This window comes from Anas platyrhynchos, chromosome 1 (genome assembly GCF_047663525.1).
Source record: "Anas platyrhynchos isolate ZD024472 breed Pekin duck chromosome 1, IASCAAS_PekinDuck_T2T, whole genome shotgun sequence".
Taxonomy (NCBI): Eukaryota; Metazoa; Chordata; class Aves; order Anseriformes; family Anatidae; genus Anas; species Anas platyrhynchos.
Genome location: NC_092587.1, coordinates 147243651 through 147387829, shown reverse-complemented (window position 1 = coordinate 147387829; position 144179 = coordinate 147243651). Strand labels below are relative to the sequence as shown.

The 144179-nt window shown below is 42.0% G+C and overlaps 1 protein-coding gene and 2 long non-coding RNA genes across 6 annotated transcripts; 1 reads left to right on the top strand and 2 right to left on the bottom strand.

The window, feature by feature from the left end:
* Positions 1-47695: 47695 nt before the first annotated feature.
* LOC140000955 (uncharacterized) lies at positions 47696-130173 on the bottom strand. Its single transcript, XR_011806147.1, has 2 exons — positions 129952-130173; positions 47696-48317 (listed from the first exon to the last, which is right to left on the bottom strand). It is a non-coding gene; the product is annotated as an uncharacterized lncRNA (long non-coding RNA).
* On the bottom strand, positions 64187-66939 carry SOX1 (SRY-box transcription factor 1). Its single transcript, XM_038166385.2, has one exon. It carries the CDS (start codon positions 66424-66426, stop codon positions 65302-65304), a length of 1125 nt encoding a protein of 374 aa, XP_038022313.1. The 5' UTR covers positions 66427-66939; the 3' UTR covers positions 64187-65301.
* LOC113839828 (uncharacterized) lies at positions 72859-86509 on the top strand. Of its 4 annotated transcripts, none has more exons than XR_011806139.1 (4): positions 72859-73851; positions 78184-78708; positions 78813-79046; positions 83014-86509. It is a non-coding gene; the product is annotated as an uncharacterized lncRNA (long non-coding RNA). The 4 variants fall into 4 exon arrangements; XR_011806142.1 differs by having other exon boundaries at positions 72871-73851; positions 78537-78708; XR_011806136.1 differs by lacking the exon at positions 72859-73851 and having other exon boundaries at positions 75760-78323; positions 78537-78708.
* Positions 130174-144179: the final 14006 nt, after the last annotated feature.

Sequence of the window (144179 nt, the reverse complement as noted above, 5' to 3'; positions counted from 1 at the left end):
GTGGGTTTCCCACTAGCTATTTTCTGTCTTCTTAGCTCTCTTCTCCATCCCCCTGCCCCCTCCCCAAATTTCTGTGCTTTCTGTGGGGCAGAATCTTGAGTGCTTTTTGTTAGATACCCTTCTGAAACAGTTTTGCAGCAAATAAAGCCATGGGTGTTGAACACAAACAGTTAAATTCTATTGTCTACCTGCAACAGGAGAGCTAAAGCAGAATTAGAAATCTGAATTAAAAACGGATCTGTCAAGCAGTGAATGGGATACTGTCTGGAGTAATGTGAAAATTACTGCCAGCTTATTGTGTACTCAGGGGCTTTTTTTTTTTTTTTTTTTTTTTTTTTAATGATGCTAAAGAACTATTATTTACAGGACCTCTGAGCAATTGTTTCCACAATGGACTAAAGCAAGCGAACAGTTGCTGGCACTACCAATAATATATGTCTACCTACTAGCAGCAGGGTGAAAAGCTCAAATATCTTCAATGTAAGGGATGGGTTCCAGAAAGAACCCATCTTGTCACAAAATTTCTGTGGGTGGGACATATGGGACACACATATTTTTGAGAGCATGCAACTACATAATAGCACTTGCTGCCTGTAAATGAAATGCTAAAACAGCAAAGATGTGTCATTGTCCCCATAATCCCATCCTGAATTCAGATTTTATGTAATCTAGCAAGTGGTTTCAGAAGGTGCCTCATTACCCACAGCAGAATTAAGCAAATTGCTAAGTTCATAAGGCAGATTTGAAAACTTAGAATAGAAAAATATCTGCCTTCTGAATTTACAGCACTCTGTCTCCTTTACTTGTCCTACTTTTAGACTCCAAGTGACTAACTGAGGTGCCTGATACAGGCTTTCTGACTACTGTAGTGTCCAAAATCTTCAGTGATTCAGACTGCTACTGACAAACCCTGGTCATCTGTAGTCACTGGAGAGAAGCAGTCTCCATGCCCAAGCGGACAGACAAGGACCCATCATTGCATTTTCTGATGTTTTTTTTGGTTGTTTGTCATTTCTTGTTTGTTTGTTTTTGCTTTTGTTGTTGTTGTTGTTGTTGTTGTTGTTCTCCACAAGCAAAAAGAATGAATAATTCTGAAACACTTAGAAAAAAACTTTCTACCACCCTGTGTCTCAACTCCCATGGTTTCCCTGGGAAGAATATAAGAAGGGAATCATAAATGTATTTATTTATTTACTATGGGATTTGTTTGTTTCAAAGATTAGACTGAGTTTGCTTTTTCTTTCTTGTCAGTGTTGAGGGCTCGGAGAACATAAGTATCTCTTCTCTCTAGCCTATTTCTAAAAACATGTTATGCGCAGGAGCATTGCTGAAGTATTTGTTCACCGCCATCTTTGCGAGTCTATAGAAATGAAAAATGAGTTCTAAAAGAGTGCACAACACTGGTTGTAAAAAGGGACCTAGGATGAAAATATTTTTAAACTGCTTATTTAAGAGAGGCAGTATTCTTACCCAACTTGGTGACCAATTTCTCTCTGTTGACCTTGTCTCAGATTAGGCATCCAGGCACTTTGTCTTAGTGTGGTTTTGAAAAAATCACTTGATAAGAATTTGAAATGTTCAGAGCAAAATATGTTCAGAAGCCACAGGTGATTCTGCTGTGGGAGGCAGGTTCCCTGCTAGAGGCAACAGCTCCAAGTGGTGGAGCAGGAAAAGTCTTGAAAACTATGGACAATGTTTGTATGAGTTACACATCTGAAAAAGAACAGCAAAGAAACTTAAAAGAACAGCAAAAAGAAGTGAGAAAAGCAATCACTTTTGCCACAGTAATATTTAATGTCACTGTTATTAAGCATAAATTTGAAGGTACATTCTGAGTTTGTTTGTTTGTGTGTTGCTTTTTTTTTTTTTTCCTAATGATAACTGGAAAGTATCTTGAAAACATTAAGGGAAGGAAATAGCATGAATGGAAGGTGATACTCCACTTGGTATTCCATACATCAGTTGGTCTGTCTAAAGTCAAATCAGACACATACACACAAAAAAAATAGTAGAGGACTCAGAGAAATCAAAACATAAGATAAACAAAAATTATATACTAGCAGATTATTCTAATGAGAAAGAAACTGTTACTGTACCAAGAAATCAGAGGCTATTTCATAACATTTATGTTCTGACACAGCACCTGAGATCTGTGATATATGTTATGCACCTTATGAGAATGATCCCTTGAGATTCTGTGTCCTGTTTTATGATATTAAGCAAAAAGAAGGCTATGAAAGGGGAATGAGATGTCAGCATAGCAATATGAACAGAAGCTCTATTTTCAGCATATTATGGGAGAAGACACTGCACCTGAGGCTGAAAATGCCATAGAGAGATGGTGCAAATTAGTTTTGAAACAAGTATCACGAATAAAATACTTGTTAGACTCTCTGAGCCCTGGAAAGTGAATCGATTAATGCTTGTGTTGACACAATGAGGTTATTTTACCCAGTTGATAGACTGTAATGAGTATCAAATGTGTTGAAGGAAATGGAATCCTGTATTCAAGACAATGATTAAGGCTAAGTCAACTTTAATCCCATACAGAACCTGATTAGCTTTTAGAACTCAAGCTTGATTACCTTGACTTGATTAAGTTAAAAGAAAAAAAAAAAAAAAACAACAGCAAAAAACAGAACTAACACACACTTTGATTTGTCAAATGATTTTTTTTTTCCTGTTGGCTTCAGTTAGAAAGAATTTCACAGAAGAAAGCAATGCAAGAGTGGCATAAAAAATGATCTTGCTCCATGACATTTGCACAGGACTTGGCCATCTTTTACCTGTTGCCAGACAAAAAATAATTGCCAGATTCGCTCTTTTGTTGAGCTTCTATCTATAACAATGTGTGGAATACAAGATAGATACAGATGTCCTTTTAGATAAGGAGATACTCAAAATTATTCATAGATAAGTATATTATTGGAAAGCTGTTTTGGCATGATCCTTCTCTAGGTGACCCTGCTAGACCTGATCGGGTGGTTCGACCAGATGACCTTCAGGGGTCCCTTCCAGCCTCAGCCATTCTGGTGGATGATATGCCAGACAGATGCACATTACAGAAATCCTCTGATTGAGGCCTGCGTGTGGAACTGGAATTGAATCCAATCATGTACAGTATCTTAAGCGTACTGCATCAGCCAAACACTTTTGCCCATGGTGATTTTCTCTGTACTTTTGCATATGATATTTCAACTGTTGGCTATCAGGGCTCAAAAGAGAAAACAGAGTTCAAACAATGAGCATTTAAATGTATCTAGACTCCAACTTTTTAAAAGTTACATTTCATTGAGGTTTCATATAGGAACCTCATGTATTTTTTCATAGAATCATGAAAAGTCATATGTTTCTGTGATTCTATGGTTTCACATTTCAAAGAAAAAATGGTCAAAAATTTCACAACCAGTTCTGTAAATCATTATTCCAATTTTTCTGTGACCTATCATGCCAGAAAAAAATGGTTAAGTTTGTAATTTTCACTGGGAAAAAGCAGAAATATTTTTTAAAGAGTTCTATTTACCCCTACTCCTATTTTTATGGAACAAATTAACATAAATATAGCTGGGTGTTTGAAAGTGAAAGTATTTAGATCTGTGAATGTTGGTGCTACACTTAGCAATCATTGGCTAATTCTAGAGAAATTCTTCTTAAGGTCACTTATCACTCTGGGACATGGGACTTCAACAAAATACATTAAGTGATGCAGTTAGAGGTTCAGCATGGTGTATGTTCTTGGACTTTCTAACTTAATGATGAAATGGAGAAGAAATTTTTCTTCTTCCTCAGTAACCACAATCTCCATACCTTTGAAACCTGATACCTCAGAAATACATGAAAGTCTGCACAGTATTGGTTGCTTTTGAGTGTTTCTACTGTGTTTAAACACAGTATTGTTGATGTCTTGTCCACTTCTATAAGGAAGAAGAGTTTAGTGTCAGCATGGCCCTAGGAAACTATTGCTTCCAGGGAATGGTACTGCTAATCCCTGCTGCAAAGAATGCAAGAAGACACACCAATGAAAGGTTTTACCACTAACAGTAAATGCTTTTTATTTATATTTCTGACACCTAGCTTGCATACTACTTTATGTAGTGGTTCTAATACATATTCTAGCTCCCAGTTGAGGATAGCAACTCCCTGTACGATTGCACAGAACAGTGAGCAGCCTACACTTACAAAAATGCCAGATTAATTAATTTATTTTTTTTCCCTGCAGGCTCCTCTTAGTAGGCATGAGGAGATGTGGTATAGATTTGTTACTGGTGTTCTGAGGACACTTCTGTATCCTTATGGCTAGCAAGGCAATATCCAGACTGATTTCTTGTCTTACCTGTAGTTTTGCCATATTTCTCTGACTGGTGGGCAAGGACAGGCTTTTTACACGCTCTGAGGGCATCATTTAAAGTAATTTCTAAGTAACTGGCAATCAGTTTCCGGAGCTGGAGATGGCCTGAACTGAGCTCCAGAGCGGCCATTAACTTCTTCTCTTTCAAGTAGAGCCAGTGGTTATTTTTCCCTCTGGGTGCACACTTGCATATCTTTACAAACAGGGCACTGTTAGATTCTACCCTGCCATAAACTCTGACTGCAAAACCTCATCCACTACTGACCTGAAGTGAACTCCAAGGAGAGGGAACAGTAATAAAGCAAAACCGAGCAAACAGTGTGAAGCTTTTGTAAGATCTTATATAACTGAATTGGCTATATTGGGAACTTGCCTTTGGTTTTAATTATAGATTTAAGGGTGCACTTATCAGGCTCTGTGCCTTCTCTTTGCTCCATCCCTTCACTCTTGATTTGCTTTATATAATAAGCAGCCACTACAAAAAGGATGTTTTTCCCCCTTTCTTTTGGGAAGAGGAGAGGCCGACAAAAGTTCACTGGGGGATGAGAACATCTAAGGTGTTAATTGACTTGTGGTCTTGGGCTTTAGCCTGGTCCCTCCAGAAGGTTTCAAAGACCATCTGTGAGAGCTCTGTGGAAGCACGTGTAATCTTGAAGCTTCCCTGTTTCTTCTCATAATCTGGGGTTGGGTGACAAGTACCTCTTTGAACTTCTGGGAAAGTGTCAAGAGTATGGCAAACCTGAAGTGCCAAACCTCTCTCTTACTCACATGTGCTTCTCAGAATACACAAAAATAGCTTACACAGAAGCAAAGACGGGGAGGATGCAAAGCAACAAAATCTTCTGAGGGCCTCATGAAGCATTAATGAAAACTGAGTAGAGACATGAGGAAATGGGACTGGCATGCAAGAAAATTTAAAATACAATTAAATTGGTTTATGCTGCTTGAACATTGTTTCTCAGCTTAATCTTTAACTTTATTTGTATTCATCTTCCTGGTGACATCTACCTCTCAGAGCATCTGGCGTATCAATTGTTAAATGTGCATAGGGAGAGAGGTTTGTAAAGCTATAGGGGATCTGCCCCACAGAATTATCCTGGTAGTGCTTTAAAAGGTAGACACCTGCTGTGTCCTTTTAAGGGTTCTAAGCTCAGAAATAAGATTTCAAAATCTGTTGCTCCTTTCCTACACTGAAAGGCTAACTGAAGCTAGCTGCCTTGCCGCATCTAAGAGGGCAGTGATACAGGTCATGGCTATCCCCCTGCTCTAGTGTACATGTTTCCAGCCTTTTTTTTTCTTCCCTTCTCATGAATGGCCTGTAATTATTAAAATCAGAAAAAGGTGTGAGCTGAATTCCTTGAAGTCACTAAACCAAACATTCTCAATCTCCACTACCCACAGTAAGTAGAGGAGGGCTGGGGTATTGTGACAATAAAGGTACTGGGGAGTACAGCAGGACACCTGAGCAGCTCAGCTCAAAGGCAGCCCAGGTCCAGTAGGGGTGAATCTCAGTCTAGAGCTAAAAAAACTCTGTTTGTTTTCCTGCTGCTCTAAAACCTGGTAAAATGTATCAGGAGAATTAATCACTGTATTCATAGCATTTTGGGTCCTAAAAGGTCCACGACTCTTCTCAGTCTCTCTCTTATATTACAAATGCAATAACATCTTTTATGTTTATCCTTACACTGAGAAGAAATTAGAAATATTACTAAAAAGGATAGAAAAACTTTGGAAGCATGGTGAACCTGATTATCCCTTCTAATAGACCACTTCTTATCAGCTTTGTGACCAGGTTTCTCCAATGAAGAATTTGTCATCCGGATTTCTAAGCCAGGTATAAAATTTCGCCTTCCTAAAATGTTTTCCAGAGAACTTCTACATGGTGCTGAAGTGATATGAAATTACAAAAGGACTGCTTCTAACAACACTGCTGCTGAACAGGCAGGAAGGTTCAATGATAAGGCCTTACAGAAGCTACTGTAAAACATGGTCAGGACTCCTTGCTTTACACAGGTGTGCATTCTCTGTAGCAGGGCAGGTACGTTGCTCATCGTTGCTCCCAACTCTCAGCTGATATCACTGCACCCAGTTTTGCTTTCTTTTTTTTTTTTTAATGCTCTTCCCTAGGATGTGACTCAGTGCTTTTCAGAAAGCAGAGCCTTTGTCTGCATCATTCTCCCTGCCAATCCCTTACATCACCTGCTTGAGCCAGAGTTGGGAGTGACTCATTTTTCTCCTCCAAACACATGTGCACACAATGAGCTGTCTCCCGTCTAATGGCCCTTCACAGATACTTATATGTAGGGTCATGACTGTGTTTTGTTGCAGATGCCCAGTGCACATCTGTAGAGGACAGTCTCTGTCTGTCTCAGGATTTATATTGTTCTGAATGCTTTTAAAGCTTTGGAAGTGAAAGCAAATGATCTATTTTATTTATTATTTTTTTTTCCTCCCTCACTAGCTAATTTTGTATCTATTATATACTGTGGGAAAGCTATGCCAAACAAGCAATCTATGCATTTTATTCTAAGATTAATTTTCATCCTAGCCTGTTATAGAAGTGAGCTTGAACCTATGTCTGTGAAAATTTGCACACCTCTCACTTTACCATTGCTGTTTGCCCAGTTTATAAAGATGTATTTTAAATGGGTATTCTTAACTGTATGGTGAAACTTTTGGTGGGATAGAGCGACTGAAATTTAGATGTGAAAGACCGAAAATAAGATATCTACAGTGCAGAACTAGTCCACTTCTTTTGTTTTTTCATAATCAATGCAAAAATGTAAGTACTTCCTGGCAGTAATTTGGCCCATTCTGAATTAGATAACTACCACAAGGCACATGACATGTGGTTAAGAAAAGCCAAAGACAACTGGCTTTGAGGTTAGTCTCTACTTTTTGTAGATGTGTAACATTACGATGCTTTACATAAATTAAAGGTAGTCAACTAACTGGTGAATAGAGCAGTGGTGCAGCAAACCAGGAATCCACAAATTACCAAATAGACAGATTACAACACTGTCACAAAATAGTAGCATTTTAATTTTATATTTTAACACCTCTGCTCATTCAACCTTAGCCTTAGATATATCTATCTGTCTCTATATATATATCTTCTCTATATCTACCCAGACAGTTACACAGCCAAGTGTGAAGTTGCTTAACGTTGTTTCACAGATTCCTCCAACAGCTTTCTCAGATCTGCTGTTAGGATCAGGAAAGAGGCAGATATCTCAATTTACCAGTAGCACATGGCTGCACTAGGAGAACTGCATTAGTAAGACCTGTTGATCAGAGAGGTCTCCTACCTGACTTCCAGGTGTCTACAGGTGGCTGAATTGTCTCCAGGACCTATTCTGATATCCTAGAAGTGAGATAGCAATGGAAGAGTGGGACAAAATGAGAGCAAAATCTTTAAACCCAGGCTCACTGGGATATTGGATCTGCTAGTGGGATGGTTGTGACCTTTCCCATCAGGAAACATGATGGAAAACATGTTTTTGTCCATAGGGGTATGTTCCAGGAAAAGTACCCATATTGTCCTGTCTCACAAGTCTTCTCTGATGATCCTTTGCAAAAGTGTGCACTGGTTGTAATGTCTGTGGGACTGTATTGTGCTCAAGCCCAGCAGACAGGACCCAGTTTCTGGGCCCAAAAGTGTTGGCAGTAAAAATAGGAGGGTCTAAGGTCTTCAGGACCCCAGAGAAACTAACAGAAGAAGGCAAGTATTAATGAAAATATCTAAGTGGCACCTCAGAGAGCTGAGGATATCAGCTTCCCTCTTCTGGCTCTCAACAACCTGAGGACAATGGAACAAGAGACTGTAGAAAAGACACATTGATGGTTTATCACATTTAGGTTGAATTCTGGTGATGTGCTGAACAACACTGAGCCAAACTTCTCACTGCTCGTTGTGTAGAAGAACCTACTTTGCTTTCCTTTGTGCCCTAGGGATCTTGGAAATAGACAGCACCGGAGAATCCTATTTCTCAGGAAAAGCAAAAAATTCTGATGCCTTGTGGGACTCCCCTTGTGCGAGCCATTGGCAGCGTGCTTTGGTGCTGTCCTCGGAACAGGCCAGGAAGCAGATGGCATGTCAGACCGTGACAGTCCTGCTGCTTTATTCCAGAAGCAGCACATCCTGTGCTGGCCCAGTGACAACGGGTCCTCCTGGTGACCCACTGGAGTGCAGAAGCTGGGCAGAGTCTCCACTTGGAGGACAGTCCTTACAGGCAGGCTGTGCTACAACAGCTCCCTCTCCCCATCTGAGGACAACAAGTGCAGCAGAGGTAGATGGCACCTTTCACTTCCCTACCACCCCTTCTGTAAGGCAGAGCACAAGCTGCTGCTTGTGTTGCTTTACATTTAAATATCTCCAGGCTGTAATTTTTTTCTCTTGCTTAGAAGACGGTCTTTAATCCATTTATTCCTGATCTGCCTTTCCGCTAGTTCTCATATTCCCCAAACACTGCAACAAATCTGCTCTTATTTATTGAGAAAGCGATGGCATTTTTTCACAAGACAGACCAAAAATGGATGACACCAATTTGACCAGCTCTTTTTTTTATTTTTTTTTTTCCAGGAAGTAAAAGAGATTTCAGCAATTCTTGTATCTGATGAAGAGTAAATTTAAAGGCAGTGCATAAGAGATGCTTACCTTTTAACTCTTCCAGTAAAAGCTTGTTTTCATGGTGATAACAAGAAAGAGGTACCAGGACTCCCTCAGCAGAATCTTTCAGAGGAATGAAGGTAGATATCATTGAAATGAGTGAACATAACATGTTCTTTGTTCATTTAATGTCACATTTTTCTGCTTCAGGTTTTATCCCTTTTTTAATATGAAAAAAAAAAATGTTACTTTTCTCTTGAGTTTTGATTGTATCTCGATTCCATGCAGATATTTTAAATTATAAAATAGTATAACACAAACCCCCATGAATAAATCTAGTGAGTATTAATATAAGATTGTTTTTCCTTACCTTTCTCAAGCAGTAATCTGAAATTCTATGAGGAGGGAAGATAACAAGAGAGAGACATGAAATACTGAAATAAGAGATTAATTTTATGAGTCTTTGTTCTATTTCAACAAATCTTTTAGGTTTCCAATGCAACACATTGGTATTGAATTCCCAGGGATATTAAGGAATAGGAAACTATTTATCTAACAGGCCCTGGCACTGCAGAGCTCAACAGGAAATATTGCTTCAGTTTCTGTGGCCCTTTTTGGAATTTGCTTCTTGCTAGTAACTTGTTTAGTACCATGTTGTGCCAGACCTTTCAGCAACATTTCCCCAGACTCTTGAGAAACCTGAACACTGCTGAATGGGACTATGCCATTACTGCTGGACACTAATTTTAACAAGTTATCTTTGCAGTTCAGGGCAAGAGAGATAAATACCTTGGCTCTCCGCCTACTTCACTGTTAATTTAGTGAGTCTCACATTTTACAGCCATATGCAACATACATGATTCTGTTCTGAGAAGATGGCAATGCCTGAACTCACTGGATGGTTTGCAAAATAATGAATTAAGACCACAAATGGCCATAATACTGAATGCTCACTTCTACTCTCTGTGAATTTACTACCAGGGAAAGTTTACCAATTAACTACAAGTTGTATGAGTCTGCTTTTATAAAGTTGCAAAGAAAGAGAGGGGTAAGAGAGGACAACTTCTTCAAAGACCCTTCCAGCGTACTTGGCCCCAGCGAACCCACTCTGTGGGTGTTCATTCCTGGGACATGCCCATTGGGTCTGCTGACTGCAGCATTGCCACCTGTGGTAGCGTGTGGGTGAGGACATCTGTCCTTCAGAAATGGAGTGGGACCACCAACTGTTCCCACAGGTCAGCGAACACAAACCTCAGGATAGCTATAGGTATTCCTCTCCACTGACCTGCATGATTTGGTCTGGTGACCTATTGCTTTTGTTTATTTTTTTTAGGTTATAAAATATGCTTATCCAGCCTGTGTAAGCAAGTGTGTAAATCTGAGTGTTGCAGTTCAAGAAATCCACTCTGTAATGCCAATTAAAGGACTAACCAAACCTCTCTCGCATTTAAGTACCTGAACCCTTCCAAACATACTTAGGGGTGCAGGATTGCACATCCTATTAGGAACCTGCTAAGCTAGCCTGACATCCTAGCTGGATTTTTAAGGTACTCTATGAAGATTATAATCCTCTTCTTTCTGGGAGCAACTTTATTACCCCAGGGAAGCAGCTGAGTTAAGATTGTGCCAATATTTCCATCACAGTGTTAGCTCTCTTTTTTTTTAAGTCTTCATGAAAAAGAAGTCATTTTGTCCCATAATTAAGAGCCAAATAACTTCTCATGGCAGCAGATTTTGTTTATGATTTTCACACAAATATTTTTGACAGCGTTGACATTTTTACAAGCATGACTAACTACACATTTACCCAGTTTCTTTTTTATATATTTGTTGGCACTTAAATGTGCTAAAGATATTGTAAGCTAAAAATTCCCAAGTTTGGCAAGTGGTTTACTACATGCCAGGAACTGTTTTCATTTATATTTTAAAATAAAATAGGTGGCCAACATATTGAGTATGAAGTGGCACCTGCTGAGCTTGCACTGTGATAACTGTGGTGAAGGATACTTTTGCAGTAGAGGACTGTTTCTCAGCTGCTAGCTTCACTCAAAACTTTGCACCGTTCTTACTTTGTGGTGTTGGGTATGGCAGCAGTTACGTCTTTGGTTTCTTTCTTTGTGAAATGAAGTTCATTACCTACTTCACAGGAGTAGCTGCAGCCAAAATCATTGGTCCTCATACGGTGCTGATTTTATCACCTGGAAAGGACAGGATGGTCCTCTGCAAAGCAAGCACATGTACAGTACTCACAAGCCTGCATGCACATGGCTTGTCGCAGCAGCCAGATAAGGACACGGTTATCTTCACTCACCTGGAAATGTAACCATGCACCACCTGTACTTCCCTGCAGCATCAGTCCTGCTCCTTGCAAATGTGATCACTTCTCAGGAAGCCATCTCAGACACTTGAGGAAATACCCTGTGCTATATAAATCACCCAGCAGCACCTTGATTATAGAAGCTGTTTCTCAAAGCTTTTCTGTCCGTGCTGAATGTGTTTCTCTGGCAGCAGTACCGTACTTGCAATGTGTGTGTTTCAAAGGCAATACCTGCCAGCATTTCCCGTAGAGCAGAGGCAAATATATTTGCTTATTGTTTGTTTTAGGTACTGAGAAGATGAATGGTGTCTTGGAAACTGTTGTGTGCAAACTGTAGACAAATGGTGGTATTTATGAAGGCATTGTCTGACGGGTCTAATGAATTTGATTGCTGTGTGCTACTGACCCCACAAACCCTCTGTCGTTACACCCCTGTGCCACCTTTAGCTCTCTCTGCCCCCTCCAAAACCTTCTGCTTTTTAGTATGCCAGTACTACACTCCTGCCGAGCAGCTGCCTGTTTGGCATGACTCATGCCAGACATTTGGCTATTTTGGACAAATGGGGATATGCTATTTATCCCAAATAGCTGCCTGCCTTGGATAGCACATTGTCCTGAATAATGAAAGTACTATCAGCCTAAAAATCCTTTAGAATTCTTCTGCCTGCACCCACATATCTCAGTAAAGAAACCAGGAAATAACATGCAAATAGCTATTAATACAGCAGACGATGAGAGACACACTTTGGAAATCGTAACTTGTTTGGACTTGATCTCATTCACACTGAAGCCAATCGGAAGACTCATGTTATCTTCAGCAAGTCCAAGTCTGGCTGACCACAGCGTGCCTCACTCTGGCCTTCGGGGATCTGTAACCCAAACCATGAGGAGCACTCAGGAAAGGTGCAGATGCCACAGTGTCTTCCACAGAACCGCCACTGTTCCGTGGGTCAGCACTTGTGGGCTTGCAATGGAAACATTTCTGAATGTTGTTTTTTTTTTTAACACTCTTGATTTACAGATCAGGCAAAGCAACGTGGATTTGAAAACCTGCAGGAGATGTTCTGCTAAGGGAAACAAACAAACAAAACACACACACAGAAAAACAACAACAACAAACACACACACACACACAAAACAAAACAAAACAAAACAAAACAAAACAAAAAGATAGTTCAGGTGGAAACTAAGACTTCCTTTTGCTTTGCTTATCTTCAGATGTCATGTGCAGGACATGAAACCTAGAGGGTGTCCTGGGAGTTTATAAAGTCTCACACACAGCTCGAAAGGACCTGAAAGACCTTTCTGTCTTGATGTAGACCCTCCTGGGAGATTTTTTTTTTTCTTTTGTTGGGTTTCATGATCTTTTAATGGATCCATTGTAATTTATAGTAGGTCATTGCCTAATGATGAATGATAGTTTGATGTAGTTTGCTAATGACGGATTTGGTTACACTACGTGTGTTGTATAGATTATTTTATCTCGTACTGATGGATGACTCAGGTTACCAAGATGTCTTTACAGCTTTTTATCAATTTACCAGTAGAGCTACCAGTTTAAAACATGGGATTTTTCTACTGTCTCTTCTAAATCTTTTTGATTTTTAACCTGATTATATCAGAACATTGCTACTACTGTCCTATCAGTCTATTTGTCATTATTTGCATCAGTCGAATTTCCATTGGCTTCAGTTTGTATGAAGGATATGAAAAGAATGTGGGGTCAGGCCAACAGATATAGATACATAGATGGACCCACAACAGCGCTGGTGCCCTTGTGAACATAAGGGTGAGCTGGTGATAGCTAGTGGTAGTAGCTAGCAAAGGGAATTGGTAATGAATTGAAGCCTCTCACATGGATTAACCTGCCAGGCTTGTTTTTGGAATCTGTTCTACATTCATTTCAATGACTCATGTGTTTCCCTCCTCCTCCCCCCCCCCCTCCCCCCCCCCCCCCCCCCCATCTTGCTTGAACAAATTTCATTTATTTTGCTCGTGTTGGGAAAAATATATTTTACATTATTTACCATTCTTTATCATTTCCTGAGATTTAGCATGTTATTTTACCTGTTAACCAGGAGGGTGATTTTTGTTGTTGTTGTTGTTGTATTTGTAATCTAATTGGGAACTCTGCCAATTTCCTACCAAATTAGATCAATATAGTTTGGATACACATATATGTAGCTAGTTTGCTAGTGTTTACTAGTGTTATTCTGCCCACCATTTTCTTCTTTTGTAAACACTTTGTTTTTAAAAGGTAATTATAATGTTATATGTTAACTTTTTTTTTCTTGTAGTGATGGAAAAAATACTTTGCTTTCAAAATCTTTTAAACATATAGCCTTAAAATATGAAATTGGAAAATGCAAATGTGGCATTCAAATACATTTGTTCTGCAAAGGTGTGTGAGATCTGCCACAATCATGTGTTTGCCTGTGACAATAATCGAAACACTTCTGCATCTCTCATCACTACCTTTTTCTGCACAAAGGTTACCAGTGTGCTATACTCAATATAGAATTTTCAAATTTTGAAACATTTTATTATTCTAGTAATGGCTATTGCTGTTCCTAACATGCACCCTGTCAGAAGGTTTAAAAAATGTATGCCTCAGTTCATGAAAAAAAAAAAAAAAGGAGGGGGGAGAAAAAAAAAAAAAAACAAAGGTCAAAACTTTTAAAATGTCACTTCTTCTACAGTTTTGCATAGAAAATACATTGAATCAGTGGGAGGGCTCCTTGCCCATAGAAACAGGCTGTAAGAAAAGAATGTTATCCTGCTGCTGTAGTTTCCACTTTCACTGGCAGCTGCGGGCTGAGCAGAAAAGCACTGTGGGAGCCTATTGTTACCCCAGCTGGGTAATAGTTTTCTTATTTTACAGTCAGCAACCGAGGGGGGTTGGGGTGTCTCAGCAAAGTGCCTGAAAATGTAACTCCTGCAAACAGATCACTTTCTCCTTCAGTATGAGAAACGGGGATCCATAAATCTTTTATTTCATTTGGTTCCTCTATCAAGGTAATTAACTACTTCAAACAAAAAGATGGGCTTATTTTCCAAACAAATTTACACTGCGTGGAAATGTAGTTCTGCAGGCTGTAAAATCCCTGATCCCTAACGGAACGCCAAATAATATTCATCTCTCTTTCTTTCTATGAGGTTTGATTGCTGAAGAACATATTTTGCAAGAGTAAACCTTATGGATGACAATCCAAATTCTTACCAGAACAAAGTTTTTATAGAAAAAGGTGGGAGTGAGGAGTAAACTTGGTAAAGCCTTTCATTTCCTGGTGGAAAAAGTATGAATATCCCCACAAAAGTGGTATAAGTGATTTTATGTTGCATGTTTGTAACTCATAAGTGTAACTCTTACGAGACTGGTCTTATGCAGAGCCGATTTAGCCAAACAAGGGCAACTATTTCAGTCACCGTAGCAACCTAAGTTTAAAAAGGGGAGGGCCAGTGACAAAACTGTTTAGCTCACCAGACTTTTCTGAGGTCTTTCATTTCCTAGCAGCTAGAATTTGTAGTACCAGCCACAGAAGGAGAGGAATCTTGTCTATGGTAGGAAAACTGGCTAGCTACATGATTTATTGGCTCAATGTTTTGGTAGCCTGAAGCCATCTGAAGCCATGCAGAGCACTCCAATGGCTATGCGGAGAGACCAAACACCACATGGTCAGCTGGATACGAGCAAAGATGCAGGGCCCAGCTTGTCTGCAGGTATCAGCTGATCTGAGGGATGTTTTGGTCCGAGGACTTACACTGTTCACTGGGGCCTTTTTCTTTTGCAAGGCTGTTGCAGCCCCTTGGATAGATAGCAGAACTTGCTTCAGAATGGGGTGGGATTTGCTGTAGTGATGCTCACTAGCTAGGAGCACTGCGTCACGCCTGGGATAAATCTCTCTCTAAGAGTATCATGGACGGTAGGCAAGAGCAGTATTAGCCTAGCACCATCACTGGCTCTGCAAAGGGCTCTTTCTGCATGTGGGATTCATGCCAGAGGAATGACTGGACTGTGCCAGTCTTTCTCACATTGAGGCACTTTGCTTTAATCTTGCTAGCTCAGTTTGTGGTAGTGGTGAAGACACAACATCACTGTGCTCATGTTGCTGAGCCTTTGCTGCCATGTATAGCTGGATTAAAACTTGCAAGGTGATGTTTTCCCACCCCTTCAGACTTCAGGGCAGACAGAGCTACTGTTTCTCTCCCTTACATCCCTCATACTCTCTCTCCTCCACCTATGGTGCTTAGGTAGTCCAATGCTTGCCTCACTAACCTAGTTGCCTGGGTTCCTAGGATTCAATGCAGAGATGTGTGATATAGAAAGTCAGGTCTGATGCTCTGCTGATTCTTGTTTGTTTTTTTCTTTGCCTATACTGAAGGTGTGCCCAGCACGTATTCCTGGCTCCCACAGCTGAGTTATAGATGTAGCTTGTCATTCCTGGTGGGAGAAGGAGAAGGATGAGACTTTGAAGAGAAGAGAATCCAGACTCCACACTTTTTCCAGATTCTCCTGCACAAATGCAACAAGGATGGATATTGCAAGAAACGGTTCTTCACTTTCAGTACTTCCTCCACTGACATTTTCAAGGGAAAGAACAAGCAAGCTTAAAATTTGGCATTTAGACAGATGACTAAAATTAATAGCACACATTTGTTACTTCTGTCAGCATGGAGTCTTAGATCAAGCTGTGGCTTGTGCTTATTTTTACAGGTCCTGAGCTCAAACCCAGTTATTAAACAAACACTTTTTTTTGGGGAAGGATTAATAGTCATAATAGAGCGACTGGGTACTGAACAGCTCTTGTTGCAGACCCAAGGGATGGATGTTCAAACTCCTATTCCATCTTTCAAGCTGAAGAGATTCTTGACCTTTTCTCAACAAACTCCTGGTTCCATTCTAAGACAGTCATACCAAAACCAACCTTGTGTCATACCATATACAAGAGGAACCCATTCTGACTTTTATAGCATATGCCATAACTGTGTGAACCCCCTGAAGCAAGAGCCTGAGGCAGGTCAGCAAGGAGACCAATAACCTTTTCTCACTTGAGAGTGTTAGAAACCAAACCTGCTATCCAACATAAAAACTCTCCTCATGTACGAAACAGAAACTCATTGCTGGGAGCTCACTCCTGCAGGCATCTGTTTGGTGGCACTGGTGGATGGATCATACCCAGCTGGAAAATGCTGCAGAGCATGTACCCCACAGCAATTTTTAGAGATCTGTTTTTTTAGCAGCTTCTCTAGTGTGATGTTCAAGGTCAAGTTTATGTAATGCTTGCGAATCCTCCCCAGCAGTGTTCATTTGACCCTCTTCTGAATGTCTGAAATTTTGTTGGTAGACTGCAAGCCTAGAGCATGGTGTGTGGGTAACATGTCAGATGAGGCTCTTCAGCACAAATACGTGCAGTCATTTTTTGTTGTAAAATGGTTTGCTGCTCTGTTATGGTTAGTGGATTTTATGTTAAGCTGATTCCTTATTTCTAAGAACATTTCCAGCTAGCTGAATAAATAGCTGAGAAGCACACGATTCCGGTGTGTTAAGTATCCATTTGCAGATTCCAGTGTTTCTGTGACTTTCTCATCCTGAATAGTAAATAAGTGAACTCACTAATTTCAAAAGCAAAATGTGTCTTGACTAAACTAAAATTTCCAAATGAAAGCAGGTGGGAAGGAAAGAGAGGAACAAGAAAGTTTCCTGTTTCATCACTTAAAGAAACAGGGTTAAGCATGTTGTGTAAATACACACAGATACATACACAGATAGATGCAAGCACAATTTTCCATTTATATTAGTAATTTAAATTTGATCACTATAGTTAATTAAAACCAGCTTCTCCTCTTTATAGGAAGTGAAGGATTAGTCAGAAATGCCATCATCCTAACTAAACATCTGCTCTTACCCCATGGGTGCATTAATCAGTGCTATTAATCTGTAGGGCAGTTTACAGGTCTCTTTGTGCTGCACAGAAGAAAAGACATGAGACTCCTGTGATAAGGTGCTTACAGTCTATGAATAAGCCTACCTGGACTTGTGCTTGGCTGATGACATGAGCTGAGCAGATATGATATCACTACAGTCAACAAAGCAGGAAGATGGAGCTGAAGAGCCTTTCTGAGGCACTGGGTGTGTTAGCTCAGGCTTGGCACCGCACCACCTTGGTAATGCCATTTTGGGTTGGGGTGTGGAGACAGCTTGCTTGCATCTGGCTGCAAAATGCCCTGTAGCCATTCCCTGCACAGACAAAAACGGGGTGAAGAAACAGATGGTAGAGCGGTTTGCCCAAGGCCACACAGGAGGTCAGCAGCAGAAGTAGGAGTGGAGCAGACATCCCTGTGTCCCGCTTCAATGACTTGTTCCCTGAGCCCACTGCCTGGTAGGGCTTTACAAGGGATAAGCACATTTAAATTCTAGGCAAAACTCCATCTGTTACCTTCACTGTCTCCCCTCCATGAGCAGAGTCATTGGGTATTTGTATATGGAAGAGCATGGGAAAGTTGTGTAGAGTTTTCATGGATACCTTAAAGTTCGTAAGAAACTATCAAATACTTAAAAAAAAAAAAATAGTATCATTCACAGAAGGAGTAACTTCCACTGAAGGTTTTTTAAATTATTCTCTACTCGTATTATCCTAGTAGCAAATGGTACCCTTCTGGGAAGTAGGCTTCCTTTTATCTCTTAAACCCCTTAGCTGATGGTTTCAGAAATCTAGATGGTCAGTGAAAGCCAAATTTCTATGCCCCACCACAGTTAATGGAGAAACAGGGCCATCTGTTTTAGGCAACTATCTGAGGATAGGAGGAATTGCCCTCCAAAGTCTATTGGATATAGAAAGAAATTAACCGATTTAGAATGGATGGCCAACTTCCAGACAGCTTAAATTTGATCTGAGAACTTGTGCAATGGAAATTATGCTACAACTTCTCTGAAGCCTGATTTCACACCTTGCTTTTACCTGTTTACATGACATCCTGATTTCCACATGCAAATACTGCACAAACAGATGAAGATTTGACTTGAAACTCAAAGAACTTGCATAGAAATCTTGATCTTTTTCATAGCCCAGAAATTTAATTTACCATCAGTCCCACTCATAAAAAAATAATTTATATTTTGATTATCTGTTAGGTTATTTATCCTCTAAAGTTTTGTTTTATCAGTGGGAATGATTTCATTAAATTTAGTTAAAACTTCCTTTAGCACATTTTTGATCTCAAGGTAAACTGCAATATAGCTGTGCAGGTAAAGCACTAGTATCCTTTTTAAATACTTAAGAAATATTTTCATCACACAGAAGGACTTTGCAATTTGGTGATGTTCTATGCATGCATCAGAATCAGAAGTATTGTGCCCAAGTTGTACGCTTTCTACTGCAGTATATTTTTATTTTGAAGCACTTTAAAACCACTGAAGATTTTGTACTGATTTCACATTAGGCATTATACTGTATCTACTTCATGCACTAGAAAATCACCCCTTCTTCTGAAGCACTTTTTAATATAGTTTTCAGGTACCATTAACTGCTATTTTTTAACCTTTAGCTATAAGCTATTTCCCTTAAATTACAGGGAACTTTGTTCAAGATGTTGGCCTTTAATCCAAAGACGGCTCAGAGCTATAATGTAGTAATCTTTAGACCAGAATCTTATATTTGACCTGGGCAACCTGCTCTATGTGTCCCAGCTTGAGCAGGGGGATTGGACTAGATGACCTCCAGAGGTCCCTTCCAATATCATCCATTCTGTGATTCTGTGATTTTATGCCTTTGGAAGAGCTGGATGGACCCCATGGTTTCCCAGAAGGGCACTAGCTCTTCAAAGTACATCTTTAAAATACATATCTAAAATGATTCAGAGAAATTGCTACCTAAATGTGTATATGCTTCTCCACTGTCTACAAAAGGAGCCTTGGGTGAAGAGTTGCAGATATTCAGGTTGAATCAGATGAATACAGGCCACACACACTAGATAAGATACTCCCACGAATCTTCCAAAAACTCAGAAAGAGGTTAGCCACTTCAGAACAAGTTGGATATAATTTTTCTCTACCATACTGCTACATCACAGTGTGACTGTTGAAAAACATGCTTTGGTAACTGTTTTTTTGTTTTGTTTTGTTTGTTTGTTTGTTTTTCTCCTCAGTCTGATATTTCACCTCATTAATAATTCCTACTCCCAAAAGCAGAAAACATGGAAAATATCTGTTTTTCTCTTAAATTTCAACATATTTCATTTGATATTAGAACTGATTTTAAATTTCACATTGCTCTCTTTTTCCTTCTCATATACTGACGGACTCCATACACATTTCCACTCCCTGATGACCTTACAAAAACTTGTCGATTTTTTATTTTTAATTTTTGTGGAAGGATCTACAACAATATTACTGATGAAGAAGAAACAATAACCATTTTATCTTCTCAAATGGAAATTGATGAAAATAATAGGAAAAAATAAGGTGTTCATATATTAAAAAAAAAAAAAAAGACTTTGGAATCAAAGCCAATAAAAGCCGAGGTATAGGATTCTACTGCCCAAATGGAACTGTTTAGAGCTACTTTAGTTATGTAGGGTACCTTTTTATCTGGCATCTAAAATGGCTGACCAATGATTAGGAGAAGTACCTTGAAGCATCAGTGCATAATGTTTATCTGTATGTTTACAAACTAAATCTTGCCATTTCTTTCTTTCTTTCTTTCTTTCTTTCTTTCTTTCTTTCTTTCTTTCTTTCTTTCTTTCTTTCTTTCTTTCTTTCTTTCTTTCTTTCTTTCTTTCTTTCTTTCTTTCTTTCTTTTTTTTTTTTTCTGTGAAAACCCACTTTGAATATATATACAATATTGATTTATTGATTTATTTTAAATATTTGTCATTAGAGCTTGCACAGAAACTGACAGAAAATTTAATGTATATTATTCACTTCACTGTTGCTGCCCATCTGTCTGAAGGATGCCAGTTTGTGGACCAGCAATTAAAGAACTGGTAGGACAGATATCTGAGTCTAAAGACCTTCAAGCTGAGGAAGACACATAACACAGACACTCAGTGTCTTGGGGTAAGATCCTGCCCACAAGGAATGATGTAGAAAGGTCACCACCACATCTTCTCTAATGGCAATGTTTGGAGTAAAAGTAGCTTTAATACTTTTAGAAGAAACACACCTCACAGTCAGAGGTCTCTGGAGACAACAGGCCACCTTCACTGCAAACCCCAGTAAGATCCTTAAGTTTTGCCAAGGACTGAGCCCCAAGACGCATTCCACATTTTAGTGTTTCTAGGGCTACCTATTGTCAATGCCCTGCCTAGCAGGCTGTCTGTGCTCAATGTTGTTTGCATTGATTCTTCCCTCTTCTGTGTAAGGACCTGGTGACACCCTAGATTCCACTTGAGTGCTCATATGCCCAAAATCATTACACCATCTAACTTTTAGACACTTCTTTCTTTTCATTACTCCATTGTAAAGGACCAATATACCATGAACAGACTGAAATCACCACGTTATTTTTATACAGAAAAATAACAACTACCTTACACACTAATGATGAGCACACACGGCAGATTTTACAGACCAAATATTCCTTTGATTACTACTAACCTAGGCTAGTAAAGCAGTTGCAGTTTTCATCAAAGATCAGATCTGGGATTTTACAAACTAAAGGTGATGAAAGTGTTGTTTGAGATTTCTCTTTATAAATAAATAAATAAATAAAATAAATAAAATATTTCATTCGAGCCATTTCCTGGCAATATCTCTGTGAATGGCAGTGAGAATTTTGTGTTAGCAAGAATTGCCTTAAGATAGCAAGTTTAGATCTACATTCTGGGCATTTCTACTGTGCTATTGTAAGAAGCAGCAGTAGGATGGATCACACCCTTTATTCATAACCACAGTAAATCTAGGCTCTTTCTAGCCTTGGTTTATATTAAATATTTCTGCTTTGGCCTCTTTTTTGCATTGGAATATGAAGACTGAAAGGGAGGGTTTGGCCCTTCGTAAAATGGATGGAGTGTTCTGCTGAGACAGTTCAACTTATTTGCAGAGGGCCTTGGCTTCGCAACAGTAAAGGTCTGATACACCCATGGATACTATCTGCCTCTTGTCCAAGCCCTTCTTGATGGCACAGTTTTCTGATGGTGCAGACCTTCTAGGAGCAGCTCTGCTAAGACTTCTTGTGAGCCACATACTCTTACACCTCCCTCAGTCTCCCCAGCTTTGAGCTGACTCAGCGCAGAAGGTATTTCTGCTGGTTATGCTTTGTTCTGAGGAAGGATGAAGCCAGAGAGCATAGCTCAGACAAGCTTCAAGCCTCCTCCCAAAGCAGACTCTGGAGTTTTCTGGGGAGGGCAGAAGTGGCAGCACAGCTGCTGACTGCACTCTGTGCATGACACATCTACAGAGGAAAATGTCCTCTTGGTGGCTTCCCTGCTGTAGCTGGGGCTGATGCAAATAATCTCCCATGCTAGAAAGAGCTGCAAACCCTTCCTTTCATGGAGATGGGGTCTGTAAGTGTTGCATGAGCTTTACAATTCTGCATGAAATACTACGAGTTGATAAGAGTCACATTTTGAGTCAATGTGTTTTTCCATACATTGAAATCTACATTCAACCTTTGCAAAAAGTTACCTTAAAATAGAACATAAGATACACCCCACTTTTCCTGTGGCTTCATTTTTTGCTTTTGTGGAAGTAAGAAACCAGAAGAATGCGTCCTTGAGCAGAAGCTTAGAAAAGATTTTGTGTGTTACTAAGGGCAAAGAAGTAGTAAAACAGGACATGAGAGGAGGGAACAACAAGTAAAACTGTCTAAGGAACTCTTTCTCCTTTGCGATGTTAACAATGACTGAATAGTAAATTGCTTTTTAATAAGTTTTGTATTCTCCTGGGATATGGTTAAAGGGTTAATTTAACGCTTGACCCATTAAAACCGTTGAGTGCAGTGAGAACCTTGTAAGGCTGATCAGATGATTATTTCTGGAAGATAAGTGGTTGAAAACCGAGCCTCACTAGTTCAGGTAATCAAGGGAAATCGGCATAAAAGAGAAGATGCGGCTGAGTAAAGACAGAACAGCTACCTGAGATTCTATTACTTGTCGTCTTTCAAGCATAATGATGAGATTATAGTAACCCTAAACTGGCTGAAAACAGAAATCTGGCTGTCTGTCAAGTTCATTGTGTTGAGTTTTACAACACTCCAGATCTGGTTCCTCTGAACCTACAATAATTATACCAGGAAGACAGGCTCAAAGAAACCCTTTTCAATCTTGGATCATTGTCAAATTTGGGCTTATGACTAGAATACCATTGTTTGTGTCATGGGAAAACAACAACAACAACAACATTGTTAATGTTCATTATTATTTTTTCATCATGCAATTCTTAATAAAAATAATCGCCACAAGTCTTTCCTTGCTCCAGCTGTCACACTGCCTTGTGATTTCCTGAATGAACTTGTTATCGAACCATGAGCCTCTTCGTTTCTCTGCGGTTATTCTACTCAGAGCTTTTTGCTGTAATCAGTTTTCACACCTTTAATTGTCATGTGCCCTCATATCACGCACATGTGATACATTAATGACAAGTGTATATTTGTTTCCAGCCTGGAGTAGTCTCAAATTCAGGCTGTCTTGGTGTGGAGAGAATTGTCTAAAATCACAGAATCACAGAATTTCTAGGTTGGAAGAGACCTCAAGATCGTCAAGTCCAACCTCTGGCCTAACACTAACAGTCCCCACTAAACCATATCCCTAAGCTCTACATCTAAACGTCTTTTAAAGACTTCCAGGGATGGTGACTCCACCACTTCCCTGGGCAGCCTGTTCCAATGTCTAACAACCCTTTCGGTAAAGAAGTTCTTCCTAAAAAAATACTGCCTGTGAGACCCTATTTTGAAACTGCTTTGAGATAGCAGCTGAAAGATTGCAGTTTGGAAAGAGTTTTAGGCATGTTTGAAGCCCAGCTGGCTCCAGCTCTGTTGGGTGCATCATTCCTCCTTCTCAGTGGGAAGCCATAGCTGTCCTTCCTTCTCCCATGATTCATGCTTGTAGAAATGCTTTTTGAGATTGACGTAGGCTTGGGCTACTCCTATGAAGAGCTGTTTGCACCCACACTTCACTTCAGACTGTGAAGAAAGCAATCGGGTTAAAAGTCTATGTATGTACTGCAAAGAGCTGTGTGAGATGAGGGTGTCCCCAGCCTGTTACTGGAGGTTGCTGTTGTCACTGTTCTGTGGACAAAGCTGCCTGGGTTCGCCTGGACAAGCCTGGCAGCTGGCATTAACCTGGCTGCTTTCTGCCAAAGTGTTCTACAGCCAGAGCTACTGAAGCAGTAACCTCCCATGGTAGCCAGGCATCAGCATCTCGACCTAGTACTGCTTTCACTTTGTACAGCTGGAAGAGTGAGCGTCTTCCCAGCAGCTCCAGACTTCCTTGCAATAGATGCCAATCTGGCGCTTGATGCTGGCAGATGAGCTCTTTTGCCTCTATGCATATTGTGGTCTTGTGAGCTGATTTAATTCAGCCTTCAAAGAAACCTTCCCCTTGGTCTGAACTGTGTCTCCCAGAAAGAGGCTGAGTGTAGGAATGTCAGTCTGCAATTCCAGGAAGTCCTTGAGACACAGATCAGGCCTCAAATACGAGTATAATATATATAGGAATTTGACTAACTGATTTGTTGAACAGCAACCTGTGTTTGTAGCAAGTATACTTCAAGCAGGCACACAGGCATTCAATATTCATTAAAGGCTGCACCTTCAGCAGGCTTTCTCACACCTACGGGATTGTGACATTGTTCATAAGCTGCCTTTATTCTCATTTTCAACTACTTAATATCCATGTAGGAAAAAAAAAATATCATATATCAGTCACCCTGAAAGCTCAAATTAGAATATATCTATATTTTGAGCTTCCTTCAAAATGTGTTTTAGTTGCTATAATCTAGAGTCATAATCAGCAACACTATCATAGGAAAATTCTCCAACACACATCACCAGTGCTAGAACTCTCTTGACATATCACATGTTACTGATTATGGAATAGGGATAATAACTCACTCAGCTGCTATCCTTGGTTGACAATGAAGTAACTACTTTGGATGCCTAAATGTGTTTGAGTCCTTAGAAGTGGAGAGAAGCCTAATTTTAGATGCACCTATTTTTTTAAATATGAGTTCTGTATCTCAATGCAGAGATGTGGCCCTTCCAGGGCCACATCCTATGGGCCTTTCTCATGTCAACAACACAGAATAGTTCTACAGCCTTAGCCTTAAAATTGAATGGATTTGCCCTCACCAGGGTTTTTGATGAAGCACACAGCAGATGTATTTATTGCAGATATATCTTTCCTGTTCATTCTAAAAATCTGATTCTGTTCCTCATGACTAATAGCCAAGGACCATACAACTACCCAAGTATTTGTCAAAGCAGAGCTAAATTATTAACAGCCTTTGCAGTTTCAGGCAGGACCTGGTTCTCATAACTCAAAGTCTATTCAGTGATGTCTCTGTAGTTCATAAATCACTGCCTGTGAAAAATGGAAATTCACAGTACTATGGTATTTGTAATTAATACAGACTTTGCAGTGCCAAACCTTCATAGCCCTCCAAAATAGCATTTTGGGTTGCTTCTTAATATAGTTCAATGCAGAACAAGTCCAGGAAAAAAATGAAATACTGAAGTTACACAGATTGGGGGATTTGGCAGCAAAACAGATTTTTCACTACAAAATGATGGCTCATCAAAACAGAACCATTTCACAGAAGTGTATGTTTTAGCAAAGCTGCCCTGGGAAAGTTTAACCAACCTAAGAGGGGAATGCTGTTCATTGTGTAGAGAGAAAACAGCTTGAGCCAAGCTGAAATGTTCTGAGATGAATGCCTGCAAACTGAGCCACTATCACAGGCTTTTTATCTTACTGCACATTTTTATTCAAAAAAAAAGAAAAAAAAATCTTGGGTATGAAATCCTAATACTTCCTTCCTTCCTAGATTGCACAGAGAAAGCTCACAGCACCACCTGAGCTGCCCAGAGGGCGTGCAGGATTTGGACAGAAGGGATTCCAAATGTTCCCATGCACAGTACTCTTCTCTTTCCTCCCTGACCACATCTCTGACCCTGTATCTACTCTCATGAACTCAAGAGTAGCTCACAGAGCCTACACATCTGTAATTTTCATCAAATATTTCTGGCTATATAAAATATACTAATTTCCATCTGTTTGTGGAATAGCAGTCTCCACTAACGTAATGCTGAGAAACTCAGTCTTATTTCTTATTTCCAATAAATATACAAGTGAAACAGTTTGGATATCATTTTTCCTTAACATGGATTTAGGATCTCGTCTTTAAATATCCCCCCAAAAATAAAAATATAAATAAAAATAAATCCTTATTTGTGTGAATAAGTGAAACAGAAATATGAAAAGAAACAGGAATATTCAAACAGCAGCCTGAGTCCTGAAAGTGAGGAGTTAAGGATACTTCACTTCAATTACCTTGGTATTAACAACTATAAAAAAAAAAAAAAAAAAAAAAAAAAAGTTTGCAATAGTTAATGAATCTCTACAGGGTTGTTATGGACAAATGTTATGAAGGAGTTACAAAGAAAGTGCAGAATTAATGGAACTGATTCGAAGCAAGGGTTTTTAAAAGTGACTTAATCTGAGGTTTGAAAACTGAAAGAATTTTTATCCTTGTTGAAAAACTGCTGGCTCCCTTCACCCAAACATATTTATATACATATTTAACTGATTTCACTAGTGAACAAGCTAATGTATTCTAGAACAATTTATTTTAAAATGTGAACTGTAAAATTATGCTACAAAGTTTATTAAACTTTCAGGTGTTACATTTTGACATACTCAGATCTTTCCTTTAACAATGACAGAATGCTACACAAAAATACTGCATTTCATCTGGTGTAGGTCTTTATCTTATCTTGACAGATTATTGCTGGTTAAATTGTAGAGCTGACTTAAAGGCAGGACTCTTCAAGGGAGTGAGAAATTAAGGCTTCACCAAATGGTAATAAAGCTATTAAAAATGCAAACAGCAAACAGCTACACTGTACAGGTTAGACAGCTAATCCAAACTAGCAGTTTAAAAAAGCAGAGCAATTACACTTTTATTTAAATGCAAGGAATATGAGCAAGAATAGAATGAGGTGCCTTGTTTAAATGCATTCTTTTGAATATTTATTAGAAATAATACATGTAGTTAAGCCACTTATCTGATTTCAGTGAATAAGTAAAATGCAAAAGATCAATTTTCATAATTATACCAAAGAAGTCTGTCTTTCATAAAAATCTCATTAATAACACCATTATTACTGAAAAAAATATCTCAGTATTATTATTGTTATTCTAATTATCAGCAAAATGCTACTGATAATGTTGTCATAAAATTCCTTTTTAGTATCCTATTAAGGGAGATAGACTAAGTAGTGGTTTAAGTTAAATCTGGATCCTAAGTGGCATTTAAAAAAATCTTCTTTGTGTATTTAGATAAAATACATTATGTGTATAATTACATAAATTACTTCAGGTTTAGCAAACAAGAGATATATAGGTAATGCCCACATGAATATATATCACTGTATCTATAGAACTATACAGCTAACAGTAGGAGGCACGCCAAGACGTAAGCACAGTAAGAAAATGTAGCCCAAGGACAAAAATAATTTTTGAGCAAAATTTCAATTAAATACCATTTTCACTTATGTATTATTATCAGAGGCCCCATCAATACTCACTATAATTTTTTGTACCCTACATTTATTAAATTGCTAAAGAGTTTTTGTGTCCTGGATTTATTAAATTGCTAAAGAGTTTGGGAACTTCAGAAATTAATATTAGGAAGGGCACATTGTCTTGCACATGAAGGAAATTTTAGCTGCTCCCATCCATTATTCAGTATGCTTCAAAACTAGGCCAACATGGGTTGCAAGACAGAGGGGAGAGCAAGAAGAACATTTGGAACATGAACCTGACAGTTCATCTTTACAGCAGACAAGAACATACCAGCATGGATGGAGAAAATAATTTGTTCCTGCCATGTTGTTCATCACACATATTCATAGCATATCATCATGATGTTCAGGATCCCATGTGAGTACCAGAACCATGTGAGTTCCTAGGCAAACAGAACAAGTGGTTCCCCACCTAAAACAAACAAATAAACAAACAAAAACAATTCATAAAATATAGTTTAAGTAAGCAAGCCAAAAACAAGGACTCAGGCTTCTTTGGCAGGTCTGAAGCTGAGAATAACTTTCTGAAGCACGAGACACCTGGAAGATGATGAGACAGCTGGGAAAGTGCAAAAGTGTTCATGGGAAGGCAGTCTGCCACTCTGCTGCCCTCTCCGAGGCATCACATGAGAAGAAACATGCCATTGGAAGCACAAAAATCTTACCTTGTCTCTGTCAACATAATGTTGTGAGATGTTTAGGTTTATTGAGCAATCAGATTTTCATTTATTTAAAAGGTTCTGGCAGCTTCTGGTTCTATCTTTATGGCCATAGTGGCTTAGATAGTCATGGAGATAAAAACATTTGGTGGTGTAAGGAAAGTCCAGCATCTGGGAGGCAATAAACAGAGTAGGCTGAAGGACATTTTTCTGCCCAGACCTTAATTATTAATATATATGTCATTACATGCACAAAAATACCTGAGGGGAGTAATGGGGAGTGGGTATTTACCCAAACACTGATTATACAATGTTTACAGGATCAATCAAGAAGTAACTAAGCAAGAATCCAAGGTTCTTCCTAAACAGTGTCAGAACATGCCTGTGCAGTTAGCAGACTGATTTTCTGTTAAAGCATGTGTTATTTTTTGTTAATTTTTATATTTTTCTGAAAAACAACCTCCTGGCAAGCGAAATGTATTTGTATCTATAGCTTGACGGTCTTCTCCTGTCTTAAAACACTTGAACAAAAGTAACTTATCCAAGCAGAGAGAGTCAGGTAAGTTTCAGAAGCAACTTTCAGTGTATTGCAATCACTGGATGCAATAGAGATAGTTATACTTATCCCAATGTGTCACAGGTGGCATTTACCACTATGCATGAGTGTTAAAGCAAACAGAAACAGCTTTTATCACAGCAGAATGTCATGATCTGCACTTAGGGTTCAATCTTTCCATCGAGTATGTGGGCACAAATTGACATGCCTCAGAGAGTAGGATTGAATTCTCCACTTATTTTAGAAAGCGTTCTAAAAATACAATCAATATAGGGGGATGTAAAAATAACTTCTTTTTTCTTTTTTTACTTGCTAGGAAGAACTGTGCATAAATTATGGATTTATTTTCTTCTACTTGGGAATTATATAAGTTGTACAAAAAGCTCAAAATAATTTAATACAACTATTGTGCATTTGCATCTGCATGTCTATAGTGATTTATCTTTTCCCCCTTTTTCCTTTTTCCTCATTCTCTTGTTCTCTCTCTTCCTCCCTCCATCTCAGTCTCTCTCTGTGACTCACATGCACACACATACATGCACTTTCCAGTAGCAAGGGCATCTGCAGCAGGCAAACCCCCAGTTTTCCCACTTGAAAATGTTCATGTTGCTTCCAGTATGATTTTTCTCTGCTTATATGTATAGCCACCAACCTCTATAAGGCACTGTAAGATTTCTGTTGATCTCTTGGGTGCATGCTTAGGGCAGGTTTCACTTACTCAGTCCCTGTCTCCACCCTACTGTTTGGAAGTATTGTGGATACTCTATAAGTAGCGACTGATGTTAAGGAGGAAGAATACAAATAAAATAATAATAAGACTGCATACTCTTCAGGACAAGAATTGTCTCATTTTGTCTAGCGCTATTTCTACTATTGTAACAAAGTGTATCATAATTAAGCAGAGACACAAAGATTACTCACATTTGGACTTAATCCTGCAATTTTCCTGTCCAAAAGCCCTCATTGGATTTTCTTTGCCAAACAGTTAAAAGTTATATAATAGCAAAGCTTCCCATATATATAGCTAGGAACACGGGGTTCCTAGGTCTGTGTGTATAGTTACCTGTACATTCACAAAAGGAGTGACAAAACTCGTTATAATCTGGAGGTGCTTGCACCGTCACAGTCTTTAATTATGTGATCTTAAAGCACCCCTCCAAAAAAAATCATACAGATTTAAAAAGTTAGGCATGCATGGCATTTTACAATACTCTTTAACAGAACTGCACTGATTTACACGTCAGAGTCTCTGTCACTCTAATCTCTCTTCTCCCTAACACATTAACAAATTTATCAGCCTTGATGTGCTGTGTACTAACTAAAAAGAAAATCTTGTTTTCATTTGGAGACAGTACATTAGAAGCAAAAGTGCTCACAAATGTCATTTAAGAAGTTAAGTGTCTTGTTTTTACTATACCTTCTACATAAAGACATACCTGTTTTGTGTTTTTCCTATGACCAGTTCTTAAGCTGTTTCAAAACTGGTATTCATTCCTCTGTTAAATCTCTTTTTCTTCTTTTTCTTGTCCTTCTCATTTTCCTCCTCTTCTCTTCACCTCTCCTTTCCTCCTTTCTTTCTCTTTCCCTTTTTTATTTTCCTTTTTCATTGGAATTTGAAGCTTTGTTGCTGATTTGTAAGTCAACATCATCTCCATAAGTCAGTAAAAATAATCTAAAAAAAAATTTTCTCAGAATAGATACTTAAAATATATGTATGTATTCAAATGTTAACCTTTCATATTTTAATGAGCACAAACACGGAAATAATATTTACAGTGGATATGCATTCTGTGGTGAGCTCCTGAAGCATCATCTTTTGCACAAAAGGACCACTGCCTCTTAAGACTACTTATATGCATGAAAAATCAAATTTGGACACTTAGACACTTTTGAAGACTTGAAACAAAACATTAGTGAAATAATTGCTGAATCCAGGAAATTACAGTGAAATGATATGTGACACATAATGTCTGTCAGTGTTTCTGTGTGTGAATATACTTGAATATACTTCAGGCCAGAACTTGGCCAGCCACTGAGCACTGCCAGGGAGGCTTCAGCAGCCAGATAGTATTTTTCTCAACTAAAACAATCTTTTCTGCACAATGCTGTGGATGTGGCCGCTGTTCCCAGGATGGGACAGGAAAATGGATCAGGGAAAATTAGATTTTATGGTTACTCTTTGGGGTAATCACTGGATGTTAGTCCCCATCCAGAATGGTTTCTCCTGACAGTGCAAACCAGGGCATACCCATCACTATTCTTGCTTTGCTCCAGGGAGCAAAACCAGCCATTTTTCCCACTTGGAAAGCAGTGGGGAGGTCTGTGCCTGCGCTCTGCTCTTCCATGCTGACTCTCTGAAAGGACAACTGCTACATCACATTGAGGAACCGAGTTTTGCCATCCTTACAACAGCAAAAAGTGTTGCTAGTCACTGCTCCCGTGGATCAAAGATGATGGGGAAAATGTGTGTTTGGTGAAAAATAGGACTGTGATTACAGCAGGAAATGTTCTGCAGTGTATGTGGTAGCTGCTCTGGAAATGTTCAACACACATTCCTGGTATGTACAATGGGTTTATGCCCTGTCTTTTCCCCCAGATCAACTCCCTCTCTTCCTCCTTCTTCCTCCCCTACTTCAGCACATGGTGCCCACTGTTGCCTCACGGGAGCACCCAGAGCCCTGAAGACTGCTACATGTTGCAACTGACCCACTTGTATGCCCACAGAAAAACCTGATGCCCCACTGGAAGTGCCAGGTGCAAGCAGCCTGACACTGGCAAGCCGAGGAGCATGCTACCTTCTGAACCTCGACTGTGGCTCCTCGGGAATATGACCAGAGCACCATGGATGTGCACAAAGAAGATCTCACCTCAAAAACATGTCAGGAAGTATGTGGCAAATCACCCATTGAAAGTTAGAGGGAAACAATATTCTGTAAAGCTCACCAGGCAGTCCTTAGATGCACCTATAATCCTTTCTCCACCTGTATTATCATGAACCGCAGCACTTGTTTTCTTCAATTTCTAAGTGTGGTGTGTCCTTTTAACTCCAAATCTCTTATTTTCTCCGTTATATATTTCAGGTTCTCTACAACAGTTCCTGTAAATGTCAGCATGGCTCCATATGTAATTTCTCTTCACTCATAGCTGTTGTTAGCAGAACATTACACAGAAAAACATATACCCCATCTCTCCAGGCCCTCCACCCCAATCTCTCTCCTGATATTGGAGGTGTATTATGACTTTTATTTCTATTTGGCACTTTAGGAGAAGGTTATGTTTATAATTTTGACAATGCATGTGTTTATGTTTAAAGTGTATTTTCTGTCTCAAAGTAGGAAGGCAAATAACCATTATCAGTCACCATTTATTAAATAAAATTGTAGCTAGTAAACAGCTAACTTTAGCCATTTTTAAGTCCAGCCATTCAGTTAGTATGGCATTCCCATTTAGAATATATTTACCTTTAAGAAAAAATACAAAAATAAAAGATATATGGGAAACGGAGAGGAGGACTGAATGATTCATAGGAAGAGTCATGGCTCCTGTGGAGCTATTCTTTGTTTCGCAACACAATCTGATCTGTAATCCTGTCTGCTCAAAAAAACAGTGTAAAATGTTATTTCACCCCTTGTTTACATGGTAAGAATGTGTTGTGATCCCTAAATGCAGAAGAAAGAAATACAGTAGTGCATGCCTCTGATTGCACCTCTTTCTTTATGAAAAATCACATTACTGCAAATAATAACTCTAATAGGCCTCAAAACCACTGTTCTTTATCATTGTTGTGACAAACATCAACCTGTCTTGGCTGTGACTTGCCCTCACTTGATGGTCCACAGCTCTCTTAAAGTTGTCTTTTGCCAAGCCAGTGCAGCCTGGCTGACCCAAGGTGTACATAATTGTGTCACACAGATGTATTTGTGCCGTGGTGTCTTCACAGGCTTGAGGCTCCTTTGAACTTCAGGACTCCTGGGGGAATGTAGCTCTTTTTGCTGCATACATTTCACAGAATCACAGAATGGTTCAGGCAGGAAGCCGCTGGAGGTCATCTTCTCCAAGCCCCCTACTCAAGCACAGAAACCCAGAGCAGGTAGCCCAGGCCCATCTCCAGGCAGCTTTGGAAGGCCTCCAATGAGGAGACCCCACAGCCTCTCTAGTCAGCCTGTGCCAGGGCTCCTCACCCGCACAGCACCTCTGACAAGAGCCTGGCTTTGAATTCTTTTCACCCACCCTCCATATTATAATGCATATCAAAAAGATCCCCCAAGCCTTCTCTTTTCTAACCTAAATAGTTCCACTTCTCTTAGCAGTTGCTCTATGTGAGATGCTCCAGTCCCTTAACCATCTTCGTAGCCCTTTGCTGAACTCTCCAGTAGTTCTCTCTCCTGCACTGGGAAGATCTGAATCTCACACAGTACTCCACCTGTGGCCTAATCAGTGTTAAGCAGAGGGAAAAGAACCCCACCCTTGACCTGTTGACAACACTCCTCTTAATGCAGCCCAGGATACCATCAGCCTTCTTTGATGTGAGAACGCATAGCTGGTTCATGCTCAGCTTGGTATCTACTGGGATTCCCAGGTCCTTTCCTATGAAGCTGCTTTTCTTCTGGGCACATCCTGGTGCCAAAGTTTGTTCATCCCCAGGTTTAGGACTCTGCACTTCTCCTAGTTGAACTTCATGAGATTCTTGTCAGCCCATTTCTCCAGCTTGTTGATGTCTCTCTGTATGGCTGCGTGGCCCTCTGGCCTACCAGCCACTGCCTCCAGCTTTGTGCCATTTGCAAAAAAATTAGTTTCCAGGATTAGCTATTCTGTCACCTTCCCAAAGATTGAGGTGAATGGCCTGTAGTTCCCTAGGTCCACTTTCTTGAAGATGAGTAACATCTATTTTCCTCCAGTCTTTGGGCAATTCTAACCATCATGATTGATCAACGATTATCAGGTGGCCTCTCAATTATCATGAAGTGATGGAAGTCCACCAGTACGCCTTGGCATCCTTTCTAATTGCTGAACAGGCTAATCATCAGCTGAAGGGAAAGTGACTGCTAGTGTTTTTACACAAACGCTGAGGCAGGATTGCCAGCCTGGATTGAAAACACCATCAGACTCAGGTTAGAGTTTGTTGGGATAGATGGGAGGGATGTTAATACTATTAGAGCAGGTTTAACCCTGCAACAAAGGCTGCGTCCACTAATTTAACTTTACATGTACACCCTGCCATCTTACACAGAACTTCACACCTAATTCCCTTCTCCAGTAAATCACTTCTTTTCCTGCAGAGGGAAGTCTAAGTGCAGTTGGTGGGGTAGTTTACTGAAATAACCCCCACAAAAGCCACCCAACCAGCCAACCAACCAACCAACCAAACACTAAGCTGTGGACTGCACCAACCATAGCTCATTCTGCCATGAGTCATCCTGTAAAACTCTCCCAGAGAGTTGCATGAGCTGTCATTCACATGTTATCACGCCCCTTCCCGTGTCACACAGCACATGCCATCAGCATCACATGAGAAAATTCCTCTTCTAAAGGTTCTGACCCAGCACCTCATCATATTAGACACTTTGCACTGATAGCCCACAAAAATCTGTAAAGAGTGATGTCTCACACCCACAGGAGTCCCGTGGGGGCCTGGAATAGGTTGTTGCAGGTAGTGTTATGCCAAGGCAGGGGGAACAACAGCCAACCACACATCATGCAAGGGCCCTGAGGCCCCTCCCCAGTGCACTGCCTGGAAGGTCTGGATATAGAATAAAACATAGTCTATTGTATCTCTCTATTTTTAATGTTATTTTTTTCTAGCTGAAAACAAATAAAACTATGAAATATAACAACAAAAATATTGCTGAAGAAGACGAGTCACACACCCTTCCATGGGTACACAAGGGGCAAGTTCCTACTGTGTTGCACTGCAATTGCAGGCACCCAGCATTGAAAAATAAAAATAAAAATAATAATAATAAAAAGATGCAAACCCTGCTGAACAGCTGTGTGAGATCCCTGTGAATTCAGTGGAGGGAATAGCTTTGATCTCCAAAGACTGGATGCTGCAAAGGAAGCTGCCCAGAGCTGCAGTAGAAACAGAGCTGAGCTCCTTTGTATTTCTGCAGACAGAAGGGCCCAGCTTTGCACTACACATTTGCCATCCCAGTCTGCTCAGTTCAACAGTGTCAGTTGATTTTGGATGAGTGATATCCAAGAGACAATGAGAAGGTCTCCTTTGGCTCACCACAGCAAAGGAAAAAACAGGAAGCAACAAGCTTTCAGACAACATGCAATCTGAAGCACAGTTGAAAGTGCTCTCTCTCTTGCTTCTTGCAGAGTTCACAACACCTCCACAGCAATCAGGATACCCTGACAGAGTTTGAGCCTGTAGCACCCACATCTCAAGGTACACCCCTAATATCAGGTCCTTGGGTCACCTTGGTGAGCATATTCTTCATTCGCCTACCTGATGATAGAACATGGGCACAACAAGAGGGCAAAGAACTTCAATCATTAGGCTCTTACTGAGTAGACAGTTCTTGGAAAAAAAAAAAAAAAAAAAGTAAAAAGTAAAAAGTTTTTGTTTTTGTTTTTGTTTTTGTTTTTTTTTTTTTTAATTATCTTTCAGGATATACGTGATATTTAGGTCTCTTTGAACACATTTAGATCATAAAGTAGCTCAGGCAAGCAGTTAGTCAACAAAATTCCATACTGGGGTTTTCTGAAGGTGTTTGAAAGCTAACTGAGCACCTGAAAAACCCAGGCTGAACACTGAAGCAACCTGTGTAGAGAAAAAAAAGAATCTTGGACACCTCAGGATTTTGTCCCAACCTTTAGGTGACAGACAGTAGAGATCATTGTTGTGATCAGTTATTTAAACTCTGGTGGTCTTTCAGTATGAAACAGAGTTATGCCTTGCCATTTCTTAGTGGCATCAAGAACTTCAATAGTTATTGCATTTACACCAATATTTGTGCTATATTCACTCACTATTTATAATGCTATTACAAATCAATTGTCATTGTAATATATATTCTGAAAAGTGGCAAGGTACCTTGGGTGAGTAAGGAAACACTGGCTATATCCAAATGAGGTAGCAGCTACTTATCTTAATATATGTCTGATATCAAGTGCTTTTGACTTCTGCCCACCAAATATATTAGACAGGTTTACTTTTATTTTTTCACTGAAAAAATCTTGACGTGGGATTTTATGATACCATTTTTATTAGTATTATACTGTACATATTCCTATTTTCATTACTGTATCAAGAGAGAGATTTCCTATGTATGAATCCTGAACTAAAAAAGATGCATCGCAGCTTTTTTTCTGTTCCAGATAAGGTGTTGACAAGTTTATACAAATACAGAAGGGAAGATAAACATGCTCTGTATCAAGGTCAGAGTAAGTGGTATCATCATTTCAAAAGCACTGACAATTTTAAAAGTGTTTTATAATGGTACTAAGAGGTTTTCCTAAATATGTAACTTCTACTAATATAGTGCTATGATACTCATATACAATAATGTTGAAGACCCTATAACGACCTAGAAAGAATATAAAACTTTCTTAAATAACCATGAGTCAAATTTTCCACCTATGTAGAGCTTTGAATGTTAATGGAGTTTTACAAGCTGCAGTATAGATGATTAGACCCAGTCACATTTAGAAGAGGGCATATCATAAAAAATACAAACTGTAACCAACATGAGGCTGCTGGATGATACATTTCCTTGAAAGTTTAAAGTTATACCACTCTGAAAATTAGGCTGCTGAACAGAAATTGAAAGCACAATGGTAAGACTTGAGGAGCAACAACTGAGGAAATTAGAAACTGAATTTTTATTTAAACTCACATTAAAAATATTTAATTTTACATTTAAGATCTCCTCTTCTACTGATTTCTGACAAATATCCAGGCAAGAAAAGGCACTCTTTATTTTTTCCTGTATATAATTCTGTCCAGGCTTATGGATGTAGTATATGTCAGATGGCAAGACTGTTTATCTTCCCATTTTTTCCAGAAGCAGTTTCATAAGCCCTAGTCTGCTGTGCCAGAGAAGTACCTTGTTCATCCTTAAACCACTTAAACCCCATGAATAACACCACTTTTTCTTTTATTGTATCATATGTTATTTAAAGCCCTCTCTAAAATCATGAATAAACACTGAACATGTGAAATGAAGCCACATTTCAACCTCTTGCTGGATGTTCACCAGCTTGTGAGTGAATGCAACTTTTTGATACCAGGTGCAGCCTCTGAAGAAGACAGTCCCAGACTGCTAGGCTTAGGTTGGACCCAACAGTCTCAGCTGGAACCATGACATGCTTGGTATTGCAGGGACCTAGCAGCATCCTCTTGAGCCCAGAAAATGTATAGTAATTCACATTGGGTCACAAATGTTTGTGCCAATGTCAACAGTACAGCCAGAATCAGTCTCATGACAGTACAAGGCATAGACCCTTCCAAAATAAGGTGACTTTTGCTGTGGTCACGTCAATAACAGCTCCTTCCTTCTCTGGCCTGGAATTCCAAGCAGTTGTCCTAGCTGCCTGTCTATAAAAGGAGACTGGATGCATTGTAATACAATTTATTAATATATCAACATACGGTTTATTTTGGGAGGGAGTGTGGTGAGGAACAGCACCATGGAGCAAAAATCTTACCGAGGACCAGACAAAGCCTTGGGAGCTCTGCACTTACGCAAAACTGACAAAACTGTGTGGACATCATTTTTCATAACCAAGAACTCTCCCAGAACCCCTCCCAAGAGGCCAGAGGAACAAACAAAGAACTGACCACACCATTCAGAAGGACTTAGATACGTGTGTCATGGGAAATTACTTGCATCAGTAGATGCCACGGTCCTATGTTTATATTGTTATATTTTATACTTTATACTATAAAATTTATAACACTTATTAACATTTTCAGAAGTCAAAAGTTTAAAAGACATGCCAGAAAATGTCCAAAGAAGTCACAATATTCTCCTTTCCGAGAATAGCAAAAAATCTTAATTTAATGGGAAACAGCCAAGGCGGTGAGAAATCAAAACAGACAGGAAAAATTGTAGGGTTGGAAAAGGAGCTTTGGAACCATGGACCTAGTAAGAAAGTCATGTGAGTCCTGTCAATGAGACATTGACTGCTTTCTCAGTCATATCTCCTTACTTGCTTCTCTTAAAATGGAGGAAAATTGAGGGCAGGGGTGCAACCAGAATGAAGTACATCTGTGAAGTACATACTGCAGGTATGAAGGCTGGTCGAGGAGACTGAGCATAGATGCTTATTGAGACAGAAGATAACATGGATGCTGGAACTGATGTCTGCTGGGGAGCAGAGAAGGAAGAACACAAGAACACAATGGGCACAATGGGTGGAAGTAGACATGGCCACTGGCAATAGTTTTATATCCTAACAGTTTGCAAGGTTATAATATTCAGTTTTGTTCTTGCTAGCCATAACTCGGCCATCTTCACAAAACAGAATGTATTTTGATATTTTTTGAAGGTTAAAAAAAAAAAAAAAACAACTTTCATGACAATCATTCTAACCAGTGTTAGCAGAAACATTAGCAGGAGATGAGCAATGACATTCATTGAAGGCATGGGAACAAGCACTGACTTCATAGGTGGCAGAAACACCATGGGGTAGATGTGGATTGAAGAATGGGTCAGATGGGTGAAGCTACAGTGAAACAAAAACAAAACAAAACAAAACAAAACAAAAAAGAAAAGAAAAAAAAAAAAAAAAAACAAACCACAATAACAGACATGTAATAAATGAAAAGAAAACAACATAGTATGGAGTAGTCACCTTGTTGGAAAGGACTGTTTTAATCACAGAAATCATAGACAAGTGGGGCTATAAGAAACACTGCAGTGTGCTAAAATTCTGAACTGTTAAAATATGAATAAGGTGGAGAGACTGAGCCATAGTTATAGAAAGCTCCATCACATGGCAGACACACAGAGATGGTTGTTGAGCCCAGTAAGACTAACTGATGGGATGTAATAGACTCCATTTTATTTGTTGGCTTTTCATTTAAAGAGAAAATGGTGTCAGCAGTCTGAAATGTGGTAGATATCAGGAGAACTGAAGTTGGTCAGCAGAAAATACATTTCAAGGTAACAGACAAAACAATGATTATGTGTGTATGTATTCTCTAAAGAATAGAGATAGTAGAAAGTAATTAACTTTTAGATATTTTCCTACCTGAGAACAGAGCAAAGAAACATTTGAGAACAAGATTTCTTGCAAAACTGAAAAATGAGAATTAATTTTAAATTTGTTCTAAGCTTGTGACTTCGTACCATAAAGTTACAGGAGCAGTTTATCAGAAGAAAAAAATCTGAAATTTTCACTATAAATGCTGACTCTATTTTATTTATTTATTTATTTATTTATTCCTGAGGGAATTGAGAAACAGGAATCTTGAACTTCCAATATGATATATTAAGCTTAAGTTGAGTAGCTTGTGCAAGCTTTGTGCTTGCATAATCAAGGCAAAGAAAAAGGGTTTTGATTTCCCAGTGAGAAATCAGAAATTAATTAAATAAATAAATTCCAACCTCCTATTGATTAGTTCCACTCACCCAGCAATGGACAAGAAAAAAAAAACATGTGACTAGGGGGACTAGTTTCTCTGAGAAAATGGCAAGCAATGAATAGCAAAGGCAAAGATCCAATGTGCAATAGACTGAAATTGGATGAAACATGTTCCTATCATGGATTTCTTGAACACTTGTAAATAACAGCAAAATAAAATAAAATAAAATAAAATAAAATAAAATAAAATAAAATAAAATAAAATAAAATAAAATAAAATAAAATAAAATAAAATAAAATAATATTCCAATGGGTTAATAAAATAATAATAGCCCATCATTTGGAGAACACACTGTTTGCCATCAACTGCTTGTCTGTCTCTGCTGATGATGGGAGAGAAATGAGTGGACAGATGTTTCTTTCTGCTAACTTTGACAACACTTGGGTCCACAGTCCTTGACCAGAGGAACTAATTAAGTAATAAAATCAGCTCTTTGTGAGACAGGAAGAAAGAAGGGGCGAAACCACTGAAGAACTTGAAGCACTGATTAACTCACAAGTGTTTCCTGTATAATGCAAATCGTTAATGCTTAATGCTTTCTAAGAGCAATAAACCAGAATTGTAAGTATAACCACAATATCACAAACCATATATTTTGCCTACAGGATTCTAGGATATCCTTCTCTTCATGAATTGCTCAATCTGTAAGAAGAATTGTTTTAACTTCTTATTTTAAAACCTTTATATTTTGATTCTGTAGATTGCAACTGAACTTAGCTGGTAGGTTCTTTGTATCACAGGGAATGAAGAAATAAAAATAATAAAAAAAATACATCTCAATTAACTAATCAAATTAACTGTGGAAAACTTGCCATAATTAACACAAATGCAGGTTATGATCAATCTAATATTAAATGAACATTCAGTGCATCTTTCCTCTGCTTGTTAAACTACTAATTGACATGATATTGGTGAATAAAAGAGCTGGTATTTCAGCCATGAGCTCACTTCACCACTGCAGTTTACTGAGAGCCCCAAGCTGCCGAGCTCATTACAGATCCCTTCGCTGAACTGGCTTTACAGGCAATTTTGTGAAGGGGCAGCATCAGAGCTAGCCCACTGATTGGGACTCCATTGGCTCAGCAGGGCTCCAAGAGTTCAGGGGAGAGAGCACAGCATTGAGCTAAAAATACGTCTTTGCCTCCGTAGTGCCAGGAAGATTGCCTGGCTGTGCTAATTGGGAGGGACCTAGAGATCTGGGTGGTATTTTAGGCTAATCTCGAGGTGGGACCTCTGCAGTGTGTATGTGGCTCTGAATATAATCTCCTTCTGCACTGTCATTTATACCATTGCAGGCATTTACAATCAGAACCATCCTTGATTGACTCGTGGCTGTTGCTGCACCCTAGACTCGTCTTACAGGAGCGAGGGGGGGATGAAAAAGGTGAAATGGCTGTGCACTGAACTGACTTATGAAACCATGTAACAGTTTTAGCATGGCATTGAAGTTGCAAAATGGGAAAAATTAGTCTAACAGGACCAGGTCTTAGGGGGATAGCACAGGTATATGGTCTTCCCTCAGAAATTGACATTAAAGTCACATAAAAGAGATGGTTTTCTTAAACCCCCTCCTGTCAGGATTTGTTTTTCAGCCCTGCTTTCTTTGTCCCTCTAGTCTTATTTTTAATTATCTGAAGCAGTTCCCTAGCTTACCTGTATTTACATCACAAAACCCACATGTTCAAAAACCAAGGTGGTCTGAGGAATCTGCAATTGTACTCATCCCACATAGACTTGGCTAGGCAGAAGGAAAATAGAGGAGAAAGAAAAACAGGAGGAGTGCAAGAAACAGTGACAGAATGAAGGCATAAACAAAACCAACAGCAGAAGCAAAAAGCCTGACAGAAAAGGCTAGAAGACAAATAAGTTATTCATGGGAAAACAACATTTTTTCTTTAAATAACAAATTGAGCTATGCCTTATGTTTTTGTTGGTTTTTTTTTGTTTGTTTGTTTTGTTTTGTTTTGTTATTGTTCCCTTTTTTTCTTTTTTCTTTTTTTTTTTGCAACAGATATATAGATCTTTTATATATATATTGTAATTTTTGCTCTATTGGTAGGACATATTTCATTAAAGCAGGGAAAATTAGAATATTTCACTCCTCCAAACTTAACATGATCTATTTTTGTTAAAGTAACTTTGTAAAATACCAATGTGACTTCATGAAAAATGCCAAGTGCTCATTGCATGAAATATCGGTGTTATGGATCAATCTATCGACCACCAATTGCTAGTTGACATAGCTACAATAATTTTTATAGGCTTCTTCATGTGACATAGTAACATTTTCATGAAGCAGTTGTACTAGAGGTCTTTTATCAACTATGAATTATAACAAAATAATTATTCAAAGAAAATGCAATTATGATAATAATAATTTTGTCCCCAAAGCAAATGCTTTATAAACTTCACTGTGACTGTTGTTTTCCACATCATCAGTCCAAAGATGTTTCAACAGTGACCTTAACTTTGGACTCAAACATTAGGCAGCCTTCCAACAGCAAAATGAAGATTGGTGTCCTCACTCAAAGCAAAATGGAAAAGCTTAGGATGTGAAAACTACATTTACAAACAAATAAAAGGAGGAGTTCTCTAGATCATCTGAAATAGTGCCTCATGCCAGGCTCCTAGATGTATATTTAGACTATCAGATTAAGAGGTCAATAAGTGCTGAGGGTATAAATAGCTTTTATTTTCATGTTAACTCTCTGTCCCTAAAGCTCTAAACTTGAAGCACCAACCGATATGTCTTTTTTTTTTTTTTTACAGCTCTTGCTATGTATTTCTAATACCTTTATGAATAATATAATTCCAATAAGAACTTAACACAAGCTGCTACTCAAGGTTTAAAATAGTCTTAATGTTGCTTAGATGCTTGAGAATACCTTGTTATAAACCTACATGATCCTGGAAAGACTTCAGAGCGGTACGGTTACAGGACTGGGAAGCATAATTGAAAATGTATATCAAAGAAAGAGAAGGTACTGTGTCAGTCATATTAAGGCCTAAGTTAAAGGATGACTTGATCATACAGGTTTGTGTATGGGGGCAGAAGGATGGCTGCAGGCAACTCTCCACTCTAGCAGACCAAGGAGTATGTCACACTATGCCTGAAAGTTCAACTAGACAAATTCTGACTAAAGAAAAGGCCTAAATGATTAATGATGGCAACTGCCCACTGGAATCATCTGCCTAAGACTACGGTGGATTTTTCATCCTTACAAAGGTCTCCAAATAAAACATCTTTCTATAGTATACTCCAATTTAGCCACAGCTTTTTTATTTGAAAGAGGAAATAGTGCAGGGAAAATTAAAGGCATTCATAGACCTAACATCTATAATACTTATTACATCACTGAAATGTAATACCTAACATAACAGTGGGCAAGTCATTTCCTTTTGCTGCTCAGCTAATTCTGTCCTGAGAGACACTGGCAATATATTCTTCAAGGTTTTGCACAAAACTATCACTGATGCAGAAGAACAAAAGAGAATAGAAGGAACATCCTGATTGCAGATCTATGTTAGTCGATAGAAAAGAGTTGGCTTCAGTGACATTTGGTTCATGGTCTTATTTAGAATTTGAGAAGAAAAAAAAAAAAACTATTATGTTTTCTGGCCATATGTGTAAGTGGGCAAAGACTTAGTGAATTTTCTGATTTGGAGGAAAAAATATGACCTTCTAGTGAGGAAAGAAAGAATGTTTCTAATTACCACAGTTTTTATTGTGTCACACGGGTAAGTTTTCTGTCATTTGCCTGGTACAAGTCTGTTGATAAACTCAACTGATTTCTGCAGGAGAGCTTCAGCCCTATCATCAAAGCAAAAAGTTATTTCATTTCTAGAAAACTCTTTCTGGAATAAGTGTGCAAATTGAGTCCTACAAATTATTTTAAAATGTTGAAAATAATGCTGCATATGGAAACCTTGTTATCATTCTTTACCTAATCAAGTAAAGAAAGTGGAAACATTTCTGCTTCCTTGGTCACATAGGGTGATCCACCACTCCTAAATTTTGAATCTTTCATGGTTTTGATTGAATTTGGTTCTGAACTCCAGATTATTAATAGTAATTATAAACTTGAGTTTCTGGACTCTGTAAAAGCATATAATCAATTGCAAAATTAAGGAAAATAAAAAAAAAAAATACACATTTAAAAGCATGATCTTGTTAGTTCTTTGATTCCATTGAAACTATAAACTCCACTTTTACTGGCTTAAACTCTGAATTTTTAGATTTCACGGTGTCAACTTTTTCTAGCACGGGGAGACAAGCTGCATTCATACAGTGAATGACCTGATAAATTCTCTTTAAACTTAAAGTCATGCTAAAGTGAGATCTGGACAATAAATTTGAAAGATGCCTAGTATATAGTAGTAGAAAATAGCATCTTGAATGTATTAGCACGTACAAAGATTGCTTTTTAAAACCAGCTCATTGTCTGGTTATGGGCTCCTGGAGGAATCTCGATGCAAGTGGCATCTTTTTTTAATATTCCCTGGAACAATAGGAAACATAAAGCCTGGTATCTGTTTCACTATGAGGTCCTGCATTCACCCACCTGAAACTTCCACCACATACAGAATGCCCAAGAAACATGGGAAGGAACCATAACCATTAAGTGATGGTATAATGGTGAGCATGCTGCAGTTCATCCACACTGGTGCAGGAAAGACCTGCACATTAAGTTCCCACTCCTGTGAGTTATGGGTCATTTGCTCATTAGTGAAGTGACTAATCCAGTAGTGAAGAGGATGTCTAGTGAAAATAAATTTCATTATATTACTGACTGCTATGACGGATTCTTTATATGCTCTTTGTGTTATCGTTCAGAGGACCCCTTTTACCCAACCCTTGGTGTTTCAGCCATGTTATAAGGAATTTTATCAGAGTGAACAGGAGTCTTCATAAGGAAAGAAACAATAGAACAAGCAGGAAATAAATAATAAATAGATAACCAGAAAACAGCACTAACACAATGGATGTTCAGTCATTAGTTTAAGCTGTCACATTTGTCCTGAAATGATCAGAACAACCACTGTGAAGCAGCAACAACGAAGTTTACAATAAATCCATGCTTATGGATTTTGAAGGCCACTTGAGGAGAGTTAGAGAAAAACAGAAGCTAAACTTGATGATTAAAGTAGGTGAGCTGGAAACATTTTCAATCATTTAAATTCCTTAAAATTTCTAAAGCACTTACCACTTAAAAGAAAAATTGCTTCGCTTACCCATTTATTATGACCTAACAATAATAGGATAATCTAGATGGGTCATTTAATTATGATTGGCTTCTTTCCACATGTATCATCTTCTTGGATGTGGTTTGATGAGGGGAGTCTGTTCTGCCTTTTCAATTCACGTAAATGGTACAAGATAGTCGCCACGCATGGAAATAAGATTCTGCTTATGTCAATCACCGCTAAAATGTTACTGATTATAGATTATTTAACCAGATTACATCGATTATGAATATTGGACTGAACAATATTTATGGGGACACTGTAATCTGTGAAAACGAAGGCCATTTACATCATGATTTTATATGATTCAACCTGTGCAGCACATAGAGTATGAAGCAAAGAAATGGGCAGGTTCAAGTTGGCTTTGTTACCTATTAATGCTTACCAACACATAAGGATTTTGCTTTATACTTACAGCATTCAAACTGTTGATTTCTCTTCTATACCTCTTTTATTGGAGATGCTTAAAAGCAATTCTACCACTTCGTGAATAACATAACCTCTAACAGTCTGCAGCAAAGTTCTGCTTGTTTTGCTTTATAGCTCTTAAAGTTAAAGCTAAGTTTAATTGGAGCTGATCTGAGTAATCTAAAAAAAAAAAAAAAAAAAAAACTTTTTTTCCAATACACATTGCCATACAAAGCAGAGAGAGATTTGAGGTTTTAATTGTGGTTGTTTATGACCCTCTTCGGTAAGACTTGCTGAATTTCTAATTATGTGCTTAACAACTGGAACAGTCTCCATATATTACTGCATAAAAAGTCTCCCTTGATCGCTTTCTTACAAGTTACGCGGCAGCCTCGATCAGCAAAGGTGTGGGATTGCTTTTCTGACATTTATTGAATAACCATTATTTAAATTATTTTCCTTGTTTCAATGAATTTGTCATACATTGTATTTTACAATAGATTCCCTTTTCGCTTGTTATTTACATAAAAATTGCAATGCTCTGTTGCCAGAATAAGGCAATGAACACATACATGTAAAGGTAAAATGCAATTCACCCCAAAATCAAAAATGAATGGAAATAAACTGGAAAGTGCAAGTTTTTATTTTGCTATCAAACTGTATTTGTAAGAAATATTTCAAATATGAAGTATAGCCATAAAATTTAATGCCGAGCATCTCTGTTCAAGCATTTCCAATTCATTCCAAATTAATCTGATTTCACAGGAGAAGAAAGACATAGCAAAAATAGCTTTTCTCATCCTAGCGGCAGTGGTGTAAAAGGCCTTGATCCAAAGCACACTTGAAGTCATTACAGTGACATCACTTAGCCTTGGATCAGGGCTACAGCAAAGGATAGATTGAATTTTAAGCAGATGTGACACCAGAATCTAGTTCAATATACAGACACTGTAATAATCGCACTGATATCTCTTTCAGCAGGCTCACATAAGAATTTTGCAATTGTACATGTGCATCTTTTAAACAGCAATTTGGTTTTTCCCCCAAAAAATCTGACTAGCTGACAGTTTTGTCCAAAGACGTATTTTCTTTCACATTTTAGTCAAAGCTATCTTTCAATTTAGGAGAAGAAAAAAAAAAAAAAGAAAAAAAAAAAGTATCCCAAACAGTTTTTTCTTAGTACTATTTGTCACAATTTAGCGATGGCATAAAATTCTACACTGGAAAATGAAACATCAACATCAACAACAAAAAAGTGTGTTTTTCCATGGTGTAGACATTATACTATAAACAACAGCAACTCAAATTTCATCATTATCTTGCATTTCTAGGAGTTCTTCAAAAGTTTACTTGATATTTAAGATCACTGAGTTAGATCACAGTACAGTAATTAGATGAAATTAAAGTAAAAATTGCAAGAAAATGAATCAAGCACCTGGAGCAGTATTTTTTTCCACAGGCAACTCAACTTAATAATAATAATAATCTTACAGTGCATGTATTATTGTGCAATAAAAATGCTTTGACTATACAACTCTGTTACAAAACTGCCTTTGAAACAAGGTGGCAATGCTTTCACAGAAAGTACTGCATGTATTTTTGTATCTACTATGTAGATGTATTTTTACATCTATTTTCATGGTAGCAGTGAGAATAGCAAAGGTCTCAAGGGCTGTGGCGTGGCTTACAGTGTTCTAGTGCTTCAAAGTAGTATGGTTTGTTACGTATCACTTGCCTAGAATAAATGCCTTGTGGTTAAAATAACAACTTGAAAGACAAGAACAAATCTTGGGCAAAAAGAGTTAACACAAACATTTGAAAGTAATTCTCTTCCTTATCTGAACACAAGGTGAAATGAAACACAGGAGGAGGAAAAGATGAAATGGTATTTCAGCAGAAGGGGTGTTCTTGTCTTTTCTTGGCGTCACCACTCTCGTGTAATTTTTAATTTCGTAACTGGGATTTCTGATCATTTTTCATGAGGGTGAATTGCTCAGCTATCCCTTCTGCATAATTTTAAACTGAAACTGGAAGAATAAGAAAAACAAGACAGAACAAAACCTAAACCCTGTATGCTCCATTTGCTGAATATATGGTTTTCTTCCCCCCGTGTGTGCATGTGCCAGATGGCACTATGCTGTGTCGGATGATAATAAACATGAAAAATACAGTCAGTGCACGAGCAGAGATAACTGTGGCTGAATATACCAGGGCTGGGGCTGGTAGGGGGAAGGGGCAGAAGTTCCAGCTGTGAGAGAAAAGAGAAGTTCAGCTCCTCGCAGGAGGAGCTGCTGTTGTTTCCAATTATCTCATGCTGGCAGGGAGACCTGGGGACGCAGGGAAGGAAGGTGAGGGGCTGGGTTGGACCACCCTGGCTGTGGGGCCCAGGCTGCTACCTTACATTCCTCCTTGAGGATTTGGGGCCTTTTGCCTTCCAGCAGAGCCCTGCACAGTCAGCCTGTGGCAATGGGTCCATGGAGGGACGGCAGGCCTGAGCATGGGGTGTCCTCTGGGCTCCCCATCACTAGGGCACAAGGCCAGCAGCTGGTCAGAAGTGGTGAGCTCCAGCTGGCAACACGGGCCTGAGGGTCATCATCCATCCCACCACTGAACTGGAGCTGTGAAGTCCACAGAGGAGACCCCTGCCTCCACGTAGTCCCACGGCAGCACCTTCATAGGTGTGTGGAGGAACAGCTGTTCCCCATTGAAAGCTGCTGCACCCTCTTCCTCCTCACCTTCTGTCTGGTAGTGCATTGGTGGGGATCCAGAGGGAGATGCACCCACTTTCCGCAACAGGGTGCTTGGTCCCTGGCCACGTGCATTGCTCTTGTGCCCTGTGTAGGCCTTGGCTGCACACCACTGCTTTTCCTCAAGGTTTCTGCACTCAGGGACTCAAATGGGGCATGCTCAGGACCTCTTGGGAGATATAATTTTATGGATCCATTTATGTTGTAGATAAAATTTTAACAGGTAGGGGAAAGAGTCTTGTGGACTTCTATCAACAAATCCCTGGAGGGGAAGGGTGCTTACAGTGCATATCATCTCTATTGAAATATTTGCATGAAGTGGGGACACTTTGAGTTCCTGCTGTTACTCATTTGATGAAGAGGCCAATGCAGTAGGAAATTGTTTTTCTTTTAAGCTAGAACTTGTCCTTGGAAGATGTCTCTCAGGTGCTGTCTTTGGGAAGGGGAAAGAAACTTCCAGACAGAAGATCAAATGCCACCTATGCAGTAATTTATTTACCTCATTCAGTTCAATCCCTCTGTGCTTTTGCTAGTCACCCTGACCTTTTTCTTGTTCTAGACACACTGCTTTTCAAAAGTGGAAAACTTAGAATTAGAAAGCTAATCAAATTGTAGTGGACAACTTAGTTTTAAAAAATCCCATCATTTTTTCCTTTGCAATTTATGTGACTTTATTACAGAATGCATTACCCTGTCAAAAGTGAGAGAGCTTGTTTAAGGAACTGGAAAGAAACACTGAGTTTTTCTTGGTCCTGCAAGGAATACAATTAAGAGTTTCTTAGCTTAGATGTCCAAAGCCGATGAACCTTTCTTCTCTGTTCTTGAGTGAACACAGTGCAACCACTCAAATCCATGCCATCTAGAAGCATCCAAGACTGGCTGGGCACTATCCACCTCTGTAGGCTCTCTGTTGGAGAAGCAGCCTTTGATTCCCAAATTCCTGCTAGATAAGAGATGGCAAAGAGGGAAAGGTAATCCCCAGCGTTTTGAGATCCCTCTCGCACAGACCTTTGCTCTCTGAGCGCAGGCTGCTGGCATGAGGGTGGAAGCCAGGGGAGTTTCCTCTGCTCGCCACACGGTGATCACAAATGTCACCTGCAGACAAAAGGAAATGAAAAGAAACGAGAAGTAAGACACGGGCAGAGATTCAGCCGCTTGAAAAACGCACATTAATCATTCGGCAGAGCTCGGCTTTGCCGTGGCGAAAGTTAATTCCTCCCGCCGGGTCCAACTTCGGGGCCGGTGCTGGGAGGGATGCTGGGGAGCGGCAACTGCAGGAGGTGCTCCCAAACCGGGGGTATTCAGGAAAGTCCTAACGGAGCCGGCTTAGCTGCGTGTTAATCACTCGCAAAGGCACTGCCTGACTCCCCTAAAAGCCCGTGTATCTGAAGTTTTGGGAGTAATTGTGAATAAATGCTTCACTGCTCGCTCACAGCGATGTTTCCTCGGAGTTAGCTCATTAGCTTGCCTGAAAGAGACCCGACATAAAATAAGTTAAACGCAACTTAAATAAATCACCATCCGATTCGGCTCTAAAAACCACCAAGAAAGGCGATGCAACCAGAAGGTAGCAAAAGGCATTTTGCGTCGGCTCTACCACAGTAAGTAGGAGCCCAGGAAAAGGTGATCAGGGATCTTATGGGACAATGTGGCTCGAGTCCCTGTCCCCAGTTGTCGCGTGTTTTTTTTCCCCTTTTTATTTTTTTATGTATTTTTTTATTATTTTTATATTTGGGTGACTCTGAAGGATGTCACGGAAAAGTGAAATCTTCGCGGAGGGCTGCTCATGCATTCAGACTGTATAGTTTTCAAAATGTGATGTTTTGCAATGATGACATTAGAGTAGCAACCAAGGGTCCGAGACAGCAACGCCTGCTGCAGCTGGGCTTCGCTTTGAAATTCCCAAGACAATGGGGGCCACTGTTCTCCATCGCTTCGCCTTTCCATTCCATTTGCATAGTCTGTTCTGCCTGATTGACCAGCTTGGGCTGTCCAAGGGACCAGCATTGTTCACAGATCACTTCAAGATGGCACAGATGACAAGATTCAGGTGAGAGATGAAGTGGGATGATTCTCAAATGCCATAAGAAAAAGCTACCCTGGGAACTTTCAGCGCAAGTGAAAGAGCCCGAGAACTGAAGCAGTTTTAGGATTTTACTTTTTTTTTTTTTTTTTTTTAAGACACTGATCGTATTTGGAAATACTCTGCCTTGACACACAAACTAGTTACAGGAGGCAGTGTGCCTCGATGAGATATTTTACTTGGTTTGTGCTTGGGTGTGTTGACTTTTTTTTTTTTTCTCATCCCAGACCTTACCTTCCCCACGGCTAAGAGGTGATCTGTGCCATCCTTTGCAAATCAAAGTTTGCTTATTAAAATCACGAGACGACAGCAAATAAAACACATCTCAGCGGCGAGTTTGGAAATCCCGTGGTGCCCGCTCTGCAACCAAGTGCCAGGATTTTTTAGTGAGTGTTCATAACGCGCTTTGAACGTGGCAGAGCCTCCTATAAATGCAAAGCGCGAAGCCAGTGATTAGCAAGCACCGCACAGCACAGGCGGGACTGCGGTATTTCCAGCCCGGCTGCCGGGCTGGGAGCGGCAGGGAGCGAGGGGAGGCTGCAGCACGCCTCCTTTTCCCCGGAGGAGTCGCAAACTCTCTGCTGTCCTAAATTCCCCACCGAAATGCTACGATTTGGGCTTTTTTTTTTTTTTTCCCCTCCCAGGTACTCGAGTAAACACACACACGGCAGCGCCCCTAAAATGAATTTCATTTGACACCGCTGTTTTGACTTCATCTCAAAAAGACAAAATCTTTCTCATACAAGTATGTTTTCCCTGGAGGGGTTTCCAGCACAATTTGCTATAATTTCTTTACACCTAACGGAACTGATGGGATCTGAGCAGTAAAGCGTATTCCCACAGTAGTTCCGCTCTCTCGCACTCTGTTACCCTCCTGGGGTTCGGATCACTCTCTAGTATAAATATTGCCAATAATTGTGCTAATACGGGGAGTCTCAGAAGGAAGCAGAACTCTCTCCTGCTCGGCTGGCAGACCTAAAGCCATGCAACTTCTGCCTAATCTCCCCGTGTATTCTCTCCTAGCTGCTCGACTTTGCCCTGCAGCGACTAATACACTTAATTACATGATTTACAAGAATTGCCAACAAGGTCTCGGGGGCTGCTAAAGACCGACCCCTGCACAGCGAGCGGGTCGCAAGGTGTGCGCCGAAGGAGGGACGAGCTCAACGGTGCTGGGCTCCTCGAAAATACCTAAAAGTTCAGGCCCTTCTCCTCTGTTTCACCCCCCTTTTGCATCCCCTCCGCTTTGGTCCCGTTTGGGGAGGTTGGATGGGGGGGTGGGGAGAGCGTTTTTTTGTTTTGTTTTGTTCCGTTTCTTATTTTTTTCCCCCCCAGAGAAGGGGTTTAAAAGCTGCAGAGGAAACTTAAGTGGCTCTGGAGTTTGTTTAATTTCCCTCCAGTGTTTACTGATAATTCGAGAGACGCTTATCTCGGGGAATATAACGATTAATACAACCGCAGGTTTCCAGATAAGTGATTGTGATGGAGATTGTTGGCGAGAAAATAGACAATTATCCGCTGTTAGCTTTACATAAAGATCGCATTAACTTGAATTAGTTATCAGACAAAAGAACATCAGAAAGCCGCACCTTTCTGCCAAGGCAACCGCTCGCAGGCGGTGCGCCCCGCGCAAGCGAGCGCATCTCGCAGCCGTGGGAGCGGGGGGCGCGGGGCTTTGCGGGGCTCTGCGGGGCTCTGCGGGGCTGCCACGCTCCTGCGGGGCCGCAGCGGCCGGGGGATCGCTTTAATATCAGCTGCCCGGCCGGGCCGCTTTCATTTCCATAGGGCGAAATTAACATGGACGTGGGGCGGCCGCCGGGGCCGGGGGGGCGAAGCGCGCCCGAAGGAAGAAGCGGCGTGGCTGATCGCCAAGGAAACCTCGCTGAAAGGGAAGGGGAGAGCATGTGGCTGTTAAAACCCCAACACAATAATAACATTAAAAAAAAAAAAAAAGGCGCTATAAAACCATAATGATAACTTGGAGGCAGCTCGCCATTTGCATATGAAACCGGCGGCCAGAAGCACGGCAGCCCCCTCGTCGCATTATGTGCTCCGCGGTCCGAGGTTCCCCCCAGATTGAAAGCCTTTTGATTATTTCTCCTCTCCGTAGGAAAGGCTGATTCCTCGGTAATTGATAGCGGGGAAGGGCCGTAATTAATTTCGCAGCGAAGTGCGGCTTCTTCTCCCCGCTGGAGGGGAAGGGCCAAGGGAGAGGAAAGGGGGCGAGGGAGCGGAGGCGAGGGGACGCCCCCCCCCTCCCCCGAGAACCCCGAATTGGTGGAAATCACGCTGTGGAGAGCCGAGACTCCCCTCTGCTCCTCGCCACCCCCTCTCTCCCTGGGGAGCAGGAAGGGCAGGGCCCGTGGGCTGTTTTTGGGAGGTCGGCAGCAGCCACCAGGCGCTTGCATGGCAGCGGGATGCTGCGGGGAAAGGGCGTTTGGTGTAACTTGGGGGGGCCGGGGAGGCGGGGGCGCTGTCTGCTGGTGTCTCTTTGGAAGTAAAGGCGGTCTGCAGCACAGGGTGTTTGTCGGGGAACTTCACCCGCGAGGTGCGCTGCCATTTAGGAGCTGCGCGTTTTCTGCACCAGCTTTCCAACCGGCTCCTTACGCACGGGGTTTATCGGGGAGGGGAAGAGGGGAGCGCAGGGGGACAAAGGGAGTGCGGTGGGGGGGGGGAGAGGGACCGTCCCTGCACGCTGGGAGCGAGCTGCTGGGGTACATCCAGCACAGGGGGTACCACGACGGGTGCGCTCAGGATGCGGCGGGGGGTGTTGGTGAGGGACTGTGGGGAACTGGTGAGGAGAGGGGGTCAGGTGCAGCCGGGCCGCCCCCTGCCGGGCCGGGGAGCCCCGGGAGCCGCCCCCGGCCCTGGGACGTGCCGCTGCGGCCGCTGGGTCCCCGCTGAATGGAGCGGATAATGATCCCCGGTTCCCAAGGCAGGCTCGCTGCTGCCTGGTGAGCCTTGGATTTGTGTGGTCCGAGCCTTTCCCAGCTTGTCCCATTCTGTCACCGGGATAAGGGGCTCCCTCGGCTCGTTTGCACCTGCGTCGCTTTTGGCTCCTTCAGGAATGCGCTGAAGCTTGTAATCAGCTTTGTGAAGCCATTGAGTGCACGGCTGAGTGAAACTTCCAAAGCTCGCGGAAAACTGGCCCGCTGAATAGGAGTCAGCATGGGGCTTCTCTCCAAGCCCCTGGCCTGCCAAATTCCAGCAGAGCCCCTCACAATCAGTCCACACAAGCTTTACTGCTCTCCCCACACTAAGAGAAGGGAGAAAAGAAAAGCTAAAATACCAGTCACCGAGGTTAGCAGTTTGTTCCCAGATTAATGGCAAACGCCTCTCCCTGATGCAACTACCCAATTCACTCGGGAGATGTGTGTGTACATATATGTGGTTATATATACATGCATCTGAACACATATGTATGCCTGTGTTATAACAAGGGAAGGAAGAAAGAAATAAGGGAAGGTTATAAATTTTCACTTTATGTGACAGCTGGCGTTAAAGGCTCTTTTGGCAGCGAACAGGTAGCGGGGCTGTCTTACTGTCCCGCAGGGTCATGCTTATCATGTCAGCATCATCTGCAGCAGCGCAGCTTAAGGCTCTGAACGAAGGTGACCCTCAACCGCAGCCTGCATTGGGGTTTATTTTGTTTTGTTTGCTTTTTTTTTATTTATTTATTTTTTTTCCGTTAGGGAGGTGGTTGCGTTTCAAACTGCTGCAAAACTCCGTGGGAGAGAAAGTTAAAATGGCCAACACCACGGCGAACCTGGGCAACGGACAAGTTAAAAAGTAAAAATACAAAGCCAACAAGAGCCCCACCAGCACCAGGTTCCCCCAGTGAACCTTTATCTTTACGCCGAGCCGGAGGCCCCGGGGCGCAGCGCTTCGGGGAATGGGGGGGGGGGTCCCGCGGCGGGGAATCCCCGGGCTCCGAGCACCCTCTGGGCGCTTACGACATTTGCTGCTTCGCTGCTGCCTGCAACTCTTTCGGCATCTGATTGCACAGGCAACCGTGACGCTGAGCAGCGTGGCACGACTTTTTTTTTTTTTTTTTTTTTTTTTTTTTTTTTTGAAAAAAATCTGTCATCCGGGTTCTGAGAGTCTGTACGTGGTGGGGGACTCACATTTATTAGGGGAAGCAATTACTCGAGTTATATAAATGCCCTGCTTTCTGAAGCAGCCCTTTCACAGTAACGAATGCTGAAAAAAAAAAAAAATCCTTACATCTGCTAAAATTGTAAAGACGAGAGCACTGTGGCATACAACATATGTTATGGGTGTAGATCCACTGAGCAAGGATCAGATCTTGGGACCTTTCATTCTTTCGATGTTCTTCTTCTAAATGTGTCTAAAACAATGAAGAGAACATTACCACAAAATGAATATTTTCTCAAGTCCTTATCCTGGGCTACTATAAGGGGAAAAAATGGAGACTTCCATCTTTCCAGAGATGATCTCTTTTGAAGGATTTTGCTATGCCTCTTAATTATGTCATGCAAATCATGTTTTCTTGACATCCACATCGAAATAACCATGGCAGAATGGACAACGCTAACTCCATGGAGTCAGTAGCTATTTCTTGTATGTTCAGCGGGATTTTGTTTCATCTCTGCTGTCGTGCTTTTGGCGTGTTTTCAACTGCAGCATTTTCAGGAATGTCCAAGAAATCAACAGCAAGAGGAGGCCTTTTGGCCTCTGAGGTCTGATGAGTTTGCAAGGGCTTAGCAGCACTAGTTGGGCGCACAGGGGACGATCATGTAAAACAGTTCAGCAGCATTTGTGCGTTATATTCTGATCCCCAAGTCACTACAAAGGATAACGTACTGTAACACCAAACCAAAGAGTCGAGAAGGAGAAGTGTGGACGAACACTACTCATGTTGAAGTCTTGACGCTTACAACCATGGAGGCCCACAACCTCCTGAACATGCCCACAAATGGTTTAAAGTCATGTCTGCTTCTGCCTTCAAAGTTTCCTTTCTGTTTGTAAGTTTGATGTGCTATTTTCGACCGTGTTGCTTCTTCCAACCATTCTCAGTGACAAGTCATGAGGATATGCAGTAATTCAGAAATTAGTGAAATTTTATTCTTGGTGGGGGCATTGGATTAAGAGGCTGGGAGAGTGTGAAACAAGTCAACGTGTAATTGTATGATAAGGCTCTCACGAGGAATTTATTGGCCAAGTTGCTATTTCTATTCCTTCCTAATCTCGTTTAGCACATTCATTCTCTGCAATCTGTCTCCATAATCTTCTGTGACAGAATGGCAGCCAATAGAAGCATGCATGTTTGGAGAGAAGAGAAAATATGCAGAGGCGTGATAAACTGATGCTAATTATCCATATTTAGGACACCGAGTGCAGAAGATCAAGGTTTACAAATAACAAACCAGAGCCAATGATGATGGCTTCCTAGTGTGGAATATATTGGAGGGGACAAGATAAGGGTTTCACATGCAGAAGAGATTTATTGGTCAAAGGGTTCACCTTCCACTTTTCCACTTTTATATAGCAGTAAATTATTTAGGCTAAATTCACCAGAACATTACTCTTTTATTTGGCAATGTGCCATGACTTGCTCTTTCTTTGTGTCCTTTCAATGCAAATCCTTGTAGTGTAACATCAGTTGATAAGAAACAAATAATTGAAGTAATAGGTAATTCCCTTTAAATTGTGCATATAGGACAGTAAGGTAATCATCTAGTGTAGAATGAGACCGGAGTATAGAGCAGATAGCTGAAAGTGAAACAATATCAATCTCAGCTATTAAATTACATTTGTACTAGAGAAAAATAACCTGCAGAAGACATGTAGGTTGAATGAGAGACAACACTAATCTGGTCAGCTTTAGACCATTTCCCTATAAACTTCTCAAATTTCTTTCTGTTTTAAAGACAGATTTCTTTTTTTTTCTTTTCTCGCTTTCACTTTTTTTTTTTTTCCCTAACTACCATTTAAATTAGGGATGAGGCATTCTCTTTTTAACAAACGTTGGCTCTGAGAAATAATAAGGGATTTTGGTTTGGCAATATCTGTGTAGTATGACTGAGGGTCAGTGGTAGTGATCTTGGTAGTCTGCAGTAATTGTATTGTAAAGTTTCCAAAATGAGAACAGTATTTGTTGGGTTTATGCTTATTTAGAAGTCCAGAACGTATTTCTTATGGTGGTAAAATTCTTACTGTTATTTTCCATTAGCATCTTCCTGTCAGTTGGAGATAACCTGTTCTTTGAGAAATACTTTAACTACTAAATTTTATGTCAACATCACTTCTTGATTCTCTAGCTTCATTTTTCTGCTGTTGGTAATATGATGGCACTCAGCAAAACGCAGAACCCCGCTGCTGAAACGTAAAATGCATGTCTTAGAAGTGCTCCATTTAGGAAAACTCTTCAAAGTATCTTTCACTTGATATAAGGGAAGAGATTTCTTTAGTGGCTACTCATCTAACGGGGAAAAAATGCTCTTTTGTTTTTCTGCAGAATTACGCTGTATTTGTGTCTCTCTGCGATATTCCTTTACACTGGTTCACATTTTGTGTCTTGTGAGTGGGCACAAGCATCGCGGTGCGGAGGTGAGCCTGTACACAGGTTTTCTAGGAAGGTTTCTAAAAACGCTCACATGATTTGGCTCGCAATGACCCCAAAAAATACACCGCCAGAAAAACGAAGGTGGGCGAGCAGGCAGGCTGACACTCAGGCCATGGATGATGCCATTTTGTCACCGGTGAACAGAAGCAAAGGTGCAGCCGGGTGCCTTCTGCAAAAGGCACGACGGGACGGGCACGGGGCGGGGATCCCGAACCAAAGACTATTTATTAAAATAAAGAGAATTAAACGGAGTTTGACAACAGTAGGTGTTACAGACAGAGCCAGGGTAAGATTTCACCCTGCTCGTGGGAAAAGACAGTCTTCCTCCACAGAAAACTCCAGGAGGTTGTATTTTATTATTTATTTTTTTTAAGTACCATTTCACAGCTTCGTTTGCCATCCCCGGAGATACCAGAAATCCCTCTAATCCGGGTTTTGTTTCCGAGTCGTGCACACCGACTGCGGATACGCTAAGTTCTGCCTTCAAATGTTTGGCGGCTGAGCTTCGTGTCCGATGTCCGATGAGGCAAAGGGCTCCAGTCTAGATGTTGTCCAGCTGTTTCATTGACTAGGGACAGAACTCCCGCGATGCTCTTTCTGCCTTTTCTTAAAATGTTCCTTACACGTGTCTTCCCGCGTTTTTACACCTCCATCATTCCATCCATCATTCATATTCCAGGTCCGAAGAGAGGCCCCTACATGTTAGACAGCGGGTGTGTGGTATTAAAACGGCTGTATCTAAGCTTTTGCTTCGCCATATCCAAATCTGTTGCACTTATATACATCTTATATTTACGAAGCAGCTACTTTCCACAAGCTGGCAGACTTTTATTAAAGACGAATAGCATTGTTTAATGTGTACCAGACTCAGCTCCTTGAAGGAGGCCAGCAAAAAAAGTCCTGAGGGTCAGGGTCCTCGCTTTGAACAAGAAACATGAAGTTTGGCCATTTTCATGAAAATAAATTTACCTTCCAACTGTAGTGTCTTCTTCTGTTTATGCAGCATCTAAGGCTACTCTCAGGTAAATGACAAAAATAGCCATCTAAACAGGAACCCATCATAACTGAGAATGCCTGAACACATGATTCAGGTATTATGAAACACTAAAAGCACGTCTGGAAAGCATAAACACATTTATTTAGCTGACCTACCTCCAACTAACCACTGCAAGATGCAACCAAATGTGAAGATGCTACCAGTTGTTCCGAATAGCTCATTTGGATGTCATTTGCAATGAAGACATCTCATTGCTTTCCTTATCTGAAGCATCTGGATCTGTGGCATGTTTATCACGATGAGATCGTCTCACTCCTCTAGTGAGATTTGCTATGCGACTCCTTGAACTGGGAGAATGTTATTATATTCGGGAAAATCAGGCATGGCTTTTCCCTGCAGCTGCCTATTCAAAGCAAAACAATTAGGAGACTAATTCCCCTGGTCTCCTAGGGGAGGCTATTCCCATTCTCCTAGTCCAGCCCAAGAGCTGGTCTGCTAAACGGACTTTTTGGGTGGAGGGTTAACAAAAACTTTCTCAACCTTGCTGTTAAGTTAGAAACTGAGAATTTGTAACGGATGGAGTGCTTTTTTTTTTTTTTGAAGGGGGGGGGGTGGTTAGTGGAGAAGGGATCTGCTCTCGTCTTTTCATTCTTCTGGCTATTCTGCAGGACACTCAAGTCATGATGGGACATCAGGGTATGGAAAAACAAGTCCCCTTTTTGAAGATGAACTGATGTCCATGTGCCTTCCTCTTCACCCTAGAGCAGTTTGAGATACATCGCTGAAAAGTTTGTCCTTTATTTGCCTGTTTATTTCTTTGGGGAATATTTAATCTTCCTGAGCATTTTTCTGGAATGTGAGGTTCACGTTTTTCCTCCAGGCCTCCCTGCCATGAAACATGCAGGGTTTACCCTTGCTACAGCTGTGTACTTTAAATGGAGTTTCCCACCTAGTTTTCTTTTTCTCTTGTTCTCTGCCCTTTCCAGGTAGAAAGCACAAGTGTTCAACGTGACTCCACCGTATAAGCATCTCGTTTTCATACATTTTCCTATACTCTACCACTCGGGGGGGAGGAGGAGTAATTTAGAGGAAGGTAAGACGAGAAAGAAAAAGGTGAAAGACCTAAAACAAAGCAAAACCCCTCTCTGTCTTTTGCTGTGTACAGGCAAAACGAAGTGTGTAATTGCGGAAACCTAATCGGATCTCTTGATCGAGTTATCTCTCAAGATTTACCGAAAGGTAAAGGTATTGCCATGCGTGTCAGGCAGGTGGAGAAGGACCACGGCTGGGGTGTCCGCAGCCCCGAGGCACGGCAGATCACTTCCAGCCCGCACCTTTTCACACTTCGGTCTGATCTCCTGTGCCTGGAAGTTTCCTGGAGACCTGGAGGTCTCTCCTCCTGCGCTGGGATGCTTGTGTTAAAACAGTTCAGCTCGACGCCTGAAGAGCCCTCTGCCAATCCGAGTACTGAATAACTTTTTTTTTTTCCCCTTTTCTTTCCAACAGTTTTAGCAAAACAATCTTTCTATGCACTTTTTCTGCTTTTAAGTAGGAAAAAAAAAAAAAAAGCTGAATTCAGTACTTCTGAAATTTGTGCGAGACAATTTTGAGTAGGAAATAAACGCCTCCCTGCTTCACCCCCCCTCCCTCCCCGCCTCTCCCCCTCTCCGGTGGATAAATTATACTGCCCAAAATGTATGGTGTCTTTGTTCACCGCTAGTCCCTAGTTGCTATGGAGAGTTTTACGCCTTAGTAAACTATATTTCACCTCCTCCCGGTGAAAGCTATTCTGCTCCCAGATGCACACGTTGCAGCCCACGGTCCTTGCAGCCTCTCTCCCCCCCCCCCTCGCCCCCCCGTTGTTGGCTGCGCTCCCCCAGCCCGGCGCGGCCGTCCCCGGGCTGCAGCCGTGTCCCCACGCTGCTCGGGGCTCTCCGGCGGCCCTGCAGCACTCGCCCAATTGTCTGCCGACCGCCAGATGCTCTCCTGCTTCTCCCCGTTCCCATTGTCCCTTTCTGAAGGATAGCCCCGTCCGGCCGAGGGCCGCAGCTAACCGTGGCACACGTCTCCTCCCGCTCAATGAGAGGTGCCCGGAGCGAAGGCGTGAACAATGGGATTTTGCCGCGCGTGAAGCGCATTGCCCCCAAACCCGGCGTGACAGGCCGTGCTAAAGCGCTTCAATGACTTTCTTCAAACGAGACTTAGCCCAAAGCTCCTCCCTTCAGCGTATTACACCGTCCCGAAAGGAGAGGCGCCCCAAGGCTTTGCAAATAGGAGGCGAGGGATTTGTCCCGCACCGGACCCTACAGCTCCCATCCCCTGCTCCCTGCGCCCAGGGCGGTGCAAAGGACGGGGTTTGCTTTCGCCCTTTTGCTCGCCTATCTCCGGACTTTGTGGCGGCACAAACGAAAGTGATGCTCAGTTCAGCCAGACCCTATTGACTCCTGGTATCCTACCCAGGCATCACCAGAGTTGCTCCGATTTTAGGCGTGAGGGCTAGGAAGGCTTCCAGGTCTTCTGCTAGCACCTCGCACCACCTCGGGTCCCCTTGCACAACCCGCCCCGACCCTACAGGAGAGCTCCTGGCTAGTCTCCAGCCCATCTTCACTTCAGCGGCGTTTCCTCCAGAAGCGGCCCGGCTTTCCTTTCCATCCCTTTCCTCTTTCGACTTCTGATGCCGGCCCCCGACTCGGCCATACTGCACACCCAGGGCCAGGCCAGACGGCACGGGGATGGGCGCAGAGCCGCCCTCCCCGTCGGGGCTGTGCATGTGTCACGGCTCCTCCAGCATTTCGCAGGCTCCCTGCCGCCTTCCAAGCCCTCATCCCCCTCTAGAAGCAGCATCCCGACGCCCCCACCTTGGGGGTCCTCAGCACGGTCCAGGCCCATCTGCTTCACCTCCCCTCTTCTAGCTCCCACCCCAGGGTGTGTGCACAGGCGCAGGGTGTTGCTCGTGGGGTACCGCCGAGCCACGGGGCATCCCGTTTTTTGGGGGGCTGCGCTTTGTAGAAGAGGACGGACCAAAATGCTTGCTTGGGACTGCTTGGCACCCTCCACCCCCCCCCAAAAAAAAAAAAAAAGTTTGTTGCCCACATCCCCATCGGTGTGCATGGTGCGTGGGCCATGAGCATGGCACGACGAAGCAGGACCGAGGCGCCCACCCGCTGGGGCCAACCCAGCACGTCGGGGGGCGCTTCCCCGCCCCCCCCCCTCGGTTCCCCCCTGTCGGCCGTGCAGCAGATGGCCTCCGGTCCGGGGGGGCGGCTGCTCGCATGACTGGAGCCGGGCCCTGGTGTCGCTGGGAGCCCCACGAAGGAGGGTCCCGTGTGGAGTTCAAGCGCGACAGCAACACGCTTGTTTTTCTCTCCCCCCCCTCCCGCCCCGTATACCCTTATTGCCCCCCCCCCCCCTCGCCCCCATAGCTCCCCCCTTCTCCATTGCTTTGTGCCGCCGCTGAGGGACCAAGACGGCCGTGCCCTGCTCCCCATCTCCCGCAGCTGAGCCCCCTCCCCACCGCGACCTGCTGCAGCCCCCGGCCCCCCGCCGGGACCTCCCCCCGTCCTCCCCCTGCCTCCCCCCGCGCCGTGGCGTCTCCCTTCTCCCCCTCCCCAGCCTCCCGCCCCGCGGGGGGCTCCGGGCTCGCTGGCTGCCCGGCCGGCCGCGGGCTTGCAGCGGGAGCCGTCGGTGTTCCGCTGGGTGATTGTAAATGGGTTTGACTGGCCGTTGATCTCGGGGTCAGGACTCTCCTCGCTAATCCCTCACTCTCCAAACACCGGCCCTCTTACTCCCCCCCCCCCCTCCCTCCCGCTCCCTCTCTCTCCTTTGGCTCCCGTCTCCCCCTTGCATCATTCATCTGCAGCCCCTCCGACGACACCCAAAGGGGGTCCCGCTCCCCTCTTTAGCCAGCCTGGGGGACCGCACTTCGAGGGGATGCAGAGACACACGGACATCCCCAAAGAGCAGCCCCCCTACACACACACACACAAACAGACGCTGTCCGCCCCCACGGGGCCGCCCCTCCCCGGAGCTCCTCCACGTGTTGCTGAGCGAGGGAGGGGAAGGGACAGAAAGGGGCCGGGGGAGTCTCTGTGAAAGATGGGGGATCCCAGGAACCAGGAGAGGTTCTGGGTCCTGTCCAGAGCGCGTCCCCCGCATTTTTAATGGGGGCCGGGGGTCAAACGCAGAGGCCGCTGCCAGCTCGGGCGCTTTAGCTGCGTTTTGTTGCACAGCGCTGCTCAGATTAGCCGTTTGGTTCGGGTTTTGGTGATGTGGGGTGGTTGTTTTTATTTCTTTTTTTTTTTTTTTTTTCCCTTCTTTGACAGCTTACTGGTGATGCTAAAATGCTCTAACCGCGCCGAGCGCCCCGGTGCCTCCGGCATCTGGCGCAGCTGGGAGGGAGGAGGAGCCGTGCTACGGGGCAGCTCGGCGGGCTCCGAGAGCCTGGGGGCTCCCCCCAGGCGGACCCCTGGGCAAGGTGCTGGAGCCGTCCCGCTTTTAAAATTCACGGGTAATTTCATGCTCCCCCCGCTGCTCCTCTGAGGCCCGGAGCCGCCCCATCGGTGCCCCCCGGGCGCGCTGCGGTGGGGCTCCGGCTGAGGGCGCGGGGGAGCGGAGCTAGAGGGAAGGGGCTTCTGCCCCGGGCCCAAAGAGCCCTCCACGGAAAAAGGAGGGAGATGGAGAAAGGGAAAAAAAAAAGTGGGAAATGGGGAAAAAAAAAATAATAAAAAAAAAATAAAAGAGAGAGAAGCGTTGGGAAGGGAGCTGTGGAGTTCAGGCCAAGTTTGCGTTTTGGCTCGAAGTTTGGAGCGGATCAGACCTGTTATCACTCCGTGCCGCCTGGCCTCCTGGCTCCTCCGCCTCCCCCTCCCAGGGGAGAGGCAAAGCCGGGCCCGGGGGCGGAGCGCGGCCCGGCCGCGGGGGGCCCTGACCCCAAGCCCCCCACGCTTCAGGCAGCCTGACTCGGCCGAGAGGACACCTCCGCCCTCGGCCCTCCGCCTCAGTCCCTGGATTCCCCTTCATTTTACCGAAAACGAGATTTAATTATTATTTTTTTTCTTCTTTCGCATAGGTGATTTTAATAGCTCTGTCAATCACGTTATAGGGGGAACATTTCATACAATTTTAGACCTAAAGTACTTAAATCATAAATTGTTCAAACCTATTCTTAGTTTCGCATATTCAATTATTCTCTTATATATAACCCGCACAACAAAAAGCCCCGAGACTGAGTTATTTTACCGTACCGAAAGCCAATTCCTCTGCCTCGCAAAGTAGCTCTAACTTTGTTTGTACACCCAGTTCTGGAGTTTAACTCGAACTGAACTACAACGCCAAGCCAATAAACCACGAACAGAAATAAATTGGATAGGGATTTTTTTTTTTAACATTCGCAAAGGGAATTGCATTTCTTTGAAAGGCAGGCTGAGAATATTCCAAGTTTACTTGAATACAGCCGAGGCTGGGGCTGTTTAATCCCCTTGTGTTGAAAGTGCAGGTATTCCTATTATCCAGGCACAACGCCATCGAGCCGCTAAACTGTGGGAAGAGGGAGGAAGGCTCGTTAAAGGAGCTCATTTAGAGACCAGTACTATGTCTCTTCTAAGAGATTTCTGTAGTATTCCTGCTTGGACTGTACAAAGGCTGATTTCCTTTTCTCCCTTGACCGCCCCACTACTCTTACTACTCCAGTAGCGTTCAGCCATCCAGCATCAGCTCGCTGTGGGTTTTCCCTTCCGCTTTGTCAGTAAATGCGAATTTCAAAAGCTGTGACCCTTAAAGAAAAGGCACGTAACAGGGTTGCATCAGATGTATGTGCGTCTGCATGTGCACGGGCACACACACACACTCACACACACTCACTTCGGCCGTGATGCTATCGCTAGTGCGTTCAGCTGTGTACGAGGACGTACACACAGGGCAGATAGCGCGTTACAACCAACAGTTCAACAGGTACCCAGCTTGTTCTGCGCGGTGTAAGGTACGCCTGTTAATATTTTAAATGACACATAGGCGCACGCTTGGCTGTAGGAAACCAGCACCACAGAGGCTTTCTCACAGGGTCCTGCTTTGTGTGCGCGCTATTTGACACCGAGTGCTTCCAAAGTGTCTGGACCTGCACACACCTCGCTATAAGAAAGCCTCAGATAGTTATAGGGGAAAAATAAAAGGGGGGAGGAGGGAGAGGGGGTATTACCTAGTTAGAAATCAGTGGACATCTAAGAAATTTTTGCATTCACTTTAGCGAATGAGTGGCTTAAACAAAATTATCCAAATGACTCCGAAGAGTTACACATGTTAGTCGTCTTGTCAGCATTATAGTTAAAGTGCAATCTTTGATATGGACCGAAACAACTCCTTCTCACCCAACTAACATTTCCCCGCTCCCGGATGAACGAAGTTCTCTTGGCCGTCACGAAAAGACGGCTCGAACAGCCCGAGAGGCTGGCGCGACCGAGGTTTCCACCCTGGATGATACAAGTCTATATATATTTTTTTCCTTTTGGTTAAGCACATTATGACCAATTTCGAAAATTTATTTGCTACAGAGCGATTTTGAAACGCAACGCGTAGTGCCGTTAGCGCTGTTAGACGAAGTTTACAGCAAACTTTCAATGCCAGAACACCGAAAGGTACCGATAAACGACCTGAAGGAGGGTGTGTGTGTGAAAAATAATAAAATCAATCCAAACCCCAAATTAAACAGAGTTCAAAGCGCCGAGCAACATTTGGCGACCACAAGCGCGCATCCCTGAGCCCTCCGGCACCCGGCTGCCAGCCCCCGGGGCCGTGCGCGGAGCTCGGCGCTGCCTCTGCGCGGCTGCGGAGGGTCGGCGGAGCTCGTCCCCTTCCTGGCCTGGGGCTGGCCCTTTTTGCTCCGTGCTGGCCCGGGCTGGACACCGGGACTACCGCAGGGGAGCGGCCGCGGGAGCCCCAGCACCCCGCGGGCCCCCCGGTGCGGGGCGCAGCGGAGCGGGGCGGCGGGAGAGCCCCGTTCCCCCCGGCCGGGGAGCCCGGTGCGGTACACAAAAGGAGCTCGGAGATGCAATTTGGCCTGCCTCAGAGCCGGCGCTCAAACAGCCCCGGACATCCCCGATCAGCCCTCCTGGTTTGTACCGAGCGTCAGCCACCGCCGGTCGCCGAGGGGTTGCGCTTCGCTCCGCTTTCCGCTCCGCTTTCCGCTCCGCTTTATAGCATCCTCCTCGTTTGCTAGGTTCACTTGCCGTGTGGTCGGGTACACCGTGGTAAACATTGCTACGCTTTCGCCTTTTTTTTTTTTCTTAAAAAAATAAAATAACAGGTGACTTTTTCCGCTTTGAAATTTATTTAACTCAAAATTGAACGCATCCTTAGGATTTCTGTTTAGCAGAAAGGCTTTTTAGTAAACTATATACACAATCTGAATTCCCTCGTAACGCCTAAATAAAAATTATTTCACAATGCATTTACAAGAAATGAAACAAACAAACAAAAAAAGAAACAATAAAACCAAAGAGAAAACAAACAAAAAATATTCAGATACAATAAAGTTTACAAAACCCAGAAAAAAAATAAAACATTGCAGCTTCAAAAAGGAAAAAAAAAAGTTTTATAAATAAACAAACGGAACAGAACAAAACAAAAACGCGAGAACATCTACAAAAACTTTTAAGTGTTGTTTTGGATTTGCTTTAGTACATGAGTAATAAATGAGAACTGTTTCCTCATCAGCTTCGTCTTAATTAGGCAGGAAAAAGCCTTCGCAAGAAGCGATCCGTGAATGAAACCGTAGCGGTTCTGCGCGGTATAAAAGTTGGCATCGCCTAGAACTTTGTGTGGCTATTATTGATATTTTTTTTTGTCTTTTCGTCGCCGTGTTTTCTCTCTCTCCCTCTCTCTCTCTCTCTCTCTTTCTCTCCTCTTTTGCAAATAAACGCTCTATGTCTCTTGGGTGAATGATAAATACTGTACAAAAAGTCTCGATAAAACACAGAAGTTCAGTCTAAAACTAGTTTCATAAACTAGTCCTCCTAAAAAAAAAAAAAAAAAAAAAAAAAAGGTAAGTAAAGCAACCGTTACCTTTTTTCTCTCTCGTTATTATTATTATTATTTATTATTATTATTACAAGAACATCAAAACATTTCTTTTCTGTACAAAAAGAAAGAAAAGGAAAAAAAAAGGAAGAAAAAAAAAAAAAAGAAAGGCGGGAGGGGGAGGGCGGGAAGAAAAGGGAATAAAAGGCAAAAATAAGAGGGGGGGACCGGGGCCGGAGAGCCGAGGGGCCGGGGCGAGGCGGGCGGCCGGGGGGCGAGCGGGCAGCGGCGGCGGCGGCGGGGCGCAGTCCCGCGGGGCGGCCCCGTGCCGGGGCCGGTGCCGGTGCCCACCTCCGCCGCTCCCGTTGCCGGGGCCGGTGCCGAGGCCGGTGCCGGGGCCGGCTCAGATGTGCGTCAAGGGGACGGTGCCGTTGACCCCCGTGCTGGCGCTCTGGTAGTGCTGGGGCAGGGAGTGGAGCCGGCTCTGGGCGGCGGCGGCCGCCGGATCGCCGCCTTCCCCGGCCGGTAAGTACATACTGATCATCTCCCGCAGGTCCCCGGGGCACGGGGCCCGCGAGTGCGAGGTGACGGGCGGGCTCACGCTGGGCTCCGACTTCACCAGCGAGCCCAGCGCGCCCAGCGCCCCCGAGGAGGCGGCCGCCGCCGCCGCCGCCGCCGCCGCCGCCGCCGCCGAGTTCTGGTGGGGCTGGGAGCCGTAGGGCAGGGCGCCGTAGCCCGAGGGCGAGGCGCTCATGTAGCCCTGCGAGTTGGAGATGGGGCTGTACTGCAGCGCGCCCATGTCGTAGCGGTGCATGGGCTGCGGGTTGTGCGGGTGGTGCGGGTGGTGCGGGTGCGGGTGGTGCGGGTGCCCCCCGCCGCCCGGGTGCTGGCCGTAGGCGAGCTGCGCCTCCTGCATCATCGCCGCCGCCGCCGCTGCCGCCGCCACCGAGCCCGGGTAGGCGCCGTTGGCCCAGCCGTTCATGTGCGCGTAGCCGCCGCCGGCCGTGCCGCCGGGGCTCTCCAGGCGCTGCCCGACGCCGCCGGGGCTGACGCCGACGCCCATGCCCACGCCGACGCCCGCCGGGCCGCCCCCGGCCGAGCCGGCGCCCAGCAGCCCCCCGGCCAGCGAGTACTTGTCCTTCTTGAGCAGCGTCTTGGTCTTCCTCCGGGGCCGGTATTTATAATCCGGGTGCTCCTTCATGTGCAGCGCCCGCAGCCGCTTCGCCTCGTCGATGAAGGGCCGCTTCTCGGCCTCCGACATCACCTTCCACTCGGCGCCCAGGCGCTTGCTGATCTCCGAGTTGTGCATCTTGGGGTTCTCCTGGGCCATCTTCCGCCGCTGGCCCCGCGACCACACCATGAAGGCGTTCATGGGGCGCTTCACCCGGTCCTGGCCGCCTTTGCTGCCCCCGCCGCCGCCGCCGCCGCCGCCGCCGCCTCCTCCCGCTCCGCTCTGCCCCGAGAGGCTGCCGGGGGCCTGGGCTCCGCCGGGGGAGTGCAAGTCCGTCTCCATCATCATGCTGTACATTCACGAAGCTTTGTCACTTTCCTCCGGCGCCGGGCGCGGAAAGCGGATCGGACATAGAGGAGCCGAGGCGAACGGGAGCCAGGCGAAGGCGAAGGCGGAGAGGAAAGCGGGAGGGAGGCAGCGCGGGCTCGGCCCCGCCGCCGGGCACCTTGCCCCTCTCGCAGCCCCCTCGGGGGGACCGGGCTCGGAGCCGCTCGCACAGGTGCTCGGCAAAACTTGCTGCAGCACTTGGCCGCCGGGGAGGGAGGGAGGGAGGGAAGGAAGGAGCGGAGCGTGCCGAGCGCCCGGCGGCTCTCCTCCTGCTTCGCTCGCTCGCTCAGCTCTCCCGGCACACACGCGCACACCCCTCCTCTCTCCTCTCCGCCGCTCTTGTTCTTAACAGATCTATCTTTTTTTTTTTTTTTTTTTTTTTTTTTTTTGTTCTTCGCTAACTTCGAGGGAGAGGAGGGCGGGAGGGAGGGAGGGAGGGAGCGCGCTGTGTGACTTGCATCCGCTGATCGCAGGTGAAACGGGGAGCGGAAGGGAGAAGGCGAAACCCCACCGCCACGCCAAGAAAAAAAAAAAAAAAAAAAGTATTTAAACGTTAACTAAAAAAAAAAAAAAAAAAAAGCGGGAGGAGGAACGGGGGAGGAGGAGGGGGGGGTGGGGAAGCCAGCCCGGCCGCGTCGAGCCCCGCCGCAATTTGCTGGCGGTGGTCTCCCTCCCGCGGCCCGGGCGGGACGGGACGGGGCCGGCTGGGGAGGGGAGGGGAAGGGAAGGGAGGGGACGGCCGGGGAGGGAGGGGCGGGGAGGGGCGGGGCGAAAGCCGACCCCGCCTTCCCGCGCTCGGCGGCGGCCAATGGGAGCGCGCCGAAGGGCGGCGATTTGCATAACGCGCGCGCTGAGCAGTGACGTCCGGCGGGGCGCGCCGGAGCCGCGCGGGAAAAGGGGGCGGGCGGCGGGGTCACGGCGAGGACCCGCCCCCGCGGTCCCCTCCCCACCCATTTGGGACCCCCCGGGGGACCCCCCATACCCCCGTCCCCTGTCACTCCTCCCCCCCCAAAGCGGGGCGATCCCCGCCGCAGGCCGTGCCCGGGGCCGCCCCGTCGGTGCGCAGCATCCCCCCAGCCCAAGGGGGCTTTGCACGCGTGGATTTCCCCCAGTTCTTGCCAGATCCGCGGGGGCAAAGCGCGGGAGGTCGCCGCAATTGCTAAAAATGAAGGATTAAACACAGCATCGCCCGGGGTTGAGGGCTGGGAGGGGACAACAGGTCGCTTCCCACTCGGGTGGCCAGACGAGGACACGAGGAGTCAAACCCACGGGAGGAGCAGCACGGCTCACACGCTGCACGACACGTCCCGCCCCACGTCTTTAGGGCCGTCCTCACCCTGAGACACGACTCTAGGCCTCCCGGAATAGGAATCGGCCCGGGACAGCCCTTCCCGACCCGTGGGCCCGGCGGAGGTCCGTGTTCCCGGACAGGGAGTTCCCGGACCGGGAGCCCCGACGCCTCCCGGGCCGCCTGCGGGAGGGACGCCCCGTCGGGGCGGGGACGGACAGGCGGACGGACAGACGGATGGACGTGCCCGCTGTCCTCGCCGTGCTCGGCCCCGAGGAGGGGGCAGGGGGCTGCGGAGCGGCCGAGCCGGGAGCCCCCGGAGCAGGCGGCGATCGCCGTCTGCTGGCTGCCGCCGAGCCTCCCGCAGCCCCCTCCCCGGCCCGGGTGGGGGGGATCCGGGGAAATGCCCCGGGTGGGGCCCTCTGTCTGCGTGTCCCCCCCCAAGTGGGGCTCGTCCCTCGCTGATCCTCCTCAGAAACACGCGTGGGAACGGCCTGCGGCTCCTGCAGCCCCACGGGGCCAGCCCCAGCCCGCAGCCCTCACAGGGATGCCCGGGGGTGCCCCGTCCTGCCCGGGGGTTTGGGGGCTCGGGGCCCACGGTGCTGAGCACGGGGGGAAAGGTGTGTGAGCGGAGCCCCGCTCCCTTTTCCAGCACTGCCAACTGCTCCGAGGGATGCTGCGGCCCCGGTCCCAACTCAAACACGGGCTCTCCTTGTGTTTTGTTGTCTCTTCCCCAGCTTGCAGGGTAAAAGCGTTTGGAGAATCTCTGGAGCTTTCGAGTAGGGGCTCACCCTGTGAACGGTACTCACACATATAATTCAAATTTCACAGCTGACCTGCTCTGAAAACCTCAATCAGCTTCTAATTGAAGGGAAAACAAAATATTGCTTCCCTACAGCAGAGCTAACGATTTAATCATTATATCAGACATTATAGCTTTTAATTAGGCTAATGCTGATACTGTATGGAAAGAGATAATTCAACACAGTTCTTGATGAATTCTGTAATTGGGTTAACGGAGGAGCAGTTGGGGGAAGAGACGTCAATATTCAAGCTGCGTCTATAGCCACCAGGTTTATGAATGGAAGGCAAGGGGGGAAAAGGGAAAGGGAGGGGGAGGAAAGGGCTAAAATTCCCCGACGAGAAATGTCTCCCCCTTCGCCCAGGAGAGCTGTGCCAACCAACGGGAAGCCTGAGAAGGGTAAGGGCCGTCCTGCCGCCCCGGGCTGTCGCGACAGCGGCGCGACATCACCGCGGGACCTCGCTGCGGCTCCCCGCGGGGCAGCTCCCGGGCCCCTTTCCGTGGGTCTCCCCCCCTTTCCCCCTCACGGCCGCGGCGACAACACGCGGGGAAGGGGCCACCCGGGCCACCGGCGTCGTGCCCTGCCGGTTTGCCCAGGGCAAGACCGGGGGCAGCGGGGAAAGGGGCAAACGGCGAGGGATGGCTACGAGACGGGGCCGCAACGCTTCCTAGAAGCCGCGGGGAGCAGGCAGGTGCCCCCCGCCCCTGGGGCAGGCAGGGTGGGCGCTGGGGCTCCGCCGGGCCGGGGGGGCAGCAGGGAGATGCTCTGCGGGGCAGCCTGGTAGCGGCAGAGCAGAAGTGCCCGGAGGGCATCCGCTTATTTATTTACTGCAAGGGCGGCTGAAGCCCTTTTTTCTAAAGGAATTTCGAAATTCCTTCTTTTCTTCCCCCCCCCCCCTCCGCGCTATCGACAAAATGCCCTTTTCAGAAGAGTTTGAACATCCCAGGCTTTTTTCTTTCCGCTCCTTCCTTTCTACTTTTCCCCGGCTCGGAGAATTGGGCCGCATGCCTTCGGTGCGCCTAAAAGACCCGCTATCGACCTGCGCACCTTTCATCTGCGATGTGCCCGGGGGGTCCCTCGGGGGTGCCCGGGGGGTGTCCGGGGGTGCCACCTGCCCTGGCTTCAGGGCAAGGAGGCGTCCAGCCCACCCCCAAAGCTCTCTTCTCTTTCCCTTCTCTCCCCGCAGGACATTTGGAGCGGGCCCGACCCGCGGTCCTGCGGGACTTTGGAGCCCGCAGGGAGAGCAGAGCCGGGGGCTTAACGAAGTTTTGCCAGCGGGGGCATTTTAGGATGTGTTTGTTTATGTTACGCATTGGCTCGACTTCCAGCACGATATTCCTCTGAAAGAGAAATATTCTGTATTGTGATCTAGCCTTGTCTTATTTTGTCAGTAATTACAGGAAAATTAAACGGGTCATTGATAACATTCCAGTGACACAACCCCCTGTAATTAACAGTCTGAATACACCTTTTTACATTACACAAAAGTTGTAATTTTCAAGTCTGTTCGGATTTTTTTTATTATTATTATTTTATTATTTTTATTAAGGCGCACGCACGGAACATGGGCTGAGCAGAAGGCAAAACACCTAGCGGGAGGAGAAGGTTTGCGGTGTCTGGGTTTTGGGGTCTGGGTTTTGTACCTAAAGGGACGGCCAGAGCTTGTACTTTTTACAAGATGGGTTAATCGAGAGTTCACGATAATAATAATAATAATCGTAATCATTATCTGCCCATTGATTTTCTTTCTAGCATAAGGAAAATATTTCGAAAGTACACTTTCGAAGTGGTAAACTTCTAAGGGGAAAAAACAAGAACTACGGGAACGGAGGGCTCATCGGACTGGTACGACACGGGAGTTATTATGAAGTTGATCTTTAAAATTGCTCCGTTGAAATGGCAGTCACGAAACCTCGGGAAACAGCTTCACAAGGCGAAGTGCCATTTGCAGCAGGGCAACCTGGCAAGCCATGGCGCATCGCCTGGAGAAGCGGGCTCTAGGACCACATATAAAGGAAATCTTTCTGTTTTGCATCCCCGAATTGCAAAAGCTTCTTTCAGGGCAAGTCAGAAAGAATTTGCGTAAAAAAATAAACGAGGAAAGAAAGAAATGAAATCATATAGAAGCTTTTTTTTTTTTTTTTTTTTTTTTTTTTTTCCTTGCAGGCCATCCTGTTATTGCAAATTAGATTAGCTACACAGGCTTCAATATAAACATGACATGAGGTTCACAGGAGAGCGAAAGTATCATCCACTCCAATCTCTCCTTTCATCGAAACATCCCACATAAATTACATCTTCTCCTTTAATACACTTTTCAATGAGATTAAAACATCACCTTGACACGATTTCAAACCTTTTCAGTCGCATCCAGTGCTTACTTCAGAAAACAGCAAACAAGGGGAAAACTAGAAAGATCTAAATATTCTCTGGCTGCTATTCTGGAAATTAAAAGTACCTAGAGGGAATAAATGATCCTCTTGCTCCATCCAGTGCAGCGCTGTGGCCAGGGGAAGGCGTAAAACGAACCCCAGGGAAGCAAAGAGGAAAACCTGATTTCCTTCCCCCAGCTGTACTCGGCTACCTAGCTGGAGCCAGGTTACAGGTTATTTACCTTTGGGAAAAGAGGTGATTTTCACAGATCTGTGTAAGGCAGGGTGGCAGCACAACTACTGATGCCTTTAGCAAATGAACCTTTTATGGGGCTATCGCTGGTAAACCTGAAAAAGATGCTGCTGCGGGCAGGGCAGGGCAGCCCATTCAGAGACTGCCCGGTTTAGGGAACCACTCGCAACTTTCTAGGTTTGCTGCGCAGCCCACCCCCCGCCCCACAGACGCAGGAGAACCCCCAAGGACATCCCAAACCCTCTCCTGGCAGCAGCGGAACCCGTCCCGGTGTCACCAGCAGCCCCCCGCCGCCGGACCCGGCGAGACCCTGCCCTGCGGGGCACGCGTGAACTTTTGCCATGGGGTCTGCGGGGAGCCCCCGGAACCCCCCAAGCGCTGCCCCCCGTTAGGATCTCGGTGCTGCGGGGCTCGGTGGGCAAGCAAACGAGAAAAAGGTGGTTTGGCACGTTACCCGCCCGCGAGATACTGTACATTTGGGGACAATTTGCACCCCCCCATCCCCAGCCATCCATCCACGCACACACCCCTTAACAAAGAGTCTTTCAAACCACCACCTTTTATGGCAGCCTGCGGGAATCAATGCGATAAAACGGGTTTTTAATGGGTTAATTGACTGGAGCCGCTATCATGTTTAAACACCTGTTTCTGGAAAGAGATTCAGCCAAAACCCGTCCCCTCCCTGATCGATAGATGCACAGCCTTGCTCCATTGCCTGTTGATCGACCCCAAACACCACCGGCAAATAAGAGAGAAAAAAAAAAAAATCCATTTCTCCTCTTAAACATCCCGATACTTTATGGTACGGGGAAGCTGCCCGGGCACCTAGGAGCTGGGGAGGGCACAACCCCGGGGAGGACCTCCCCGGACAGCCCCAGCCCAGAGTTCCTTTAGCCGGGACTTCACTGCCCGAGCCTGGGCAAAGTCCCCCCACCGAGAGCCCCCGGCAGCTGTCACCTTCGCGGGGGACAGGACCGGGGATCCCCCTGGTCCCTGGGAAGATGGAGCCGGGCTCAGCCCGGCCGCATTAGCAATGCTAAGAGCCCATGTGAATGCTCACTCCGAGGGGCAGAGATTAAGCAGGCATTAGTTGTAATAGCCGAGGGCTGCTCTGCCTATTGATTTTCTTTCTTTTTTTTTTGTTTTTTTGGTTTTTTTTGGCAGTATTAATATAGCCGAGCCCGTCGGTCAACCGCAGCGAAACTGATCCTTTGCCCAAAACACCTCTCTCTACGTGCCCCCCGCGCACCGACACGTTCATTTCTTCACGCCACACCGGAGCGAGCCGCCCCCGGCGCCCTCCCCTCCCCGGCCCGCCCGCAGCCCCCGGCCCCGACCCCGACCCCACACCCCAGCGAGGCAGGCGGAGGGGGGCAGCCCAAAACTTTGTCCCCCCCCCTCCCCAATCCATGTCACAGCCGATAACCCAGTGACTGCGAACGGCTCTTCCCTCCTTGCAGGAAAAGTGCCTGGGAAGCCCTCCCCTCGCCGGCTTCCCCTCCTCCCTTCCCCAGACAGGGTGAAGACCCCCTCAAAAGTTAGAGGCACACTTACAGTTGCTCTTCCAGCTCCAGCCTCCTCCCAACATATCAGCTCAAGGGGGCAGATTTTTTTTTTTTTTTTAATATATATATATTTCCCCCCCCCCCCCCATCTCCTCTCCAGCCTAACTCACGCCTTCCTCCGACCCAGCCGGGCGCTTTGGGGCCGGAGCCCCCTTCGCCTGCCGCCCTCCTCGCCCCTCGGCCAGCCGCGGCTCCCAGGCGGCTGTGCCCGAGCCACGAGTGCCCGGCGACACACGCACACTCACCACTCGCTCTCTCGCTCGCTCGCTCTCTCTCTCCCTCGCACACACACACACGCACACACACACACACACCCCGCACGGGAGAGGGGGAGAGAGAGAGGGAGAGAAGAAAATGAAATTTATTATTGATAGAAAAGACTTTAAAGACAATTTCTGGTTATTGTTTCGCTCTGGAGAGAAAGGAAAAAAAAAAAAAAAGAAAAGGGAAAAAAAAAAAAGAGAGGGGCTTTTCTCCCCACCCCGACATAATGAAACGTCTTTTGTGTGGCACCGAACAATACCAAACAAGTATTCTAATAAATAGCCACTTTTTTGTTCCGCCGCGGCGGTGAATAGAATTGAGCAGTTGCTTTGCGAGCAGCTGGAGCGCCGCGCCGAGCGGGGAGGTGGAGCCCGGCGCCTTCCTCCTCTTTCTCTTCCCTTTTCCCCCTCTCCCTCACGCACTTTCTCCTCTAACCTTGCCTCTCTCTCTCCCTCCCCGCTCCCGCTGGGCCGCTCTCCCCGTCCCCTCCCTTCGCTGCCTCCTGCAGGACCGGGGGCGCCGCAGGTGATGCTCCGCGCACCTGTGCGGCACAGGCACCTCCGGCCGTCCCCCCACCTTCACCCATCCCCTCCCCGGCAGCCCCGGGACCCCTCTCCCGCCCCCTCTGCCAGCCCCAAGCCCTGGCAGCCTCCCCCTCCCTCCACCGGCGAATTTGGGGTTCCCAAGGAGTGCGTCCCTGCAGTGCGTCGCCGGTCCCCCCCTGCCCCGTCCCCCCTATTCTTTCCCAGTCCCCTCCTCTCCCCCCCTTTCTGTCAACATGACGAGCACTCTAGGAAAGGCACTCGATAGAGGTTATTAAAACGGACACAAATCAGCTAAAGATTTCCAGGTAAAGCTCAGGGGAACCCGTTTTCTTTGCCGCGCTGGACGTGTCAGGGTGCGCGCTCGCATGTGCGCGCCGGAGAAACCGGGGAGGGGGCGGGCGGGGGGGCGGGGGCCCGCAGGGGATGGCCCTGACCCTACCGGGGCTCGGGGCGGCCGCCGGGAGGGCTGTGGCTGCTTTCCCCCTGCAGGGGGACCAGGAGCACCGGGGCCAGAGAGCTCCGAGCAGCCGCTGGGGACAGTCGCCCTACCGCCGCCGGAGCTCCTTTCATCGCGGGCTGGAGCTAGTCCTCGTAAAAAAAAAAAAAAAGACATATAAGAAATGTTGATAGTAATAATAAAACCCGACGCTGCCCTCCGGTCTGCTTGACAGCTAGAGCCCTGCTTGTCTCGCAAAGGCTCTAGAAAGCCGCCCCCCCCCGGGTTCAAACAAACCGTAGCACCTGCTGCAAAGACTGGAGCGCGGAAAGGTTGCCTCGCCGGCTGCTTTGCCTTGCTCAGGGCTGGTGCACCCAGCCATTAGGGAGCCCGCAATAAAAAGTACTTTTCTTTCGAATTTCAGCCGCCGCCGCCGTTTGCAGACCCCTACTCTCGGCTGGAGGCTGACGGGGAGCGGGGGGGAGCGGACGGGCGTGGGCTGGCGACCTGGCATCGAGCCTCACGCTCTCATCGCGGGGGCTCGAAGCCACCCCTTGGCCAAGGCACGGCGCTCGCCCGCCCCTCCCCGGCTGTCCCGGAGGGGGAGAGAGCCCCGTGGGTCCCCGGGGGGGCGCAGGGGCACCCCTGTGTCCCACCCTGCTCGCCCCTTGCGCTGCCAGGGCGCGCCCGTGTGCGTGTGCGGAAACATTTTCTCCCCCCGCCCTTTTCTTTTTTTTTTTAAAAACCACCTCCCCCCCCTTCTTTTAAGTGGATTTTTGCTCTCACTTCAATAACACGCCGGCACTAATTAGCTGCAATATTAAGAAACGCTGCTAAATGACAGTTTTATCGGGTTTGTGCAGATAGGAGGAACGCGGGGACCCAGCGCAATACCCATCCAATGCGTTCGGCGCTGGATCCCCGCCAGCAGCCACCGCTCTCCCTTTTTATATGGAAAAATGGCAACATTTTGGAAAGCAGCTTTAAAACTTTGACTTATATTTTACATGCTAAATAACGGGGAGAATGGCGACGGCGTTACAGAAAGCTTCAAACCCTGCAAATATTTGAATGGGGCTTTTTTGTAAAGTAGAGCAGCTGTCAGTCAGCTGGCTTTGACAGCCTGCCACAATTTTGTCATTTAATAGTGGGTGTTAGGCTAAGTGCAAAACACTCTGGCAAACAGATGTCAAACCTACATCTCATATAAATGGGGGTTGTAAAATTGAGTTTTAACCCACATATAGGGTTTTAAAAAGCGGTGCCAGTGTGTAAACTGTATACCAAATAGAGATGCTGACAATCTCCCGTGTGGGCTTGTTATTTAAAGTAGGCTTATTTAGAAATCTGACCTCCAAATTATGCTAAATCTTCCTTCATTTCAAACAGTGGAATATGAGAGCACTGCTTGGGAAAGTCGAAATTAAGGACAGATATGATGGCTCACTGAAAGGGGCTGATTGCCGTATATACTGAAAAAAAACAGGGCTCCTCATTTCCTCCACACGCTGTTGGTCTTCCCAACGTGAAGTGCTTAAAGAAAGGAAAGAAGAAAGGCAGGAAGGAGGCACGAAGGGAGAGAAGGGAGGGAGGAAGGGAGGAAGGGAGGAAGGGAGGAAGGGAGGGAGGAAGGGAGGGAGGAAGGGAGGGAGGAAGGGAGGAAGGAAGGGAGGAAGGAAGGGAGGAAGGAAGGGAGGAAGGAAGGGAGGAAGGGAGGAAGGGAGGAAGGGAGGAAGGGAGGAAGGGAGGAAGGGAGGAAGGAAGGAAGGGAGGAAGGGAGGAAGGAAGGGAGGAAGGGAGGAAGGGAAGGAAGGAAAGGCTTGGCAGGGTCCAAGTTCTGAGGGACCACTTTTCTACAGAGTACTCGAGGGGCTTGTTTTGGTAGAAGGCGGCACGGAAGGGAAAGACCACGAACACAACGAGGAGGCAGCGGCACCAGCCTGCTCCTTTAGGGCGAGCGGGGCACCCTGCGGGAAGGTGGCCGGAGCCGGTGCAGGGGGTGGCAGGGGACATTAGGAGCGGCAGCGGGACAAACAGCGCTCAACGCGGTTAGTCCCATCCGAAGTCACGCTTCGACAGCCGCTTTTCTTTTAGGAGCTCACGTTTCCAAGATTTGTCTCTTCGCCGAGATGTGGTTTTCCCCTGCGCTTCCAGGGACGCCCCTGACAAATGTACTTTGAACATTTGAAAGTGTCATAAATATTTATACCAAAAATTCTTCGTTGCCTCAGATGGCCGGAACGAAGCAAGTACAGAAAAGAGTGTAATTCATCGCACAACTCGTATCATATGGATGGTAACAAATTCCCCAGGATAAGTCTGCACCCACATTATCGTTTCGGAAGCTAAACGTGTTGTTTTCTAAACAAGTCGACATGAGGGGATTAAATGAAACAAGCGTATTTAGAATTGCTCCTATTATTAATTAACCGTAGTTTAGACGCGCTCAGCTGATTTCCTTGCCGTGCACTCAGTTGCAAGATCTGCACGGTCCTCGCTGATGCTAAACGAGTGGAGGAATGCACACGGGGCGACTATTGATCGCACAGTTACAGCTGTCCGCCGTCTTTGAGTCCCATTTGCCCCGAATTCTTCCCCCCACCCTCCAAAATAATAACGACAGGAATAAATCCCGCAGGCTCCTCTGTCTGATTGCAGCGTTCCCCTTTTTGCAGCTCTGCAAAGCCCCTTCGGACCCCACCATCGTGGATGTGCCCGGGCCCCCCAAAGGCAGGGGGAGAGGGGATGCCCACGATCCCCGGCCGGCTGCGGGAGGGGGCTCGGGGCCGCCCCCAGCCGGGGCAGTAAGCCCCGTTTTTTTCTTTTTCCTGCCGGTTACGAAATCAGGCTGCGGGGAGAAGGTAGTGGGGGATGCTCGGGTCACGCCGGCTCCCATGCCACCGCAGCTGCGTGCCTGGCACCGGGCGAAATCGTGACAGGGCAAGGCTTGTTTTCTCTTGGCACAGCCGCCTCCGAGTTTTTAGAAGTCGGTTGCAGCAGCAACTCTGCCGAGCAGCTTGCGAAAGCGCACTGAGTGGCTCTGAGGCTCTTCCCCGGGTCCGGGGTGCAGCCGGGGACGGTCCTTTATTCAATTCCCTCCCGCAGGAAAATGCCCGCAGCTATTATCCAGCCCATCTGCCCGAAAAGAAAAGCTCTGGTAAAACCGCGACCCTGATTTTCGAGCAACAAACCGGCCGACAAATCTGGAACAAAATATTTACCGAAGCTGCTTCTTGATAGATAATGAAAAACTCCCATTGGCACCTAAAAATGGGCATTCCGTTAGCTCTACTCTTACTGCTTTTTTTACCAGGATGCTTGTACGAGCGAGCCCTTCATTGCTTTCCAACACAGACACAGCTGCCGCGACACAGTTCTGAAGCTCAGAAGTCAAAATACAATTGACCTTAGATAAATAGATTTTCTCAACAGCACCGGTTTTATTAAGTCTTGAAATTAAGTCCGGTGACTACCTGGCCATCCTAAAATTGCTCTGAGATGTGGATCTGCGCCGTTTCTAACTGCAGTGTCATCAGAAATCCAGGCACTCAACTTGTATTTATTTCCGTGCTTTGAACGCTAACATTAGTATTTCTTCAGGGGGGAAACACTATGGCACAAATTCAAATGATAGATCGGGAAAATGACTCTAAAATAACATAGGAAATGGAAATAAAGATGAGTACGATTTTACCATTTAAAGATTAAATTGGGCTTGTGCTGTTGAATTGAAATACAAAGATGGTTAAAATTGTGTCTTCACTGGAGTGAAATCAGAGTGAAGGCATGAGATCTGTAATACGAAGGCCACAGCTTGTAAAAATCAACAGGTGAAATCTAATTATATTGCTTTGCAGAGCTCAGTATTCACCATTTGTGTTGATTCTCTCATCGTAATTCATTTTAGAGCAGTAGATAGCCACTGAATTGTTTTCTTAGTGGTTTGTTTTTTTCCTTGCATCTCAGATTTGCCCCTGCTTTGAATACATTCTCAAGTCTGAACCACACTGCTCAGGTGCAAAATATACCTTGCATGACCAAGGTGCAGATCAATTTTTCAAGTGGCTTGTGAGTAGAAAATACGGGGCGGGGATAAGGCATGCCACTGCAATGTGATCCAGTCCTTTGAGGAAATCATTAAATTTGAAGCTATTGCTGTAAAATGGAGCTTAGTCTAACATCAGGCTTTGTGTCTTATCAGAGAGGAAAAACTATCACTCCTTGTTGAGGAATGAAACGTTTGGATGCTTTGTCATCACTGTCACCTACGAGACCACTAGAACATTTTACAGCTTTAAGAAGTCAGTTTCTTTCTGGGCATTCAAGCACATGTAACAAAAGGTTTGCTTTTTACTGTGATGGCAAAAATGTTTACCCATCTTTTATATGTTTAATATTATTTATTTGTGTTCATCATTTAACATTATTTGTGTTATCACTCAGGGGAAGTGATAGCATATTGTCCACTTGATGCCCTGGATATAAATGAAAATAGAGCTTATGTATTTTTTCTATTAACTTTTCTATTAGTTTCTAATGCAACTAATGTTTCAGTGCTGAAGAAGTGATTTCTTGGGTCACCGAGATGAGAAGGCCATAATGAGGTCTTGCTAAGACAGCAACTGCTGTGAAGCCATTTGAACCTTTCAGTTCCTCTTCCAGTGAAGATGATTAACTCTTGCTGGCCACGTCAACTCTGTCATCAGGACTGCTGCTGATTCAACCAGTGGGTGAAATTGCCTTTCTGTTACATTAGGTCCAGCTGTGTTGTCATTTTTTTGCCTCAAACTTTACCCAAGTGTCCTGATACCCTGATTGTCCCCACTGCAGAAATTCTGGTCCTTTTACCAAGATGGACATTTCATTTCCCTTGTGAGGAAGCCTGGAAGAAGGACAGAGGACGGTCTGACCCCTCTCCTTGTAGTCAACCCAGACATGAGACAATCTGAACTGCGATCCAGGGACTCATTCCCTGCTGCAGCTCACAAAAGCAGTACACGTGCATTGAAATAGAGGAGGCAACTGCGTGTCTCCAATGGCTAAGAAACAGCCTGAGGTCCTTGGGTAAGTCCTTTAGACTCCAATATTTGTAGGGATTCAGGATATTTAGAAACAAAATTTTCACTGAAGTTAATGGAAGCTGTGTACCTAAATCATTGTATTTAAATATATTTATGTATTTAATCTCCCTCGAGATGAAGACTTGAGATATCTGACTTAATCTTGAACCTTCACTGAACCTTGGCTACTCTGGGTTGCTCCAAGAACACCCAGGAGCATCACAGAGGAATTACAAGTATAAATGCTCCAATACTTTTAACGAGAAGTAGAGAGGCAACAAACGTGTTAAGGTTTCTATTTACCACCACTACACTGACTGTGAAAGTGGGAAATAATGATCAGAATATCTGAGGAATGTTGCCTAGCTTGAAAACATCTCTGCTAGTAATGTGATGACTGTCTTGTGGAGTTGTGGTTGCTGGGAATTCACACTCTGATTTTATGGAGAGATAAAAGAGTGGAGTTTATATGGAATAAACCCCTTTTGAATAAAACAATCTGCATAAATGCTTTAAGAAAGCCTATAATTATGATAAAAATGTTGCTCAGAGTTAAAATTATGAAGCAATCAAAATTTATAAACAGTCTCTCATCGACTTTTAATCATACTTTCTCATATACAAACTGTAGAAAACATATAGTAGCAATATATAACAATACACATTTTATTTTCAGTAAATTAGGGTCCCATCCCATACTCTTTAATCAGACAAAGCTTGACTTGTCAAGCTCTTCCGGAGTACCCTTAAATGTTGAAAACCACATGAAGGCCACTAGTTTCATATACACTCAGCCAAGGCTTTATCCTGTTAGTAGCTGAACACCCCTGGAGAAGCACTGTGCACCCTTTGGGCTAGATCCAAAGCTTTCTGTGGTCAGGTCTTATTTCCATCAACAGACTCTGGATTGGGGCCTCTTCTCCCACTGCCTTCTCTGGGGACACTTGCTTAGTATAACATGGGATATGACCCATATTTCCCCTGAAATTACTTTGGAGGCATTGCTCTTCATTTGTAATTCATTAATGAGAATGGTTAAATTATATGCATCATCTAGGACTTGGATGGCAAGAGATATTCAAAGGAAGGAGTATTTGCAATGGGAACCTTGCCAATTTGAATGGTAGCCTACCATGTCTATAAGCTCCATTGTTTCCTTTGAGCTGAACTAGCTGAACACATTCAGGATGCGTTCTGACATGCACTCTGCATGTCTCCCTCTGAGTCATGAGAAATGCTATCACTGATATGTCAAATTAATGAAATATTTGCTTCTAATTATATATATATATATACATACTATATATATACACAGTATATATATTTATATACTATATGTATCGTAGTATATATACATACTATATATATATACACTATATATAACTATATATATATATATTTTTTTTTTAAATCACAGCATTGCTAGATTTCTTTCTGAAACAGAATAGCATGCAAACCCTTGCACCTGGATTCCTTATAGATAAAATGAGATGATACGCTAACTGTTCAACTCTCCTTAATTATCAGAATAACCTTTTCTGTTAAAACATTGATTTAAATGGAATTTTCAGGTAGGCATATTAATAAGGAATAGCTGCAGTGATTTTCACAAGGTTTACATCCTTCTAATGGAGGTCAAATAATGTCCATAAATACACTATCTCAATGCTCTCAAGAAGACAGACCCTTGTGTGACCTTATATTTATTCTAGTTTTCTTCATGTCATTGGGAGCTTGTCCACACTTCCATGATCAAAAGTCTGAACCAAAGGTCCCCAGGAGGGTAAGTGGCAAGGAAGACTTCAGAAAGTCTCCTTCTGAAGTCTGTGGGGAACAATCCAAGAAATGCTTATCCTTTCAGTTTGAGGAGCAACATGAACATTTTGAAGCTTTTGAAAGAAATGATGTTGTATTTTATATCCGTTCCACATGCTTGGAGTGGAAGCATATTTTGGGCTTGAGAAAATAAAATCTCAGCCTCATCTACAACTGGATGATTTAGATGGCAGTATATATACATATATATATATTTAGAAGGATGAAGAAGCACTTGAATGCAGTTTTATATGCATTTTTTGATAGAATTGGGATGTCAAATAATGGCATTCCAGGACATGTTTGTTCCATCCAAAATAAATAAATAAATAAATAAATAAGACAATTTTTATTTTTAGAGAGAAGATTTTTTTTTCTTTTCACTGTTCATTTGTCTCACTTTTGGGGCATGCCTGCAGAAAAATTGTGTAGAAGTTCTCTTCTGTGATTAATATGATTAATATGACATTCTTTTTAACATAGACTTGTTTGTTATGAACTTTCTATATTTAACAGTCTATAATCAATGAATATAAATTCTCATTTGTATCTACTCATGGGCCTAAAATGAAGTTATGTTTCCCACAACAGCTGAGATAGATGAGTGCATTGTGAGTAGTCTCTGTAGCATGGAGGGGAAAAGTACTCCAAAGAAAGCTAAACAAACATAAAGCATGAAACCAGACATTCCTTATGCTTACATTAAAATTATATTGAAAATTGGGAGCACGAACTACCAAACTAGGCTTCTTTCTGTTTTACAGACTGTAACATTTGTTTAAAAAAATCTAGAGCATAATTGTAAATTCAAATTTCCTACCCATTCTTACATCGACATTTGTGTTTTTCTCTTAACATCTCCCACATGTTAATGCAGCAGCTTCTTAGCCCTCTTGTTACTTATCACATTCAACGTAACAGTTTAGCAAATTCTCCAATTGTGTTCGTGCTCACTTTCACAGACATGGAGAGCAATTTGATGTGTCCTTTTAATGAGTCATTTTCATGCAAGGAGGAAAACAGTGGTTGGGGAAGTTATTAAAGCTTTCTGCTCATTGATTTTAAGACTCTCTGCTGAAACTATGTTGCTTAAAAACCAGCTTGTTTTGTTAGAAGGGTTGAAAACCGTCTTTTCTTCTAAATCCTAAGTTTGAAGAACTCCAGCTTCCTTCAACTCCTTTGCAGAAGCTGCAGTTTTGTCACTAATTGACTCTGCTACAAAACTGTGGCAGTGAAATATGGGATTTCATTTTATTTCATTTTAAAAAGCTTTTAATACTTGGGCTCCAAAGAGAGAGAATGCAAAACTACCTGTGGATGGCAGGGCAGATACTAGTCCAGCAGGGACAGGAGTTGTTCTCTTCATTTGTAGGAGACATTGACTCTAAATCATAATGGTGTCAATACAATTATCGTTTTTGTTTTGTTTTATTTTGTTTTGTTTTGTTTTATTTTTTTAACCTGTGCTTCCGCTGATCATTTCAGTGACGTGTTTAATGAATTTATGTTGGTTGAATGCTGAGGTGGACACAGGTTCGAATGCCTGAGAAAACTAATTTCAGAGGATGTTTTTTTCATTGTACAAGGAAGTCAGGGCCCAAAAAAATGACTGTGATAAGGAAGATCTGCCAGATCTCCTGCACTGTCCACTGAGATCACTCCAATAGTCCTCTTACTCCTACCTGTGGTCATATGTGGTTTCTTTTGGGGTTTCATTTACCTGACAGGGCTTAGAGAGGTGGAACATACTCAGCTTTCAAGCAGTACTAAAGCAGTGCTCAACTTTTTGGCTGGAGTGGACCACATTGTAGGACATGGGTGTGCTTTCCCAGCCCTTTGTTCTGGGGCAACAACCCAGACATGCCCTAAGTCCATGATGGGGGTAGACCAAGGTGCACCCCATCCTGTCACCACACTCAACTTTTCAACAGATGCACCAGAAAATAATTGTGGCACATGTGCCAATGGGTCTCCTGATTTAAACCATCCAGACTTATTGCTGCTGGGTGTACTGTTGAGCATGTACACCTTATGAGAATGCATATGGGGGGCGGGGGGGATGTTCAGAAAAAAAATATAAAAGAAGGTGTACCCGGCACCATGTTGTATATAAGCATATTGCACAAGCATTCTTACTTATGCTTTGCATTTGGCAGGGGCTGCGTGCAGTGCATGCATGCAAAGGATGCATTTTTGTTCATCCACTTTTGGTCATTCTGTTGGGGTGCTGGAGCCCTTGGGAAGGAAGGCTGCAGGACACAAACTGCCCGAGAGATTCATTCAGACAATAGCTCTCTCCCAGGGGCAAGATGGGGGAGCAGGACACAAGAAAGAGGCTCCAGGTTTGAATCAATATTTTTCTGGACTGGATCTTGCCTGCTGCACACATGTTAAATTTTACATAGGTACTACTTGTTTCTACTAATCAGTCTCACAAAAACATTTTATTAGAATAAATGACTGGCAGAATGCAAAACCTGTAGGGCTTACATGAATAAAAAAACATATATATTTTTCAAATATATATATTTTATTAACTAAAGAAGAGTTTTATAAAAACACTGATCTTCCACAGTTTAGTGAAAATATAGATGAAATTGGTAGCTAAAGCTACTGGTAAACATCATTTATGGAGCGCAGGCTTAAGAATATATTTTCCAAAATGAATAAACAAAATGCCAGTTGTTTATTAAAAATACTAATTCAATAATAATAATAATAAAAGTTTTAAGTTTATTTTGTGCATTAGCAAAATAACATTGGCTGTACTTAAGATCTGTATAGAAGAATGACACAGGTCATTGTGAAATCTTAAAAGTCTTACTGAACAGTGAAACCACTGCAGTACATGCTGAACTACTTAAGACAGACATGAATTGTCCAAACAAAATAATTTGATACTGGCTGTTTTCCACATTTTAATTAGCAAGAACAGATGGCTGTTGCATAATCCTATTTAATGTCTGTGCTTGGTATCTCCCAAATAGCTCAGTGATTAAGTTCATACCTTAGTGTGGCTAAATGCATTAGCTGAAAGCAAACCACTAAGATTCACTTTCTGACATGGGCATAATGCAAGCGTGTTTCCTTCCACTAACCTGAGAGAAAAGCCTCTATTAACTCATAGTTTGTTGGTTGTGAAGATGCCCAGAGGTATTTTGTATAAATGCATATTGATGTCCCATGCGAGTTTTAACTCCCCAGCAGAGTTTCTTTGGTAACTGAGATCAGAGTGCCCCCATTATATAATCACCACTCTCAACACATGCAGCCTAATCATGCAATTGATCACTCATTTAGAGTTTGGGAATTCTTTGGACAGCTCTGTGCAGCTAACCCTTGCTGTGCAATGGGCTGTGTGGGCCTGGCAGCTACCAGAGGTGGCATTGTACAGGGGCAAAGAAGGGAGGGTAGGGAAGATGTTGAGCTCTGCTGCCCACCTGTCTGTCACACAGGATCCTGAGGCACAGCAAGGCTGTGAGTATCTCTCCTCCTCCTCGTCATTGCTGCTGCTGTGTTTGACTGCTATTTACCACAAAGCGATGAGTTCTATTAATTATTATTGATAACAAGCTACACTCACATGTGTATGCAACATGAAAAAAAGTAAACTCTCATCATTTAAGACTTCTGGTATCACAGACAGCAAAGTTCTACCCTGCATACCTAGTGCTACCTTTTTTTCTTTCCCTTTTCCTTCTGCTGATTTCATTGAGGTTATAAGATACAAGTTATATAGTTGGCAATTCACTCCTGCTTCTTTATTTGAGTCTTAATGTTCAGGGACTACTTTTTCCTATGTTCATGTAAAATGTGGTGCTATAAGTGTGTGCTTTACCACCTGAGGATGTATATTTTAAGATGCTTGACTGTTTCTTCATATGAGAAAATAAAATTGCTAGTTGCACAGCAAGGGTATGAGTAGTTTGTGATAGAAAACTTCTGTACACTTGGACAAATTAAAAGTTGACTATCAATACATATGTATATATATATTTGAAAACTTACAGTAGAAATTAACATGTGCTATGGTAAAAAGCAATTCTAAGTGGTTACACAAGATTTTAAGTTTTACTATCCCAACTCAATTGCTCTCACTTAAAAAATAAACAAACAAATGAACAACAAAACAGAAAAAAAACCCACACCCTAATTATGATATATGTTATCTCTGTGGCAATATATTTTGTTACACGAGTCTTGAACATCTATTGTGTAGCTTTCTGTGCATTTTAATAAAATTAAAAAAAAATTAAAGATAGGATACATATCTCTATTTGTTGTGGTATTGTATTGGATGACAGAATGTATGTATCTCAGTGAGGTGTGTACATATATTTTTATAAGGAAATGGTAGTGTATAGCTGGTGTGAAATGGCAGGTTTGCCTGAAAGTCAAAGGAATTCCTTCTATGACTGGCAAATTTACAAGGAACTTGTTTAATGTCTTTCCCTACTGCAATCTGCAAGTCCTGATTTCATAGTGATAAATACCAATTCATTTTTGCATGGAATTTTTGGCATCATCTCTCCACCTGGAATTTACTGTATGAAAACTCCACATATTGACACTGTGACTCATCTTTCTTATTTGTATGATTCTGTCTTATTTTCAGATGAAATAATAGTCTCATACGTGAGGCCTCGGTGGAAGCACATTGTGGAACAACAGATATATAATCTCATATTTGGTTTTATATAAAGAAGTAATTTTAATTAATATAATTATTAAAGTTTAGCAAAAAGAGAAAACATCAATATGGTTCTGTGTCAGCACTGGCATCATTTACCGAACCAAGACCACAAAAAAACTCACCAAAGTTTTTTTGTCATTGCATTGTAAATTAAGGACAGCCTATTTCTTTCTGAAGTCCAGCAACAGTAACTGTTGTATAAATGATAAACAGAACGGAACTTTTAACAAGTCCAAGAGGCCTTTTTCATGTTCTCAAGACATTTTCTCTGCAATGCCTTTGTCTTTACCTGTAAAATGTTGCTACTGCAAGCTTCACTAAGTCTGGCTTTCACTCAGGAGGCAGAAAGAAACACAACTCAAGCCCAAGCAAATGTTTATGGACAGGACTTGAGATAGACGTGTCATAAAAAAGATATCTCTCAAATCCTAAAGCAGATTTCATGGTCAGTATTCACCAGTCCTTCCTACCACAGACCTCCTGCTGGATATTAAAGAGACTTCAATGACAGAAAACATCTGTACATGTTATTGTCAGGGTGTATATTAGAATACATCTAGAATTAATTTAATACTCCAATGAAAAGGTGAAGAAGCAGTACTACAGACAATGTAATATACTATTACCACGGGGAAAGGTTATATATATATATATATATATATATATATATATATATATATATATATATATAACGTCTTTATGCAGTTCTGTTTGTATGTTTTATTTCAGGCAAACTCCATGTAGAAATGTATAAAAAGCCCCCTTATTCCATCCTTGTCCAACAACTATAAGAAAAAAAAAAAAGTGTTCAAGGAAGTTAGATTCATTATGGGGTATTCTGTGCTTGCTAGTGATTTTTTTTTTTTTAATGTTCATTTAGAATAAAGGCATGAAAATAAATGATAAAGTTCTTTTCTTTATACTTTTATGAAGTCCTTATGAAAGTAAAAAGTTTTTGATTCCTCCAAGCAACCACAAGTGGCTAATCTGGGATGCTTGATATCCAGCACAGAGAAAGGAATCTTATTTGAAATCAGGCCATTCTTAACCTCCATTTCTACTTCCTCCATTACTCCACTCCCAAAGACAGTTTATGTGTTAAGCTCTGCATCACCAAGCGAAGCAAAGTATTTCCTACAGACATGGGTGTACGTGGAGAGTCCTTAGGAACTCAAGTGTCCCTCACATTGAATGCTTTTTCTCTGTCGGCCTGGCTTGGAAATAAAAGTCAAAACATTCTCTCATGAGAATCAATGGCAAATTCAAGAGAACACAGAAAATAAAAACATAGTCCAAGTAATGAATGGAATAATTTTCATTGTGTTTGGTTTGGTGTATGGACTCAGTAAATCTCACTTATATAAATGTGTTTTGAAGTTAATTATCTACTAAAATTTCCATCTAAATATATTAAAGAGACATTTTCTTCTTTCTTATTCTGCTGTGAAGTCATTCTAGCATCCAAATGATTGAGCCCTGGCATAAAGCCGTTGACATTAAAACGAGGTGTAATAAAGAGAAAAAGGTAATTGCCAGAAGGTCAGTGAAGAAAAAAAAGGAAACAGCTGGCACTAGTTTAGCAATAGCACTATTAGCAGTGCTGTGAAGTGAAATAGTTACCAAAGAATGGCCATTTGGATGATCTGCATTGAAGAATCTGAAAAATAATGTCATTTTATGATTTGCAGATAATCAGAATCAAGTTGCAGATGCTTCTGTGACTGATAATACATACAGAAAAACTGAGTGGCATTAACCTTGTGAAAAAGTCCATAGGAAAGTCAACAGAAAGAAAGATTATTTTTTTTTTTTCAAGTGCACAACTGACTTTTTCCTAAAGCACACGTGTAAAATGTTGTTCTCTAGAACTACACCTGATTTTCTACATCGGATATGAAGAGACATGGAGGTAACAAGTTTATGTACAGATATCTAAAATTGGATGAGGTAAGTCCCATCAAAGGTCTCTCTGATGCTGGAACACCAGCAGCTGCATAGCTAGGATCTGGGAATAACATCCTTCAACACCTGCCAACTGCTGCCACACCAGGTTTTTAGCAGGGAACACTACTACTGTGCAGTAACACTACATAAACAGCAACTCTGCCAGCCCTTGGTTGCGTGGGTTATTTACAGGGTATATTCTGTGGTCTGAAACTTGGAAAGAGGACTCTTGTCTCATGATCTGCATCTGTATTGGGTTTACATGCAAGGTTTTGGTAGTGGGTGGATGCAGGGGAGGCCTCTGTGGGAAGAATCCAGCAGCAGCCCCATGTTAGGTAAGGGCCAGTTTCAGCCAGCTCCAAAGAGACTTGCCGCTAGCCTTATCTGAGCCAGTGAGCTGTTTGGGCTTCTGGGAGAGAAGATTTGAGAAAGGGGCAAAACAAAACTGCTGTGCAACAGCAGCTGGGCAAGAGGGTTGAGAAAATGTGAGAGAACCAGCCCTGCAGACCCCCTGCTCAGTGCAACAGGAGGGCAGGAGGTGCCCCAGGCACGCAGCAGAAGTTCCCCTGTGACCTGTGGAGAGGCCCCTGGTGGAGCAGGCTGTCCCCCTGCAGCCCATGGGTCCCACATGGAGCAGATCTCCATGCTGCAGCCCCCCCGTGGGTGGAGGAGCCCCCGGTGGAGCAGGTGAATGTGGCCTGGGGGAGGCTGCAGCCCATGGAGAGCCCCTGCAGGAGCAGGCCCCAGGCCGGAGCTGCAGCCCATGGAGAGGAGCCCACGCAGGAGCAGGGGGTCTGGGGGGAGCTGACGCCCACCCATGGGGGACCCGTGCTGGAGCAGTTTGCTCCTGGGGGATTGACCCTGTGGTACGGAGCTGTGTGGGAGCAGTTCTTGAAGAGCTGCTGCCTGTGGACAGTCCCTGCAGGCTCAGTTTGGGAAGGACGGCATCCCGTGGGAGGGACCCCATGTGGAGCAGGGGCAGAGAGTGACCATGAAGGAACAGTGGGGACAAAGCGTCATAGACTGACAGCAGCCCCTATACCCCAGTTCCCTGTGCTGCTGGGAGGTAGGAAGTAGAAGAGGGAGGATGGGGCGAAAGGTGTTTTTAGTTTCTTTTGAGTTTCCCACTGCTCTAGTCTGCTAGTGATAGGCAATATACATGTATTATATTAATATCCCTATTCTGAGTCTGCTTTGCCCATGATGGTAATTGTTGAGTGATCTTCCTGTCTGTATCTCAACCCTTGAACCCTTTTTGTCATATTTTCTCCCCCTTTCCCTTTGAGGAGGGGGAGTGAGAGAGTGGTTGAGGTGGAGCTCACCGTCCAACTGAGTAAAACTACCCAGCATCTTTCTCCTACTCAGTTTGCTCTTAACAAGGACATTGAAGAATAACTGATTTCCTCATGTGTCCTTAAAAATAAATTAATCTGGCAACTGACTTTTTCTCCAAATTAAGTGCAATGTCCCTCCCCATTTTGTGGGGGATGCTTACAAAGTATTCTGGAGAGTATAAGGGATGTCTGAGGTCAGGTGGGAAAAGCTATTGGTATACAAGTAGGGTTGGTATTTTTCTTTTTTTATTGCAATTATACAATTAAAATTAGATAATTAAAAATTAGATTCCCCCATCCCCCACTTTTTTAAAATGCTTTATTTTAGTCAGCAACTGTGATTACAAATCAAAACTAACAGCTCTGTGTAGCTGGAATATTATTCAGTTCTTAGGGCTAAAGTCAACTTCCTGTGGCTAATGCCAAAACTTCAAACACACCATTAGAATACACTCTTTCCCTGCAGCACTTTGATTAATTAAATTTCTAAATGCAAATTGTTCAAGATCCCCTGTCCTTTTTAAATTGCAGGAGTGCTTGCTGCTGCTATTAGTGTATTGAATAACTCTTTGGAAAATGTATTCCATCTCTTGACTTTGTTCAGAGGAGAAACAGAAATCAAAGCTTCAATACAATATCCAAGAAAACTAAGTCCCTTTCCTTCTTTGGGCCCATCTTTTCTGCCAAAGCCAAAACAGCCTGAGAGTCACCTGTAAAGTCAGAGGTAGACTGTAGCTTGATGTCCCTTTATCCTAAGAGATTGTTCTGAATCATCTGCTGAGAACGGTAGATCCTCAGAAACACCTCACTCACATCTTGCACATTAGGTAGTACTCATGCATAGACAACTATCAACATAATCTCTAATCTAAATATGTAATCCAGAGAATCTCTGTAATTGACAGTATGAGATAGTCTTCTCCAAACAGTGAGACTAGAGTCATTCATTCATACCAGGTGGGATAAACCACAGTTTGGAGGTTGTTGGCTCTCCCCACTGACTACAGAAAGTGCCTAACCAGGATTACACACTTAAGAAGGCTAAAGTTACATGATTTGCACCTAGATCAAACCTGCTGCTTGCACTATTAAGTTGGCTGTATATATCAGAGTAGTTCTGAAAGGAGAAATTCTCAGGGAGCCATAATCTCTTATAATGGTTAGTGATGCATGAAGAAACCAGAGGTGAAATCTTTAGTCCTATAAAGCCTTAGATTTTATTTTGTTGTTAACTCAAAAATATACACTGACATGAAGCTTTTGTCTATTACTAGAGCTGGTGCTAAGTTTTCTTGAAGATAAACCCACTTCACAGACTCTGGAACCTATCAGCTGTTTGTAGATTAGTTTTTGTAGATGTTTCTCTAAAAGTGTACATGTCCTACTGCTATTATGTACTTCTGATTTGGGGAATGCACTGCAATGTTGCAATTTGCTTTATTACAAATATGTTTTTCCCACTGTGATTTTCAGCTATTTGTACAGTTGAAAAAATTCATGGTTTGCAATTTCAATTCAATTCTGGACAACAGCCTGTTTGCCTGGGTTATGGCCATCTGTAAACAGGCAGTTGAATGTGTTCAGATATATATTCATGCATTTACTCTGTGATCGTAAATTTGTAAGAGCTCTTTCATGAGTACAAAATAGGAGGTTAGGCCTTTCTTCAGTAGAACAACCTATCTCATCCTTCTCCTTTCAGTACTTGTTTCTTTTCTACATACTTCAAGTTAATGTAAATATCTCTAACATTCAGTAATGGCATACCAATTACAGAAAGCACCCCATCAAACCACCAGCATTCATGAGGCTTTGATCTCCTGCATGAAGCAAAACACAACACTGGCCTTTTTTTCTATCAAATTATTCTTCAGAGCTATCCTTGGATATGAGTATTTCTTATTCTTTATTTTCTTTAGTGAACAAGTGCGTATAAGTCTCATGCTTTAATATGCTGACAGTCATGTCAGTTTATTTATGTGAAGTTTCGCCCTGTCTGCTTTTACTTAAGTACATGGAATAGATTCAGTTTTGGGATACGTCTTATCTATATTATGGTGTCATCGTAGAAGATGTAGGAGACTTTCAGAAAGCCTGAAGTCCTGCTCTTGAAACACTTTTTGTCCTGCTCATTTATTGTCTCAGTTAATTTGTTACCTTTATTATAAACTAATACTATTGCATCATCTAATGACACATGATGGTTATGATATTATTGCAAATTAACCAGGGTGGGAAAGTACTGAGCTCTTGATATAGGCATTGAGTATTTTCAACCAAGTCTAAGACATTTGAGTCAATTAGACATTCATGTTTGGGCCAAAGAAACTTAAAAAAAATCATCTGTATGACTATTTGGTATCTCTTCCTTTGTTGTCAAACATATCACTTAATCTATCGCATCTTCACACTTTTGGTATTTATTCCTACGTGGTCTGACAGTCTTGATGGCTGTTTACAGTCTTGCTGATCCCAAATTCTTGTTCTGTTCTAATGGCCTAAATCACAGAAAGCTATTTACTGTTCATTCGTAACCATCACTTACTTTAGTAGGAAAAAACAGTGCCAAACATCTAGAAAACAGGTGGAGGGACAGCCATAAGACATATCATTAATGACCAGAATCAAACCTGAACAGAGTTGAAATCTTGGCTTTGCTGGAGTCAGTGGGAACTTTGATATTAAGAATTTTTCTTCTCCACATTATAGTTATATAATGTGCTAAATATACCTTTTTGTCAAATTTAATCTATTTTTTCCCTCCATGCCCATTTAATGGACACATGAATACAGCAGGAAGGAAATATATGATGGCATAGTGCTCAGAGCCAGTCTCAGATTAAGTGGCCCAAGTGAATTCACTAGTAACAACAGGTGGGTCTCCATCTCTTTTATACAAAAAATCATTTGTACACTAAAACATTCCAGGGTACCCAACAACCTAATCTGCAGGTACACATGCAGGTTTTGGGCATGGTTCGTTTTTCAGTTAAACACATAAACATGTTTGTAGAACTAAGGTAACCTTGAGTTTACTGAAAATGTTCTTCTTTTCCATGTGTTGTCAGTGAATAGTGGAAAATTAACTTTTCTATATGTTGAAAGATCCATCAGAGTAGTTTTGTCTCTTATTTAATGATTTTTAATATATGTCAAGTGGTAAAATGTGTGTATAAAAGAATGATGAAGCATGAAATTATTCATAGAGGGGAATGTTTTGCACCAATTTATGGAGATCTGTCTCCTCAGAGTGATCACCCTGATAACTCTGGGGTCTGCAATGTGAGAAAGACATAGGCCTTTAGATCAGTATTTCTGTGATTTCTATGCTATGCAGGTCATGGATCTCATTTAATGTCTCCATATGTAGATAGAGCAGATGTCTGTGCTCTTGGAATATATTTGATACCAATGGCAGAAAGAAAGGCAGAAATCAAAGTTATGTTGATATTACCAAACACAGTTGTTTCAGACCTCCAAGTATTTTTTTCTGTCTCTTTTTTTTTTTTTTTTTTTTTTTTTTTTTTTTTTATAGGACAATATAAATGGAATGGCAAAGACAGGAAATATTAAGGTCCACATGTTAGCAAGGAAAGTGGTAGTCAGTGAACACAAATATAACCATAAGCTATTTGGGTTGCTGTTTAAAAGAGAATACCTGTACAGCAAGGGTAGATTTTCACTTAACCAAAATGAAATCAGATTATAGGTTTGGAACACTAATTTTTATGTGTATAAACCAGTTGTGGGAGGAAAGAGGTATTGAGGAGTGCTGAGGTCCTATTAGGGCATCTCTTAGAGATCCAAAGGTAGCTGCATTTTTTTAATCTTTGGGTAATACCCAAGGAAAAAAAAAAACTATAGCAGTTACAGATAGATTGCAGAATACAAAAGTAACTCTCTAAAGATCATACAACATGTGAAATGGAGGCACAGATAAGATCACAGGAGGAAGGCTGTTTAAAAATAATAAAGCAGCTAAATAAACACTGTAAACACTGGCACATAGAAAAAAAAAAAAAAAGGATAAAATTCATGTAAATGTCTATGCACCATTACAGGAGGCTTAAAAACAAAAGCCAGGTTGCCAGGCATTGGAGAAGAACCTATAATCTTCATTATGAAGTAAGGTGTAGTCACAAAACAATGGGACATGGTTTGTCGTGCGTATAACCATACAGAGAGAACAGATGGTGAAAAAGGAGGTGTGGGAGTGACCTCGCACCTGAAAAAAAATAAAATCCACAGACTAATAATTTCTGAATAGCATAGGTCACATGATACAGCACAGACCTATGGCATGATATAGCACAGACCTATAATACAGAAGCCCTCAAAACTCCTGTATTGGAGATACCCCAGCGTTTACATCAGGAAAAAGGCTTTGGGTTAAATCCTTCCACTAACAGGCACATGAGGAGTTTTGCTATTGGCATCAGTGAGTTTAGGATTTTATTGTCTTTACAGGGGTCCTGAAACTGCTGGCACAGCCCTACCCACTCTAGGTCTGTGCAGCATCCTCCTCCCTGAGCACTCCCGTCTGGCTGGCACACCACCAGGCATCCATCCACCAGCTGTGAGTGGAGCAGCCATATGGATGGAGAGCTGGCAGGAGGTTGAGCACCACATGCTTGCAGCTGTCCCAGGACAGCTCAGAGCTGTGTAGTTTTATGGGATTGGGAGAGCAAACATTATTCCCAGAGATGCAAGAGGTAATTGAACCTCAGTGCCTTAAAGAAAGAAGAAGAAAGCCACAGTAGTGAATAAAAACAATGGCAACATTATCCATAACATTAAAGAAGAAACCACAGACTGAATATGTACATAGATTATTAAATTATTGATAACTCAGTATACTTTTTTTTTTTTGAATAGCTAATTCTAGACAGAAAAATAAAAGAGCCTATTTCTGAAATGATCTTATCAGTTAAAATGTAATCTTTTCAGCTCTCCTTACAGAAGATGATGTTTTAATTACTACATAATGCTGGTGAAATAATCTGAAAATTTGTAACAGGAAACAAGCATTGCTAGAAGAAATTAAACATGTCCATAACACAGTGGCTCATCACCACTGTAAAGACAACCAAGCAGCCTAGCCAGCGGGTCTGAATGGCCCATGGAAGCTTCTGTGGAGGAAAATCCCTGTGTCAGAGGCATTTGGCTTCCTCCCCTCCCCTCCTCCGAGCCTGCCCCATGGGATAGGGGGCAGACCTTACCTCAAGCACTCCCAGGGGCCTTCCAGAAGTTCAGCTGCAAGCTACCCATCACAGGTGGCATCATTTAAGCCATCGTATTTTGAAAGTAAAATTGTAAATCTATATTATAAATCAGTCAAATAAGAATGCTGTCAGTTCTAAGTATTTACTGACACCAGGAGGAAAAACAATGGAAAGGGAAGCTGCCAGAAGCCAAAGGTGAAATCACCCTTACCAGGATGGAAGAGATATCAAATGAGGAGAAAACCGTGCCCTGGGGGGAAATTTCCATTTAGAATAGTGTTCTGCTGGTTCTTTGCTGCTTCTGTACCTGAACTTTCTGGTAAGGCTGGTAGATTTAACCTGAAGTTATTCATGTGAATAATTGTTCGAACTCACATTCAAGTTAGGACAGAAGGGAACACACGGGCCCCGTTTTTCACAGTCCTTATTATGAAGGGGTTCAAAATTAACATAGAAGAGGGAGGCTTAAGGAAAATTAAAGAGACTGTTTTCCTTATTCATAACAAGACATATCTGGGTTACAGTTAAGTAAGTACATCCTGGCTTCTTGCCTTATACTTCCTCTCCAATCAGTAATACTTATTTTTATAGTAAAATCAACTGTTACAGTGAACTGAACAGGCAAACACTGTTGCCATGGCTCTTGAACTGATCAGCATAAAACACTGTTCACCCTCAAACCTGTTATTGGTTTTGGGGAAGATACACAGTCAATCACGGAATCACAGAACCATGGACTGGTTCAGGTGGAAAGGGCCCTCTGGAGGCTACCAGACGTTGTCAAAAGGGTTTTGGGTTCTACAAACATGGGACTGTGTTTGAGGATCAGCGTCTGCTTGGAAGAATCAGGATGCATGTCACTAAATGGGCAAAGACATCTTTGCTGACAAGATAGCTAACCTCATAAGGAGGACTTTTAACTAGGAAGAGAAGGGAGGGAGTAACCAGTAGTTACTTCAGCAGTTGCAGGTTAGCAAGGAAATATTTACAAGGTGCTGTTATGGAAAAATCCCCTTCCCCCCTTCCCCCCCCACCCCCCCCAATACACACACTTTCTAGGAACACAACTTGCTGGGGTGCCCCTTTTAAATGCCTGTACACTAACGTATGTAGTATAGGGAATAAGCACGACAAGGCACAGGTGAGTGTATGGTTGCAGGAGTACAATCTCAGTGGGATCATGAAGATGTGGTGGGATGGCTTTTTAGGAAGTACAGGCAGAGGTGGTGAGGAGGGGGTGTCATCCACTATGTCAGTGAGCATCTGGAGTGCATGGAGCTCTGCCTGGGGATGGATAGGGAGCTGAATAAGGGCTTATGGGCTAGGATTAAAGGGAGGGCAGGAAAGGGGACGTTATAGCAGGGTTCTGCTACAGGCAGCCTGAAGAAGAAGACCAAGCAGATGAGACCCAGTCATCTCATCTGAATATTACAAAAGTATATACTCCTCTAGGAAAACTTAAAAGCACAACTTTAGGAAAAAAAGCTAAAAGCACAAATTATAAATTCCAAAGGTTCTAGAGATGATAAAGGCCTCAAATTTTGTGTTCACACTGTAGTAATTGTTACTGTACATAGCAAATGACCTGAAAGGAAATTGTAGCTTAGTCATATCCAGCTCCTCCAGAAGTTTCCCTGGGCCATTGTTAACTCTCACACAGTTACTTTACTCTGAGTGATAAGAGCATTACTGTCTTGAAAGATGGTGATTAACATGTGAGGACCAGCAGAGAACTCAAGTTATATGACCTTCACTCAGTTTGCACTAACAGGTTAACTGGAAGGACCAACCATTCACACCAGTGGTGAGGACTGAAGACAAGTGTAAGATTTCAAGAAGTCTTTAGTTTGGGATAGTGTCTAGCTGTGTATATTCTGAATTGCAACTGCAAGGTGATCTTCTTCCACTCAAAAATGGCACATCTCAGAAAAACTGAGAGGAATCTGTAGTAGCCTAATTTTGGTTTTGCTGTCACTACTTTTACAATAATGGCATAAAGCCCCAGACAGAAATAAGGGCTTTTGGAAGCATAGAGGAAGATATAGTCTCTGCCACAGAAAGACCTAATGATCCCAGAATTATCCATACGGCCCAGTCTGCAATACACATATCCCTTTGAAATACCTGTACTTGAGGGTATCCCTCAAGAGGCATCTCTGCAGTTCTCTATTACATACCACCCCACAAGCTACACAGGAAATCCAGCAGTACTACATACCTTTCTACAAGTTCTTGCTTTAAAGAGAGCCACTGTTCGGAATAATGAAAATGTTCTCAGGTGAAAAGAAAAAAAAAAGGCATGATGAATGCATTTTACACTTTGAAATTGCACAGTTGTCTAGCTGCGGAGATGCATTTAATGAAATAAAAAACAGGTAGATGAGCATACTGACATTGCATTTCAGGTCTGCCTATGCATTGTATCTTTCTGATGGGATCTGTTCTTGGTGTGCTGGTTTCATGGAAGAGTGAGTGCTTGACTGTGCACAAGTTCTCTGGGGCAAGAGAAGGTTAAAAACCACACTTCACCCCGAAAGGTTGGTGCTCAGTTGCAGTCCTTGCAGTTAGGTGATGTATAGCAAATTCTACCGTATCCTTCTCCAGAGGTGCACACCACTGTCAGCTGGACACAGAGGAAAATAACAGCAATAAACTACAAAACAACTGGAGAAAGAAATGACATTCCTATGGTTTGGGTGCATTAAATTCAACTGAGAGGCTTATTTGTGGAACATTGTCATCCTAGGCTCCCTTTGAAATCAACAGAGAAAAACAGGCACTTCCATAATGTGATTCAGATGAAGAATGGACTCACTTTTTCTCTGGAGGTTTCCTTTCTCTCTCAATTACCTTTGCAGAAGTCCTTGAACAACTCTGCTCCTAATTAGGCAACTATGCTTCTACAGTCTCAGTTAGATGCTTAGCATTGGGTGTGATAAGTTCAGGGCTTAGGTCAGAATCTAACTCACATGGTTTTGGTGCTTAATACAAATTCAGGCAGAATTTAAACACTACAACCTATACAGTCTGTCAACCATGGCCGCTTGACCGAATGTCTGTATTAAAAATTAACAGTAAAGAATACTTAAATAGCAGTGACAGCTGGGACCGAGCCTCAGGACTCTCTCATGCCTGCCCTCACCAATGGGCTGCAAAATCAAGTTCCCTCTTACCTATTCTCTCTCTGCTCCATGGCCTCGCATAGTGAGCAGAATGAAGAACTTCTCTAGCTTGATGGGTAGGCTAAGCTCTGAGGAAAAGGGAATTGCGGTTCAAACCCCTTCAGTCTGAGAAAGGCTTAAAATCCATGTTTCCCACTTCTTGTAAGAGTGTTCAAACAATGAAGTTATTCTGAAGTGGCTGCTGCCTCTTCCTCCTCCATCATTAGCTGCTTGCTCTCAAGAGAGGACTCAGTGCTCTGGATTTCAAGTGGATGGAGGTGACCGAGGTTCAACACTTGTTCAGATCTAAACTGAGAGGTTTCCCAGGTGACTGGTAGGTGGGAGTTTCAGTGACCTGCTCAGGCAGTGGAGAGAGATAGGGTCTCTGCTGCTTAGAATGATTTCAGAGGTGACTACCTTTCCTCACCAACTGTTTGGAATTGAGATGCCTACCTCAGGTACACTGAATCATCCTGCTGGGCCAGGGGCTGCCTGGAAACATGGCAGCACCAAAGCTGAGCAGTTCCTGTTAACAGTCTGAACACTGCCTTTATTTCATTACACATTTCTTAGCCATTTCTCTTTGGCATGTACTGAAGAAATGGCATTTCTGTGACAAAAATATTCTTCACCTACCATCATCCATTAATCACAGCAGTCTAGAATAGAGGAAAGAGTGCTTTCAGTGAAAGACACCCGAAACATACTCAAGGTGATCGAGAGCATTTTTTTCATCTTTCAAGATTTCCCTTCCATGAAGAGTTGGTGTAGTTGTTTGTGATCACACTATAGAGTGCACTGGAGGACTGGGAACATACATGCAGTTATGTACTGAAAGTTTGCCAGCCTACGCTTGACATACTCTAGTCCATCCTTTGGCATAGTAATGAGCATAACAGGCAGAAAAAGTGTGTTCACTCTGCTATAAATAGCTAGTTGCATTAAGTATAACATTTACATTTGCTTGTAGTTGTCTGAATTCAGAACAAAATTCGATGCACTACACTCATGCCAGTAGATCCTCTATCCCCCCCCCCCACTTAATTGCACTCTTTTTTTTGCTAGCTACTTTTCCTCTTCCAGTCCTCAGCATGCAAATTATGCCCACTTTCACGTATTTTCTGACCAATTTAGACCTAAAATTTATGCTGCTGTTCACATCACTGCTGAAATTGGCTCAGAGCTTTCCAAGGGAGTTGCACTTGTTGACAGCAGGTATGAATATATTTCTTGGATTTGAATGCCTTCGTGTGAAAAAAAAATTGCAGAGCACTGTCAAAGCTGTGGCTGATATACTGCATAAATGTATAAAGTAAATAACCATACTTACTATGATGAATTCTAGTCTTAAACCCTAATAACCACCTTTTGCGGGTAATGAAGTTGCTGATCTTTTATGTAGAAAATATAAGCCTGGCACCCTAACATTTACGTTCAAAAAAAAAATAAAAATCAAAGGCTGGTTATCAATATGCTTACTTAAATCCACAAATTCTGTATATGGATAGGTGGTTAAAAAATTACCAATTACTGCAATATCATGACGGGCTCCTCCAGCAGGAACATGAGGAAGGAAATCCCACAGGACAGCTGGAGTCAGACAACTATTTTAGACACTCCTTTTTTAGGCAGAATGTGCTGAGCCTCCTTTCAGAGGATATTGATTTTGAACTCTGTATGATATACAGACTGGCCTGATATTGACCTTTGTCAGAACTGCAGCTGAACAGTTTTCAAAGCATCTGCTTAGCAAAACAAAAGTAAACTACAGAAGCATATTAGACACAAAGCACTGACCTCTCTGGACTGTTATTTCCTTTGTTTGCTATTTAAACATGAGTTTGTAGTCTGAAAGGCAGCTTACTCAGGCTAACAAATTCTCTGAATGAAACACTGATGTTTTGGTCATATCTGATAATTTTTTAGAAAAATTCTATTCTTTAAAAAATGGTAGAGACATCCTCTTTTGGTAGCAAGTTACATAAGAAATTATTTCTGTAATACAAGAAAAAGACCAAAATCCTTTACCAACGCAGATTTTTTTTTTTTTGAATGAAGCATTCAGTACTTTGAGGGGTAAGTACTGTGGATGTGAAATCAGTATAAACACCAGTAATGCAGATTACTGCACAATTAGGCATCCTAATGGAATGAAATGGATGTAGCTTCTCTCAGTTGTCTTTAAAGCATGTGGTTCTCCCTGTTATCTCATATTGGTTTTTATTAAATACAGCATAGTACTTAATGATAAACATTGCCTAAAAAAATCAGATGGACTGGCATGGTTGTGGCCACACTGCATGAGGAGACAATGCCAAGGAAGATCACTGTGGGTACCAGTGGTGTCAGTACTGCTGCGCTGGGTGGCTTGAAGCTGGACTGGCCCAGAAGCTCAGCTGCTGAAGTGGGACAGTTAGGTGCTGAGAGCATCATTACGGAAAGACAGAAGTAGGGCTGCAACACATGTAAGCACAGCAAACTGGCCCTGAGAGCAATGAAAATCTAGTAACAGAGTTTTCAGTGCATCAAAGATAATCCAAGCAAAAAACACAGTCCTGTGAAGTTGTAGCTAGTAATTGAGAAGATGGAAATAAAAGAGGAAATTCAAAATGGAAAAACACCCATTTGGAAATGAAAAAAGGGAAAATTTCAGAGAGAATCTGAATTTCCCATCAAAACTATACTTGAGAACAGAGCTTTTCAGTGAAAAAAAAATAAAAATCTTGTGAAAACATAATTAAAACAATCAACCAACAACAACGAAAACACACACACACACAAAACCAGGAATGAACAGATTTCAGAGTCATTGTTTTCCAACAGGTTTTGATAGCCACTTGGCTGAACGAGCAGCTGGAAGGCCCTAGACCCACTCCAGCAGACAGACAAAAATATACTCCTGGTAAATAGGTAAAGAGTAAGAACATACACATGGGGTAATGCCACAGCCCTGCTTATTGCTCCCTGGTAGGTAAGAAAGGCAGAAAAAAGTCAAGTGGCTGAAGGTGCAGAGGCTGGTGTCAGGGCTGGTGTGCGAATGCTAGTAGCACTCTCTCTTCCTGTGCCTTGTGCTGAGCTTGTTTGATTCCCAATCACTCCTTTTATATTTAGTTTTTCCACAGAATAGTCAGAGAACACAATGAATATATTGAATGCTGAGGTCAGAAGCAGGCTTAGAAAAGACTAAGTAGCTCTGCACCAGCCAGCCAATGGGCAGAACAACCTCCCAGAGCCACAAATGAGTCCCAGCTCCCAGATTATAATGCAAAGGCTTCCAGCTGCAGGTCTAAGAGACTCTAAGGCCAATGAATAGCCTTGGGCTGTCAGAAAAACAGAGCTCCACACCACCCCTTGAGAAAACAACCCAGTCGTTTGTTAGACTAAGTAGCTGGTTTCCATTTTTATTGAGAACAGTTAGAGTCAGAAGAAAAGGTTAGGGGTGGGAGAAGAGGAAGAGAGGTGAAGTGAGAGCAAGTATTCAAGGTCACTGCAGGTACAGCAAGACACAGAGGCCTCTGTGCAGTGGGTGCAGCTGAGGAGGAGGATGCAGAGCAGCTTGTACATGCAAAAGTGTACAGATGTTAAACTGATAAGACCAGATGCTTCCGAAAGTGATGCCAAGCCTAACCATGGTGAATGGCCCCTGGAGGGCTAACAGGTTTGTGGGTGACACCCTCTAGTGTTCATTTCATGCAGAAAATGAGGGCGCAATGTAGGAAGAGGCTAGCTGAAGTTTGTGTGGTTTAGAGAAAAGCGAGGTAGAATTATGCAGTGATGCCAGGTTTTTGTGCCCTAGAAACCTAGTATAACAGAGACCTTGTTAAATATGAACAACTGCATAAACAGGCTATTCAGGTACACATCGGTCCCATCACCGCTTCTGTGGGCACCATGCCAAACATTGAATAAACAACATTTGACACTGAGAGAGGATTCCTGAAGAAAAGTGCTGTGGTAGGAAAATTTCCTTGCTTAGTCTTTGCAGAAGATGAGACCCAATGCACAGCAAAGCATTGGACGGACAGAGCACACACAGACTGAAGTAAAATAATGAAAAAGGTAGCAGCACACGTGAATATGGGTCAGCAAAACTTAGCTGCACAGGGGCAATTTCTTTGTCCAAGTCTCTGGCTTCTGATGCTTATGCAAGATCAAAAGAGACAGCTTTTGAGTTCAGTTCATCACAGCGAGGTTCTCATTGGTATGAGCATGAGCAAGAACTTGCTGTAGAGCTTCATCATAACAAGTCTTTTTAGGCATCTTAAAAAAAGTCCACAGTACAGCACCACAGACATAGCTCATCTGCAGAAATATGATACCGTATCATATGACACAGAACTGAAAATGACAAAATAAGCACTGATCCATTAAACAGATTGCTTCTGACAGGGCATGACATTATGGCCGAGTGTTTTAAAGAGCAAGTTTGTGTAATCATGTCTAAATACTTGGTCTGAAACAAGAGACTGACAAAACTATCAGCTAAACAAGGTCCTTGCTTACCCACACCATTGGAATCTATCATTACCTATTGGTCAAATAAGACCAACAGCACCCCTCAGGAGAGAAGAAAAAAACAAACAAGGACAACATCTGAGTAATTAAGAGTTGGATCCAGAGTTTCAAGTGACACACGTGTTCTGTGATCACAGAGATGTGACAGCAAGGATCACTTATTTACAATGTACAGAAAAAGATACATGTCAAATCAGGGAACTGCAGAGGCAATTAAATCTTGGATGAGCTTGTTTATAACTGTGGACATTTCTTTCCTAAATGTAAGCATTTCCTCTGTCAATTGTTTCTCTTGTTTTCTGGGCCACATTTGGGACACCTACTGTAAGAATATTATTTTTAAGTGTCAAATTGCAGATCCTAGCATGGTCATTCAGGGTGCATAGTGCTGTCAGGTGTGTGAGGCAGGTATCTTCATAAGATCAAGCAGTTCCCTGGCCTATGGGACGGGTAGCATCTCAGCAACAGAAAACACAAAGCAGTGGATTGTGCCTGAACTAACACATGGTCCTAAGCAGAAGCACTAGTTCAGAGCTGCATGTATAGAGAAGGCATAAATTCTACCTTCAAACCTATGCCTGTTGTTTTCCTGTCAGTTGAAGTATGCCTCCAGAAATGCCAAACTATGAGGAAATGCTGTAGAAGGAATCCAGGTGATCTTAAGCCAGATCCCTAATCTGCAGCCTTGTGTCAAACAATGAAACCTTGAATTTGGTGTGAGCCAGGGTCAGAAACCTAGGCAAAGAGGAACAAAGAAAAGCCATGAACAGGTGAGGCTGGCAAGGGGTTACTTCAGCAGAAGAATTTCATCTTGCCTGGTAGAAATGAAATGAAAACTGCAGATGTGAGAGTAAGGGACTGAGTTATTCAAAGAGCCAGAAGAGCAATGTCTTGGCAAAGCTCCTGCAGGAGGTGTCTGAGGGAAGGAAAGAGATGGTAACAATGAAGGGAGCTGTGGCAGCAGGAGTAGGCAGTGGATTTGTCTTGACGATTCAGGAGACAAAGGAGATGGGAAAGTATTTATAGAGGCAAGCAGGGTTGGAGAAGGTATTTTCAAAATAGAGGTTGCAAGAACAAGGTTACTGTGCTTGTGTCTCCGCCACTGACTCATTACGACAATTTCCCCATCTGTAAAACTGAGATAATAATACTTACCTATCTTACAGAGGGAGGGGAGTGTGTTGTGAGGATTAATTAGCTAAGGTTTGTACAGCACTTTGAACATGTAGAGAGCGATATAAGTGCTCAGTACTAAGATTATTATTAATATGGAAGGAATAAGCCAGGGTGGGGGTGGAGAGCGGGTGAGCAAGCTTTTAAAAGATAAGAGGAAGGAAGTAACAAGAGGATGACAGAGAATAGGAAGGTATGGGATTAAGGGACAGTTTCTTGAATTAGAGGTAAACACAGGGAGACCTTACTGGGAGCTTAACTGAAGGAAGAAAATGCAGAAGCTGAGCTATTAGAAGTGGAGGCCTATGAGCTCTGATGTTATTCTCTTGTCATTTTCTCTTGTTTTGTCAGCTTTGCACAACACTGTGGGATCTTTTTGTCTTCTCAGAAATCTTTTTCGGGAGCACTGACTGCAAGTAAAATAAATGCAAACTGTCATACTCAAGCTTTGCTCTGGCACCGGTATTCTCTCTGAATCCATGAACTGGGGGCCTGAAAGCAGAACTGAAAAAATGGGTAGTTCCCTTGTTTATGCTAGTTGTGCAACCTTGTCTCCCCTCCCTCCAGTAAACCCATAATAAAGAAAATCAACCTCCTTTCCAGCATTACTGTTAAAGATAGGAAAAAACAATATTTTTGGTAGATCTACAAAACAAAAAATTAAGTCATGTTTTCCTCCTCCTTTTAATGAAGTAAAGCAGATGAGGGTGTTCCTGTTGCCAAGGGATTATGGCAGGTTGTCCATGGCTGGCAATTTTAAATTGACTGGACATTGCTCAAACAAGGAACAATTCCAGGACACTCAGTGGTCTGCTTTTTGAAAGGTGTAATTGCAGTGGTCACCCCGACAAAGCAATCTTCAAATTTATAATGGAAAATTAATTTCTGTCTACCAAATGCCCAGCTTTTACTATGTAACAGAAAAATTACATTAATTACAAAATTAAATTGTTGTTAATTTTACCCTGAATAATCAGACAAAACAAGTGGGGATGCACTCTATGCTCATCCAACAAAGGAGATATAGTGCAAAAACTTACAACTAAGATAAACAAAATGGACCTCAAAGTCAGTGCGTCTTAAAGAGTTTATTTCAGTCTAATAAAAGTCCTTAAAAAAGCAATGTTATTAAAAGAGATAATTTTTCTTTCAGACCAGCATATCCTTAGACCTCCTTTGGGGATCTTGGTTAGAAGTTAATGTGATTCTAGGTACATCTTTTGATTCTTTTGGTACAGCACTGGAAGTAACTTGTTGGTTTACCATGTTCATTACTTCATGTAGCTGACTCCATGCATATCATCCAATTCATAAATACATGGAGACAATTTTTTTTTTTTTTTTTTTTTTTTTTTTTTGCTGTGCCCAGGTCCACGGAAATAACTACTGGGTCAAGATAGGGTACATAGTCACTTCTGCAGTGAGCCTTCATTTACAAAGGGGGCTGGTTGAAACAGAGAAAGTCCATTTATAAAGCTAGGTATTTCTGAAAAAATAAATAGAAAAGACCAGATATGGCTTGCATTTGCAGTGACACCAGGTGCTAGTAGCTGGTCAGTGAGGTTTCTGAAAGAAGCTGAGAACTCACCTTCTGACAGTGAATATCCATGAAAGTTTTCAGGCTGATTGTTTTCAGCTTAAAGGCTGCTTCCTTTTGAACAAATGGTCTTAATGTAGCACAAGAACCTATTGGAGCTTTACTTTGGAGAAAATGCATACATTTGACCCTTGAATATAACGAAATCCAGTAATGCAGAAAAAAAAAAAAAAGAAGGTACTTCGTTGTCTGTGAATTCTCCATTGAATAGTGTGAAAGCACTTTGTACAGTTTATTGACAGGCTTATCTGGGCATTTATTCTACTTTATTTAGAATGTTGACTACAGAACTTCCTGCCCTTCCCATTTCAGGCCAGATTTTTTAAACAATTTTCTTTCATAGTTAATGATATGTTTCAAATTTAGTGTGCTTTAGCAAGGTCATGTTCTGTCTTTTCTTACACTAATAGCACAAAGCACACATACACACACACTATTTAAATATTCAAGCAAACAAAATGTCTGGCAGCAACCTTGTAGGCTAACTAGAAGATGAGGGTGCCTTGGCTGTACAGCATAAACGAATGCAGAGATTTTTTATGAAGTTTGCATATGGTCCTAGTAAAGACGGCCTCTTCCATAATTCCTACCATAATACCTAAGTCTAACTTTTTTGTGTGTAGGCTAACTACATCAATACTGCTGGTTTATTTGCCAGTGCTTTGCATGGAAACAGCACTCTGCCCCACCTGGGAGAGCAGTGTGTCTTTGTGTAAATAAAAGTGTGTTAATGTGGCGTTCTCCTGTTCCTTCCCTGTTCCTTGTACAGGCCAGAAAGCTGTGGCGTTTTTGTTTGTGTATCCAGGCATTGTTGCCTTCAGACCTCCATTCCTAACTTAGCCCTTCATTTTGTTGTTGCACTCCTTACCCTGTTACCCTCTACTGGTCCCAAACTCTGAAGTGCAATTAGCAGCCATATTAATTTGTGCAAAGAGGACTTGCTGCTATTATTAATGCTGTTAGGTCCATCCATACATCTCAGGGGTTTATAATGTTTGCATAGTGTTTCAATGACAAATGCAATCTAGAGAGGGTTCTCAGGACATTAAAATCTGCACAGTGTTTCAAAGACGTGATGTTCAGAAGAGACTTCACAGCTCTTCCAACAATTAAAGTTTAAATAGGAGTATATTTTTTAAAAGAGGCCAAGGATTCGTGAAGGTAATCCAGTATAAGAATTCTTCGTGAGACCTTGCAAGTAAAAAATTGAGGGTTTGTCCATGTGAGGAAATTAACTGGCAGAACTATGGCAGTATAATTATAATGCTGCAGCAGCTACTGCCTGTGTAACTCTCTGTGTTCCTGCACAGAAACTATTCTGGAATAAAAGTCTTTTTTTTTTTTTTTTTTTTTTTTTTTTTTTTTTTGTCAGTAGACCTTACACTGCTTTGGAACTAACAAACTCTTTCTGCCTCATAATCATTCGGCCCCCTACCCCTGCTACTGAAATCAGCCTTCCATTTTCTCTTTTGTGCAAATGCCCCTTCACCAAATTACACTTTCAAAGCACAACCAATGACTACAGAAAATGTCTGTAACTACTAATTATAGGCCAAAAAACCACACACACACACACACAAAAAAAAAACACACACACAAGAATCCCACCACCAAACCAAACCAAACCAACCAACTAACCAAACAAAAACAAACAAACAAACAACAACAACAAAAAAAAACAAAACAGGGTAAGGGAGTGTGCAAAAGAGTGACAGAAGTCCAGAGCCAAGATGACCACGTGTAATGTACAGTACCAAGGGGAATGGTAAGGTGATCCCTAAGCAAGGAGAGAAATTACTGTGTTCCATACAGTGATCCAGATTTTCTTTCCCCACTTTTCGGTGCTTCGCCAGTTTTTTGTGTGCAGCACTTGCAGATGAGTCCTAACAAAGTTTTGTGCAGTGTTTTAAAAGAAAAGCAACACGTGGTTTACAAAGAAAGCTGAGGCAGCCCAACACAGAGCCTTCAGGGAGTGAATTTCAATTGCTTTCAACTTAGTATTTCAGGAATCTTTAAGAGAAAACAGATAGAAGTATTTAATGTTCATATAAACCACAACAAAAATAGGAACATTTTTTCACTTCTCTACTGATGAATAGTAAGAAGGAACAATATTAAGCTGGAAGCTTAAAAATTTCATATGGGATAATGCATAAGCAGGTTAAGTTCAACTGAGGATCTGATATTGTAATAACCAAACAAATACAGAACTTGAGTGGCTTATACATGTTATCAGAACTCTTCAGGTGAATTGAAGTCTTAGTAAGAGGATACACTTTTCATGTAAACTGTACAGTCTTTTCATAAATGTTTAATATTAAACTTATCTAAAATTCTAATAAAATAAAGCATACAAGGACAACATATACATGAAGTAGTTCAAGTTGCTTTTATTGTGGCTCTAAGAAACGGTTTATATTATGTTGGATATGTTTAATCAAAAAATGTGAATGAGAGACACATAAATAAAAGATTCTGTCTCACCCATTGAAACTGACCACAATAGACTGTGTGGACTGGTTTGTCAGTGCACACCTTTCTGGAAGGCACACAAGTCTTATTTATTTAACAGAGAGTTCTCATTTCAAAGTTTGTAGTCCTAAACTTTGCATGTTTGCCCAGAATGGGAAAATAAAGAAAAACAACAACCATATCTGAACTTTATATCCACAAATATTCATGTTTCATTATGAAAAATATTTTTAGGTTTTTATTCTTTTTCTTACAAAAATGTTTAAATAATTAAGATCATTGGCAAGAGTATTAATCAAACAGGACAGCTTAAATATATATAGCAGAATGTTCACTTAGTAAGAATTCTATCAGGAGACGGACATGTAGATCATGAACCATATATCTGACCATTGGAATTTGAATTCTGGGTTAGAAAATGGCCTGAACAAAGCAGTCAAGTAGAACATCTAGGTTTCATTCAGAACTCACACTGATTTTAGTGCTGATTTTGTACATTGCTGTTCCAAATGTCACTAAGAGGAATGGTGATTCCTCTATCCTACAATTACTAAGGGAGTTTATTTGTGTAAACATGTTTGCAGGAAGGTACATCTTCATGGAGACATCATCAGCATCAGTATTTAAGCCAGCCCATGCAACCAAATGGTCCTCCATTGCTGGGGACTTCAGAAACACTCCAGTGTCTCAGCTTCAGCAACCACCTCACCACTAGGAATGTTATGCATTGCTGTGTACCAGATAGTCTGGAATTATCCTTATGACAAGAATAGTATGTAGAAGCATATAAAACATTCTTTTTTTCAAAATCTAGACCTGACCATGTAGTTACAAAGGATAATAAAGACCTATGGTGACAGGAAAAAAATAATCAGATTTAATGTAGCTATCCCAAGGTTGAGTCTCAAAGGTCTTTTCTCTCCATCTCTTTATCTCACTGACAAGCTGTTGACACTTAATTTGTATACTGTAGGATTCAGCCTTGATACATGTTTTGCCTTTCCAGATTACCTTAGTTAAACACCCACCTCATCACCTATACCCAAGCAATTGTTTCCCAATAAGAGATAATCTGTCAGTCATCACAGAATTTGTTTAGTCTATGGTGGAAGAGAGATGCTGAAGCTGTTTCAAATGGAATGGGTTAGAAGAAGCATGTTTGTGAGGTCACCCACAGGACACAACCAGCGAAATTCATGAGAACATAAGAACCTACTGGGTTGTACCAGTTATTCATCTAGACCAGTATTTTGTCTCAATGGCAAAAAGACTTGTCACTCAGGGACAGTGTGTGATCCTCATTATTATCTGCAGTCCATTTCTTTTGTACTCATCCAGCATACAACTAGTTCTATTGGAGGTGTTAGAGGACAGCTCCCTGTCTAGTCCTTTTATACCTCTGTATGAACTTGCTGTCCATGATTTTTTCTGTCTCTTGTTTCGAATCTCCTCTTAGTGTCTGCCTCCACAAGCTCCTGTGACACCAAGTTCATGAAATTCACAATAAAGTGTGTAAAAAGGACCTCATCTTCTTTGTTTTAAACCGAACTCCTACTATTTTCACTGAGTGCCCTCTATTTCTCATACTGTGGGATATGGTAAGCAACAGTTCTGCATTACCTATCACCTTTGTGGTGGAACTTCACCCATCTACCACCTCAACCCTCTCTTCTCCAAATGAAAGAGGTATGACTTCAGTTTGTTACACAATTCTGACTTGTCACACAGATTAACACATCTGTGTTGCATATATTCTATTGTAGTAGAGTATTTTGAACCTCTTGTAATACAATTTTCTAAGCAGCTTCAAGAAGCCCCAATTGAAAAAAACAACTGTAGTGTTCATATTTCTCTCCACTCATAAGCACAGAGAAGATATTGTTCAAGTATATAAATCTATTATGAAAGTTGTTCATATAAACCATATAATTTATGTTGTGACATTTGAGAATAGACAAGTCATCGTCAAACTAGGTATGGAAGGTAGAGAAAAACAGAAATTTTGGGTACATGTGGAGACCCTCTTAGAAGCAGGTCTTTAAGATTTTCTGAAAAACAATAGGGATTAAGACAGAGCTGAGAATGAAAGGCCTGATTGCCTCTGACTTTCAGTGAGAGCTGCGAATCTAGCTGTCCCTTTCCCCAGAAAACAGAACTTTAGAATCATAGAATGGTAGAAGTTGGAAAGGACCTCTGGAGGTTATCTAGTCCATCCCTACCTCCACTAAAGCAGGGAGCGGGTTGTCCAGGATCATCTCCAGACGGCTTTTAAAGACCTCAAGGAGGAGACCCCACAGCCTCTCTGGGCAGCCTGTGCCAGGGCTCTGTCACCTGCACAGCAGAGAAGTGCTGCCTGGTATTCAGAGGGAGCCTCCTGGGTGCCAGTTGGTGCCCACTGTCTCTTGTCCTGCCACTCAGCACAGCTGAAGAGAACCTGGCTCCATCTTCTTTGTACCCTCCCTGCAGGTATTTATAGGTATTGATGTGATCTTCCTGATTTTCCTCTTCTCCAGGCTGAGCAGTCCCAGCTCTCAGCTTTTCCTCTCAGGACAGGTGCTCCAGGACCTCCATCATCTTGTTGGCTTCCCTTGGACTCTCTCCAGTATGTTCATGTACTGGGGGGGCCAGCACTGGACACAGTGCTCCAGAAGTGGCCTCACCAATGCTTAGTGGAGGGGAAGGATAACCTCTCTTGACCTGCTGGTGACATTTTGCCTAATACAGTTAGCCTTCTTAACAGCAAGGGCACATAGTTGGCCCGTGTTCAATATCTTGTCCATCAGATTCCTAGCTACTTTCCTGCAGGGCTGTTTTCCAGCTGGGTGGCCCAGCTGGCCAACAACACCTGGGGCTGTTCTTCCCTGGGTGCAAGACTATGCCCCTCTCCTTATTAACTTCATGAGATTCTTGTCAGCCCACCTCTCCAACCTGTTGGGATCCCTTTGGATAGCTGCGTGTCCCTCTGGTGAATTAGCCACTCTTCCCAGTTTCATGTCACCCATGAATTTAGTTTACCCCATTTTTTAGATTTTTAATGAAAATGTTAAACAGGACAGGACCCAGTATTGACCCCTGGGGTACTCTGCTTTTTACTAGTCTCCGAGTAGACTTTGCTCCACTGGCCACTACCCTCTGGGTCCATCTGTTCAGCCAGTTTTTGATCCACCTCACTGTTCATTCAGCCTGTACTTCAACAGCTTCTCTATGAAGACAGGAGACAATCTCAAAGGACTTTCTGAATGCCAGGAAGACAATATCCATTGCTCCTCCATCATCCATCATGCTGGTGATTTCATTATAGGAGCTCATCAGGTTGGCCAGGGAAAATTCCACCGTATGTCATTTCCAGAATTTTGAGTTCCTGAATGTACAATTTAAGCATCATCACAGTATTGATGTAATGTAACTTTTTGGTGTGTCTTTTCTTTTAAAAAATATTCTAAAATGTGGAACAGTTTTAAGATATACATATAGTATATATACAATCAGTATATGCCTTCCTATGCATCATCATACCATCTGCAGAGATATCTCCTTTCCTGTAATCTCAAAAAACTACTTTCATAATCCTGAAGTCAACCAGATCAAGATATCTCACTCAATTTTCTCTATTTTATACCTATTGTTGTAGTTTCTGAAGGTATTTCCATAGAAATATTTAGGGATAGTTACTAGTCACACAATCGTCTTAGCACCATGCTCTGGGAAGTCTGGGGACCAAGATCAGGACACAGTTTATTTCAACATCAACATCTCCTGAAAAATGTGCAGCTGAGAAAATCTGACACATATGCACAGGTTGTTTTTTTCAGCCTTTTTCTTGCATGTCTCAAAACAGTTGTTTAAAAATGTCTCCCGATTTGCAGTGTAAAATGCTTTAAGTCTTACAAATGACTTATTACCAGAAAGCAGAGGACCAGTTTCTTTAGTACTGAAAGTCAGAGGACCTTTGAACTCCAGCCACAGCTAGTGGGACCTGCCAGGCCCCTCTTTTTCAGCCTTTGCTGCCTCCTGAAGACCTAGTAAATAAACCCAACTAGCTTAGCTTGACTTGTATTTTTCACCGTGTCAAAGGAATAATCACACCCTAATTACTTATTCAGCCTCTGGCTCTTCTTGGGTCTTGCTAGAGCTTTTCTTGCTCCCCTTCCCATGCTCTGCTTTATGCTGTAATTCTCTGGCTTATGACCCTTGTCTTTCACCTTCCTCTTGTTTTGCCTTTCAGATTGGTACAACTGTATCCAGTTTCCTGTCCTTTGACTTGGCTTCTGATCTCAGCTCTTGCCCAGATGCTTGCCTTTTGTAAATTTACTTTTCTGCTTGACTTTGACTTGCCTTGGTCTTCCTATTTATTGGGCTCTAGGCTGAATTCTAGGTAGATCCCAAATGAGGTATTGATTACTTGTTAAAATCCTCAAAGAAGATAACATTCCTCATCCTATCCTTATTTGTTTTTGATACATGGAATGATCTACTCTTTGTTTCTGTGAGGAGAATGTTTCTTTTCAGGATGAAGTTGTATGTCTCACATTCAGCTCTCAAATCTGGAACGATGAACATTTGCCCAGCCATTAACCTTTGACCCATGCTTCTGCCAAAAATTGTCTTGCCAACAGAGCTCAGTATCAAATAGCTTGATAACAGAGATGTATTAGTTCAAGTGAAGGACATCTTACCTTGGCAGAGAGCTGACTTAAACTGTATTCCCAAATTGTGGAACAGTATTTTTGATCATATCTTTTCAAATGCTCTTTCCAAAGCTTTGAGAAAATTGTTAGAATATGAAGCTGGATCTACCATATAACACAACAGCAAATGTTCTTTGCTTTGAGGCAATGAAAAGAAACAGGCTCACTGGATCATATTCTACCCTTTTCTGCACACTAGCAACACCAGTGATTTCATAAAGTGGCAATCAAGAGAAATGTTATAAATACCATTTATGAACGTACAGTTTATCCTTGTGTATAGTCTATACTCCCATTCAGGAATACATTTAAGCAAGTGCTTGAGTGCTTTCCTGACAACGGATAATTTCCAACCAGGGTCTCTGCACATCATCTCTTTTGCTAGGGCAAGAGTGAAAGCTAAGATTATCTTGAAAGTTCACTCTAATTCTTCATTTTCACATTGTCAGAGTTATCTGAGGAACCCAATCCCCAGTAAACTACACATTTTCCAGATATGGCTTAGCAGTGACCTTTTTGTTTTAATCAGAAAAACTCAGTCCTCTTTTTTAACAGCTTCAAAGAGGAAAAATATCTTTTTCTTTCTTTTGTTAAAAAGGTTTTAAAGTCTGTTTTTGCAGAATGTCAAAGCAAAGGGGATATGAAGTGGCATGTCCAGCTCCCTCAGTTATAAGTTTAGCTACGAAGTGAGCTTGGTGACTAGTGGCACCCAGAAAAAAGAACCCTCCAATCACATGCATGTGCACATAGATATACAATTTGTGGTATATATATATATATATATATATTTTTTTTTTTTTTTCAGATGGACAGACACTTCTCAGACACTGCAGGCTCACTGTCCTGCAGAAACATATGATCTGTTCCTGCTGATGCCTTGCTCCTCTCAGAACATATCTCTGTTGACACACTCCCTGTCTTGATTATCAAATAAACCTTACAGCAGGGGAAGGGCTTCTATAATGAAAAGTATCACAGGCCTACAAGACTGCAGGCTGACTATTCTCTCCTCTTCATCTCTGGACTTCATCATCCCATTGCTAATCCATGTTTAACCCTGTTTATACCTTTTGAACTTGGTTCTCTGTTCTCTTTTCCTTTCCTCCCATTTCCATCTCAGTATCAATGATTTCTTAAGTCTTTCTATTTCACCAGGTATTCATATTCAAAATCTGTGGCTCTCGTTGATGGAGTATGTGCACCCAGCAACATTATTTGGACAGAAATAAGAGACCTACCTTTCAGCAGCAAGAGTTAATAGCTTTTTACTCCATCCATATAAATCATTCTAAAACAAAACAATGAGTGGTCTTTTTTATCCAGAATTTCAGCTGACTTCAGCACCTGGATTCACAGGGAAGAACTTTCTCAGCTAGCACATCCCTGACACATCTCCCAGACTGCATATAAATTGGACAAAGAGTATAAGCTTGCCATCATTTCTGCTCACCCCAAACTGATCAATCGTCAGACACAAGATAGTGGAGCGGGTATATTTGAACACAAAAGGTGATGAAGGAATCTCCCTGACTCAACAATGGCCTGGCTCAGCTGTAATCTCCAATATGTTCTTTTCCAGTTCTGTGTCTAAAAAAATTAGTCATCTCCTCAGTTGGAAATCCATACTGTGAGACCAAAATTATATATTTACTAATGCATTGAGGAGTCATTCCAAGCTTTTGGTCTGGCCATGTACTCTGACAATATCCAATTTCATATTTAGGGATATTTGGATGCACCCAAGCCTTGTTCCCTGCTGTCATTTCCCCTCCACAGCGCTATGTAATGGCTGTTGACAGAGGTCTGTAGATATTCTAATATATTTAAGGACTTGGGGTACACAATGGTATGCACAGAAAGATAGATCTGAGTGGTGATCAACAAACATGACTTGCATTGAAAACTGTCACTGTAGGAATGGAAATGTCTTTTTCTCAGGTAACATTTTTCACACACAGGAGCTCTGAAATAAGTGATAGCATCAATTGTGTCTCTGCAAGCAAGAGAGCATTCACACAGGGCTGAATGTGCCAGTATTCCCACACATCATAGCAAGGGAGAGGCTTTGAGATGCTTACTTGAGTATCCACTATAAATTCTCCTCACTTCAGCTATCCCAGAGAATTTGGAGGGAGGGTATAAGGCTTATCCACTAATCATCTCTAAAAATGTGAAAAATAGAGTGCTCAACTCATAATAGTTTATTGGGTGTGAAAAGCTGAGCAGAAAACAAACAAACAAACAAAAGTTAGATTTTCATTTGCTTTGTTGCATACCTTTTCTATTTCCATTGGATCTAGAAGAAATATATTGTATATGAAACTACCTAACTGGACAACAAACGCTGCTAATGTGAGTACAAATACGTACAAATTATGATGTCTTGGCAAAGGCTGATGCAAAAGAACTGCAAAAACAAACAACAGCACCTGAATCCCATTGTCTTTTAGAACCTGTAGATTTTACTCTTACAAAAAGTAGCCAGTTTTTGCATAAAGAGAACTGGATATAGGGAATTTCTTTATTTTGTTCCTCTTTGCTGATATAATGAATATCAAATTGAATATGGAAAAGTGCTAATCTGTTCCCTGCTGTTTGTTGTACTTCTTGAAAAGCGATTTTGATATTTTACTAAAGAAAACTAGAGAATCATAGAACGTCATCCATCCATCCATCCATCCATCCATCCATCCATCCATCCATCCATCCATCCATCCATCCATCCATCTCTGCTTTACACTATACCCCCAATTTCTTCTGTTTTTCTTTCCAACCTGAAAAGAGGCTGGTGCTAAGCTTCCTCTTTTCTCCAGTCCTTCTAATAAAAATTAATGATGTGCACACCTGAAGGTCAAAATGTAAAAATCTGTGATCTTATTTTGCTCAGGCATAACTCTTGTTAACTTTAGATAAATTTGTACTGCTTTATATGTATTTTCTTTTTCCTTCTCTTGTTTCCTCAACCCTGCATAGCAGTACTTAGGGAAACAAGGGAAAAGAATAAAAGTTATAGTCTAAGTAAGAAATTTAAAATATTTAAATATTTAAAGTAGCTTTCCCCCTTTGTAAGACATACAGGATATTGGTATTTACCTGCTTCCATTGCTAAAGGGTGGCACGACAGTGTAGTACTTTCTGAGGTGGCATGGATATGTCACTGATAGCTTTGCCATTAATAAATAATGTAGGTGATCAAACCTAATTCTGGTGGTACCATTATACCATGATTTATCATTTTTACATATTTTGAGGATAAGAATTTTTTTAGCTACATGTGGTATAGAGTTGAGCAAAAAACCCCACCCCTAAATGACATAATGACATTACTGAGGCTGGTTTCTGTGAAAATAGTACTTACAAAGTATAGCACAGTAGTCGCTATATATTCATTCCTTCTCCCATCACTTAATTACATCACCCTTTAAGACAGACGTATGATGTAATTAGAGATTTGAACAGTTCACAGCCAGATCACTTAAAGTAACATTGTTAATGGGCTTTAGAAGTTCTCCCTTTAATATTGCCAGTGTTATAACTTCTAATTACCTTAATAATTAGGGCTGTGTCATTCATGACTGAGGTAACAGTTGCTAACACTAATGGGTATTAGAGGTCTCTCACAAGGCATGTTTTCATGTTCTCATCCAGTTGCTTAGGGCAGGCAAGAGCTATTTGTCCTTAGAAACATAGCCGTTGCTATGTGGTGGCCTGGGCAGAGGCATCCTTACTAACCACTTTAATGCTGCCACCACCACTGCTGTTTTCATTGAGGAATGACTATATATAAAATGCATTCACCACGCACTGCTCTTGAAATGCAAATATGGTACCTATGGATGAAATCTGTTGAACTCTAATTGCTATTGTTGCTATTTCTACACATAACAGCATAAACTTGAGTGTCACACCTGACCAAAATTCAAAGAAATTTCAAAGAAATCCATAGGTATGGATATATCCTTCCCACTCCCAACCCCACAAATTAGCAAAGATTTTCAAAGTTTAAGATGACACATTTTCCTAGATGTTCCTTCATTGTACATGAGTAATCCAGAAAAGTAATTAAAATTAGTTTAAAGCCAAAAGAAATGTAATTGGAATGCATAGCTCTTTTTGTCTAGAGATGAGGCTAGTAGTCCCCCCCCCCCCCCCCTTTTTTTTTTTTCCTAAAGACTTCTGGCATATAATAACAACAATATTCTTCTATGAAGATTATGAAGAGTCAAAAGTTCCCATTCTGTATTTGGCTGAAAGTAGAAATTCAGAGATACCAACCCGCATGTTGGTCATGTTGCACATCAAAACTTAAGAGTGTGGTCACAAGAGAACAAATAACTCAGAAATTCCTGTACTGTTTTACATAACCTAAATTAATCAAGATTTGTGTAACTGGAGAGCAAAATAAGACTTGGAGTATTATCAAACACAAGAAGATTGAAAAAAAAGGAAAAAAGGCAACTTCATTGGACATTCACCAAACTTGTTTTAAATACATAGTCAGTCCCAGAGGACCGATTAGGGAATGGATTCTGTTTACTTTGCTTTTTTTGAACTTTATTACTCTCTATAATATGACTGTGCTAGAAAATCTTAAATCCACAGGGAAGGGGGTGGGAGCATTGACTTCATAGATTTGTTTGTTTTTCAGACATGGATGCAAACTGATTTCCTGACTCAGGTCAAATTACTCTAAACAGGTAAAAGGGCATCTTTGTGAGGCAGAAAAGAATGCCATAGGGCCAAAAAAAAAAAAAAAAAAGATTAATTCATCTCAGTATTACTAAGAAAAATCAGGAACTTAACATTTATTAGACTGGACATGAAGGACATAGTCATATAGATAAGATACAGATGGTAAATTAGCCCTTTAAAGTACAACATTGAAATCAATACTCTGCACAGACTTCACAAAGACACTCCCATTCCTCTTCATCTAAATTAAAATCTGGGTTTAAAAAAAAAGAAAAAAAAAAGAAAGAAAACAAATCTCAAACTTACGTATCTACATGAGCAACAACTGTGAAAATTTCCTTTCCTAAGTGTAAAAATATATTACACTTATGGTTGAATCAGATTTAATTTCCATAGGTTTCCAATATTTGTTTGGCAAGTGTTCTTGCTCCTTTTGTGCCTCTTGTTAGTAAAAACAAAACAAAATTGTAATAGTACTACCCTTGACTGCCTTAACCTGGAAAAGGATTAGATATAATCCCTCAAACACAAGTATGATCTCATCAAGGAAAGAATTCCCATTAGGGGTGATCACACTTCCTGTTCATTATGAGATGTAATTCCAGGATTCAAAAATCACTACGTTCATGTAATTTTGAAGGTTTTTACGTATGTAAATATCTATATTTAAATATATATTTACATAGATGTATTCATATACATTTACGTGTATATATATGTATCTATTTTTGTACAGGTGCACATGCATATATTATACTGACATGTGTCAGTATAGATCAAACATACCTAAAAGATTTCAGAAAATCTTCACTAGCCATTTGTATACAAATCTATTTCACTTAATTGCTGAATTCTCAAGATAGAAATTCTACAATTATGCCCCTGAAAAGAAAAGACAAAACTATTAAGTATCTTGCAGATCTTAGGTCACATTAAACTGTGCCAAGATCATTTAAAGACCATGAAGTGACTTGTAATGTAACAGAAACAAACATAAACAGCAAGTAATTCAAAATTCTCTATGCAATGTTTACAAAGATGTCAATCTTAGATGAATAAACTGAGCAAAGAATACCTGCATATATACTGTCATGGAGAACTCTGTACCAGATTTCCAGGTATACTAACAACATTCATTATTTATGGGTCTTTCACTGTGTCTTACTATTACATTAAATGCCTAAGCAATTTCTCATATGCATAATCCTATGTCATAACTATATGTATATTAATGAGGATGGGTAAGTATAGTAAAATAGTAATAAGGGTATAATAGCACTTCACATTACCTCTTTTATGCCTGCTTTGTGAAGAACATTTTAATGCAAGTACTTCTATTAGACAGCTGAGGTAAAATAACCTGGTGATTCCAACTTGGCAAAAGACAGGCCCACACCATATATTACAGAAAAATATCTTTTAGCTCTTCTACTATGAAAACTTTTATTTTCTTTGTGCTGTAGAAGGGGACAAACCCAGCCTTTCCATGTGGTAGAGGACAGTATACTGGGGACAGTATACTATATACACTATACTATACTACCATTTCTCTTACCTCTAGAGACCTTCCCATTTCTGTCAAGACAATTCCACTGAGAGCTATCATCTAGGAAGAAGCCCTGGTGCACCATTCCTCTGCTGTGTGCAGTTTGGCATCATCAGATGCATGATCTCAGACTTACAGTGTGCATGTCACACAACACACACTTATTTTTGTTGCCCGTAAAATGTCTTCCTCAAAGGGGACAGCAGTCAGACATAAATAATTCACCGGTTACTATGGTATAGAGTGGGATAGCAAAAAAGAAAAAGCAAGTTTCCCATTTTTAACTCTAAAAAATGATTCTGTGTTTTGCGTAAATGAATCCCAAGTAGATGGCATTATATGTAATGAATGACGTATAACGAATGACATGCCTTTGTTTAGTATATCCTACTAGCATGATGTATGCATTTTCTGTGTAAGGTATGTGAAACTGTGTGGAGACTCCACACAAGAAAAGTGCAGTGTCTTGCTTGGGTACTCACAGGCTTTGTACAGCATGTGGGACATGAGCTCCACACTGCACCATACAGTCATCCAGACACAGACCTGGCCAGACCACGCATTGATTTCCAGTGAGCTGCATGCCTGTGTTTCCTTCCAGTGAAAAACAGGGATGTGGTGGGGAAGAGCTACTGAACTAAATCTCTCTAAATATCTGTTAAAAACAAAACAAACCAACACACACACAAAAAAAATAAAATCACAAAACAACATCACAGTAACATTAATGTCAATGTTACATTTTGCCATCTTAGATGAACAGGAGAAATATGTAGTCTCACATCAACAGTAACACCTTCTCACTTGGCACAAGGAGAGAGATACAGACAGAATGTGCATCCAGATGCAGAACTGGAGAAACAATTCCAAACCTCAAAGTATTGGCTTGGCAAAACCACTTTTCCTGCTTATCGATTTCGCAGTCAGCAAGCTTTCTCTGCATCAAAGTCTTAACCTTGATATACCCATTTCTTCTAGCATTCCAGGTATAGAAATAAAGAAAACAAAAACTAGATAATTCCCCTTCTTCCCAAAGGACATGACATTTCTGCTTTCTATCACATGTAGTCAAAAAATAATAATAATAATAAAAAAAATCACTGAATTAGAAAAAAAAAATCAGCTACATATGTGTTTTACATATCAAAAACATAGAAACTTTATATATATATAAAATATATATATATAATATAAATATATCTATATATAAAATTAAAAACTCCATTGTTTTCTTCCTGGAAATAATAATGTTGGTCAAGAGCTTCCCAGTGGGGTAGCTGATGATATCTGCAAGTGCCAATTTTATTTATTAGAGCTGAGCTAAGAAAACATACATTCAAATACATATGTTATATCCAAAAATTCTAAGAAAGCACAGAAACATTCTTGTCCATGTTAAACTGACATTAGAGAGTAAAAGGAGAAAAAAGCAACCTCTCTTCAAGCTGCACTGTGATGCTTTCCCAACTTCTAGAAAGGCACAGGCAATACTATGCCTTTCTGATATTAATATAAGCAGACTACCAGTTTTAATAGTGTTTAAGGTGAAACTACTTCACCCCATTGTCCTCATGCATCAAAAAAATCATCACTGGAGTTACAAGAAGGCTGAACATCTGCATGTTTATGAAGAAAGGAGTGATGATTAAGATAAAACCATCCCCTTACTGATCTCAGGCCGCTCTTTCAGATTAAAAGAATAAAATTAAATAATATCATAGCATTAAAAAACTCAGAGCTTGCTGAGGGTGAGTGAGTTCATGACAGGCACAAACACTGATAACTACATCCATCCAAATCATTCTTTGCTGACAAATCAACATACTACAGGTGCATACATACAGATTAGCTTAAACATACTGCTATTTGCTACATGCTTTTTATTTTTCTCAAAATGTTCTCTTTGGACCACAAAAATGTTACTCCATTAAAAATTTCAACATCCTTGAAGAATATCGGTGAACTGAATACTGCATACTCAAGCTCATGTGCTATGCACAACGCTGTGTGACTCGATTGCAGTTCCACAGGTCCATTTTGCAGAGTTTCAGCAGTTTATTGGTAAATAAAGCTCCTTTTTTTTTGCCCCTCTATCATATACTTCAGCAAGTGCACTTTTAAAAAAAAACAAGTAATTGCATTTGAGTCAACTTGCATGCACTGATGTTAAGCACTGCTTAAGTGTTTGCAGGATTATGCCTTAAATTTGCAATTATCCCTATTGCAGCTGTGTGCCCTACCCAATGAATGCATTTCTTATGAGTTTTAATGCACGTTTTCTCTTTTGGGGGACCATAAAGGGCAAACATGAGTAGAGGCTGAGTGTTGTTGCCTCTGTTAGGCCTACTCACCTAATAAACCATAATATTTATTATTTTTATTGTCATTACTAATTGAGTTAGAATTAATGATTCACTATATCACCCAGTAATCATGCCATACATGCTACCTCACTTTAGGAAACAGTGTGGGGTTTGAAATTCAAGACTGGGTAACTTCATAAGGTGTACATATATGTGACAGGTTCAACAATATGTCATAAGAACAAGACCAGCAGTTCCTAACAAGGTTTTGTGTCCATTATTATTCAGAAGGTCACAGTACACAGTCCCTACATACCTTTGAAAATACTGCTAAGAATTTAAAGCTGCACAGAATTGTTATGTGGGCATCCTATTCATTGTTAATTGCACATAATCATTTTTTGATCCAATATCCAATAGAATGTGAATGTATGCAATTTTTTAAAAGGGAAGCTATGGACAGATCTGATTAGTGCAGAGTGCCTCCAACATTGTTACCGAATAAGATGCCAAAAAATACTTTTTTTTATTTGTTCACTAGCAAAGAGGTTCTTGAAATTGGGAAAGCGATGTTAGTGATTCAATACCAAGGTTTTTTTTTTTTTCTTTTTTTTTGGTTGGTTGGTTGTTTTCCCCAGCATATTCATCTTATTCATTATTTTAGTCCTGCTTTTATAAGGGAAATAAGAGCTCACTGTCATTTATCAGTATTTGACATTTTGTTGCAGGAGTCCTTACTATGCTAAATAAGTTCAGGACTGCTTTCAGTGTGAAGCTATGTGTTCACACTGGGAATTTGCCTCTTACATTCACCTGGAACACTATCTCCATTCTGCTGATGTTTTGTGCAAATAGGAGAAACCCTCTATCCTCACCCTCCAGCCAACAGACACAGCAGTACTTTTGGCTCTGTTCAAGACTTCCATATTTAACAGAAACTGGTTTATGAACAACGGCTAACACAAGCAGCAGCTACTCTCAGCTAGCCTGGTGGCAGCACTCCCCAGAACACCTCTCCCAGCAAACTTGACTCAAGCGCTGGTTACATTTCTGAACAAACCAACGGTCTCATTTAAGAGCTCTGATCCAGGTTAAGTGGAAAATGAAGGTTGGAAATAGGAATATAATCTAACCCCCCTGCCTTTCAGTGGCATTTCTTAATCAAGTTATCATGTTACTGATGTTATATTCAGTCTCAGCAATATAGGACTCAGCTGCTGGAAAGTGAGAAACATGGTCTTAACCCCTCTGTTTGTTTTCCTTATAGCAAACAGGAAAACAGCAGGGAAAGGAAGAGTTTGTCACCCCCGTGTACTATTCTGTAAGTGTAAAAAATTGTGGCAGACAGGAAAAAAAGAAAAAAAAAAAAAGGAAAAAAAAAAAGATGTTGACGTTAAGAGATGAGCAATGAAAATGCAAAGATAACACAATGGATGGCCTGCAACAAGAAGTTTTTCAGGTTACTGTTGCATGGCATGTATGGGGGCAAGACAGAAGCAAATCTGCCTGCAGGGGTAGAAATATTCTAAGCAATAACCTGCAGAGGGTTTCCAGGAATATTAATGGAACAGTCTATCCTGACAAAAACACCATGGAGAAGCTAATAATCAGACAAGGAATCTGAAAGAAAAAAAAAGAAAGTCTTCACATTTGTTAATTTGAGCATAAGCTGGTGCAAAAGGGAAACCAAACCCATGTTCTCAGTAATTTTACAAAATTTCAAGCCTTTTTAAAGTAAGCTTTCATGCTTTGTCAGACCACTCTAAAGTGTGTGCATGTCAAAACTGCCCTTCAGGCAGCATCTGATATTGCAGATCTGACCAATTGACTCTATCATTAGGAAGGGAGCTGAAAGATAACTCCGTAAAATCAGTGTGACGCAGTGTGTCAATTCAGTGCCATGCTATGGCACAGAGGGCTATGTCTGCTGATTTCTTATGAGGCAGACAAGGTCCTTCACCTAAAACCAGTACCATATAAATCCATGAGGCTATTTGTAAAGTGATGGACTACTGGGTTAGGAAATACACTCTGAAGCTGTATGAAAAAGATCCTGACTCCTGATGTTGGGATTAAGGTCTGTAGCATCACAATTGTATTCCTTGTCACAACATGTTTCCATATAGCCACTGGTAACTTTAAATGTGGAAAAGTTTTCGGAAGGGGCGATGGGAACAAATAGGGTCTAGATGAAGAGCTTTTATCGATGTCAGCAGAGCTGGTCCTACCTGGCCCTCCTGTAAGCTGAAAGAGAAAGGACATTGCCAAGAGAGATTACTGCAAAGACAGCAAAGTTTATCCAACTCAACTGGAGGGGCGAAAAGAAAGAAAACTTTTTTTTTTTTTTTCCTCTAATTAGTGATGCTTCTGGAAATGTGGACAAGCAACGAAATGCTGAGCTCTAACACGTGATCACAGTGCTTGTGCAGTCAGTTGGCAAAAGGTTTCATCAGTGAGCAGCCCCTGGTTTTCTGTCTGCTGGACATAAACACTATCTCAGCAGTAATTCAGGTTCAGTAATGAGCCTCCATAACCTTACTTCTTATTTAATGATGTGCACTTAAATGGTCCACAAACAAGAAGGGATATCACATTTGGTGCCAAAAGAAATATTTTCTGTCCAAGAGGGTAAAACATAAACTATAATGAAAATGCAGATAACGACTCTAACTGCAGAGATGCAATTATCCTAATTGCAATGCTTCCACCTATAAGTCGTGTTCACTTTTTTATGATTATATCAACTTTTTTTTTTTTTTTTTTGTTTCCATTGAGTTGTTTGATCAGCTCCACAGTGCACCAATTGTTTGTGCCTTAGAAAGACAGACCATCATCAGACCATTATAGCTGGTTCTATACTAAGGTCTTATCGTTCTACTGTTGTACAATTAGGTTAATTAGGTATTACTAACACTGCTACTGCACTTTTACAGTAATAGAAAAGGGCAATACCAGTCTGTTGTCAGTGCTATTTTTAATTCCAGTATTTTATGTATCTATTTAAACAATGGCACTAAAAATATCCCAGAAGCTTATTAATTATGTGTGTGGTATGGTTTAAGGAATCTGGCTGAGGTAATTTTAGTCCTATTCATTTCTACCAAATACACATACTTAGTGCATACTGTCTGAGAGTTATGTCAGGATCAAAACATGGGGTAAAATGGTGCTCACTAATTTAACAAGCAACATTTTTCTGTCTGATCAACACAGTTTTGCATTTTAGGAATTCAAGAGAAACACCTGGCTTCACTGAGCCAAGAATCTGGATTTAGATTCAAGCATTAAATCCATGTAGGAGGAGACCACACCAGTCCAAGTGCCCTGCAAAGATGGTGTGCATCATCTGCCAGCAACAAACGTTGGCACTCTATTCTGTGCATGCTTGTAACATTGGGTCCATGAGGCATATAATACCTCCTTTTTTTTTTTTTTTTTCTTAAAATTTTCTGATGCAAATTCTTCTTCAGTTTGAGACAGCCCTTTGAGAACCTTTCCATAGTAAATGCTCCCACAAACATTTCTTTCATAGATTTTCTTTGGGTTTTATAAAGGCTAGTCTTTAAAAGATCATATGTGAAACAGAGCTAGATTTTTCTTCATTGCCAGTAAAAGGACACAAATACTGCCTCTATTTTTCAGTTATTCTAAACATAATAAATCTCACTGCATTTTCCTTAAGAGTATATAAAGATGCCAAGCTTCAGTATCTTAATGTACAGTGTACAATCTTTAAAGAGATCAAGGCAAGTTCATCCTAACGTCCCTATCTTCAGATTCTCAAATACCTTAGGTAAATGAATGATACAAATATTTGGGGGTTAGAAGTGCACACAAATTACCAGTAACATTTCCCCTTTGATTGCCGTCATTATGAATAACAAACACTGTCACAGCAGAAAGAGAGCAAGATGACATGATACCATATAAAATGACACTACCAGAAACATACCTGTAAATGAAAGCTTTGAGAAAATGCTATCTTTTTAATAGGAAATATAGCTCACTTGAATGAATATGCAATATTCTCTGAGGGTTTGAATTAAATACAGACCTTAATAATTACCCTAATTACTTCTGTTGTGATTCTACCTTTGAGTCTACATGAAACAAACATCTAACAATTAGTTACACTTTCATTTAATCAACTGGTTTTTGAATAAATGGCTGTTAATATTTCTTTTAACAAACTTGTTCTTTTAGAAAGGCCAAAAATAAAATTGTTTATTTCAATTTAGCATTTAACATGTCACTAGTTTGGAATAACATATTTATTTATCTATTTATTTATTTTTGTTTGGCATTTTTTTTTCTTCCCCAGCAACTGAAGTCCTCTATCTTGCCACAAAAGAAATACAACAAAAGCTACAGCAGAAGGTGGAACACATTATTTGGTAACACATCTCAAACACAGCCTGGACAAAACACCTCTGAGGGTAAAAACATACATCACGTTTCAGCTTCCAAGCCCAATTTAGTCTTCAGTCTCTCTACTGAGCCTGTCAATTAGGGTGTCAATTAGGCCTTGATCCAGCAGAGCACCGAAGCATGTGTGTAATCTAAGCATGTGAATAACCCTGTTGCTCACTGCAAATCAGGATGATGGTGACGGGGAACAAATGAACAGGGCCACCAGATCATTCTCGCATACAGCAATTACAGCATATTTTAAAATATTTTCTTGATGAAGCAACATACTGGAAAATTGTGGCATTTGTCATCTCTGCTGCTTTTGGAGCCAGTATAAGACAGGGACTTTGTTCATTTTTACTTATTATTTTTATTTTTTGGTAAGAAGAAAGGAGCTAAATGTGCTGTCCTTTAAAACTATTTGTGAAATAACCATGTTTCCAAAACACGCCTGTTATGTAAAGTAGCACCTCTCTTTATAAAGCTGCATAGTAATAAAATAGTTTATGTATTATGCAAACATTGAATTTTCAGTGTTTGACCTTTTACTAGACTCAGCCTTAGCAGGGCTGCAGTTCCTAGCTGTATAACGAGCTGATTCCCTGTGCTGTGCTGAAGCTTGCCAGAACCTAAAATGGAGAGATTGATCCCTCTCTTCTTCCAAAACACTGAAGTACCCTGATTACAAAACTATTATCTTATAGCAACTTTTTGCTTCTGTTGCTTAGGCATACACAGTGGGTCATGAGGCAAGTCAGCAGTCATTGCAAACTGATGTGTATTCCTCTCCCAGAAAGTAAACAACCCAGATAAAGTATGAGATTCCCCAGTTAGGGGGAACCAGGCAAAAACACGCAAAGATGAGACTACTGATATCCTAGTTGAGACTGGGCTGGGAACCCCATAGCTCAGTCCATCTTGTCAGACAACTCAACTGGGCTGTGCAATAGTATCACTTTCTCTCTGGAGCGCTTCTTTAGAAAGGAATTGCAGGCATGTCACCTTTAAGATCTTTCACCTGACCTCTTGAAAGTTGACCTCCAGGAATATATTCATATTGCAAGTGTTTGAAACAAGCTATGCAACATAGAACTTGCTTATGACAGAGATAAGCCTCTCTTTGCGGACATGCGTTCCAAGCCAGGCAAATGCAAAATAAAATGCCATGGTAGAACTGATGAGCTTTTTCCTCCCTGAGTCTGATCCTTAGCTTGAGATTTTGACACCCAAATTTTCCTATCTTAACTCCAGAGCAAGTGATATAATGAAGAATACAAACCTAAGTTCAGGGTTTTGCCACACTTTGTCATGAAACACTGTCGTGCAGTATAATACCAGTCACAAAGGATAAGGATCCAGTAAGAGCCTAATCTTGCTCCCACTGGAGTTTGCAGCAAAACTTATGTGGAAACAGAATGAAACCTAAATTTGACACCAATGTTAAAATTGATGGACTCCTTTCTATAACCTGTCAAGTCAGTGATAGGTTGTTTGTACCTTTGATTGTTACAGGCAAATTACCAGATCAGAATTCTGAATCCCTGTAATACACGAACTTCTAAAAGCATAACTCTTGCTTCTCAAACACTAGGCTGCATGTTTTGTCAGGATAGTATAATACGAAAGGTTGTGATGTATACATTAAGATTTAAATGCACTCTCTCTGAAAGTGACATGAAATGTGCTTCCTTTCCAGCAATTTTTACATAAGAAAATTAACTCATTATTTCTACCTCAAGATCCAACCTCAAAAGTATTTTTTTTTACACCAATATATTTAGCTTCTGAAAATTGCTGATTCTGAATATTTTTACAGTTTTCTGCTGAAGAAAAAAAAAAAAAAAGATTTTGAAGAAAAAGACTGGTATTAGCAGAAACTTTTCTGTTCAATGTATCAACACATTTATTCATTCACTCATGGCTACAGTCCATCCAAACACCTTTCACATCAAACAAAACATCTTTCCCAAAATTTCTTGTTTTAAGCAGAAGAAAACACAGTGGAAGGTGCACATCATCTACCATATGAGAAAGCCACTGAGCCAGAAAACAATTCTAAAATGTGTACAGGGCTACAACAGTTAAATCTTAAAGCTGCTGAGAAATTGCTTGGATGCTATGAGCAAAAAGTGTGGTTCCAGAGTATAATCCTAGTGATACACTATGTTCTTTGCAAAAGGTTGTGAGGCCTTGGCCTAATAAGCATAATCTCATTACACTGCAAATAAAAGTTTCCTATTTATCTCCAGATTTCAAATGAATCTAATAAGGCTTATGATACAGTCACCCAATACCCTAATCATATTTCTGCCTATCTAAAAGCAATCAGTAATTGTGTTATAGCAGAACGTGCTGACAATACCTCTGACACAGAAAGGAGAATGAGAGCCCAGCTGTACTAATTAAATTAAATGCTAGGCTGATGGAATACATTTGCTGAAGCTTGGAGAGTATGGGTGCAGAATTAATAAGCATTACAGCTTAGAGCAGGAGATGATATCATAATGGATGCAAGGTTTTGATGTGGAGAGCCTCATTCAGATTCAATGTACCATAATGTACGGATGTGACAGCTGCTTAGAGAGGTGCAGAACCTTGAACAAAGTGCACAGGAACTTTCTCCCCCCTCCTCTTTTTCTTCCTCTCTCCAGCCCTCCTCCCCCCATCTTTTTTGTTAGGAACTGTATTTTAATATCATCCATCAGACGGAAAATGACTTTGTTGGGGTTGCAGTTTACTATTTGTTACAACCCTGGTTTGCTCTGTGGTTTCTTGTCTTCCCACATTTCTCTTCTGTCTGCTGTTTTAAACTTACCAGCCCTGTAAGGTAAAGAAATCTTTCTAGAAAATTACTCTACAGCACAATATATACATGGCTAATCTTTGTTTTGACTCTCTACCTTCTTTCTGCTTCTTTGTGATCATTTTTAATGCCAAAAACCCTGAGTGCAGGGGTACTCCCGTATGCACAGTGGAAGGAGAGGAAAAAACAAACACAGCCCACCTCTCGTCACTTCAGCCAAGCTATTGCAGGGGGAGTTAGGAGGATTTTGGAATGAATAAGAATCACTTAAATGATCCAGATCTGTGTATTTTCCCCAGCTTAGCAGCCACTGCACGCAGCCAAAAGGCCCCACCACCGAGCCACTCTCGCCTCGGCCCATGCCAGCACAGCACAATCTCCTGCCCATAAATTAGCAGCGCTATCTCAGGAGCTGCAGCGCCCAGGCTGCCGTGCCAGCCCTGCCAGCCAGGCTGGCCAGGATTCATTATCATGAGAATTTTGACAGGATATTAAATTTACTAATCCTGAACTTTCTGGGCTGACCCCTAACGCGCCAACAGACAATACTGGTGTCAGCCGCCTGCCCTCAGCATGCTTTACCCCCCTCTGTCCCCTTGCAGCACCCAATACACATACCCACACATGCAAGACACACACCCACGGACTCCCCAGGTGGGAGCTGGTTTGGTGGTTGGCCTCCGGGGCCACTTCTCCCCAGCGGGTATCCCCTCGGCATCTTCCCGCCCTTGTCCCCTCAGGCAACAAGGCTCTCTGCCCCTCTGGCACCCCATTGCGGGGTCGTGGGGCACTGCTCGCCGCCTGCTCTTCCCCTTGCTCAAGGCATGGAGCCACCCAAGTGTTTTTGGAAAGTTGGGATGAGATGGGCAGAGCCCCCGGGTGGCCTGGCCAAGAAGCTGCCCGCGTGACCCTGTGCCGACGGGTCCGCTCTGCACCACCCTCTAAAAACAGCCCCTCCTGGATACACAGTGCCTATTAAGTTGCTGAAAACAGCAGATTTCCACTGATACTATACAGATAAAGCTGACCATTAAATTGCAATTTAACATCCCCAGGCAGCAGTGGTTGCTGACAGCCTCTAAAGCTTGTAATCCCATTTAACCCCCTCCTGTCACGAGCAGGCCCACCCTTTCAGAATAATGCTGCCCAAATTAAACCTGACATGGCAACAAGAGAAATAAAAACCCCTTTTGCTTAAAAGTCATGCCACAGTGGGTAACCCTGACCTTCGGCTTCTCCACTCCCTCCTCCAGGGAGCCCCCCCAGGCATTTGTGTTGACAGAGACGAGCTCAAAAAAAAAAAAAAAAAAGAAAGGCTTCGCAAGGCGGCTGGCTTTCCCTCGGGACAAATTAAAGGGAATTTGCTAGACAATAGAAGAAAATTTCACTTGATTTTTTTTTTTTTAATTCTTCCTCTAGTAATAAAAGATGAGCCGATGAGCCCCGATGGCTCCCTGCTAGCTGCTCTAGCTCAGCCTGCAGGCACTGGATTCTTGCAGCCCCAGGGCATCTCTGCATCTTGCCTCAGACCCTGCAGCAGCAACCAGCCTGAGCCCATGCTCTCAGGAGCTCTGGTCTTCAAAATCCATCGCTGGCATTTGGTGGCTGGGCCCTTTTCAGGAGCAACCGGATGGCTCCTAAAGTCCCCTAAAACAAACACAGAACTGAAAAAAAAAAAAAAATCCCCTCCCTCCCAAGCTCTGGCTTCTGCCCGTAGTCCATCTGCTTTGTTAGGAGAGGGAGGGAAAGGCAGCGTGGGGTGATGAGACTCATCCTGCATTATTCACACACTGCTAGCCCAGGAGTACAGGAGGAGCTTTCGGACCTAATCCGGGCAGTGTTGTGCTCGTTACTCTGAGTTTGTTTGGGAAAATAACACCGTTCATTGACAGCATTTTCGAGAATGATGGACTGCACGGACAAGCCCTTATAAACAGCAAACATCTCTGTTTGCAAGCACAGAGGACGGCCTTGCACATCTAATCTATGCATGAGCAGAGCAGCACAAATTGCTCCTCAGTTCTCCCCTCTGCTTGCTGCCTGCTCAGGAAAAGAGCCAAAAGTCAGAAAGCACTTTGACACAGGTAAAGGTCACACTGTCACCCTTTCCAGTTTCTTATCCCTCTCTTTCCTACAAATGCAAGGGGCATACAAGAGTCTGTGACCAAAATACAGATCAACATATTTTTCTGCCATCCGTCCAGCTACCTACCTCTCCATAAACACACAGCAGTAAGCAGCCAGACCTGCCCTCACCACCCAGCACACTTTGCTCTGCAGTCCCCCACCTGCCCTTATTTCTGTACACTGAAGAGCACGCGGAAAAGATGCCTCGCGAAACATAGTTATGGCTGCTGCAAGAGAAGCATTCTCCCAGAAGGAGCTGAAAGTTTGCTGCAGAAGTTTGCCAGCTGCAATGCGCCCTGCCTGCACCACCTCGTCCTGCCCGTAACTCACCCATTCACCCTCCCAGAGGCCCCGCAGCAGGGACGAACTTGCAGCGCTTCTAGGAAGTAGAGCACTAAAAAGCAGGCTCATTACCTGGACACATGGCTTCTCATTACTCCTTTGCTTCAGACGCCACATCCCTTGGTGTTGCAGATCGGCTCAAAAATTTGAAGTACTCCTTTTTTTCCCCTCCCCTCCCATTTCCCTCTTTCTTTCATTCATTCTTAAAAAAAAAGAAAAAGAAAAAAGAAAAAAAGAAAAAAAAGATGCTTGACTAAAGTTAGCTTAAATTTGTTAAGAATAAGACCAGGATAAATGTTTATTTCAACTTCCTAGCGCGGCAGTGTACCGAAGCCCAGCCCGCCCAAGCCTCTTTAGCAATGGAGTGGTTTATTTAATTTGTCAGTATAATAGAAGCAGCTGAGTGAGAGACAGAGAATGCAGTGTGGTATAAAAGAAACAAAGGCTAAAAGTACCACTATTTTGATTCCCTTTTTAAAATTACTTCCAAAGTGTGGTATCTATTGTGAAGAATAATGCTGAACAAAGCACAGTGTCTTGGCAATATTCACAGAGCTCATTCACAGAGCCAGTTCTGTCTGTACATTCAGAGGTAGAATACACTTATAAATGATGCATTGGAAGGACTATAGTTCCTATTGTATTCCCAGTGTAAACAAAAAGACAGACAGAAGCTGAATGGCATATGGGCAGCGGGGCCACACTTTATTCAACTGTTCCAGCACCATTGTGAAGGTAAAATGCAACGGGAGTTCTCTCCCTCTCTAACTTCAAATCCAGTAAACACATTTTGGGTTAGCTTAACAATTTATGTCTATATAAAACACATAGATCTGGTGGCGATTCTGTACACTCCTGAGGAATAGTGATCTTTAAAGTAATCTGCAAGAGGGGAAAGCTGACGAGTTTTGGAGGTCATTCCCAGTGGGAATAAGGAGTCTCTGGAGAAGACTGGCTGAAAGAGGTCTGCGCAGTGTCTGTGCAGGCGGATGCTTGATGCACAGAGCCCAAATGGTCTAAAAGAGCAGTTGCGAAAGCCAGGAAAGAGGCTGAGGTGCTCATGATCTGACCTACTTGGACAAAGACCATGCCTCTTGCAAGGCTTTTCAGGAAAGCCTCCTCCCCTCCCTGTGCCATTGGAAGGGGCAGTCTTTGTATGGACTGCAGTCTCCCCCTTTTTTCCCACTGCTGCCCCCCGATTGTTCACCAGCACAGACTGAGCCTGCAAATGGAGATTGGCAACTTTGCCAAATGAGCATAAATTGCCTTGACTAAGTCAGGCGATGTCCCTGCTGAGCACTGTGTGGTCAGAGACAGCTTCTTCGCTGTGTTTGATGGGAAGGAAAAAACATTCACGTGGAGGCCAGATTAAAATTAGACACGTCCTTTCTGCCCTTGCTGTGTCAGCTGAAGCCAGGAAGTTTTATGATCACTAGCTCCTCTCCCTGCCTTTATATTCTCTGCTCTTACATAAAGGCTCACGTGCTGAAACTCTGCTCACTGGATTCAGTCTTTCCGATTCATGCAGGCATGCCTGTGTCTGTGCGATACAGCATATCTGCTGCACATCACACCACTCGGACGCATTTGGAGGGATTTGTGCAAGTCGTGCTAAGGGACCAGTCTGCCTTTTCTGGTTTTGTTTATTTATTTATTTATTTATTTATTTTGCTGGTCCTGTTGCATCAGTGTGGGTGATCACCGACTGAGCTCCAACAGCCAGATTAGGAACTGGGAGTTTGGTTTTGCCTGACAGTGTGCTCCCTGCAGGTGGGGGCCAGGCAGGATGTCACAGCTGCTCAAAGTCACCGGAGAATCCTGTCCTCTGGGAGCCCAGGAGGGTGGCTTCCAGTTGATGTCGGAGCTGCCTGGAGATGAGCCTGCCTGACTTGTTCTGGCATTAAAAGGACTGGCATAATTTGCTTTGTTCTGACATGATGGAGATTTTGTGAGTTTCTGCTTTAGATAAGTCACTGCCTTATCAAGATCTAACACGATCATGTGAATACGAGAAAGCTCCGGATGAGGATTACTCAGCTTGATCCCTAAAGCTGAGTGCCTGCCTCTCTTTATGAGTATTTATAGCCTTTAATTAAAATCAAATCTGGAAACTCTGTGTCCCTGGGTACTTTTCTAAATTCTTTGATTCTATTCACAGAAAAATAGTACTTGGATTAAACTATGCTTGATGTTTCCAGGAAAAAAAAACACTGGGTTTTCACTGTGAGCTGCTGCCTTCTAGAACTGATGCCAAGAAACCCAAAATATTTTAGTGACTGTGCTTAGATGTCAGCATTGATTACAGATGTTTGTGTCCTCCCACTAGGCTTTTCCTTCACTGGGATTAAGTCAGCAAAAAGAGCACTCAAAAAAGAATCTGCAGCTGCAGAGACTGGTTCAAAGTCCCTCAAGGGACTTCATGAACACTCTCGCACATCACTGGCCACTAGGCAGAGCCCTAGGTGGTGTACCCAGTGTCACCACGTCTGGGTAAATGAGGAGGAAAAAACAAAGCCTGTGCTAACAGACTGAGCAGGCCAGCCATCAGCAGAAAACAGCGCAGAACTTGGAAGAAGACTTGAACTGACTCACTGCTATTCAGAAGGCCTGAAGTTGTTTTTCTCTTTTCAACTTGATAGAAACTTCACATTGTTTTCTTCTGGGGAATTTGAGACGCAGATGGACAAAATGCAAATAGGCATTTTGCCTATTTGAAACTTGTTGTCTAAATAGCATTCAGAAAACACAACTGTGACACAAATGTGGGAGTTCATGATTTTTTTAATGTTCTTTTCTGTTTGTCTTAGGTAGGCACACATATTTTCATTCCTGAAAAATTATTAAAGATGTGCAGATGTCAGATGGTTGCCAAGGGGCCAAGAAGTTATTGCTGAAGACACAGCAAGAGGTGTACCTCTGTAGCTTTGTGGAGTTTGGACAGGTAACACAGGCTTATCAGACGTTTACTGCAACCAATAATAAAAAAATTAGTTTCAAAATGAGCCTACTCATGTTAACATTTTCCACATCACTAAGACTTCTACATCCTTAGACATTTCGCAAAAGGCTTCTGGATCTTCATATAGAAGGCACTTTTGCACATCTCTGCACACTGATAGGAGTTGTTTGAGCTAAGTATCTAAAACCAGGCTGTTTATATTTGTCCTACAGACAACATCAGCATATGGTTTTTTGATCTTTTTGTGTCTTTTTTCAGTCACTCATATTATGACTGCAGGATTCCAAAATAGGTATGATTGTTATAACTTCAAGTGTTATAAGTAAAGATAAAGACAACTCACAACTTAAAATATCTAAAAACATTACTGGGGTAAAAGGTATTAGTATGAGTGAAAATGTATGTTTTTTTATTTACATATGGGGACAACCAAAGATACAACAATTCCCCTTTAAGTTCATTGGGAGTTGTAGCCCGATACAAGAAAAAAAAAAAAAAAAAAAAAAAAAAAAAGAGAGACTACACTGTTACCATCTGATGTGTTTCTAAAGAAAAGTTTCTCTTTCTGCCTCTTCGGCACTTAAATTCTTCAAGAGGTGAGTGAAAACTCAGAGCAGAGAGCGTTCACTTAGGAAGAAGAAATTGTGCCAAGAGCAGGCAGTAGTATTCATGTGGTAAATTTTGGTGATGTTCCTAGTACACTACACATCATATTAGGGTACTGGTGGAAATGGAGCATTTAAACAAAATATTAGAGGAAGAGATTTCCTGGTTAAAAGTTTAGTGCTGTATAGGCAACACGATCCTTAGAAATGGGTTTATGAAGGGACAGAAACAGTAACTCCTACTCTGTATGTCCTATTAAAAACTAATTAATCTCAAATTTCAGCTACTTTCTATCCACAAGAATACCAAGGAAATTTTAGAGAAATAATTTTTTGGAGAAATTACATGGGGAGTACTTTTGAATTACAAATACGTTCAAGAGAATTATAAGATGATTGAAGATAATTCATTAATAGATAAAGACTGAAATAATTTAATACATTATTCATGATATATTATTCTCTAGCTCCCTTGTTGATGACCTTCTGGTTACTTCTTTTTTTTTTTTTTTTTTCTCTCTCTCTTTTTAAGTGCAAGTGGAAGCTATTCTTTACAAGCGAATATCCAGAATTCCTGACATAGCTAAAATAATAAAACATGGAAATCATTGTACAGTATGTGCATGTGCATGTTTTATCTTTTGCCAAAGATTATAAAACTTCTCACATCTGTTCAACCTGGTGTTACTTCTGATTTATACCTGTGTAACTAAGATGAGAAAATTGTCTTTTCACCTTGAAGGTGATACAGCTTCTGCCAGTTTTCATTTACAAATCCATACTTAATGAAACATTCATTCAAACACTGTTCTAAGTGCTTGCAAGCATTAAATAGCCTAACAGCATTTTATTCTATATAATTTTTACCAACATACTAGTCAGGGCTCTGGAAACATGGAGGAAACAAGTTTTTTCAGGAGCAGTGGACTGGTTTCCTTTTAATTTGCACTCCACGTTCCTACAGCACCGGGCTGCAAGTGCTCTGCTTCTCCTCCCTGTATCCTGTGACTTCCCCTCAATAACCTTAACTCCTCCAAAAGTCCTCAGGGAGTTTCCTTTCCCATGTCCCCACACTGTAGTTCTCTACTCACTCACTTTCACTGTATTTTGCCCTCCCTCCAGCATTCCCCACAGCTTCCCAGGTTAAGATCCTTAATGAGCCTCCCCTGGTTTCCTCTTCAGTCTCCAACTACCAGCTGAACAAGAGGCAGCTTGTCTTGTGGGTGACGCTGTGCTGCATCTGTGCTTATTAACCATGCAGTGTTTATTTACTAGTTGCAGAAAAGAGAACATCTGTGCATGTACTGCAATCTTCTGTCATTGGTGGGTAGGGATTGATTTGGATTTCTTGCTTCCTTGAAACAAGTAAACACTGAATATCTCAGAGGCACTCTTCCTCTGCCAAATTTGGTTGGACTTGGCAAAATTTCGTAATGCTAGTTAAAGAGCAAAAATACATAGGGCTACTCATTTTAGGAATCCAAGCTAAAATACACTTAACGGATACATAGCATTTTCAGGCTATTAAGCATACCCACTTCTATACATTTGTTTCTCAGTTAATTTCAAGTCTGTTTTTGCCTTTTCTTGTCATTTTGTAAAACAGAATTATAGGAAAGCCAAGCTGTAATTTATTTATTGTCTAGCTCTACATCCTTCAGTGGACTGCTTTGTAAATGGACAAATGCCAACCATTTTTTATTTATAGTTTTCATCTTCTTTTCTCTCTCATCTAATTCACTTCTCTCTGCTGCTGTTTTGTGCACTACAGTTTTTAACAGTCTTTTTTTTTTTTTTACTTTTTTTTTTTTTTCCCTAACTACATTATATTAAATCTTCTCTGTTCTAATTCTTTCTCTTGCTGCCTCAGTTCATCACTTCTATATTACAGAACTTGGATTCTTGCCCTTTTATTCACTAACTTGCTATTACCTTACTTTTATTTTGAAGCCTGATAAAACACTTTTCTCCCTTAACCATTTCTTCTTTCACCCTGCTCCTGTTTTTCTCTATTTGTTATTCCGTTCTTTTAACCTTTAATTTTCTGTGTTCTCTCCTCATCACTGAAACCCTATTTCCTTCAGTGAAAGTCTGACAGGTAAAATATTATTGATACCTTATATACTTTATTTGTTAAATTCCTTCTTGAGAGAATATTAGATTATTTTTCCAAGAAGTTAGAATGCTACTAGTTGCTGAATTAACATAAGCACATTCTCAAAGTTCTCTCTTTCACAAGAAGGCTGACTACTTACTTACCTACAAGTAAAATAAATTAGCAACTGGGAATTGAACTAAGGATGATAACATTTTGCTTACAGGGTACATGTCACCCAGGTATTATATGTAGATAGGTAAAATAATGTGTTATGCATATTATTTTTCTTGTCATGAAAACTTAGGTTTTATGAGAGCCTGACAGGAGGGAATCTGTAGTATTTTCTTTCCTGAATTCCTATTGTAACTGTGTTTGACCCCACACAGATCTTCCAAAAAGCAAAATCTGCCACAAGTAAAAGCTTCTTGTAATAGCCTGATGCACTTCAGTGTCATTCTTTTGACTTTACTTGCAACTACAGGCTAATTGAAGATTTGGTGTTATGGGAGATGTCACCAGGTCTAGCTAGGTCTCCAGGAGTAGATCCCTAATATTTGGACTTGCAGTGACTGTTAGGCTGACTGGGCTTGCTATACAGATTGCTCTTCAATGTCCTAGGGTGTTGGGGGAGCATATTTACATCTACGTGTTTCACAGAAGCTTGTAATGAAGCATTCATTTTTATGAATGCAATTGCTAATTTTTCCATACTTTCCATTGCTATTTTTGTTAGTGTCTTTCCTAGAATAAGGATTTTTCTCTCTCACAGACCTTCTACTCTAGTGCTACAATGGCAGAAAATTGGAAGAGAAAAATGTTAGCAGATTATTCATGGAAAAGCAGTCCGATCATATAATTCTCCATTTTTCCTAAATGGTGTTTACTTAGGGAAAAATAATCACTTAGGAGCTTTAGAATTATTAAATTGTTAAATGTAATCCCAGGGGAATCTGCCAGAGCAAAACCCATCAGTCCTGGACTGGACAAATGTGCTGTCAGGATGTAGTTCCCTAAAGTCGTAATAAATGGTAATAGTAAAGAAAGGAAGGCAGCAGAGGCATTCTTACTTGATACAGAAGCCAGTCTGATCCTAATGCACCTAAGGATTTGACCGCAATTAATCAGTGTATACATTGAAGTAGCAATGTAATGCTTATGGTTTCAGCAAGGCCACTAGCCATTATTCCTGGGACTTTGTGTACAGTTGAAGGTCTGCTGTGATGCATTTAGAGTGGAGTGTTGTAGAGAAAACACAGTTTGCTTTCTGATTGTGATCAGAGTTGTCTTTCTCTTGTCTCATCTTTGCATGGGAAAGAAAGGAAGCAGCAAGAATCCCTTTCAAAGCAAGGATACATCTTCAGTACATAAATTGTTTCCACCCTTATGTGCATGGAGGAGAGTCCATACCTTCAAGCTGTGCGGTTTCACACAGCTCCCTGCAACTTATGCTACTTGGAATTCCCTCTGTAAGGCTTTGCCATGTGATAGAAAATTACATTCTTGCCTTTAAAATTAGCAGAGTTCCCTGAGTGATTGTTACGTATTCTGGCATGCACTGTCAGCTGCCTTTGGTGGTTAATTGCCAAAACCGTACAGGGCAAGGTTTTCTGCAAAGGTGGACTACAGAATAGTGGTTTTGTTGTCCAAGAACAGGTGGACAAACTGCCCAGAACATTGACAGGGACTTAGTGCCTTTAACGCACCATGAACTTTGCTGCACTTTTCTCCCTTTGTGCAGCCATGTTGCAATGGCTGGAGATTGTTTAATGCAGGTTTTCCAAGAGAGGAACAAGTAATGTTTTGTGCTATCCTGAAGCTGCACACAGTAGAGAAAACCAAGCATTATCACCATTTACTATGGAATTATGCTTCAGTATACCAGCAGCTGTGGTCTGTAGAGAAGTGCGTTTTAAAAAACAAGGGAAGTGATGGCAAACCAGGATTATAAAACAAGTTATACAGTTGCTTTTTTTCTTCTAGAATGAATTTTGTAAAGGTTTTAATTGTTTCAATTCATTTATTACTGATTAGTACTGATTACTGATTTTCATACATCGTAAAGCCAGAAGGAGCTCTTAGAGTCAGATGCTATGGCTTTGGGTGGAACACAGCTTTGTAGGCTTTGTAGCTTTTTGTAGGCTATTTGATGTTTTGTAAAACATTAAATCTCAAGTAAAAATTCCTAGTGATAGAGAATCAACTATACCTACAATTTGTTTGAGGGGCCAATATGTTATTAAGGACAAATATGCTATTCTTAGACTATGTTTATCAGTTTTTATTTTTCTGCACTAGTTCTCTCACTTGCTTACATTCTAGTTGTAAGAGTCCTATGTTAGCATACTTCTGTTCTTTGTGTGAGTATTTTCAAGCTGCCATCAAGTCACCTATAAACATATCTTTTTTCAGTTAACCAAGTTGAATTCCTCTTGCTATAAATCATGTTTCCAACTTTTTAAGCATTCTTGTGATTCTTCTTTGAATTACCTCTAATTTATTATCCTTGTTCATGAACTGAGGACATGACAGCCAGACAGAGGATCTGGAAAGCACTCCCAGCAGTCCTACTTTTTACTCCCATTTCTTAATGAACTGAAGAGTAGTATTAGTACTTTACCACAGTAGCATAGTAGCATGGTAGTAGACTGAGAGTCTGAGAGTGCATGTTCAATTTGTTACCCATCATAAGCCTTAAGTCCTTTCCAGGGTCATTTTTCCAAGATAACGATATGGGCCTTTTTTTTTTTCTTTTTTTTTTTTTCTTTTTAAGTAGTAGTAGGACCTGAATTTGCTGTTTCCAGACTAATTTCAAAACAGAGAGTAGTTAAAGATGTAACTGTTCCTTACACCTAGTTCATCAGTCCAAATCAGTGGGTTTTTGACCTGTTTTCATCGTTACCTGTAACTGCACTGTCCTCAGAGATATCTGCAAAAGTAAAGTATTTGCTATCAGTAAATATTTTGTTTTCTTTCTCAGCATTTTTGAAATGCAGGATTAAGATGAGGACCTCTGTGACTACACTATAAACAGACCTCATTGTGAAAATTTTGGTCTTTGAATGATCTCTCAGGTCTGTTTTTTTGGGAGACATGTCATTTACTACTGATCCATTTTCTCCTTCAAAGCAGACTTCTTACAGTTTCTAAGACAGATAGTAATTTTCTGCTGCCATGAATTTCCCTGTCCAGACTATGCTGTAACAGTTTCCTGATACACAATAAGCTTTAAAAAAATCTATGTTTGATGCACTGTCCTAATCTCGAGAAAGGACACGTGCTTACTGACAAACATATTAAGAGGGCATTTGACTGAGAGTTGAATATTTTTAATCAGGGAATGGCCAATAGTTTATCTGTGTCTTCTGTGACATGTAATCCTCCCTTTCCAGGGCTCATTGTCAATAGAAGCTATCCCTTTTCTGACAGTTCCTAGCACTTCTGCCCATGTGTAAAAACTCAAGACTTATGAATGACTTGTCCTGTCAGTTCTTCCAAGTTTTATTTCTCCCAACATCTGCTTCATAACTAACATTTTATTCACACGTTGTTTTTGCCCATTCATTTATTTTTATTTTTAAATCCTGTCAGGAGTGCTATTCCCAAGAAAAGTCTCCTCTGCTTCTTGTCCTAGCTTCCCTCTTAGTCTGACAGCTTCATGGTCTGGAAGAAGACTCAGTGAAGAGAGGGTAAATATTCAGGGAATGAATGAAGGGGCACTTGGACAGCTATCCTTTCTGGAGACAACTGGTCATGTCAGCATGCCCAACAGATTGCCACCATCAGCTGAAATGATGCTTTGGAGAAGAGGTCTGTGGATGTTCCCTGTCCTCATTCTGGCAAAAGCAACTGAGTTAGATCACAACTGGCACTTCCTGAAACAGCTTGTCTCAGTCTGCCTGAGATTGAGGTGCACATGTGTATTGCTTTATTCCACTAGGGCTTTGTAACCTCCAATGCTAGTAGGGGAACAGTTGGGGATGGCGATTTCTGAACCTGATGTGGCTGCTAATAAAGTGCAACTGGACGAATTTCATCAATCTGAGCTCATTTACACATTACACTTTTGCAGTTAATCCTCTCTGTCTTTGTGTGCAAATGTTTCCTTAATGACTTAAATGAATTTGTACTCTCTATTTAGTTTGGACTTAAATGTATAAATTTAACTAATAAAAATCAGGTTAAACTCTAGTACGTTGGCAAAATAAATTTCTGTGTTATAAATTGCTGCAACATTGTAAATTAATGAAGGAAGAAAAAGTAACAAAGAAATTAAACGGATGAGATTAGGAATGAATGAGGGGATGAAGTGCAACAAGTTTTCCACTTTAACCAAACAATTGATACAAAATTGATGTAGTAAATTTGGGTTATCATAACTACAGATCGGTATCCATATTATCAATAAGATTGTTCACAAATTCTCTTTGAAGGAAAGATATAAGCCTGTATGCATGTGCTTACCTTTAAGCATATACGTAATATCATTGCTTGTGTGGTTACGTTAAGCATATAGTTAAAAATTTTGCTGGAATAAGGTAAAGCTTGCAGCAACAGGCCTAGAATTACAGCCTGGTGCTAGTAGAACATTATGTTGTCCTCATCTTATTACAGTGTATTAAAATAGTAGGTAGTTTATTAGTCTGAATAACGCAGTTTAAAGCATTTTAGTAAAAATAAAATTCACATCTCTTCAAGCAAAATGAAGTTAAATTGATTGTTTAAAGAACATCTGACTGGATTTCTGTATTTGATAAAAATAGCTGATATTATAAAATATTTCACATTCTTTGTATTTTAAGGACAGAAGTAGCATCCAGCAATTCTTACCCCTTACATGATGCAGCAGATGATTTAGCCAGAATGGAAACCAACCGAAATCACCACAGAAGACAGAAACCCAAATAATCAAATTGTCAAATAAACAAAAGTAAAGAGCTAAAAGCATGAGGTTACTATAAGCTATTTTCTATAATAACCCTCCCACTCCAAGAAGGAAGATAGAAAAATCACTAGTCTCTTTATGGAGTACATCAAATCTCATTTTGTTTTAATGTGTTAAAGTGCACACTGAAAAAGGCAGAGTTGACTCCTGGGGAAATAATGTTAAATCGGTTCAGAAAAACGAAGTTTGGAAAAATACTTTCATTTTCCTTTTAGTATTGCAACAAATGTATTCATCTGCCTAGATAATCTGGCATTTTAAATAACTTCACACTTAAGCTCTGTCAATTTGATCTCCCAAGGTTAATTGATTATTTCTACAACAGTCTTGCCAGAAAAGATCAGAGCGCTTACATCTTTCCATTAATCCTTGCTGTTGAGGGAGAGGGTGCAAAACGAGAGTACTACGATTGGCTTAAATCTTTACAGGTCTCTCATTCCCACTCCCCCTAAAGTTGTCTCATGTCTGATTAGTCTCACCTCACGGCACTCCATTTTGTTAGTTTCACTGACACGTCATTTCAAGTATGGTCTAATGTTGGGAACATCAAATTCACTTTTGAGCATCCACTACTGTTTACCACCAAAAGCCCCAACCCCCTTATCAAAAAGGATAATGAAACAAGGGCAGAAAAGTAATAGTGAGAAATCTAACTGATTTACTGGGAGGAAAGGAAAAGTTTCAAAACACCACTTTCATAAAATTGACATTCAGCACTTTGCTGCAGTAAACAACCATCAACATTCAACAAAGCCTCTCGGGGGTTTTCTAGAAGAGACAAGCTTTATCAGCAATTGCATATTTGTTATTGAGGTTGTTCTTTGCAGTGGCATAGACAACACAATGGGGGATTAACCCTCACGCAAGGCAGTGTGACAACTCATCAGTTGAAAAACAGAACCTGGTCAAATGTCAGCTTTTTAACCAGCATTAAAACTGCTGGCATAGAGGAATCCCTTAAAAACAACTAGACAAAAGCCCTGCTGTGGTTTGTGGGGAACCTTCATTTATTTTAAATGATGGCAATTTGTGTTTTCCTGTCTGGAAACAAAAATATTTCCTCCCATCAAAAGGCTGGAAATAACCAGAACAGAAAGATCATTCTCCGTTGTCCCCCCCTCCTCCTGCATTTCACCTCCCCTCTTGTCCCCTCTTCAACTCAACTGGCAAGTACACCTATTAGTGGTTTCTTCTTCCTTTTGTTTTAAATGTAAATGAAGACCTAGCTAGTTGTAAAAGATGTTGAATTTCAGACATGCTTAACAGTGGCGGTAAAAGTCTCTGTCAGCTGCACTCTTGTGAATTCACAAGAGTGAACATGGATAACATTCCCAGTCTGCAGGTGAGTGCAGGATTTGGCCCTTAGAGAATGTGGGAAGGGTTGGCAAGGGGATGCCAGGTCTCCCTTCCTCCTGGTTCCAGAGACAATCCCTACTGGCCACAGTTTCACTTAGGTGACACTGAGGGTATCACTATCAGTAGGGTTTTATCAGGATTAGCGTATTAAATCATACAAAGTAACAATAGTGACCATCTCCCTTTGCAGTGGTTTATACTTAGATCAGCAACAGTAAAGTCATTTAGAAAGATCCAGGACACCAAAATTAAAACCTGTGTAAATTAAACACATGTGAAGTGCACAATATGTGGCAAATTAGTACAGAAAATACCGAGAAATGTGCATCTTCAGGGTTTGCCTGCACACCATGATGTGACAGGTATTATTGCCCTTTGTACAATTATTTAAACCCTGTAGGAATTCCCAGTGTCAGAGTATGTCAGCATACTGTTATTAGACAAGTTTAATTAGGATCTACCCTGCTGCTCCTAACAAGTATTTAATTAACTTCTAGGCAGGGTAATTAGCTTTAGATTGTGGCTGATTTTCTGCCTCACCTTCTGTTGACACTTGGCCTACAGTAAGGCAGCTTGCTTTGCTGACAGTGTAATGGATAGTAGCTTTCGGAAGACTAATATCAAGGCTGACTAGTCTAATAAAAAAAAAAAAAAAAAAAAAAGAGAGAAAAAAGAGAAAAAAAAAAAAAAGAAGAATAAAGAATAAAGGGGAAAAGAAGATGAAGATAAAAGACAAAATAATCACTGCCAGGTCAAGGTCCAAAAGGAAAAAAAAATGCCACCCACCAGACAGGCAGATACAAAAGCCTGGTAATGGGAAAGAAAAAATTTGACTTTAAGCATTTTGGAAGAACAGAGAAAAAAAAAAGTGTGACACTGAAAAATCACACAAGCAAAGCAAAAGGTTTTGAAAAGTATTTGTTTCATGTATTTCCTTACACTGGATAAATGATGAAGCTTAATTACTATTTACATAATACTATTGAGGTGTGCCTGTACTTTTCTGAGAAAGACTTTCCAATATAAATGTATCCTTGAATCCCTGCTCTAAAGAAATATGCCTTGCTTCCCATCAGCACAATAAAGAATATGCCACAAAGTGAGCATTTAAAACAATTAGCATAGACCAAATGAACCATAGCAAATTGGTCAGGTCACCGTTTAACCCGTTGGTGGCTTCTTGAAGAGCTATGTGATTTCCAAGTGTGTAGCTTTTGATATATGGTATGCTATTCTTCTACCCAGTCCTGATATATCATTAAAATTAATGGGACTGCATTCAGTGCCACAGTTACAAAAATTTTGGGGCTAGAGGGAGGGAACACTCAGGAATTTAAAACCCTTTCCCTATCATTAGGACAAAAGGGTTATAATTCTCTTTCATTTTGAAAGAAGAATAATTTTTTAAGAAGTCTTTTAATTTTTGCAGAGTGCCCCAGGTATCTAAGTGTTGGTTCTCCCAAGCTTGCCTTAGTAACAGAAATATGCCAGCATTGCTCCAAAGCATTACCTCTTGCAGAAATACTACTGGGATTTGCACCATTGTTACAGAATGTTCTTCTAGTCAGGCTCAGCCTGATCTGTGCTACTATAAAAGACAAACTCTAAAAATCACCTAAAATTTTTTCAAAGGGGGACCTACCTATTTTGCATACCTTTTTGTTATAATATTTCAGGTGACTCAAAAAGGCTCATGTTTATTTCACATTTCAGCAGCACCACTGCTCCTTGATGAGGCAGTACTACCCCTGAACCAAGAGGACAGCAAACCAGACATGGGTACTGGCATTACCCGCTTGGGTGGTACTGGTCCAGGGATGTCCACTGAAGAACAGCTATGAGTAGTGTGCATAAAATCCCTCTGTGAAGTTTAAAAACTTCCATCCCATAAACTGACAATTCCTTTGAGAATAAGGCCAAGGACTGGATTGCAATAGTAGTGAGATGGTAAAATCGTGTGTGGATCCCATCTGTTTGCTACCATGAAACACACCCTGGGACCATTGAAAACACCTACCTGATCCAGGTGTTTTTAGCATGGCAGCAAACATGAACAGTCACTTAAACTAAAAACCACCATTTTGTATAATTGTTGTGGCAAATAACTTCATATTTGGTGAATAATGACATTAAACTAAATTCTGAAAACTTTATTTATTTATTTACTTATTTGAGACTGCAAGGATAATACCTTTATCACCAGCAGATAAATCAGATATCAGATCACTTGCATCTAAAATAGAGTTCACAGATAGGTGCCTCACCTAACTGCAGCCGTCTTTTGACCTAGAACTCTCTGATTTTATGCTACCTTATGTTGATCTGTAGTACAGGAGTGAA

Excerpts from the sequence above, each read along its gene's own strand:
- SOX1 (XM_038166385.2), bottom strand. The coding sequence starts at position 66,426 with ATGTACAGCATGATGATGGAGACGGACTTGCACTCCCCCGGCGGAGCC.